The 144,179-nt window shown below is 44.8% G+C and overlaps 1 protein-coding gene across 3 annotated transcripts; it reads left to right on the forward strand.

Annotated features, from left to right (window-relative positions):
* Window positions 1–1,405: 1,405 nt before the first annotated feature.
* On the forward strand, window positions 1,406–79,563 carry UCK2 (uridine-cytidine kinase 2). Of its 3 annotated transcripts, none has more exons than XM_086393854.1 (7): window positions 1,406–1,855; window positions 57,300–57,459; window positions 58,239–58,335; window positions 65,418–65,560; window positions 71,870–71,967; window positions 73,992–74,040; window positions 75,339–79,563. In XM_086393854.1, the coding sequence occupies exons 1-7, from the start codon at window positions 1,757–1,759 to the stop codon at window positions 75,476–75,478; spliced, it is 786 nt and encodes a 261-aa protein (XP_086249980.1). In that variant the 5' UTR covers window positions 1,406–1,756; the 3' UTR covers window positions 75,479–79,563. The 3 variants fall into 3 exon arrangements, with proteins under 3 accessions (XP_086249980.1, XP_086249981.1, XP_086249982.1); XM_086393855.1 differs by lacking the exon at window positions 1,406–1,855 and adding an exon at window positions 2,025–2,468; XM_086393856.1 differs by lacking the exons at window positions 1,406–1,855; window positions 57,300–57,459; window positions 58,239–58,335; window positions 65,418–65,560 and adding exons at window positions 70,708–70,884; window positions 71,270–71,423 and having other exon boundaries at window positions 75,339–76,127.
* Window positions 79,564–144,179: the final 64,616 nt, after the last annotated feature.

Below are 144,179 nucleotides of genomic sequence, written 5' to 3' on the forward strand. Positions count from 1 at the left end.
AATATCCCCTTAGCTATGAGTCCATCAAGTTCCAAATTTCAGTTGGCCTTTCTTGCCTCTGAAAAGCTCTGCCATAATCCTAAAAGATCGTTATCTTTTCACCAAGGGAAGAACTTGTAGGAGAAGAAGCAGATTTACAAATCAGCCAAAACCCACCCACCCCTCAGCAATCTGATAAGGCTTCTCGCTAACCTCTCTCAAATGCCTGCCTCTGGGTTCCAGGAAGCTGCTCTCCCCGGGTTAGTTTCTTGTCTGAGCTTCTGTGGAGTTTGGTTGGGGATGGTAACCTGAAATATTTAAAAAGTGAAAAGAGTATGTTTTTTTCTAATACTCTTAATTTTCTTTAGTAATTTTTTCAAAGTAATTCTGAATTTAAGATAATTTACTAAGTTTTGAAAGAGAATGCAATAGACTTGAGTTCTTCTTTAGATGGTAGGGCCTGGAGCTCACTGATGCCAGTCCTGGGTTCAAGGGAGCAGAGGTTGGAACTGGCTAGTCTAGTCCTCTCTCTCTTTCCTGTGCTTCAGCAAAGACTCCTTCTCCAGTTTCAGCCCTTTTGGGGCCTTTTCTCACAGCACCTTTATAGAAAGGCTTGCACCTGTGTCAGGCCCTCTGTTAAACACTTTAAATATAAAAGTTCATTTTAATACAATAATCCTAGCATGTAATTGCCATTATTCCCATTTAACAGATGAGAACATTGAGCAAGGGAGATTGAGTGACTTGCTCAGGGAACTGCAGCTAATACAGAAATCTGGTTCCAGAGGTGGCCCCACTCTTGGTCACCAGCAGCTACTGTCTTTTGTAACCAAGTACCTAATTGCCCACCTAAACCGGTTCACTTAAAGGTACTAATAAATCGACATGCATTGTTTTAACGCTTCCACAGCCCTAACTCCACAGGAACCTCCGTGTTTGGGATTTCAAACTATGGTTAGAAAGGGCATTGATGTCGGGAGGGAGGGCGTTCCTCAGAGCCCCCTCAAATTATCTTTCTTTCGGAAGAAGGGCTACAGAAAGTCGCCTGTTAAGTTAGAGGATGGTGTTTGGAGATTCCCAAAAGAGGAAATATTTAAAGCCAGAGGCTGAACTATTATTTTGGCAAACGGGAGGGGGAAAAAATTTCATTTTCGGAACACAAGTTTTTAGTCTGGACAATGGATAAATGACGTTAACCCTTTGTTTCATCTTACTCTTTCAAGCTTGTTCTGATTTTGCTTCTCAAACCTGAGGCATCCTCTATTATTTGATCTGCCCTTTTAGCTTTTTATCCCTTTTGAAATAGGTGGGGGCATACCCAATTAAAACACGCAGAAGGCTCCTTTCTTCTCCTTTGGTCCTCGGCAGGCCGTCGTCGCTGATAGGGTTAACCGGGTGGGTAGGGAGGAGGGTCGGGCTCACACCTTTCCTAGAGACCTCGGGCGGTGGCGGCGGGGCCCGGGAGGGGCGGAGGCGGGGGCCAGACGCCTCGCCGCCGCCGCCTCGGCGAATAGCAGTGCGCTGCCCGCCCGGATTGGAGCAGCAGCATCACGCTGACCTCTGCCTGGGATGTAAACCGGGACGGCCGCAGCGGGCAGAGGAAGGCTCTGCGCTCCTTAGGGAAAGGCAGCACCGGGCTCCGAGCTGGGAGCGGCGGCAGCCTTGGCCTGGGCAGCGCCCAGTGGCGGCTGCGGGAAGCAGAGGGAGCCCGGCGCGGGCGCGGGCGGGGAGCGTGCGTCGGTTCGCACAGGCAGCGGGAGGAGGGGCCGCGCGAGCCATGGCCGGGGACAGCGAGCAGACCCTGCAGAACCACCAGCAGCCCAACGGCGGCGAGCCCTTCCTGATCGGCGTCAGCGGGGGCACGGCCAGCGGCAAGGTACAGCGGGGCCCCGGGGCCGCGCTCTCTCCCCCTCCTTTCAGGTCCCCTCCCGGGTCCCGGCCCCGCGGCGGCGCATGTGGCCGGCGGCCGCGGGCCGTGTCAGTTGCTGCAGCCACCGCGTGGCCCGCGCGCCTCCGCTCCTGGCAGCGCTCCAGTGCCGAGACCTCCCTGCGCGGACGACGGGCGCCGCTGCGGGGGACGGGCGGGTGGGGACTCGGGCCACCCGAGGTTCCAGAGGTACCCCGGCTACCGATCGCAGGGCTGGCACGCTCCCCGGGCGGCAGTGACTCGTGGCCGGGGTCCTGTGGGGGAGGGGCAGAGAAAACGGATGCTTATTGTTTTGCAAGTCCGACGTGGGGGAGAGGGCTTTAAGCAGGGTCCTCTACGAACCCCCGGTACACCCGTCTTCCCCTGTCCTGGCGTTGATGCGCTCGCCCAGCGGCGCAGCCCCGGTGCCAAGGGCGGAGCGAGCCGCGTAGCCCTATCCAGACGGCTGCGAGAAAGCACGAGGCAGCGTCCAGGGGAAGAAGAGGAGCCCCGCTTGGACTGGATGCCGGGGCCGGGGATTGCAGGGGTTTCCGGGAAAAATCCTGAGAGCCAAATAAGCAAGGTGACATCAGTGTAATGATCATACCAAGGGCTTTTCTCTTTCTCTCCCTCTCTGGTTTTAAGAGGAAACGCCGTCATCTTCAATGAGAAAGTTGTACTGGCCCCGGGCTCTTAGATGTCTGGGGCCGTAGGCGTCTTGGATCCGCGGAAAGTGGTCATCCTCTGGGTGTCTGACCCTTCTAGCAGCCTGCTTTATTGTTTTATCAGCAAAGCTAGGGATATGCTTTTCGTAGCTTTACCCCCGGCTTTTTCTGCAGGTGGAGAAGGGTGGAGTCCTCACAGATGTTTCTTTCTTTGCTCCCCGTCCTTTAAGGTGGCTAGTTGTTTCCCCTACTGTTTAACAATCTCCAAGTTGATTCGGCGCACGGACTCAAGGGGAGCCTGCGAGACATGGGTGCTGCGCGCTGGGTCTGGCTAGGCGAGATGATGCCTCCTAGGGTTGGGGAGAGCGGAGCAGGAAGGCTGGTTGGCGCCATGAGAGGAGAGCCACGAGGTTTTCGCTCCGGATCTGACTCTGCCGGAGCCCCTCCTCCATTTTGGTTTTACACGTTTCCCTCCAGGTCTGAACTAGTTCGGCGCGTGTGGCCCAGACGCGGCAGCTGGCGCTGTGGAACTTCTTTATTGATTAGTTAATCTCACCCGTAGCTCCCAGGGTTAGGAAATCTGCCTGCTTTAGGGCCCAGAAGTTTGTTGAATTTGCCCCTGGTTGAATGCCTTTTTTAATTTTGAAATTTTTTCCATGTTACGCCAAAGCCAAACCAGGATGCCAGTTCTTTTAGGAAGTTTACCTGTTACATTAGAACCAGCACTCCATCCCCCACCCCCCGAGCATATTCGTGTCGCGCGGCTTCTTTTTTGTTGTTGATGGCTGTATTCCCAGCGCTTTTAGCACAATACCTGGCGTGTGTATGTGTGTATGTGTGTGTTAGTCGCTCAGTCGTGTCCGACTCTTTGCGACTCCATGGATTGGAGCCCGCCAGGCTCCTCTGTCCATGGAACTCTCCAGGCAAGAATACTGGAGTGGGTTGGCATTCCCTTCTCCAGGGATTTTCCCAACCCAGGGATCGAACCTGGGTGTCCTGCATTGAAAGCAGATTCTTTACCGTCTGAGCCACCAGGGAAGCCGACGTGGGGTGTCAGTTCAGTTCAGTACAGTCGCTCAGTCGTGTCCGACTCTTTGCGACCCCATGAATCGCAGCACGCCAGGCCTCCCTGTCCATCACCAACTGCCAGAGTTCATTCAGACTCAAGTTCATCGAGTCTGTGATGCCATCCAGCCATCTCATCCTCTGTCGTCCCCTTCTCCTCCTGCCCCCAATCCCTCCCAGCATCAGTCTTTTCCAATGAGTCAACTCTTGGCATGAGGTGGCGAAAGTACTGGAGTATAGTTGGGAGACGTGGGGTATATAGCTGGACTCAAATATTGACCTGAGATCCAGCCCTCCTAGGGATAGGGAGACAAACTGACATATGACTATAGCATTTAGAAACAAAATGACCTTAGTAATCAACTAAATAATTTAGTTACTACAGAGGTAGAAATTGAAATCTGAAAGGTGAAATAACTCCCTTCTTATTTTTGTGTCCTGAATGATCACCTGTTCTCAGTTGATATCAGTATACAGGTAAGTGTTATTTTGGTAAGGTGTCAGGTACGAACTAGTAAAGAGCTCTTAAGGGAGCTCTCTTTTGTCCCTGTTTCTAATCAAGGAAGAAGATACTCCCCCAAAAGGGTCTGTTTTCACACAGTTTTAAATCTTCGGCTGTGTCAAGTGGCATGTGGGATTTTAGTTCTCTCAGTAGAGATCAAGCATGCAGTCCCTGCATTGGCAGCATGTGGAGTCTTAACCACTGGACTGCCAGGAAATCCCTCATGCAATTTTTAAAGCATGTTGTACCTTTTGGGCAATCACAAATAGTTTGTCATTGTTTAGAGTTATTTTATAATTTTTTTATTACTAAAAAAGTCCCAAGGAGCATTGGATTTTAAAAATTTTGTGTTGTAGTCAGTTTGTGGCAATTATTGTCATGATTCTATGTTCCAGTCCTTAGCATCTCTCTTCCAAGGAGTTTGAGTTTTTGTTTTTGCTGGGGGGTGGGGGGGTTTGTTTTTGTTTAAAGGATGGTCCCCATCAACAGATTGGACCTCGTTTGGGGGTCTCAAGCCTGAATATTTTAGTACAGGGGGCTCTGGAAGCAAGGTTGATACTCTACTTCCTGGGTATTTGCTCTGGGCTTGTTAAAGGAATTTGGGAGAAGGCAAAGGGTCCAACCTAGATAGCATATTGAAAAGCAGAGACATTACTTTGCCAATAAAGGTCGTCTAGTCAAGGCTATGGTTTTTCCGGTGGTCATGTGTGGATGCGAGAGTTGTACTGTGAAGAAAGCTGATCGCCGAAGAATCGATGCTTTTGAACTATGGTGTTGGAGAAGACTCTTGAGAGTCCCTTGGACTGCAAGGAGATCCAACCAGTCCATCCTAAAGGAGATCAGTCCTGGGTGTTCATTGGAAGGACTGATGCTGAAGCTGAAACTCCAGTACTTTGGCCACCTGATGCAAAGAGCTGACTCATTGGAAAAGACCCTGATGCTGGGAGGGATTGGGGGCAGGAGGAGAAGGGGACGACAGAGAATGAGATGGCTGGATGGCATTACCAACTCAATGGACGTGAGTTTGAGTGAACTCTGGAAGATGGTGATGGACAGGGAGGCCTGTGGTAATGTGATTCATGGGGTCGCAAAGAGTCGGACACGACTGAGTGACTGAACTGAACTGAAAGGGTCCAAGGGCATCAACAGAAAATGACAGTTTTAGAGCTAGAAGAAACCTCAGAGGTCCTGGAGTCCAGCACTTCATCTCATCACTGATGGATGAGGGAAGTAATGAATTCAGATCATATATTTAGTGGTGGAGCCAGAACTAGATAGGTACTGCTCTGTCCTAGCCATTGTTCTTGTTTAAGAAGACTTGACTAAGGCATGCCTGCAGAACACAAGTTTACACCTTCAACCTGGAAAGGGGCTACTTGGAAACAGCTATAGAATGGTTTCAGAGGTGCTTGACCCAAAAGGAAATGGAAATGCACATTGGCTGCATAGTGTAGATCTTCACTGCTCTCTCCCCTGCTTTATGCTGCTGCTGCTGCTGCTAAGTCGAGTCAGTCGTGTCCGACTCTGTGCAACCCCATAGACGGCAGCCCACCAGGCTCCCCCATCCCTGGGATTCTCCAGGCAAGATCACTGGAGTGGGTTGCCATTTCCTTCTCCAATGCATAAAAGTGAAAAGTGAAAGTGAAGTCGCTCAGTCGTGTCCGACTCTTCGAGACCCCATGGACTGTAGCCTTTCAGGCTCCTCCGTCCATGGGATTTTCCAGGCAAGAGTACTGGAGTGGGGTGCCATTGCCTTCTCCGCCCCTGCTTGATAAGAGAAAACAACTCCCTGTTTAGCTTCTCTGGAGAGCTCTAATTTGTCTAAGTGTTGTGGCTGCCCTGAGTTGCAAGTATTTTATCTTAGCCTAAATTATTTTGGTTGTGGAAGGCAAAAATAGTGATTGCTGCTCCATATTATCACATTTTAAAAGTTTGTTTTACAAATGAAGATGAGTTAGAACACTAGAGTAAGCTTTACTGGGCTGACATGACAAATCACTGCTAAAAACTCATCTAAAATTGTGGTGGGTTGAGAAAATAATCTAAATGTTTGTTAAAGACCAGATTCTCACATTTCCTCTTAAAGGACAGGTCTAGAGAGCAATAAGTAACCGGTGGTTGGCGGGGAAAATGACAGTTTAAATTTCTTTACCTGCATATATACCCTTGACTTTAGCTGCCATTCCCTGTTCTCTTCATTTTTGCTGTTTACTGCCCTGTGGCTTCTTCCTTGGCCGTTTAAATAGTTTCTTTTTCTGCACTATCCTCAGAGAGGTCTTCTTTAGCTTAGCTCTGACTGCGTCACTCTTCTGGGAAACCCTGGATGCGTCTCCATCACCCAGACTACAAGTCTGGTATTTCAGCACATTGCACAGTTCCCTGCCCCCAAGATGTGGCCCCAGACTTTATTTTTCTACTCTTGTCCTGCTTCCCCACACCCAAATATACACCACACATCTGTGGAACTGCTTTCAGTTATACTTTTTAAAAAAATTCATTATTTATCAGAGGATAATTGCTTTACAGAACTTTGCTGTTTTCTGTCAAAGCTCAACATGAATCAGCCATAGGTATACATATATCCTCACCCTTTTGAACCTCCCTTGCTTTCAGTTCTACTTTTGCTCCTGGTCTTTTCCCTGGAATGGCCTCTAATCCTTTTAAGGCTTCATTTAGGTTAATACTTTCCCCAGGGAACCTTGTTATCCATATCCTTAATCAGAATTATTTTTTATCTCTAATGCTTCTGTAGTTTCACCACATTTTGCCATTGTTGTTTAGTTGCTAAGTTGTGCATGACTCTCTGAGACCCTGTGGACTATAGGCTCCTCTGTCCCTGGAATTCTCCAGGCAAGAATACTGGAGTGGGTTGCCATTCCCTTTTCCAGGGAATCTTCCTGACCCGGGGATCGAACGCTTGTCTTTTAGGCCTACTGCATTGGCAGGCGGCTTCTTTACCACTAGCACCAGTTGGGAAGCCCAAGAATACTGGAGAGGGTTGCCATTTCTTTCTCCACAAGATCTTCCAAAGCCAGGGATCTAACCCATATCTCCTGCATTAGCAGGCAGATTGTTTACCATTGAGCCACCAGGGAAGCCCCCAATTGCTGGAGTTATTTGTTGACTGCTTCCCTCACTATAATAAAAGTTCTGTAAGAGCAACTCATTTATTTTTGCTTTAATGCCTGTTGCAGTGTTTTATACAGCATTGTCATTCAGCATTTGTTGGACTGAGGCAAACCATAATTTATAATTAGCCTTTTATTCTTTTCATTCATGACTATTTGAAATAGGCTTTTGAGGCCACAGTTGAAACCATATTTAATTGTCCTATTTGTGTTGCAATGACTAGACAATATAAAGCCCACCTGAACTTGAGTTAGGACTCATTGGTATTGCTTATTGAGAGTCTAGTATTTGTTTAATGTGTGCTAAATGGATATTTGCTGAATGTCATTGTGTAGAATACTGTATCAAGTGCTTGGACTTGAGAGGAACTCAGGAAATAAGAAAATATGAGAGAAAGTCTCTGTCAGGATAGTTTAAAACTGCTTAAACAGCTTTTACCAGCCAGACAATTTAGCATTAAAGCATTTGATTGTCTCTTCCCTTTGAAGTGGGGCAGGTATCTTCCCCATTGATGGGTAACAATGGGAGAGGTCATGTAGCTAGTCAGTGACAGAAGCCAGATAGGAATCCAGGTTTTTCCTTTACTAAACCTATTCCTGTTTTGGACTTTCTTTGCCAGCAGAGACTAGCCCTCAGTGGTATTTTAAGGCAGGTCAGTTGGACAGTGTATGAATAATACAGCCCAAGAGAGGACATTGCAGTCCCTTCAGAGGTGGGAGCTGTCAGCTTGGCTTGACCATGAGTCAGCATCTGCTTTTGGAGCGCCCTGGAATGCTCCCTGGACCTGGGTTCTTAGAACTTCAGCAGCCATCCCCATCCAACCAGATCATTTATTCCATACCGTCCCTCCATCAGGTGCTTCTAGAATCATGGGATTAAAGTCCTGCTGTGAGAAATAGAGCTGACATTGTCTGCTTTGTACTACCCCAAGCTGCTGCCGGAGAGGTCTGGCATGATCTGGCCCTGCTGCTGTCCTGCCGCTGTTCTCTTTGTTCTTGATTCTGGCCAGACTCCTGGCTTGGTCCATCGGGCTCCCTACCACCTTGACACCCGGGGCTCTTCACATTTGCTGTTTGCTCTGACTGAAATTCTCCTCTTGTTCATTGCACTAGCGCGTCTAGCACATGCCTATTAGAATGAAGCCCAGACAACAGGGCATGCTGCTTGCTGTTGCTTCCTTTACTTCCTGTTGGAAAGTCTCTGAAGTGTGTCCTGATGCATGCTGTCTGGTCACCTAGCTCCAGCTCACCATACCTATAGCATTTGCTTAGGTCTTCTGCCTGATACTATTTTAAAAAAAATTTTTAAGTACCCACCAATAGTGTAGGAGGGTTCCCCTTTCCCCATGCCCTCCCCAGCACTTGTAATTTGTAGACTTTTTTATGGTGGCCATTTTGATTTACATTTCTCTGATAATTAGCAATGTTGAACATGTTTTCACGTACCTGTTGGCTGTTTCTGTATCTTTGGAGAAATGTCTGTTTAGGTTTTCTACCCATTTTTTTTTTTTTGTCTCAAACATTTTTGTAATACTTTATCTTTTTCTTCCTCCCATTTTTTGATTGTGTCTTTTCATTGATACTATTTCTTTGTTGAGTCTTATTCTCATGAGATGTTGTGATGGAGACAGGTTGTAGAGATGGTGCTGTTGGATTTGCTTAAGATCCCTAAGATTTTTTAGACGTGTGTCTCAGTTTTTTAAAGTTCGAGGGTATAATCTGTGTGTGTGTATGTATATATGTATGTGCTTTCTTGTCCAGCAAACTTTTTATCAATAAGCTGATTTATCATTAAAGCATTTGATTATGTTATGAAGTACATCTACCTGTATATGTAAATCATGTCAGTATAATTAATAGAATTCAAAACAAAAATAGGGATTATGGAATGATAAGAAAGATGAGATATACACTTAAAAATGTGGCTTCTTTAACAGTATAAAGCCTTTTGGTTCTTACTGAATGTTTGATTTTTAAAAACCTTACTTAAATGTGATGATTCATGATTTTGGTGATATTACTCTTAGTGATTATATAAGGCTGAAGGTTTGGTTCTGTTAATAAGTCTCTCAAATCTTGATTTAATGACTGTATTTGAAAAAGTTATTGCCCAAAATGATCCAGGTACAAGAAACTCATCATTTGTAGTATTTATCTAATCATGAGAGTCCCATCCGCCAATTATAGCTAGGAAATTTTCATCTTCTTTGTTGTCCATCAGCTGTTTTTGCAAACCAAGGTGCTCCATTTATTTATTTTTTTTCAACTAGTGGATTCAAAACCCACTGAAAACCCTCATTTGGAATTATTTAAAGGTTTTACAAGTTTCTATTTATGAGTTTTATAGTTGCACAAAGTATTATTTTTAATATTTAATTTGCTAATTTGATTTTAATACATGTATTCATTTTCTTTCGACAGCAAATCAAAAACTTCTTTTGAAAGTGAAATATTTCCAAATACACTGAAAAGTTTACATGAAGATAATAAAGAAAAGACAGACTTTCTTTTTTTTTTAATATGTATTTTTATTTATTTATTTGGCTGCACAGGGTCTTAGTTGTGGCATGTGGGATCTAGTTCCCCAACCAGGAATCAAACCTAGGGCCCCAGCATTGAGAGATCAGAGTCTTAGCCACTGGACCACCAGGGGAGTCCCAAAAGACAGACTTTCTAAAAGACAAAGTAAGAGGTATAAAAATCGTCAGGTGTTAACAGAACAGACTCATCAGCATTCAGTAAAGTCTAACAGGAGAGTTGACTCAGAAGGCAAAGCATTTACAGTCACAGAAGTACCATCAGTGCACTATTTAACCGGAGAACTACGAAGAATCGTATAAAACGGTGGACTTTCAGGCCTCGTGTAAGCAGAACTCTGATTAGGTATGATTTTTCTGTTTTTTCTTTCGTCCATGCTGTGTGGCCTGTGGGATCTTAGCTCCCCTGCCAGGGAGTGAACACAGGCCCCCTACAGTGGGAGCACAGAGTCCTCACAGGGACGTCCTGGGGACATTGGTTGTAAAACGAATCATGTATGCTTTGAGAGTTTTGAATGATGATGGGAGAGGATGATAATACTAAAGAAGATCAATTTGCATTGGCACCTGGCTATTAAAAATGATCTTTTCAGAGCATAGGGTTCCTTTTAAAAGAAAAAAAGAAAAATTTTTTAAAATTTATTTATTTGGCTGCCTTGGGTCTTAGTTGCAGCATGCAAGATCTTCCTTGCAGTGCATGGGGGTGCACGAACTGAGGTGTTCAGAGAGAGAGAGAGTGAAGCCGCTCAGTCGTGTCGGACTCTTTGTAACCCTATGGACTGTAGCCCACCAGGCTATTCTGTCCATGGGATTTTCCAGGCAGGAATGCTGGAGTGGGTTGCCATTTCCTTCTCCAGGAGATCTTTCTGGCCCAGGGATCGAAGTTGGGTCTCCCACACTGCAGGCAGACTCTACCATCTGAGCCACTAGGAGTTGTTCAGAGGCGAGTGGAATCTTAGTTTCCTGACTAGAGATCAAGCCTGGATTCTTAGTCACTGCACCACCAGGGAAGTGGTTCTTTTATTAATAAAAGAACCATGCTGCTACTGCTAAGTCGCTTCGGTCGTGTCCGACTCTGGCAGCCCACCAGACTCCCCCGTCCCTGGGATTCTCCAGGCAAGAACACTGGAGTGGGTTGCCATTTCCTTATTAATAAAAAGCAGCTATTTTCACATGGATACCCTGTGTGAAATTGCAGGAAGAGTGTCAAGAGTGTCTCTGAACCACTCATACTTCTGTAGTAGCCTTGAGTGCCCTACATAGTAACCTCGAGCGCCCTAGGATGTCCAGCAGTGCGTTTGAGTCCCATCCTGTGTGGTCCCACATTCATTTTGGTTGAGCACTCATTTTCACAGTAGTGGTGACAGAAGGTTCTACCACTTGGCCTTTTGTATGACTTGTGGCACCTTTTCGTAGAGCTTCAGTAAGGTATGACTTTTTGTCTAGGACACACATGGAAGCGTAAGAATATTTGTATGCGTCCTTGAAGTTGAGCTGTGCGTCTTTATTTGTTTAATCACTTTAATCACTGTAAGTATGCTGTCTGGTCTGATATCTCCGCTCCCTTCCCCTCCTCTTCACTCCCCTCAGCTGAAGAGCTGTTGCATCATATCTCAGCAAATATCCTCTTGTTTGCCTGCCTGTCTTGAAGGAAGTCCAGAGTTCTGCAGGTGTCTCTAGAGTCATCTCTTCAGGGTAAGCCCTGTCTCTGCTCTGTGCACGTTGGCACAGGGAGCTTGTAGGGTACTAGGATGCTAAGAGTGTTGAGCCCTGGTTTTGGACTATGGCCTTTAAATGTTTGCATACATTTCTGCTAATTTTGGAGAATTCTTTATCCCCATCATATGGTTTTTCATCACATGAGTAGCAAATCATGTAATTTCTGATATATTGTAAATGTTGATGTTTTAAAATAACAATTATCTCATTCTTTTCAAATGAATCTGCTACTGCTGCTAAGTCACTTCTTGTCCAACTCTGTGTGACCCCATAGACGTCAGCCCACCAGGCTGTCCTGCCCCTGGGATTCTCCAGGCAAGAACACTGGAGTGGGTTGCCATTTCCTTTTCCAATGAATGAAAGTGAAAAGTGAAAGTGAAGTCACTCAGTCATGTCTGACTCTTAGGGACCCCATGGACTGCAGCCTACCAGGCTCCTCCATCCATGGGATTTTCTAGGCAAGAGTACTGGAGTGGGGTGCCATTTCCTTCTCCAAAATGAATCTAGTGGGCTCTAAATACTGTTATAAGTTGACCTATTGTCATCCATTTAAAAAATACATGACTAAGCTTTTCATTGAATCACAAATGTTAATTTTTCATTTTTTTCTCCTTGAAATGATATTTCAGTTCCACTTCCTCCACAAAATGTTAATTTATTTTTATACTTGAAAATCTTTTATTGATCATTCTGTCATCCTTCTGCAACAAAAATATGGAGTGATGGGAATGATTTTTTATTTTCTATCCTCATAAGTCTCTTCAGTGTTAATTTCTTTTGGTTTGTGTCAGTATGGTTATTAACATAAATTAATCAGAACAAGTAGGCATATGTTTTGGATAAGTAATTAAACATGAAAGGTAGAATTATGTTGGAAAGTAACTTGAGACAAATGGAGCTCCAACACTGAATTATTTCATGTATTGGGGAATGATTACTACTTAATGCGATAATAAGATTTTTCATTTGCATAGATGTAAAATTTGAGAAACCTTGTTGACAGAAGTAGATAGGATCAGAAGAACTTTTGTTATATCAGGTTCACTTATTATTTTTATTTTTAACTGGAGTGGAGTTGCTTTACACTGTTGTGTAAGTTTAAAGACTGACAGAACAGTCTTTAAACTGACAGTCTTTACAGAAGTTTCTGCTGTAAAACAACATAAATCCCTTGTACGTATACATATATTCCCTTCCTCTTGAGCCTCCTTTCTGCTTCCCCCACAGCGTCCCAGCCTTCTAGGTCTCAACAGAACGCAGAGCTGAGCTCCGCACGCTGTGCAGCAGCTCCCTACTAGCTGTGTATGGCACATGGTGGTGTATACATGTCAGTGCCACTCTCAACTCACCCCACACCCCTGCCCACAAATCCATTCTCCACATCTGTGACTGTATTCCTGCCCTTGCCACTTAGTTTGTAATCTTTTAAATTATATGTCGAAACCTGATGTGACTTTATGAATCAACTAACTCAACACTTAGCTCCCCTTAATTTTGTTGAGAGCAGAAAACTGGAAACCTCCGGATTGTAAAAGGATCTGTTGCCCCCTAGTTAGGTCATTCAGTTCACAGTGTTGGTACTAGTACTTCAAGTCACCCCTTGTGGCCACTGATTTAGGAAACTTGGGCTCCAGTCCGGCTTGGCCAGTTACTTCTTAGGTACGTTCGAGGGTCCTGTCAGAACGTAGCATGTCACAATTCTGCAACTTGCCTTGAGTATCCTATAATCGTTTCCCAGATGAGGTACTCCTCGAATCCTCAACTCCGAACCTGCATAAGCATCTGTAATCTTTAGATGGGGTTCTGAAAGACTGATGTCTCTCGCCACTTGCCAGCATCCACCTGAAACTAGATTTTTCCAGGTCAGTAGGTCCTGGGGCAATGTGTATTTTCCACCTGAATTGGATTTTTCCAGTCCATTGCTCAGTTATCGCTTCCAATACTAGTTTTCAGGCCTTAACCTAGTTGCTTTGGCTGTTGCTAGGAGATCATTGTTCCTTTGCTGGTGACATTTGTGCTTCCTCTTCTTGGGCATCTCTTCACTAGGATTGGATGGTAGGCGCATTGCTCAGCTCAGTATCATTGTACATGGTAGATGGCTTAGGTGCCTGTTTAAGAAGGAGGGAAGGAAGGAAGGAAAGTTGCTCAGTCGTGTCCAACTCTTTGTAACCCATGGACTATACAGTCCATGGAATTCTCCAGGCCAGAATACTGGATTGGGTAGCCTTTCCCTTCTCCAGGGGATCTTCCCAACCCAGGGATCGAACCCAGGTCTCCTGCATTGCAGGCGGATTCTTTACCAGCTGAGCCACAAGGGAAGCCCTGTTTAATTAAATATATTATATATATATATATATATATATATATATATATATAAAATCAACCTTAGTACTTTACTGTCAAGTCTTACTAGCGATACCTCCTAATTTTAATGAAATGCTTATTGATATAAACTAGATCTTAAACTCAAGAAATGCTAGAATGCTAGATCTTAAACCACAGTTATTATCTTAGAGGGAGGTAGATGCATTGTCTTTTGGGAAAAACTATCTTTGCTTTAGGCACCTTGCATTCATCTGAATGTAGGCCTTTTGGAGCATGGAGTGGAGTTGGTGAAGTGCTGAGTAGAGCCATAGGATGAGAAAACACTGTAAGTAGCTTTTTGGGTTCTTCTGAATTTAGGGCGGCCTGTAGGCAACATTCTGAAATAGAGAGATTTGACATGAAAGAAACGGCCCATAGCCATATGTGTAATTTTGTGTTATCCCTTTGGGGTTATTAGTGTTCTCGTCATCAACACAGATGATTATATGTATACTTGAGTTTCTGCTGTGAAACAGCCAGGTTGAGATCTGAGATGTTGCCATTTAAAATGTTTTCTTTTTTTGACAAAAGAAGTGCAGATTCTTTGTAAACTGAAACAGTTACAGTCTTTATTATTCTAGTAAATTTACTATAGGGACTGATACTAAGAAGTAGTTCTGAGCAGGAACAGAACTGGGAAGCCAGGGCAGACCGCTGGGCCACAGGTTGCCTGCCTATCTGTGTGGCTCATGAGTTGGCACCTCTACCAACAGGTGCTTTGAAACCAGCCTGGCATTTGTCAGAGCAGCTGTGACGTGACCGCCCTTTATTTCAGTGGAGGATTTCTGAGGGTCTGTCTCTGTTGTCTGGTGTATTGGTTGTCTGTGGACACTGTCTCCAGAATTTCTACGAAAGTTGCATTTGGTGAGGAGACTACTGTTTCAAATGGGCCGAATCTCCTGGGGATCTGTTGATTTTTCTATTGAGGTAAAACACGTTTTTTATTGAGGTATAGTTGATTACAATGTTGTATTTATTTCTGCTGTACAGCAAAATGATTCAGTTATATATACAGATAATATATACAGATATATATGGGCTTCCCTGGTGGCTCTGGTAAAGACTCTGTCTGCCAAGCCAGGAGACTTGGGTTCAATGCCTGAGTCAGGAAGAAAATGGCAGTCCACTCCAGTGCTCTTGCCTGGAGAATCCCAGGGACAGAGGAGCCTGGTGGGCTACAGCCCATGGGGTCGCAGAGAGTCGGACGTGACTTTGTGACTATATACAGACACGCACACATACATTCTTTTTCATATTCTTTTCCATTATGGTTTATCACAGAATATTGAATATAGTTCCCTGTGCTACACAGTCAGACCTGTTGTTTATCCATTCAGTTATAATAGTTTGCATCCACTAATCTCAGACTCCCAATCCATCCTTACCTGCCCGCCTCTGCCACCACAATTCCATTTTCTGTATCTGTAAGCCTGTTTCTGTTTCGTTGATAAATTTGTTTATGTTCTATTTTAGATTCCACATAAAAGTGATATCATGTGATGTTCATCTTTATCTTTCTGGTTTATTTCACTTAGTAGGCTAATGTCTAGGTCCATTCATGTTGTTGCAAGTGGCATTATTCTTTTATGACTGAGTAGTATTCCGCTGTGTGTGTATATTTTATATATATATACACCACACATAGCACATACATCTATTCATCTGTCAGTGGACATTTGGATTGTAAAACATGCCATTTTGACTAGTCACTGGTTTCATTTTCCTCTACCCGCTCTGTAGAGAAAGTAAGCTTTTGAAAGCATAAGATTCAGACTCTTGAGTGATACATCTTAGTTGAATAAGAGGCAGTGAGTACTCTTCTGGAAGGCGATGCAAGTGGAGCCCTCCTCGTCTGCCTCTGGATGACGTAAGCCAGAGGCTGTGCTGGATTGACCATTTGGGTTCTGGAGGGACAAGATCGGGAGACATCATGCTTGAAGTGGAGAAGTTTGTGTTCTGGACATCTGAGAAAGGCTAAATCCCCAACCTGGCACAAGGCTCCTTTTGCAGGTCTTGTTGACGTGATAGAATCAAAGCTTTGTGATGTCTAATTCCAGCAAGGACTGAAGTAGAACTCTTGTAGGTTCAGATGGCTCCATGGCCTTTGAGTCCTGCTTGTGTTAAGACCCCAGGTCTATCACCCTTCATCTGTTTCTTCTGAACCCCTTTCTACGTCTGTGAAAAGGAAATGCTGTCTAGTTTGGAGAGTTGCTAGAATTCCATGAGAAGGCGCAGAAGTATACCCACGACAGGAGGTTCGCAGCGGCCATCCTTGCCCGCCTGCACTGTGGTTCGCACTCTGCGGCAGCTGTGCTGTCGCTGCAGGCTCTTTGGCCGTCACGCTGCCCCTTCCGACAGCACAGCACCATGAACACGGGAGCCTGGTGCTGTCTGGGCTGGCGGCACTGGCAGCAATGGTGTGTGACTTCACTTGCTAACTGTGATGCTGGTTCCTTGAGGCCACGACTAATCGGATATTGGCCTTTCAGTGTTCTTTTTCTCATCACCAGCTTGCTGGTGGCTTTAGTGATTCTGTTCTGTAGTTGTTAAGGTGAACCTTTACTTTCTTTTCTTTTTTTGGTTTGGCCCAAATTTGTAGGATTTTAGTTCCCCAACCAGGATGGAGCCTGCCACTCGGCAGTGGAAGTGAGGAGTCTTAACCATGGACTGCCAGGGAATTCCTGTGGCGGCCCTTTTCTCTGAAGAAGTGGACTTATTTTATAAAGGGTAGTTAGGGATGGGAGCCGGAGAAGGCAATGGCACCCCACTCCAGTACTCTTGCCTGGAAAATCTCATGAATGGAGGAGCCTGGTGGGCTGCAGTCCATGGGGTCGCTAAGGGTCAGACCCGACTGAGCGACTTCACTTTCACGCATTATAGAAGGAAATGCCACCCCCCTCCAGTGTTCTTGCCTGGAGAATCCCAGGGACAGGGGAGCCTGGTGGGCTGCCGTCTATGGGGTCGCACAGAGTCAGACACGAGTGGAGCGACTTAGCTTTACACATATGTAAATACACCACTGCAGCTTTTGAGACTCTGTCTTCCTCTGGGAGAAAAGCTCATGTTTCCATTCACTGGTTCGTTCTGTAAACATTGATTACCTTTTGACACAGTGCCAGGCATGCAGGTAAATGCTATGCATACGGCAGTAATTAGATAAAGCCCATGGCCTCAGTGGGCTTACATCTCTAGGTCTTACTCACCAGTGCTGACCTAGCGCCCAAACATGTGGCAGGTGTTTAGCAAATGTCTTCTCAACCCAACTAAAGGTACTCCCTGTACTCTTCTCCGGTGGTGGTCACCCTCTTGCAGTCAGCTGTTAGACCTCTGATTTTCTTTTCCCATGTCTTTAAGAGATATAGTTGATTTACAATATTATATTAGTTTCAAGTATACAACATAGCGATTCAAGTTTTTTGTAGATGATACTCTCATTTATAGTTACTATAAAATATTGGCTATAATCCTTGTGCTGTGCAATATATCCTTGTAGCTTATTTATCTTATACATAGTAGTTGGTACCTCTTAATCCTCTATCCCTATCTTGCCCCTCCTCCCTTACCTACCCCCACTGGTAACCGCTGTTTTGTCCTCCATATCTACGAGTCTGTTTGTTTGTTGTTGTCGTTATATTCACTCACTTATTTTATTTTTCAGATTCTGCATATAAGTGATAACAGAGGATATATGTCTTTTTCTGTCGGATTTATTTCACTCAGCTTGATACCTCAGTCCATCCAAGACCTGACCTCTAGATTCCAGGGTCCTGGAATGTAGGTTATCCATTCTAGCCTCTTGCACAGAAAGGACTTAGTCTGATTATTGAAGGTGTGACAAGTGCCAAGTAAACAGTACAGTCAGTAAGTATTGTCAGAGGTTCTGAGGAGCTGGAGAGTGTTAATGGCTATGGTAAAGCTGTTCTTGCTAAAGTTGCCAGTAATCCCCTAGTCCCTGCATCCATTAAAGCTGTTGATTCCTTGGTTTACTTTTCTGTAACATTTAACCATGACCATTTCCTCTGGCAGGTTTTTTGACTTCACCTCTCTAGGCAGGCTTGTTTTCTCCGTGTGTCAGTGTTCTTCCTCAGTCACCTCTGAGGGTTTTTTCTGCCTGTGAGTGTGTTATGCATTAGAACCCCCTCTTGGCTCACTGGTTTTCACGCTCTGCATATCCTGTATCCTCCATTTGTTGGTGATTCCCAAGTGATTTCTTGCCCTGAGCCTATTCCTGGGTTCCTTTCTCACTTATGCAGCTGTCTCCTGGGCATTGCCCACTGATGGTCCTGAACTAAATTTATTCAGAACTAGAACCTCATCTGCTTCCACTCACAGGCTGCACTACCAGTATTTTCTCTCCACATGAATGCCAAGGACAGCAACCGTGTGTCCTTTCTCTCACTCTCCACCCTCCTCCATCCCCTTACATCCGTCCAGACTCCCAGGGTCTCAGCAGTTCTACTTGCTGAATTTCTCTTGGATTTACCCACCTCCCCTCCTTCCCTGCAGGCTTCTCTGATAGCTCAGGTGGTAAAGAATCTGCCTGTAATGCGGGAGACCTGGATTTGATCCCTGGTTTGGGAAGATCCCATGGAGGAGGGTATGGAACCCACTTCATTATTCTTGCCTGGAGAACCCCCATGGACAGAGAAGCGTGGTAGGCTACAGTCCATGGGGTCACAATGAATCAGACACAACTGAGCGACCAAGTACAGCACAGCTCCTCCCCTGCATCTACTGTTTCTTGCTTGGATAACTCTCCAGTGGCAGATGTCCCAGCAGCCAATCTGGGACTTCTTTCAAAACATTCTGCACATTGTTGCTGGAGGGGTCATGCCTCAGTTCAGTTCAGTTGCTCAGTCTTGTCCAACCCTTTGTGACCCCATGGACTGTAGCACCCCAGGCTTCGCTTTCCATCATCAACTCCCAGAGCTTGCTCAAACTCAAGGCCATCGAGTTGGTGATGCCATCTGACCATCTCATCCTCTGTCGTCCCCTTCTCCTCCTGCCCTCAGTCTTTCCCAGCATCAGGGTCTTTTCCAGGGAATCAGTTCTTTGCATCAGGTGCCAAAGTATTGGACCTTCAGCTTCAGGATCAGTCTTTCCAATGTATATTCAGGACTGATTTCCTTTAGGATTGACTTATTTGATCTCCTTGAAGTCCAAGGGACTCTCAAGAGTCTTCTCCAACACCACAGTTCAAAAGCATCAATTCTTAGGCACTCAGCTTTCTTTATAGTCCAACTCTCACATTCATATGTGACCATTGGAAAAACCATAGCTTTGACTAGACGGACCTTTGTGGCCAAAGGAGTGTCTCTGCTTTTTAATATGCTGTCTAGGTTTGTCATAGCTTTTCTTCCAAGGAGCAAGTATCTTTTAATTTCATGGCTGCAGTTACCATCTGCAGTGATTTTGGAGCCCAGAAAAATGAAGTCTGTCCCTGTTTCCATTGTTTCCCCATCTGTTTGCCATGAAGTGATGGGACCGGATGCCATGATCTTAATTTTCTAAATGTTTAGTTTTAAGTCAGCTTTTTCACTCTCCTCTTTCACTTTCATCAAGAGGCTCTTTAGTTCTTCTTTGCTTTCTGCCATAAGGGTGCTGTCATCTGTATATCTGAGGCTGTTGATATTTTTCCTGTCACTCTTGATTCCAGCTTGTGCTTCCTCCAGCCTGGCATTTTGCATGTTGTACTCTGCATATGTTAAATAAGGAGGGTGACAATAAACCACCTTAATGTACTCCTTTCCCGATTTTGAATCAGTCTGTTGTTCCATGTCTGGTTCTAATTGTTTCTTGACCTGTATACAGATTTCTCAGGAGGCAGGTCAGGTGGTCTGGTATTCCCATCTCTTGAATTTTCCACACTTTGTTTTGATCCGTATAGTCAATGGCTTTAGTATAGTCAATGAAGCAGAAATAGATGTTTTTCTGGAACTCTCTTGCCTTTTCTAAATCCAGCCTGAATGTCTGGAAGTTCTCAGTTCATGTACTGTTGAAGCCTAGCTTGGAGATTTTTCAGCCTTACTTTGCTAGCTTGTGAGATGAGTGCACTTGTGTGCTGGTTTTAACATTCTTTGACATTGCCTTTCTTTGAGATTGGAATGAAAACTGGCCTTTTCCAGTTTCCAGGAGGGGTCATGCTTGTCACTCCCCCACAATGCTTAGTGTGTGGCTCTTCTTTGCCTTCAGTCTTGCTGCCAGGATTCCCTCCCACCTAAGCTTATGGCTTAGTCTTTCCAGCCTTACTTTGTGTCTCCCCATAGACCATGCCTGTCCTTTCCTACCCAGTCATCAGCTTCCAGTTCCCAGATCTCAGAGAGCTCACCACCATATTTCTGGATGTGTGGCTGCTTCTGTTGTCCCCTCCACTTTGGTCTGTTCTCTTCAAAAGGAGGTGTTCTCTGTCTACTGTGCTCTGAATTGAGGTTCCTATCCTCCGTTCTCCTCCCTCTAGCATGGTGTTCGCTGTCCCCCGTCCTGTGGAAAACCTGTAATCAAGTCCCACTGGCCTTCAAAGACAGGTTCTCTGGGGTTCCTAGTCCCTTTGCCAGATCCCCAGGCTCAGAACCTTCACAACAATAGGAGATCGTCTTAGGTATTATTGTTCTCCAGTTTGTGGGTCACCTACCTGACGTGTATGGGGTTTGATTTTATCATGATTGTACCTCCTCCCATCTTGTTGTGGCTTCTTCTTTGTCGTTGAACTTGGGGTATCTTTTTTCGGTGGGTTCCAGCATCCTCCTGTTGATGGTTGTTCAACAGCTAGTTGCAATTTTGGTACTCTCGAAGAAGAAGATGAGCACATGTTCTTCTACTCCGTCATCTTGAACCACCAGCCACCAGCAGACCGAGCAATGTCTTTCATCTCTATTTACCTATCTGTGCCTAGGAGGTCATAGGTACTCAAAATACTTGAGTGAACATAATGAGTACCCCCCCCCCTCCCTTTTTGGCCATGAGTATAACATTAAGTTTCTCATGATGTACTCTGCATATAAGTTAAATAAACAGGGTGACAATATCATGGGAAACAGATGGGGAAACAGTGGAAACAGTGTCAGACTTTATTTTTCTGGGCTCCAAAATCACTACAGATGGTGACTGCAGCCATGAAATTAAAAGACGCTTACTCCTTGGAAGGAAAGTTATGACCAACCTAGATAGCATATTGAAAAGCAGAGACATTACTTTGCCAACAAAGGTTCATCTAGTCAAGGCTATGGTTTTTCCTGTGGTCATGTATGGATGTGAGAGTTGGACTGTGAACACAGAAGGCTGAGCACCGAAGAATTGATGCTTTTGAACTGTGGTGTTGGAGAAGACTCTTGAGAGCCCCTTGGACTGCAAGCAGATCCAACCAGTCCATTCTGAAGGAGATCAGCCCTGGGATTTCTTTGGAAGGAATGATGCTAAAGCTGAAACTCCAGTACTTTGGCCACCTCATGTGAAGAGTTGACTCATTGGAAAAGACTCTGATGCTGGGAGGGATTGGGGGCAGGAGGAGAAGGGGATGACAGAGGATGAGATGGCTGGATGGCATCACTGACTCAATGGACGTGAGTCTGAGTGAACTCCGGGAGTTGGTGATGGACAGGGAGGCCTGGCGTGCTGCGATTCATGGGGTCGCAAAAAGTCGGACATGACTGAGCAACCTATCTGATCTGATCTGATACCATTAAGTTATTGTATGGATTTATCTGGGTAAATTTTTTTTTCATTCTAACATCAGAATTTGAGGTCTGAAAAGTTAATCTTGCATATAAATATATATATAATTCCTGGTTGATCTTCATCGTACTTGTTCTCTGCAGAGCTGAACGTTAGACTGATGTAGGACCTGTACTAGCAGGAGCCATGCTTGTTGACATTGCATCTGGCCGACCCCCTGCTCTGCCTGCCACATGAGTGTTGAGCTGTGAAGGGAGAAGAGCACGCATTGGGACGGCAGATGGACTGTGCACTGAGGTTTTGGAACATAGCACTAGTGTGCAAAACTGTGATCTTGTGAATCCAAGAGCTACTAGTGCATGTCAAAAGTTACTATACGTGACCTGGAAAAGAAATTCAGCTTTAAATGAACTCTGTATTTATAGGAAAAAGCCATTACTTTTCTCTGTGCTCTTAGGTAGATATTTCAGTTTCAAATTGTTGGGCTCAAGTATTTTGAGGGTGGCACAGTCTTATAATTTCTTAGAAAGAACAAACTTATCTTTTGTCACTTCTTTTTTTCTTAATCAAAAGTAACACATGCTCTTGTAAGACATTGACATGACATGTTGGAGTGCCTGCAGTCACTCTATTCTACTACCTTATTTTATTTTCCTTATATCACTTAATACTATCTGAAATTATTTGTATGTGTGTTTCTTATCTATTTCTTTTCGAAACACTTTTACAAATAATAGGGAATATTTTTCTGAGCACTGACTATGTGTGTTCCAAGTGTCATATATGTATTAACTCCTTTAATCCTTTTAAGAGCCCTGAAAGGTAAGTTACTGTAATTATCCCTGATTTCCAGGTGAGGAGCTTATAGTACAGAGTAGTTAAGTAAGTCTTAAGTGCATAAACAGTATATGGTGGGAATGACATTTAAATCCAAGAAGCATGTCTGGTGGCTCAGTGGTAAAGAATCCTCCTGTCAATGTAGGAGATACAAGAGATGAGGGTTTGATCCCTGGGTTGGGAAGATTCCTACTAGAGTTGGAAATGGCAACCCACTCCAGTATTCTTGCCTGGAAAATTCCATAGACAGAGGAGCCTGGTGGGCTACAGTTTATGGGGTCGCAAAGAGTCAGACGTGACTGAGCCATGTGCACACATGCACCCTGACTCCAGTATCTCTCTCTCTCTCTCTCACACACACACGCACACACCTCTGACTCCAGTGTCTCTCTCTCTCTCTCTCACACACACACGCACACACCCCTGACTCCAGTGTCCCAAACCCTACTCTGCTCTGCTGAATCTCAGTATAAGCTCTATAGGGCAGGCGGCTTGCTTCTTGCAGCTCCCAGCATGATGCTCTGCACTGGTGCATGGAATGAACATGAAATATACCAAACAAAAAGTAAGAATGAAGTATTTTTTCAGCACCCTTCTACAGGGCAATTTGGTTGTTTTCCTCAAAAAGCGTTTTCTTTTCAATTATAAGCATACAGTATTCATAGATAAAGTCCTTTTACATAAACATTACCGTCTTGGGAAACATTTCTATTCCTCCACAACCACTTCAGGACTCTGTCCCTTGAGATGTGACATTGTCTAAGCTATGAAAGAATGGACAGGACTGAGATTTTTATTTTACCTAAATGTTAGTTTCCTTGAGATGTGGGGGACAGTTTAGCTTCATCAGCAATATCCTGGGGATAGGAGTGCTCCTCCAGATGGCTGCTGTCACCTAATTTCTGTTGGTTCTTACTGCGAGTTGTCATCCCTGTAAAGAAAATTAATGGTGCTAAATTCTGAGGGTATACCTACTTGGAAGGGGCTTCCCAGGTGGCGCTAGTGGTAAAGAACCCCCTGCCAATGCAGGAGACATAAGAGATGCAGGTTTGATACCTGGGTCGGGAAGATCCCCTGGAGAAGGCCACGGCAACCTACTCTTACCTGGAAAATCCCATGGACAGAGGAGCCTGGTGGGCTATAGTCCATGGAGTCGCAGAGTCGGGCACAACTGAAGCAACTTAGCATGCATATGTACTTGGAGGTTTGAGTGTGTGGTTACTGACTCTGATCTTTTCCCAGTTCCTATAGTTGGTGCTGATGAGAAAGACTGCTTAAAATTTTCTTTGTGGGACTTCCCTACTGGTCCAGTGGCTAAGACTCCACACTCCCAATGCAGGGGGCCAGTGTTGGATCCCTGCTCAGAGAACTAGATCCCACATGCCACAACTGAGAGCCTGCCTGCTGCAACAAAAACTGAAGATCTTGCATGCTGCAACTAAGACCCAGAACAGCCAAATGCATTTTTTAAAAATTAAAATTATTTTTTCTTTGTGTAATAACATTTTATAATAATGTTTGAGAAGTGATTCTTATCTTTCCTTCTGTTCCCCTCCAGTGGGAGCAGAGGGTTTCCCTGTGGGATAGGGACTCTTAGGTGAGCGTGGGGTCAGCTGCCAGAAGACCATCAATTTCTTAAACTATGTAGCATCTTGTTAAGTGTGCATATTTTGCTGGAGGAGCTTTCTAGAATCAAGTGTGCTGCTAAGTTGCTAAGTCACTTCAGTCGTGTCCGACTCTGTGCAACCCCATAGATGGCAGCCCACCAGGTTCCGCCGTCCCTGGGATTCTCCAGGCAAGAACACTGGAGTGGGTTGCCATTTCCTTCTCCAATGCATGAAAGTGAAAGTGAAGTCGCTCAGTCGTGTCCGACTCTTCGTGACCACATGGCCTGCAGCCCATCAGGCTCCTCCGTCCATGGGATTTTCCAGGCAAGAGTAGTGGAGTGGGGTGCCATTGCCTTCTCCCAATCAAGTGTGAGGACACAAAAAGCCCTTTTTGATATGGGTATTAACACACTCTCATTCTCTGGCTACAGGGATCCTGGAGGCTGACTTCATTTAGAGATTAGAAGTATATTTCCTAGTCTGAGAAAATGAGGTGTGTGTGAGTAAAACTTCAGAGAGGGTATTTTGGACTTTTCCTCATTAGGGCACAGAGGTTCTCACTGATTGAGGGAATGTGTGGACTCAGCCTGTGTACAGGGGGCACCTGTTCAGGTTAAACAACCATTTTGGTGTGATAGCAGTGTCATGCCTGCTTTTGTCCCCATCTGAGCCTTCTATCATGTAGATTGGAAATAGCACACACCCTCACAGTTAACTGGCTATTTTTATTTCCAAATGCTGCTGCTTGTGTGCAGGTATCTGATTGAAAATTTAACCTGTATATTACTGTGGTAAAAGTTAAAAAACTGCATTTGATATATAAGACAAATAGTCCTGCCTTAGCTCTGCTGCTACCTAGAGCAGTGGTCTTGGGCAGAGTTGCTTGCTGTGCCTCATTTTCCTCATCTGTAAAATGGGCACCAAAATGGTACCTCTCGAAAGAGGTGAAATAACACATGCAGTAACAATACAGAGCAAGCCACTGAAATGTTACCTGGTGTATAGTGAACAGCCAGTAAGTGTTAGCTCTTAGGGAGATGATGGTGACCATGGCAATGAGGGTAACTACCCCTGCAGCAAAGCTCATAACCCCAAATAAGTCCTTCCTCCACTCCATCCCATCTCCCCACAGACAAGCACTTCCAATTCCTTTGATTATTTTGCTGTTTGAAAAAATCACATTTTCACTGATATTTTCTGCTTTTCTCCCCTCTCAATATTGAGTGTGCTTTATTGACTTCCTCTTGTAGATGGTGAGGTTTTAGCTAACACTTAACCTTTTCCTGTGTCTCTTCTAACGTAGTTAAGTGTATCATTTTGGTTAGAGCGACATTTAGAGTTTCGTATTATTATGATCATATAGACTTTGTTCATACTGCGTTGTGGGATCATGTTTGAGAGTGTTGGGTGTTACCGGATTTTTTGAGTGCTCTGCTGAGTTGAAAAAAAATGACTAGGTTCTTGTCAATTTGGTCTTGCTTATGAAGTTAAAGGTTGTCATACGGTTGCTGGCTGTTCAGAATTATTTTGTGACTTGCTTATTTCTCCTCAGCTGTTTAGTTTTACCTCGTTTGTTTGTATGACCATACTGGAATCTGAGAAAGAATTGGTAGAGGTTAAACTTTTAGAAGAAATGCTGGGTTTTAGATAGACTGGGAACTTGGAGCAGACATGGATGTCTGTGGGTCTGTCAGCTCTTGTTGCTAGCTGCCTTAGCCTTAGGCTTCAGAAAATACAGTGGGTCTGCCTGTATTGTGCAAGTTGGGACTTGTACAATACAAGTTGGGACTGCCTAGGTGGATGCGGAATGAAATGAGCCCAGTGTGGGAAAAGACAGACAAGTAACACGACTGTGAAAAGGAAATATGATAGTGGGGAAAGCTGCGTCTTCAAGGGCGCTCCATAGAATGGCGAGGCAGATTCTCGTAGATGGAATGTCCGTGTTGATTTACCTCTACTGGTACAGTGTGCCCAGCGTGGGGGCAGGGGCGGAGAAAAAGGACAAAGCTGGAGTTGTGGTCTTGTGGATCTCAAGTGTTTACCAACGAACCAGACAGAGGAGGTCAGGCAGTGTGGTGCCTCTGCTCTGAGAATCCCAGCTGGAGACAAAACATTCTCTTTGTATAGCACATGGTGAAATTGTGGGTTCTGGATCTAGGAGAGGAGTGGGGAAAAACCACAACCAAAGCAGAATTTTTCTCTGGAGTTGCAGTTAATGAAGCAGTCCTAAAGGGATCCTGACCTCTGAGATGTAGAGGGGAAGGCGCAGGGCGATGGCGGTGGTAAGGTGGAGAGAGGAGGAAGCCGGTGGTCTGGTACTAATTACTGTTTTATACAGAATGGTCAGATCCAGCGTTGAGAGAGAAACACGAAATTCATTTCTACTTTTCTCATCTTTAGCTCTAACCTTTTTGTGTTGGAGGTTAGTGACCAGTTTTGTTGGGTGATTGTAGTGAGGGTTTGTAAACACAGGAAAAGCTGGTTTTAGCTGGAAAAGCATGTCTCTTGGAGTGAGTAGCAGAGGGCTACACAGTAGGTGTGGGTTCACAGTAGTTCTTGCCCTTCTGTTCTTGGGCTGATGCCTTCCTCAACATTTTTCATCCAGCCTTTACCAGGTTTTTCTGAATAGTTACTGGTAAATCATAAGTGTCTGTAACTTGGTTGGTCATTTTTTATATCATGGTGGTGGTGGTGATTTAGTTATTAAGTTGCATCTGAGTCCTGGTGATCCCATGGAATTTGCCCACCACACTTCTTTGTCCATGGGATTTCCCAGACAAGAATACTGGAGTGGATTGCTGTTTCCTTCCCCAGGGGATCTTCCCGACCCAAGGATTGAATCTCATCTGCATTGCAGGCAGATTTTTTTTTAAACGATTGAGCCACCAGGGAAGCCCTCTTCCATATCAAATAGGTATAATTACGAACACTCATTATTCAGAGAGATGGACTGGATTAAAAGGTGAGAGGTGTGACTGCCATGACCCAGAAACAGTATGGAAAGCCAGGAAAAGAATCTGAGATTGCTCCATATCCCCAAATATACACTTTCCTTGCTTAGGAATTTAGCCCTAAAAGTCCCTTCCAGGTCATGTAGTACCAAGTTGTAGGGAAGGTAAACCCAAGATTCTGTTCCCTCTGTGATGTGTCTCATTTTTGGAGCTGACCCAGCACACCTGTATCTGAGATTAAGTCATCCCGTCAGCCCCTGGGGGAAGCGTTGTGAGGATGGTTCTCTCTGGTTTATTTTTTTGTCTCCTGGCTTCATAAGCACGCAGATTCTCAGGCTCTTTCCTTTGTCTTAGTTTCCTTTTGAATGTTTGGACGGAAGCTTTTGTTTTGTGCCCCTGGTTTTTGTTTTCCTGGATCTGAGTGTGGTTTTCAGGGAAGACTTCAGTGCCCAAACTGGATACCTGGTACAGTCTGGCTTAAGTGGGACATTCTGAAAAGTCCTCTTAGAGGATGATGAGAATCAAACTCAAGCCGGTACAGCTCTTGTGATTTTGAGTCAGAGATCTCTCAAATATCGAAGCGAGGTCTCCCTCTTGAAGACTTGTTCCCCAGGCTGTGCTCCTCCCAGGGCCCCTGGTGCTAGTTTCTTTTCTCCCAAGTGGCCCCTTCCATTGTGTGAGTTACATGTCATGTGAATATCTGGGTCCCCGTCCTGAGTGTGGGAGCTCTAGGGGCCACCAGAGAACCGACTGCTGGTGTGAGGCCCTGTGGCCATTCCAACTGGTGTAGCTGTGTCCCCTCCCCCAGCCCCCACCCCGCCTCTTAAACTGTACATTGCTAACTCACCCTCCTTTCTCTTTTTTTTTTTTAAGATGTGTTTTTTGAATCTTTATAGATTAAAAAAAAAAAAAAGAAATCTGTATTATGCTCTGTTGATGTCCTGATTTTTGTTCAGCTATTCATCCTGAAGCAGCTCCCTGCATCCACAGCTCTTACTTCACCATATTTTTTTCTTTTCTTTTTTTTTTGGCTGTGCCATATCTTTTTGAGTCTATAAATAATACCTTACTTGCTTTATTTTAGCCCCCAAATTCTTTCCTTTATACTTAGATCCTCAGCACTTATTGGAGCCTCCTTTAGAAAGACATGGTTGAAAAGATTTTAACTGGGTTTGAAAAGTCATGTAAGTCTCTTCTGAAGGTATAATTAATAGTTTGCTAGGTATTTATCTCTGGAATGATGTAGGGTCTAGCTAGCTCTCTTCAGGACCTCTTTCCATGAATCGTGGGCCTCAGTGTGTAAAGGTGAGCTCCAGTGAGTCAGGCTTTCTGAACTCATTCCATAGACGCCTGTTTCTAGTCCCTCTGAATCTCCATTTACTTGGCAGCAAAGATGACCTCCTATGAGGCACTTACACACAGCAGCAGATCATACTTCCTCGCATCTTGTTTCAGAACAGCTCACGGTTGAATGCCTCTCAGTCGACGCAGAATCCGCTGTGGTGGGAAGTAAAACTGTGCTCACATACGGGCTCAGTCACTGCCCAGTCTTTGTGTTTTCTGTCACAAGGGCCTTCTGTCTTGACTGGGACTCATGTGACCTCTGTCAGCAGAATTGGCATACCCCAGAATTTCTGAAGATGTCTGAACACCTGCGGGGTGGTAGAACATGTGCTGTTTGAGACTTGCTTTGGATGATGTGCTGGGGTCTGAGACTGGTGTGTGGAGGCAGGGACCCCGTGCCTCCCCCCCACCGCCCCCCCTCTGCCCCCACCCCATAATGTAGAACATGGAATGTGGTGAGAGCAGAGTGGGGCAGCGGGGGTGGGAGAGGGCGTTGTGCAGCCTCCCAGAGCCAGCCTGGTTGGGAGAGGCTTGGAACTCTGCTTCCTGGGAAGATCCACAGAGCAGAGAGGTCAAAATGCTCTGAATCTGCAGTCTGCTCAGCCTCTGGTATGCTGTGGTGCAGGCTGACTTTATCCCCAGATGTTTGATTATCTCTATAAAGTGGAAAGGAAGCTACTCTGACTATAGCATCCAGGAGCCAATGAAAATAAAATGTGAAATATGAAAATGTTTTTAAAACCCTAAAGAACTCTCCATGATAAAGCGATGGGTGTTTTTTAGTGTAGAGGGTATTATATGTTCTGCGTGCAAAGTCAATTCAGTTGTGTCCTACTCTTTGTGACTCTGTAGACTGTAGCCTGCCAGGCTCCTGATCCATGGCAAGAATACCGGAGTGGGTTGCCATGCCCTTCTCCAGTGGATCTTCCTGACCCAGGGACTGAACTGGTGTCTCATGTCTCCTGCCTTGGGAGGCGGATTTTTTTTTTTCTCCCACCACTAGCATCACCTGGGAAGCCCCGTTATGTGTTCTAAACAGTGCGTTAAATTGTCTGTAAAACAGGTACCTGTCCTGCATACAACACATGATAAAACTAGGGCTCAGAAGCTTGCTCAGCTAGTAGATGGCATAGCTAGCACTTGAATCTTGCCTTTGAAACCCGGTTTCTTCTAAGCTAATCAGGCTCCATAAGAGGGGTGGGCAACTAGGAGTACTAGGTGCCATCTGATACTCTTTCAGCCAACAATGTCTTGTGTCCCTAATACCTGGCATTTTAGGTGTTAGGTGAGTTTTGTTTGTTGTCTTTTTTCAATTTTTTTTCCCCTGAGTAACTTGTAATGATCTTTAAAGGCATTGAGTTTAACAAAACTTTTCTTCTTTTTAACCATTCTTCTCTTGGTTTAATTGCCCAGGTGGTGATTTAACTGTTAACCTTCCTAACTCTTCAGCTTTGGGCTCACCTAGGGATTTATTTTTCTAATTGAAGGATTATTGCTTTATAGAATTTTGTTTTCTGTTGGATATCAACATGAATCAGCCATGGGTATACAGAGCAGGAGGCAAGCTATGGTACTGAGTGCCACCTGAGTCATCAGTTTATTCAGCCATTTGAGAACCTATTGAGTCCCTTGTATCTGGCCAGCAAAGATGAGTAAGGGAACAGGAGAAGACAGATAAAATGCAAGTGACAGCAGGCAGTGCAGTTTGGTAAGTGACATAGTGTGGAGTGCAGAGTACGTTGGAAACGTCCAGAGGGAGACGTCAATGCGGGCTGGGGAGTTGGAGAAGGCGGGGACGATGGCTGTGCTGAAGCAGGAAAGCAAGAGTTTGCCAGATTGGAACGGTCAGGGGACACCTGCAGGGTGGTGTTCCAGACAGAACTGGAGGGCTGGGAACAGCAGTGTGTGCTCATGCCCGGTACGTGGCAGGAGCAGCCGGTCGGCGCCAGCTTGGCAGCTCTTTGTGCCAAGTGGAGGCGTCTGAGTGATGTCCCATTGCCAGTGTACCCCACATGTCCTTTACCTGCTGCTCTGGCTGTTGTCTGACTGTCCTTCTGTCTCCCTTTCCTTCCTCCTTTTTTAACCCCCCTCTCCCAGCCCTTTTCTTGGACTGTCAGTGTCAGTCTCCCACATTAAAGGGTTACACCAGGGCTTCTTTGGTGACTCAGATGGTAAAGAATCCCTCCGCAATCCAGGAGACCCAGGTTTGATCCGTGGGTTGGGAAGATCCCCTGTTGAAGGGAAAGGCAACCCACTCCAGTATTCTTGCCTGGAGAATTCCATGGACAGAGGAGCCTGGTGGGCTACAGTCCATGGGGTTGCAAAGAGTCAGACACGACTGAGTGACTAACACACTAGACACCCTCTCAGCAGGCCAGCTCTGTCCCTGTGTGTGTGTGTGTCCCCTGGGGGTTGGGGAGAGCGTACGGGAGGAGTTCTGAGGGTCTTGGCCTCTAGAATCAGCACTCTGAGAAAGTGAGGAAGGTGAATGGGCGGAGGACAGACCATCGCAAAAAAATCTTAGGGTGGGCACGTGAGGTGTGTGCATGAGGCTGGTGTGGGGGCCACCACCAGCATCGTTGAGCTTTCTAGGCAGCATGCAGGATGCACCGAAGGATGAAAAGCTGCCATTCACTTTTATCCTGAGATGGGAGGTCCTGGTCCTCTGTTTTAGGGGAGGGAGTGGAGACTCAGCGAGGTTAAGCAGCCTGCCCGAAGTTGCTCAGCCAGTACGGGGTGGACCCAGGGCTTTGCTCATGGGTCTGTACACCTCTCCTACATGCCCTGTGCCTGCCGCAGGTGTCGGCGGGCCTGGCAGCGCGGCCCTGGGTGTCGTGCAGAAGGCAGCTGCGGTTCCTCAGTCTGCCCCCTTGGCGGCCTTGCCTACGTTAGCTGGTTTTTGCTGCCAGATGAACGAGCCAGCAGCAGCTGCTCTGATAGGCCTGGGAACTTGTCCCTGGAGGGAAAGGCCGAGTCCAGGAAGGTTACACCAGGCCTTGAAGCAGAAGTGTCTGGACGCATCACAGAATCTGCTGAACTAGCAGTGGCCATTGCAAATCCCGTTCTACAAGCTCATAGAGATGCTGGCGCTAACTCCCTGCCTTTTGGTTTGAACGCTGAGAAAGAGAAGGCAGTTCACAGGGTTGTGACATTTATGACACAGTGATTGGAGGACTGTAATGAAATCTATATAAATCTCTATATTCAAGCCTCCCCCTGCATTTCAGACCCAAATCGCACCTGTTAGCAGGATCAACTGGAGTGAAGGAGAAAGTCCTTTCCAAACTCAAATCTGGGGGGAAGGTCCCTCACCCTCTCTTGTGAACACTGCCTTCCCTGCCCACCTTGTCTTGCCTTTGACAGTAGCTCTCCCCTCCCCCTCCCCCCAGCCTCCATGTAGGTTGCGGTGTGGGGCCAGGGCTGTCTGGATTCGTCACTCCTAGGTTTGGGTCAGCTCACATCATCATCACATCAGCAGTAGGAAAACTCACCAGTACCACGGAAGCACTGGACTTTGATCTGAAGCCTTTCTGTACCTTAACTCCAGGTTTTCCTGCTGTGCTCGCAGGATTGAGATGTTTGCCCTGGGCCACTGTCTGCTGTGTTAACCACCTGCCTTTCAGGATCCACTTCTTAGTCATTCTTTCCCCCACCTTTGTCCCCCTCCTTCCTGAAGTTAAGGCTGTGACACCACCGCCATTGAGCTGTCTCTTGCTCTGTTAAAGTTTTCTCAGTGTTATTAAAAGGAGGACTATGACCAGAGGTCTCTAGCTCACCTCCCTACAATTACACATGATGTTTATGTAAATTCTTAATCTTATCTAAAATCGAATCTTATCCAATATCCCTTGTTAATATCCTTGGGATTGTGATGATAAGCTCTACATGATTTTCCATAAATGCTCCATACTTTACCAGGCAGAGTAAGTGCTTAAAACTCCTTTTGTTTTTAAAAAAAGAAAGGAACTTGTCAAGTATAGTTGTGTCTTATCACCAGTAAAATGAATTAGCTCTGGTTTATTGAATGCTTATACATTCCTATAAGATAGGTGTCTCCTACCTGACCATCTTGTGGATGAAGAAACTGAGGCTAAAGAAAGTGAGTGCTTTTGCTCAAGGTCAGCCATCCACATCTGGATTCAAACTCAGATCTGCAAGCAAGCCTATTTTGTCCTCACTGTGCTCTTCTGCCTCCAAGGAAATACATCCCAATTTCCTGAAGCTACTTTTAAATTTCAGTAAATTATGTTATCATTTTCATTAAACTGATTGATTATTGAATGGCCCTCAAGAGAGAGGAGTTCTGATAGAGACCCTCCTCATTTTTTTTATTCTTTAATGTTCCCCCTTGAAAGCTCTTGCTTATAGAAGAGGAAGCCATAAAGTCCTCTTGTCAGCCTCGGTGGAAATCCTTACTAGATACTGGGGTGTGTGCTATTCTTGGTCTCTTTATTCATATGCATAGTCTCTCGCTCTGTCTTCCCTTCCTACTGAGTGATCTCTGACGATATAATCCTCAGACGTTCGTCCTGTCACCTGTCTCTGTAGTGTCTCTTCTTGCTGCTTCACTAATACTCAGGGAAGCTTGAGGTTGCCCGTGCTAAGGCAGCAAGGGCCAGGAGGGCTGTGTCCGCATTGACGGCCCCTGTAGGGCCGAGACTTCCCTGCTGGTCGGTGACTAAGACTCTGTGCTCTCAGTGTGGGGGGACCATGTTCGATCCCTGGTCAGGAGACTAGACCCCCTGTGCCCCAACTGAAGATCTCATGTGCCATAGGGAGGACCGAAGATTAGCTTGCTGCAACTGTGAGCAGGTGTGGCTGAGTGAGCGTAGGACTCTAGTCTGACCGCATCACCGCTGCTCAGGGCGTGGTGCCTTGTCATGCCTAGTAGGGGTATGGGGTCCTCTGGAGTAAAAGCCCCAGCACCACCCTCCCCCAGACCTCGAGGTTGGCACATTTCAGAGAAACCCAGGTAAGTACCAACACTTTGGGAAAACTTAATTTTAGGGGACAAAATCTCCAGCACCTTTTGTTTGCATCAGGAGCAGTTCGTGAATGGAGCTGCTGCAGTCCGAGACTTGTGTCAGCTGTTTTTTGTTGTTTTTTTTTTAACTACCTTAATAGTACACTCAGCTGGCTGGGGCTCCTGGCACCCACTCTGCCCACCTCGGACTTGAGAGCCACCAAATGGGGTCGAGTTTCAGGTCATGGGCCGAGTCATTGCCAGTGGCCTTGACAAGGCACTTACAGGCTTAAGGGAGAGTAAAATAGTACCACACAGAGGCACTCAGCAATTGTTATTATCCCTTTGAACTGAATTCTGGAAGGGAAGCTTCTCAGTTTTGTGGGTAAAAAGAAAGAGTAAATAACTATAATTGAGGATTTCCCTGTGTAGAAAAAGCAGAGTTTTATCTAAATCCGGGACCTTGCTAGGCATGTGGCTACTTAGAGATAATTTTACTGTCTGGTTCTCAGCTGCCCTCAGCCAGATCTGGAACTTGGGAAACATGTAATTATGTGTGAGCCTTTGGGCCCCGAGGCAAGAACTGCGTGGCCGTTGGGACCTCCATCTAGAGCGCGCTCCCTCCTGTGCTAGAGATGTGCTTTGCAGATTGACCCTGAGAGGGGTTTATGCACTTGAGGGCTCATCTCTGGGGACACACAGAAAGCTAGTGAGGCAGAGAGGTTTGGAGTAGGGACCTCTGGAGACCTATGGCCAGACTGAGTATTGGAGAACCAGTCACGTTGGCCCTTTGCTGTGAGAGGCATGAAGAGCAAAGCCCCAGAAGCATGGGTCTGTGCCCTCAGGCGCCAGCAGGCGCTCAGCTGCGCTGGCCTTCTTCACTCAAGTTTAGAATTGCAGCAGCAGTGCTTTTACTTATTTGTAGGGAGATCATCAGTTGGGTTAAATGACAATAGAAACTATACTGGGAACGCAGTCCTCACTTATTTATATGGAAAAATGTGTTTTACTTTTGCACAGCCAGTGAACTTTTTGGTGGCAGTGTGTGTGTGTGTGTGTGTGTGTAAGTTTGGGGATTGCTTGTAGGGTATTTTGTGAAGAAGGAAACCAGAAAGCCAGGACCTTTTGTGGGTTAAAGGGAAGTCATTGGAACCAGATGCTAAAAAAGCATGCTTGAAATTAGTTTTGGATTCAATTGTAGTATGGTTGAGCCTGAATGACTTCCAACAGAGTGTTTAGAAATTCAGAGTATTAGTAGTAGGATCATAGAGATCATCTTATGCTTCCTAATTGCTGGTTTGCAAACCGGTTTGGTCTGTAATAAAGACTAAGTTCTGAGTGTCTGTAGAAAGCTTATATGGTGTACATCAGTTACATTATGTATTTGTGAAATACAGCAATCACCTTACATTGTATTATAAAAAGTGGTGTCTTTTATTTTTTAATAGTTCCTCCTTTATTTTTCCAACAACCAGGTAAGTGACCCCTCATTTCTGGGTCCTGGATCTGCCTCCTGTTTTTGTGCATTCTTTGGCTTTTTTGAAGGACAGATTCAGGGTGCCAAATGAGAATAGGAAACCATAGGATTTTTTCCATCTCTACCTGTCCTAGTGATAATGGATTGTAAACCTTACCAGAGTGTACAACTTTTCCTTTTAGCAATCTTTCCAAAATAAATAGACAGATTTTTCAAAGTAACATTTCAGAAACAAATGTCATTTTATGTTTATGGGTTCTACTTGAAATTTATCATTTAATGTATAAAAATAAGTCAAATTGTATAAGGAAGAAGAAAAGTGTTTTGTATTTGCTTCATCCACCCCTAACCATTGTTTAAACTATTAAATTTCTTTCTGAATTTAATATATATGTCCATGGAACTTATTTTGGTTTTGGACAAAATTGAGAAAAACATAGCTGTTTAAAACTTAACGTATCCTGAGAATTTTCCCATATTACCAAATTTATTTTTTGCAAACATGGCTTGGTACCTGTATTATATTGTATGTGCAGTGTTCCAGGATTTATTTAATAAACCCACCCCCCTCACTGTTGACTAAGTAGGTTGTCATCAACTTTTTTGCAGTGATGAACATCTTTACAAGTTTTGCATTCCACTTTGATTATTTCCTTAGGGTAAATTCCTTCAGGTTGAATTACAGGTTAAAAGGATGAACGTTTTTCATATCTTGGCAAACCGGGAGCGGGGTCCTTCGTGCTTGCTGTTGGTGCCACTGAGAGCAGTTTCTCAAGACAGCTGGGGCCCAGATGCAGTGCTGCTGGGACAGCAATGTAGTAAGCTTTCCCGGGCAGGCACGGTGAGCGCCCCAGAAGAAAGAGCTAGAAAAAAACTCTTGCAGTTTTTGGGGAGGGGGTGGGATAAGGTCTTTCTTGAAAACAACCCTAATTTATATATTCCTTATTTTTTCATGTGAAAAGAGAGACCTATATTGTTTTATTTACTTATTATAGATACATGCATCTATTCTTTTTCAAATTCTTTCTCCATTAGGTTGTTATAGAATATTGAGCAGAGTTTCCTGATTAACAGTAGGTCCTTGCTTGTTATCCATTCTAAATATAGCAGGATTATCATATTAAGTGGAGTAAGTCAGACAAAGAAAGACATATGATATAACTTATATACAGAATCAAAAAAAAATGATACAAATGAATTCATAACCAAAGACCCTGTGAAAGAACTTGGAAAAGCAAGTGGGTGGTTAACTCGGGTAACAGCAGCCATAAAAACTAATTATAGAGCACGCATCTCATCAGACTTACTTCCACCAGTGGTGGCAGGACTCAGTGCCAAGATTTTTGCTTTTATATAGGTCTGAGACCAAGCCTGCTGCTTCCCACCTCCTTAGCAGAAAGATCTATCCTTTTTCAGTAATCCGGGCTTTCTTCATAGGACTTGGTGTGTGGCTGGAAGCTGAGGAAGGGTTGCAGAAAACTGGTTAGCTCGTATGGGGAGTAGGGAGAGGGAAAAAAGGAGGAGGAGGGGGGAAGGGCACTTTCTAGGCACAATCTTTCAAATCTTCCTGGAAGAGGACATTAACTCTGTAAGATTGAAGTATATGCTGTGTTTTTAGGATGTACTGGGAATTAAGTGGGCTTCCCAAGTGGCGCTAGTGTTAAAGAACCCACCTGCCAATGCAAGAGACATAAGAGACAGGGGTTTGATCGCTGGGTCTGGGAGATCCCCTGGAGGAGGCATGGCCACCCACTCCAGTATTCTTGCCTGGAGTATCCCATGGTCAGAGGAGCCTGGTGGACTGTGGTCCATAGGGTTGCAAAGAGGCAGACACTGAAGCGACTTAGCACGCATGCAAGAGCTTGGCTTTAAGTTGATAAATAGCAATGCAAGCTGTTAATTTTTATTTTTTGTTAAATATTTGTTGGTGAGAGAATTGATGTCTGTAACTGAGAAAAGGGTGATGTGATATGGTGTGTGTGTGTTCCGCTTCAAGGTTTCAGGGGTTACCTTTCAGTACTCTGAACCTGGAAAACATCCTGGTTTTAGACTACTTGAGAAATGTGACTTCGACTCAGTATACTTTTATTGAGGGCTTGGCACTGGGATAGGTGTATAAAGATGAATGAGCTCAGACCCTTGCCCATAATTTATGTAGTTTGATGATAAGAGATTAGTAATATAAGTAGATAAGTTATTATTGTGGTAAAATATACGTAACATAATATTTGCTTTTGAAGCATTTTAGAGTGAACAGTTCTGTGGCATTAAATACATTCACATTGTTGTTCACCCATTACCGCCATTCATCTCCAGAACTTTTTAACCTTCTCCAGCTTAAAACTCTGTACCTGTTTAACAATAACTCCTCATTTCCCTTTACCTCCAGCCCATGGATGGAGAAGGCAATGGCAAGCCACTCCAGTACTCTTGCCTGGAAAATCCCATGGATGGAGGAGCCTGGTAGGGCTGTCCATGGGGTCGCTATGAGTCAGACACGACTGAGCGACTTCACTTTCACTTTTCACTTTCACGCAATGGAGAAGGAAATGGCAACCCACTCCAGTGTTCTTGCCTGGAGAATCCCAGGGACAGGGGAGCCTGGTGGGCTGCCATCTATGGGGTCGCACAGAGTCGGACACAACTGACGTGACTTAGCAGCAGCAGCCAGCCCATGGAGACCACTACCACTCTAAGTATGTCATAAGTGAATCGTATGGTATTTGTCTTTTGTGATTGGTTTGTTTCATTTGGCTTAATTCCTCCAGGAATTAAGGTTCATCCATGTTGTAGCATGTGTCATAATTGCCTCCCTTCTTAAGGGTAAACAGATACTCCATTGGGTAGTAATATAGCATCACATTTTGTTTATCCGTTCATCCATCGATAGATACTTTGATTGCTTCCACTTTGTGGCTATTGTGAATAGGGCTGCTTTGAACATGAATGTACAAATATCTGTTCCTTGCTTTCAGTTCTTCTGGGTATATATTTAGACCTGGAATGCTGGATCTTCTGGCAATTCTGTGTTTAGTTTTTGAGACATTACTGTGCTGTCTTCCACAGTGGTTGCACTGTTTTGCAGTCCTTCACTGCAATTTACAGCAGTGCACAGGGCACCACTGCCTCCACATCCTTGTCAATCCTTGTTATTTTCTTCTGCTAATAGCCTTCCTAATGGGTGTGAAGAGGCGTCACTCCCTAATGATTAGTCATGTTGAGCATCTTTTCACACGCTTATTGGGCACACATATAGTCTTAGGAGAAGTGTCTGTTTGATTCTTGATCTTTTTTTTATGAAATTTTTAAATTGATATCTCACTCCCCCCCCCACCACCAGTTTTATTTATTTGTTTATTATTTGGCTGAGCTGTATCTTCGGTGCTGTGTGCAAACTTGCTCTAACTGTGGTGAGCAGGGGCTGTTCTTCATGGGGATGTGCAGGATTCTCCCTGAGGTGGCTGCTCTTGTTACGGCCTTGGACCCTAGAGCGTGTGAGCTTCCGTCATCGTGGAACTTGGGCATGTGGCTTCTTCCTGGACCAGGTTGAAGCCATGTCCCTTGAATTGGCAGGTGGATTCTTAAACCACTGGCCCACTAGGAAAGTTCTTGATCAATTTTTAATTGGTTTTTGTCTTTTTTTTTTTTAATTTTATTTTTAAACTTTACATAATTGTATTAGTTTTGCCAAATATCAAAATGAATCCGCCACAGATATACATGTGTTCCCCATCCTGAACCCTCCTCCCTCCTGGTTTTTGTTGTAAGAGTTCTTAGTGTATTCTGGGTACCAATCTCTAATCAGATATGTGATTTGCGAATATTTTCTCTCATTCCTTAGGCTGCTTTTTTACTCTGTTGATAGTGTCCTTTGATGCTCAAAAGGTTTTACCTTTGATGAAGTCCATCTTATTTTTTTCTCTTGATGCTTGTGGTTTTGATATCATGTCCAAAAAAATCTTTGCTGAATCCAGTGTCAGGATGCTTTCCTCCTTTGTTTTCTTGAAAGAGTTTTGGATTTGTCATATCAAATCTTAGGTTTAGGCCTTGGTTCCATTTAGAGTTAATTTTGGTATATTGTATAAGGTAGGATTATACATCTTTGTTTTAATACAGTTAGTTGAAAGATAATTTTATCATAGGAAAGAAGATGCTTAGCTGCAACTCACAGGAGTTACTGAGTCACGGTCTCTGGCAAGAAGGTTCTGTTTGAGTGATCTGGGAGGAAGTGATTCAAGCCTCTCACTGCATTTTGGTGAGGGAGCACACTCCAGGAGGCTTCCCTGAGGGAACTTCTGTGCAGTTTCCTGGGTATCTGCAGGAGCTATTTCAATTGAGAAAGGGGGAAAGAGAAGGAGATTATCATCACTAATCATCAGAGAAATGCAAATCAAAACTACAATGAGGTATCACTTCACACCAGTCAGAATGACAATAATCAAAAAAATCTACAGACGGTAAATCCGAGAGAGGATGTAGAGAAAAGGGAACGCTCTTGCACTGTTGTTGGGAATTGGTACAGCCACTATGAAGAACAGTATAGACATTCCTTAAAAACTAGGAATGAAGCTACCATATGACCCAGCAATCCCACTACTGGGCATATACTTTGAGAAAACCATAATTGAAAAAACACATGTAAAGCCACTCCAGTGTTCTTGCCTGAAAAATCCATGGGCAGAGCAGACTCTTGGGGTCGCAAAGAGTCAGACACCACCGAGCAACTGAGCACACATGCATGCACCCCAGTGTTCACAGGAGCACTGTTTCCAAGAGCTAGGACCTGGGAGCAACCTAGACGTCCATCGGCAGACGGACGGGCAAGAAAGATGTGGGGCTTAATAACAGTGGTCAGTTCTAGTGAGGTGGATGAACCTAGAGCCTGTTATACAGAGTGATGTAAGTCAGAAAGAAAAATAAATATGTATCAACACATATATAGAATCTAGAAAAATAGTATTGATGAACCTATTGCAGGGATGGAACGGGGATGCAAATGGAGAGAATGGACTTGTGGACACAGTGTGGGAGGGAGAGAGTGGGGTGACATCGACATAGATACACTATCACGTGTAAAGTGGAGTGCTCATGAGACGTTGCTGTATAACACAGGGAGCCCAGCCTGGCTATCTGTGATGACCTAGATGGGTGGGACGGGGGAAGGGGAGAGCGGCTCAAGAGGGAGGGGATATATACCAGTTCAGTTCAGTCCCTCAGTTGTGTCCAACTCTTTGCGACCCCATGGACTGCAACACGCCAGGCCTCCCTGTCCATCACCAACTCCCGGAGCCTACTCAAACTCATGTCTGTTGCGTTGGTGATGCCATCCAACCATCTCATCCTCTGTCATCCCTTTCTGCCGCCTTCAATCTTTCCCAGCATCAGGATCTTTTCCAATATGTCGGTTCTTCACATCAGGTGAAAAAATATTGGAGTTTCAGCTTCAGCATCAGTCCTTCCAATGAATATTCAGAACTGATTTCCTTTAGGATGGACTGGTTGGATCTCCTTGCAGTCCAAGGGACTCTCAAGAGTCTTCTCCAACACCACAGTTCAAAAGCATCAATTCTTCGGCGCTCAGCTTTCTTCATGGTCCAACTCTCACATCCATATATGACTACTGGAAAAGCCATCACTTTGACTAGACGGACCTTTGTTGCCAAAGTAATGTCTCTGCTTTTTAATATGCTGTCTAGATTGGTCATAGCTTTTGTAGTAAGGAGCAAGCATCTTTTAATTTCATGGCTGCAGTCACCATCTGCAGTGATTTTGGAGTCCAAAAATATAAAGTCTGTCCCTGTTTCCATTGTTTCCCCATCTATTTGCCATGAAATGATGGGACTGGATACCATAATCTTAGTTTTCTGAATGTTGAGTTTTAAGCCAGCTTTTTCACTTTCCTCTCTTCACTCTCATCAAGAGATTCTAGTTCTTTGCTTTCTGTTGTAAGGGTGGTGTCATCTGCATATCTGAGGTTATTGATATTTCTCCCAGCAGTCCTGATTCCAGCTTGTGCTTCATCCAGCTTGGCGTTTTGCATGATGTACTGTGCATATAAGTTAAATAAGCAGGATGACAATATACAGCCTTGACGTACTCCTTTCCTGATTTGGAACCAGTCTGTTGTTTCATGTCCAGTTCTAACTGTTGTTTCTTGACTTGCATACAGATTTCTCAGGAGGCCGCTAAGGTGCTCTGGTGTTCTCACCTCTTTCAGAATTTTCCAGTTTATTGTGATCCACACAGTCAAAGGCTTTGGCATAGTCAATAAAGCAGAAGTAGATATTTTTCTGGAACTCTCTTGCTTTTTCCATGATCCAGCGAATGTTGGCAATCTGATCTCTGGTTCCTCTGCCTTTTCTAAAACCAGCTGGAACATCTGGAAGTTCACGATTCACATATTGTTGAAGCCTGGCTTGGAGAATTTTGAGCATTACTTTGCTAGCGTGTGAGATGAGAGCAATTGTGCGGTAGTTTGAGCATTCTTTGGCATTGCCTTTCTTTGCGATTGAAATGAAAACTGACTTTTTCCAGTTCTGTGGCCACTGCTGAGTTTTCCAAATTTGCTGGCATATTGAGTGCAGCACTTTTCACAGCGTCATCTTTTAGGATTTGAAATAACTCAACTGGAATTCCATCACCTCCACTAGCTTTGTAGTGATCACTTTGTGGTGAGTGATCACACCGTCATGATTATCTGGGTCATGAAGATCTTTTTCGTATAGTTCTTCTGTGTATTCTTGCCACCTCTTCTTAATATCTTCTGCTTCTGTTAGGTCCATACCATTTCTGTTCTTTGCATGAAATGTTCCCTTGGTATCTCTAATTTTCTTGAAGAGATCTCTAGTCTTTCCCATTCTATTGTTTTCCTCTATTTCTTTGCATTGATCACCGAGGAAGGCTTTCTTTTCTCTCCTCGCTGTTCTTCGGAACTCTGCATTCAAATCTTTCCTTTTGTCCTTTGCCTTTCGCTTATTTTCTTTTCTCAGCTATTTGTAAGGCCTCGTCAGACAACCATTTTGCCTTTTTGTGTATATATATATATAAATATAAAATTATGACTGATTTGCATATGGCAGAAACCAACACGATATCGTAAAGCAATTTTCTCCCAATTTAAGTAAATTAAAAAAAAGTAACTTGAAAATACATGATATTTAATGTGCTTCTTAATCTTCTATTTTTAGTTATATATGTGTTCTTTATAGGAGGTTTGTTTGGCCTGAAATTCCCCATTAGTTTGTGGAGGGGTTTTTTTGTGAGGATGTGTGTACTTACATTAGCTGTTTGACCCAGTAGAGAAGAAACAGGATTTCACACTTTTAGTGGAATACCCTGTGTGAGGTGGGAAGACATACCTTGTGTTTGAAAGAAAGGTCACTTTACACATGGCCTTGATCTCTGATGGACTCTAAACCTGCTGCAGATTTTTGCCCTAGAAGTTGTGCCACAGCTCAAGTCTGATCTCACCATGTGTGCAGCTGTGGGCCAGAGGGTTGAAAACAGATCTTCTGTGTCTTTCAGGATGAATTCCAGAGGGACACAGCTGCAGGTTTTTCTGTAGCTCTTTGTATGTGCACAGGAAGTTCCTTACAACCCACTTGGTTAGATCTCATTTCCTTTCCGTTGTTGCCCTGGGTGTGCCCTGGGTGTCTGGCCTGCAGCTTCAGGGTTCAGAGAGCCGCTGGACTGGTGCCCTCTTGTGGCCCTCCTTTGAGCTGGTTCCATCTTAGGAGTTGAAGAGAAAGAAAGGATACCTGAGAAGAATAAAATATGGGAGAGTTTACTATACATTTCTGCGTGAGAACATCTTCCTGACCCAGGAATAGAAGTGGTGTCTTGGGCGTCTCCTGCATTGCAGACAGATTCTTTACCACTGAGCCACCTGGGAATCCTCATAGATGCAACTTTTTAAAGTAGAACATGATAAAAGTTTTTAGAAAGCTAGTCAATTTAACTATACAAATAAAAAATTTCTTTAGGAAACATCACATTTTTTAAAGGAAAAAGGCAGTTCACTGGAAAGGATATTTGTGATACAAATGAGAAATGAGTCCGTTTTCTGAATAGAAATCAAGAGCTTTTCAATGAGAAAAGACCAGCAACTTAACAGAGAGTGAGGATAAGATATCAACAGACAGTTTTCAGAAAAAGAATAACAGAAGGCTTATGATGCTTTGCCTCATATAAAATAGAAATGTAAATTAAATAGGTAGAGAGGGGGTCACTAAGAGTCGGGCACGACTGAGCGACTTCATTTTCACTTTTCCTTTCATGCATTGGAGAAGGAAATGGCAACCCACTCCAGTGTTCTTGCCTGGAGAATCTCAGGGACGGGGGAGCCTGGTGGGTTGCCGTTTATGGGGTCGCACAGAGTTGGACACAACTGAAACGACTTAGCAGCAGCAGCAGCAGCAGAGAGGATTAAGTTAGAATTTCAGATATGAGTAAATAGGTGTATGTAAATCATTGATGGTGGGGGTTATCTGGGCTTATGTATGGAAATTAAAAAATACAGATTCTTTGCCTAGCAGATCCAGTAGCAGAAATTAATCTGACAGTTGTTGGCTTAAAAAAAATATTCACAACTTAAAAGTTGACGAGTATGTTTTATCCCATGGGAATATTTTGTTTTATCCTGTGGGAATATTTAGGACTTCGAGCCTGGGAAGCAGCATCTCAAGTAACCCTGAGAGAGCTGCGCTGAGGCAGCGAAAGAAGATCCCTGTTATATAGAAGTTTTGCAACAACAGAGTTGCAAAAAGCATCAAAAGATGATGTTATTTATTTTTGGCTGTACTGGGTCTTTGTGGCTGCACTTGGGCTTTCTCTCATTGTGATGAGCAGCGTCTGTTCTTGGTTGGGATGCACAGGCTTCTCATTGAAGTGGCTTCTCTCATTGCAGAGCGTAGGTGCTAGGTGCGTGGGCTTCGGTAGTTGCGGTTTTCGAGCTCTGGAGCGTGGGCTCAGTAGTTGCGGCTCCGTGGTCGCAGCACGTGGGTGCAGTGGTTGTGGCTCGAGCTCTGGAACACAGGACCAGTGGTTGTGGTGTGTGGGCTTCGTTGGTCTATGGAGACTTCCTGGACTAGGGATCTAACCTGCGTCCCCTGCATTGGCAGGCAGATTCTTCTCCACTGCACTACCAGCACAGTCCCAAAAGATGGTTGTTAGTGAAAGAAAACCAGGAATCCCAAGTTAACGGATGTAGTGCTTTTCTGTGTATGGGAAGATGCAAGAATCTGGGCTCACTGAAGCCATTCCTTTGATATGTCCCTCATTACCCTGTTTTCACGCCTTCAGTTTCCTCAGGACTCACTGTAGGTAGTGGCAGCAGTCTGATGACTGCTGGATGGCAGGTATTCTTTCCTTCCTGAGTTCCCTCAGGGGTCACCAGCTCACCATCTGTGGCTGTAATTGCTGGGGACTGTAACATTCTTTGTTTACTGGTATGGCAGGAAATATCCCATTTCTCACAGGTATATACGTATGGCCATACAGAGTGCTTGTTTTAGAAAAAGTTGAGCACAATTAAAATCCTTGTCAGTGGAAGACTAGCTGCAATTCCTTCTTACAGTGGAATGTATGTACTTGTAAAGGAAGTGGCCTTAAATGCACTGGGAAAATCTTCAAGATATATGAGTAAATGAAGGTACACACAGCATTGCATTATACTGGTTTTTTTTTTTTTTTTTTTTGAGGAATTGTACACGCTTATGTTTTTATGTGACATGACCACTTCTCAAACGATGTATATGAACACTGAAAACAGTTTTTAAGGAAGTCAAAGGTGGTTGGATGTGGGGTGGGAAAAAGGCGAATCACATTCTGCTGTTTCATACCTTTTAGATCTTGTACTATGTACCATAGATATTGCCTCTTAAAAACCTAACTGCCTGGAAAAGGGTAATAGAAATAAGTAGGTACAAAAAAAAAAAAAAGATTAAAAACTAAAAGCAGAGAAAATATAACCCGGAATTTCAGCTCAGATTTTGTTTTTTATTTTTTAAAACTTTTAATTTTATATTGAAGTATAGCCAGTTAATAATGTTGTGATAGTTTCCGGTACTTAGTGATACATATACACATATCCATTCTCCTCCAAACTCCCCTCCCATCCAGGCTGCCACATAACTTTGAGCTGAGTCCCCTGTGCTATACAGTAGGTCCTTGTTGGTTATCCATTTAACATATTTGTATAAATATATATAAATGAAAGTTTAAGGAGATTTAGAGACAAGAATAATTTTTATTGAGCATGCATTTTCTGTTAGCCACTGCTGTGTACACTAACTTGATAACCCCTGCAGCCCACTTGCGGAATGGCTGTCAGTCCCACCGTGTACTGCAGGGATAGTTACGGTCTGAGAGGTCGCGTTTTCTGAACATAACTGGTGCGGTACAGTCAGAAATCAAGCCTGATTCAAAAGATCCATTTTCCACCTTCTTAAAACTTCATGGTTAATCGGTAGTTTTTGTCCATCTTGGCCTGCTCAGAAGCCAGAAGCTTAGGGTATTTCTCTCAAGATACAAAACAGTACTTTTTGTGTATCTTCAGCCTAGTAATTACTACTCATTTTGAAGACCCTGAAGCACATTGCAAGATCTAAAAGCAAATTCTTAGTTACCAAGGAAACAGTAAACTTAGCCTGTTAGTCAGTATGGCTTCTTTTAAGGAACCTTTGAAAGTTGATTGAGCCTGTTTAGCACGTATGATAATTATTAACCAGGATATTTGATGAGTGGACACTCCTATATGCCACCTAGTAATAGTTTATAGTTAGAACAAACAAAATACCAGGGAAAACACTGCAGAAAAGATTGTAGAGTGAAATGATACATGTCCTTACGGCCTATATCCTCTGCAGGGGGGGCGGGAAAAATTATGTCCAGGAATATACATAAATAGAAGTTAAGGACTTGCTCATATTTTCTGTGATTTAAAAAAAGAGAGAAATTGAACCCACTCATTGAAAAATGTCAAATGTATTAGTTTCCTAGGGCTGCAGTAACAAATCATCACAAAGTTGGTGGTTTAAAACAATGGAAATTTATTCTCTTGTATTTCTGGAGGCCAGAAGTCCAAAATATAGATGTTAGACAGCCTTGGTTCCTTCTGCAGGAGAATCTGGTGCATGCTTCTCTCCTAGTTCTGGTGGAGTTCCTCAGTCTCCAGCTTCTCTCATCTCTCCAGTCTCTAGCTTCATCTTCATTTGGCATCCCCTCACGTCTGTTTCTTTCTTTTCTCTTTGTTACAAGGACACTTGTCACTGGGTTTAGGGTTCCTCCGTTCCAAGGATGGCGTCATCTTGAGATCCGCAGTCTCAGTTGCATTTGCAAAGAACTTTATTCCAAATAAGGTCTCGCATTCTGAGATTCCAGGGGTTAGGACATGGTCATAGCTTTTGGGGGATCACAATTCAACCCATGGCAGTAGTTGAATCACAAAAGATGGATGGTCATTGATTTTTTTTTTTTTAATAAATAAAGTTTTTGTGAGAGATAATTGTAGATTCATACTACAGTTGTAAAAAAATAATACAGATCCCATGTACCCTTTACTCAGTTTCCCCAGTGGTAGGATCTTGTAGGATCTTACAGGGCACTGACATGGATAAAGTGAAAACACGGAACATTTCATCACCACAGGATCCCTCCTCCGTGTTGCCCATTATTAGCCATCCCTGCTTTCTCCCACCACTGCCCTTCTGCCTCATCCCTCATCCCTGTCAACCAGGAACTTTCTCCATTTCCATAATTTTGTCGTTGCTAGAATGTTAATATAAATGGAAGCATACGTTCCGTAGCCTTTTGAGATTGCCTTTTTTCCGCCCTAGCATAATTCTCTGGAGATTGCTACGGGTAGACGTTCATTCCTTTTCATTATTCAGTGGTGCTCTGTCGTGTGGGTACACCAGTTTGTTTAAGCGTTCACCTACTGGAGAACATCTGGGTGATTTCCAACTTCTGACTGTTAGGACTGAAGCTTCTATGAACATATGTGTACATGTCTTTGTGTGAACATGTTTTCATTTCTCTGGGATAAATGCCCAGGAAGGAGTACAATTGCAAGATCATATGGTTGATGCATGTTTAGTCTTTAAAGAAAGTGTCAAATTGTTTTCCTGGGGAGATGAGCCACTTACACTTCTTTTCTTTTATAAAATTATTTTTAGTTTTTAAGTTAATTTCTTATTTTTGGCTGCGCTAGGTCTTCAGCGCTCATGCCGGCGTTCCCTCATTGCAGGAAGTGGGGGCTACGTTGTGGCTGAGGCGTTCAGGCTTCTCACTGTGGTGACTTCTCTCCTGGAGCACCGGCTCTAGAGCACAGGCTTTAGCAGTTGTGGCTCCAGGCTTAGTTGCCCCACTGCGTGTGGAATCTTCCTGGATCAGAGATCGAACCCGCGCCCCCTGCGTTGGCAGGCGGATTCTTAATCCCTGGACCACCAGGAAAGTCCCTTCACTATACTCCTTTTCAGAGTAACATGGTCTGTAACAATTCTTTTATTTATTAACTTGTTTTTGGATTTCAGAGGAGTTTGGTGACCAAGGAGGTGGCTGATGAATGATAAGTACGTCAAAATCTGGAAAGGACAACTTGAGGAAGTTGAATCTCTTAACAGAAGATTTGAAGCCCTTTCTTCAGAGGCTGTGAGGGATGAATAGGAAGTTGGGTTTTCGAGGACAGTGAAAGAGCCTTTCCAAAAAGAAGGGGAAGTGGGTGCCTGGCACACACTTTCGGTTTCCTCCCCCTGCTGTGCTGCAGTTAGACAGGGGTGCTGGAGGAAACTTAAAGAGAAAATTGAAGAAGCAATCTTTTGAGAGCCAGATAGTCTAACTTGTGGTTTTCCACAATTTGGATAAGGACTGCTGGAAAGGAAGAGTTAACTCAAGTATACTTCGTACAACAAAGCACTCTTGTGCTGTTAAGTCCTTGTTAAATGTTTACTCATGTGTGGGCTTCAATTTGCAGAGATCCAGCCGGGGATCCCACTGGCACATTGTGCTTGCCTGTATCCGTTCACTTTTCTAAGAACAGAAGGGAGTCGCCTTTCTTTTTGTGCTTCTCTCCAGAAGGACTTCAAGTCTTGGGCCATAATTTTTGCAACAGGCATATTATCCTTGCTTCGTAAGCCAAACTGTACAAAGTGGGTGGGTTTTGGTACACCTTGTCCAAGGATGTGCTTGTTTTTCCCTCGAACAGGGAGTTCGGTCGTCTGGGTTTTACCCTCCTTGCTTATCTCCTGCCCCTCAAGTAAAAGGGAAAGGAAAGAGATCCAGCTTCACGTGTATCCACGAGGCAGTGGGAGCTGACCCTCCAGCACTCCCCTTCTTGGCTTCTGTCTTTTGCAGAGGGCTTCACGAGGAGCAAATTCATCAAAGCCAGCAATCAGCCGAGATGCATTCAATTTTGGGGGGGGAGGGGAGAGTGGAGGTGGTGTCTTTTGTGTATGTCCTGCGGGGAATACAAAGAAGTGTCCACAGATTTTATATTCAGGCTCAAAATCAGCACAGGAGGTTGAAGTCAGCCACTGTTTTGTACTGAATGAGTGTCGGCCAGCGCTGAGGCCCGCATCACCGCTTGAGCACGGGCCCCGTCTCTTGCCTAATGTTTCACCTGTGTTGGTGGCAGGTTAATACCTGCCACCAGGCTGTGGATTAAAGTGGAACTTGGCTTCACATAAGGACCATGGGCAGCAGTCCCTCTCCTGTTTTTTTTCCTATTGAAAAATAGGGAAATATAGAGTTTTCTCTATATAGGAAAAATGTAGGAAATATTTTATTTCCTAATAGAAAATAGGATATAGAAATAGGAAAAATATAGTTATTTTACAATTTTGTGTTAGTTTCACATGTACAGCAGAGTGTGGATCAGAAGTGACTTGTCTTACTGTTTTCCTAGTAAAATATTTCTCAGGAAAACTAACTTCTAAGGAAGTCCAGCAAGCCTGTGCTTTGCAGAGCCCAAGGAAAGGAAATTACCGAGCCTTGCTGAGAGTGTTCGTTCCCAGCAGCTCCTGTATTATACACTGTGGCCACTGCACCTGCGTGGTAGGTCACTGTGTCTCTCACGAGAAGAGGTCCCCGGCCCCTTCTGACGCAGTGGCAAGGCAGGTGGTGTGGTGGTTGCTGAGGTCTGGCGTCCTGAAGCCAGCCTGCGTGAGTTTGAAGACCAGCTCAGCTGCTCTCTTGGCATCTGATCTTGGGCCACGTCACTTAATCTACCCCTCTGTGCCTCCATTTCTTCTGTTAAATGGGCATAAGAAGAACGTGCACCTCATGAAATTGATTTGAAGATTAAATAGCGTAGTAAATGTAAACTCCTTAGAACAGCCCCTGGCGTTTGGATGTTCACTGTTGTTCGTCATCCCTCAGTTGATTCTGAACCAGTTTAGTTTCACGAGTAAGTATTCTTTGAGGGAGTCTCTCTGTCAGGGTTCATGACTCCAAAGAGAACAGAGCCAACTATAATTCTACAAACCTAGACGTGAATTATTTTAAATGTCTTTGCTAGGAGTAGAGCTTGGATTCCGAGTTCACTGAAAAGTCCTGGGAATATGTTTATATCGGTGACTGTTGATCAACCAGAGTTTTTCTCAGGTGCAGGCTAACACCTGGGGTTTTCTAGGCTGGACTACCTTTCTACTACCAACACAAATCAGGAATTAAAACCAAGAGTTTCTATTCTGGGAAGTTTTTCATTTAGTACTGTTTATAATCTGATTTTACCCCTACCAGTCATGGCTTCCTCTGTGGAGAGCTTGGCCTGCAGCACAAGCAAGGTGCTGAAAGATGGGGATGATACTACTCTGACACATTAGGATGAATACACAGAGAGAGGCTAGCAGGTGGTCTGGGACACTGGTTGAGGCAAACATTCCCACCTCACCTTTTAAAACAAAGAAATTATTTGGTTGAGGGGATGCTTGTGGCAAATTGTGATGAATAAGGCACTCTCTTGCCCCAGGACAGGAGAATTACCATAGCTTTCCAGAGAACATTTGCACTAAGGTATACTGGATATGTGGGTGTTGACATTAGTATTATTTAAGTTGAAAGTGATGGAAAATTTCAAACAGTAGGGTTTAAACAAGATAATTTACCTCATTACTGTATTACTTCTATGATCTGGAGTCTGTGGCTCCTTTATTTAGCTGCCCCACTACCTTAGTTAGCATGATAATGATTTTACAAAGTGGCTGCTTGAGCTCCAGCCGTCAAGTTTTCTTCTAGCCAACAGGAAGGAGAGAGTCAAAAGGTGACCCTTATCCTTTCAGGAGATTCCAGAAGCTTCTGCTTCACACCTCTACTTGTCTAATTGGTCAGAACTTAGTACAATCACAAGCTATAAGGGAAGCTGGGAAATGTGGTCATGTGCTCAGCTAAAACTCAGGGACTGAGATTTGGTTACACAACTAGTTATCTCTGAGTATGTTATGTACTACAGCATGGAGTCAAGACTGATGCTAAGGATGAACAGGGCAAACTATATATTTGAAACTCCAGATCTGAAGGGAAAAGAAAAAGGTACTCTGCTGGATTCAGACATTCCCTGTGGTCATTCATCTAACCACATTTGAGTGAGCCCGCCAGGTGCCAAGGCCTGCCAAGCCCTGGAATAAAAGCCGAGTCACAACTGGTCGCTGTGCTCCAGGAGCTCTTAGTTATTGTGTTATATAGCAACTTAGTGAGTTTCTGGTTCAGATCTTAGTTGTTTGTGTTTGTGTATAACTGTATGGGAGCTAGCAGAACCAACTTAGCAGTGCATGTGTTCTGGGGTCATCCATGGCCCCACGGTTGGTTGGCCTTACAGAAGCATTGAGTGGCGCCTCCCTATTGCTTCCGCATAGATGGTTTGACCAGGAATTGAGTCAGCAGGTTTGAGCTTTGTTCTGTCTCAGGGCAGATTACTGGGGCTTTGGTTTTCTCATACTTGTGAATTAGAGCTTCTGAGCTGCATGGAGAGGAACCCCTGCCTTCAAAGGAGTGATGTAATGTCTGGGGGCATGCTGGACACCATATAGGTTAGTGGTGTGTTTCTTACTTAATGATAGTGACAGGGAGAGCTTCTGTCAAGATTTATTGAGGTGACTTATACGCAGTCCCAGAGTGAAGGAGTTAGATAGGGTCTTCTTGCACTCTTAGCTGCTGGATGGTGCCGTCAGAGCAGGTATTAACTGATATCCACAACCCATCCTGAAGGGCTGGGAGGGAGAGATGCCACAGGCGCCTCACCTGGAGCTGGCTGGCCGCTGTAAGCCCCAGGCCGTGACAGTGCTAGACTTTCCTCCATCTGAGCTCTCTCTCATGATGACACAGCTTCCTCTGAGCAGCACAGACAGCTTGACGGAATCCCGCACTCTCCTGTAAAGTTGCCTTGAGAAATACCTACCCTGTCTCCTGAGGACATACCAGCCCGAAGCCCTTGCAGTGCTGACCTGAGTTGCTCTGAGCTGACCAGCTGGGGCTTTTTCCAGGTTGTGTGTTGGGGTGGTTGGCGGTTCTTCTGCTCTGTTTTCCTCACCAGGCAGTATTGGGGTTGGACAAGAGGATCTTAAGGAAGATCTTGGAAGACACAGACACACTAGACATTTCTAGACACCATCTTAGTGTCTAGGCTATCTGAGCCCCCTCCTCTGTGAGAATCAATTTAGGAAATCGCTGTACTGCTTGGAGCAAAATGGGAACCAGTGAGGACCCAATAGCCGCCCTGTTGGAAACCACTAGCTGGAAGGGTCCATTGGTTCGCTGGTGACTGAGCTCTCCTGGGGCTTCCCGAGTGAGAGGCGTCTCTGGGAAGAGAGACTGCCACAGTGGTCAGCACATCTGAGCACTGGCCTAATGATGAAGTCCAGGGTTGGCATGTTCTAGAAACTACAGCACAGGAAGGAATCTGAAAGGCATTGTGAGTGGTTCTCCATCACCGGAGTAGCTGTTTGCGAGACTTAATCCTATAGACTTTTCTTCGAAGAATTTTCTAGGCCCCCCAACATTACTGGCTGGATTCTTTGAACACAATCCTTAAGACTAAATACCTTGAATATGTGTGTGTGTGTGTGTGTGTGTGCTTTTTAGCTTCTTTTTGATATTCTGTGAAAGTTGACTTTAATGATACAGTGTGACAAAACAGTATTACATGTCTAAGTAGTTCCCTCCCTGTTCTCTGGAAGTGGAGTAAATTTATATAGAATATTGGGGGTGATGCCAAAGCTGCTTCAGTTCTAGAATAGTGAAAAGAATTGTGCCTTTGCAGTTAGAAGATCTGCAGTTAGGCTTGAGATTCAGCTCCATGACCTTTGAGCAAGTTGTTTGGCTTAACTGAAATCTCTAAGCTTCAGTTTCCTCATTAAGGTGGAAAAAAAGATAAAACTATATCTTTTGTAAAAGAATTAAGTGAGATAATATCTTCAAAATGGCATAGTAGTGAAGAAATTGTAAATTATCTTCACTGATTCTTCCATTTAATCTTTTTTCTTTTTCTAAAAGTAACCTCATATTGATCTTAATTTTGTATTCAGACAGCAACCCTAAGCTGACTTGTTATTGTGTGTCCCTGCAAACCACCCCCCCCCCGCCCCGCCCACCGCCCCCGCTAAAATAGCCTGCTAAAAGTGGCAGGGACAGAGTCTGTTCAGGATACATTGCACTATGTGCAACTAAGTTTCCTCCCAGCTCCATGAGCAGTGCCAGTTTGCTGGTGAGGTTTAGCTGAAAGTAGAGTAAGTAGGTCCAGAGTGGGGCTCCTGGTGAGAGTCCTGGCTCCCCTGCAGCTGGCCTTGGGCTGTGCCTCTCTTCACCTCAGTCTGCACCGAGTGGGTATAATAATAACGGCCAGCATACAAAGTTGTAATAGGAAATGGAATGATTTAAAAATACTGAGCCCAGTGTGGGCTTCCCTGGGGGCTGAGTGGTAAAGAATCCGCCTGCCAGTGCAGGAGGCACAAGAGACTTGGGTTCCGTCCCTGGGTTGGGAAGATCCCCTGGAGGAGGAAATGGCAACCCACTCCAGTATTCTTGCCTGGGAAATCCCATGGACAGAGGAGCCTGGCAGGCTTCAGTCCATGGGGTCACAAAGATTCCAGCACAACTGAGCACACATCACGCAACTAGCACATAGGAAGAAACTACCTCTAAAGGCACATTCTTCTTATATGAATTATTATTTTTAATTGTGATAAAATATACATATTAGGTTGGTACAAAAGTAATTGCAGTTTTAGGAAGTGAATTTTAAATCATCATAACTAGGGTCAAACACATCATTATGAATGAAAATAGGAACCATTATAATTAACACATATTAGCCAACAAGAAATAAGTTTGTTTATTCCTGTAGCGTAAAAATGGAGAAATGTGCATTAAAATGATATATAACATAACTGCATTTAAGAATGTATTCCAATATCAAAAAGCAAAGTTCAGCAATGCAAAACCACATTTTCAGCAATGCAAAACCACTTTTGCACCAACCTAATAGCATAAAATTTACTGTCTTAAAAATAATATTTAAGCATATAGTTCAGTAATGTTAAGTATATTTGCTTTGGGCCCCAATCTCCAGAACTGTTTCATCCTGTAATAAATTATATCCATTATGCAACTCCCCCGAGCCCCTGGCCGTCTCCATTCTACTTTCTATGAATCTGACTACTCTAGATACCTCATGTAAGTGGCATCATATGGTACTTGTGTTTTTGTAACTATAGTTATTAATAAGTCTTAGCTCACCACAGCAGTTGTACCATCTCCCATTTTTAGCATTCTAGAAGCTCATGATTGCTTGCCTTCTTCTCAAGCCCTGCTACTGCTGCTAAGTCACTTCAGTCGTGTCCGACTCTGTGTGACCTCATAGACGGCAGCCCACCAGGCTCCCCCGTCCTTGGGATTCTCCAGGCAAGAACACTGGAGCGGGTTGCCATTTCCTTCTCCAATGCATGCAAGTGAAAAGTGAAAGTGAAGTCGCTCGGTCGTGTCCAACTCTTACGGACCTCATGGACTGCAGCCCACCAGGCTCCTCCATCCATGGGATTTTCCAGGCAAGAGTACTGGAGAAAGTGAAAGTCGGTCGCTCAGTCCTGTCCAACTCTTTGCGACCCCATACAGTCCATGGAATTCTCCAGGCCAGTATACTGGAGTGGGTAGACTTTCCCTTCTCCAGGCCCTAGTCATTTTTTTCCTATCTCAAACCCTTTCCTAAGAGAAGAAGACACCTTACAGCTCCATTTCATCCTTTTGAAGAGGGCAGGATTGGAGAAAAGGGAAATTAAAAGTGAAGAAGACATAAAAGGAGGGACTTAAGTATTTACTCATTGCAGAAGTCCTCTGTAGCACTTCTTCCTTCTGATTGTGTAAAGATTCAGACCTAAGCGCCAGAAGACAGAATAATACAATGAACCTCTCCCTGATTCAGCAGTTATCTAGATATTCTGGGCCCATTTTTAACAAAAGTTTCAGGGAGAAGAAAATACTAGAAAAATGTAGATTAACTTAGAGGCTGGTGTTTCTTTGCTCGTTCATGCAGTCGTATTTATCTCCTGAACGATAAAGGGTTTCGTATACCTTGGAACTTTCTTTCTCTCTCTTTTTTTAGTACTTAAAAAAACTAATTTTGTTTATTTACTTATTTGTTTTTGGCTCTGCTGGGTCTTTGTTGCTGCACAGGCTTTTCTCTAGTTTTAGGAAGTGAGGCTGCTCTCCTACAGTGGAGCTGTGTGGTGACTTCTGTTCTGAAGTGTGGGCTGTAGGCGTGCAGGCTTCACTCGCTGCGGCACGTGGGCTCCATAGTTGCAACGCCCGGGCTCTAGAGCACAGGCTCAATAGTTGAGGCGCAGGGACCCGGTTGCAGGTGGGATCTTCCTGGACCAGGGATGGAACCCTGTGTTTTCTGCATTGTCAGGTGGATTCTTTACCACCTTATTCCAGGGAAGTAAGGAAGGAGCCACCAAGGGAGCCTTGCCTTGAAACTTCTGATTACCTGTTTTTTTTGGAGTATAGTTGATTTGCAGTGTTGTGTTAGCTTCAGATGTGCAGCAAAATGATTCAGTTATACTTCTGTTTTCCAGATTCTTTTCCTCTGTAGGTTTTACAAGATACTGTAGTTTCCTGTGCTATACAGTAAATCCTTATTGTTTATCTACTTCATATATAGTGGCGTGTATATGTTAACCCCAAACTCCAAATTTGTCTCACTTCCTCCCGCTGACTTTCTTTTAAAAATTTTTTATTTATGTATTTATTCTTGGCTATGCTGGGTCTTTGTTGCTGAGTGGGCTTTTCTCTAGTTGTGGCAAGCGGGGGCTGCTCACTGTTTGTGGTGCACAGCCTGCTCATTGCAGTGGCGCCTCATGTTGGAGGGTACGGGCTCCAGGCACGTGGGCTTCAGTAGCTGAGGCGTATGAGGTCTAGAGCACAGGCTCAGGAGTTGTAGCGCTCGGGCTTAGTTGCTCTGAGGCATGTGGAATCTCCCCAGATCAGGGATCAAACCTGTGTCTTCTGTGTTGGCAGGTGGATTCTTCACCATTGAGCTACCAGGAAAGCCCGAGTTCTTTGGACTTCTAGAAGGAATTCTATTTACTAGTGAAAACTGCAGGTATAAGCATTCCCCACTCATAGCTTTACGATACAAGAAGCAGATGGAAGCTAGGAAAAGGAAATTATGGACCTATACAAGTATAAAAACCTAACAAGTTTTTAACCGCATAGAACCCTTGGTTTGTTACAGCATTTTCATTTTTGAATCTAGTTTAAGTCATATGCAAGCTTTATATCTTCCTATGATTTTTTTTGTGTGGCACATCTGTCGTTCCAAAAATCCTAAGTAGTTTAAATGTTTTATCTGTGTATTAATATGCAAAAATGTCAAAGTAAAAGAACTTTCTAACAGTTGAGCCAAAATATTATTCTCCCACAGATCCTTATAAAATGCTAGTGTGTTTCACAACTTATACAACAGGACATACTGTGCAAAATAGTTTTGATTTACATTGAGTAGTACAACAGGAATAGCGAGTTTTCCTTATGCTTGGACGAATCGAATACATTCTTCATATGAATTGTAACTTTTAGTTAAAAGTTCCCTGGCTTTTCCCTGTTAAAATGAATTGGTAAAATAGTCTCAACTGTAAGATTTCTAAGGATGAGCCCAAGAAACCTCTCCTTCTTTCATCTTTCAACTGTGCTCATTGTTTCATCGCTTATAATCAGGTCAGCCAGTTCCATAAGGGGACTTCCATTACATCTTCTAGAGGTTTTGTGATGTAGACATTCTTATTTTTCAGTTGATCTTTGTAGCAAATGAGGAAGAAGTCAGTTATTTGATAAATACAATCCTTCACTATCTCATTTTTAAAAAGATCTTTATTGATGTGGACCATTTAAAAATTCTTTAAAAAATTTTTGTTTCATTTTTTAAAGAAATTTTAGCTGCACTAAATCTTCGTTGCTGTGTGTGGGCTTTCTCTAGTTGTGGTGAGTGGGGAGGCTTTGTTGCAGTGTGCATGGCTCAGTAGTTACGGCCTAGGGGCTTAGTTGTTCCGCAGCATGTGGGATCTTCCTGGACCAGGGATTGAACATGGTGAGAGGCAGGCAGACCACTGGACCACCAAGGAAGCCCTAAAATTCTTTACTGAATTTTTCACAATATTGCTGCTGTTTTATGGTTTTTTTTTTGTTTGTTTGTTTGTTTGTTTTCCCGGCCACAAGGCACGTAGAATCTTAGTTCCCTGACCAGGGATCAAACCCACACTTCCTGCGTTGGAAGGCAAAATCTTATGCACTGGACTGCCCGGGAAGTCCCGACTATCTCATTCTTTTGAATGCACTTGTTTGTATACTTTTCCTTTTACAAAGAGTGTGTGTTCACTGGAGAGAAAAGAAGTCAGATATGTGTATTACAAGTATGTAGGTTCAAGTTCACTGGGAGCTGGTGTCCCTCCTCCTAATTAGGATGCCCTACTGTTTGCAGTATTGGTGATGTTTATGTCTGCAGCTCCAGAAGTGGGGGCATACATCTGTGAGAAGGTTGCCTTGTGTACTGTGGCTGTAGGCCAGAGCGAAAGACTGAAGTAGGAGGGAAGCCAAGGCCTTGGCCTCACTGCCAACCAGCTGAGATTCCTTTGATATAAAGAGATGTGTAAGGGCTGAGATGTCTTGAAAATGCTCAGTCATTTCATGACCCAGCAGCCCTTTGGCCCATCAGCACATCATCACTGTGCCCTTTCCCTAATTTCTGCTGTCTTTTTTGTGTATCTATACTAGGGTGGCAGTAAAGGATAAAATAGCATCACCTTTTATTTGCGGCTTTGGGGAAGGCTTTATGAAATAGAAGTAGAGATTACTGCCCTCGTCCCCACGTCATCACTGTGGATACTTCAGCATAGTAATTTGTGTTAAGGAATGGGGGAGGAAGAGACTTCTGGGCCCCCTGAATTCCTTCTCAGCAGACATATCCTCCCTTCCCCTACTCCATCATCTGTGGTGGTAGCCTTTGCATTCTTCCTTGCAAAGGCCCTTGCTCGGGACACACACAGTCAGCTCGGTGACTGGGCCTCACCCTGTGGTCTGCACTGCTCTCTTCTCTCCTTGCAGTCTTCCGTCTGTGCTAAGATCGTGCAGCTTCTGGGGCAGAACGAGGTGGACTATCGCCAGAAGCAGGTGGTCATCCTGAGCCAGGACAGCTTCTACCGCGCCCTCACTTCAGAGCAGAAGGCCAAAGCCCTGAAGGGCCAGTTCAACTTTGATCACCCAGGTGAGCTGGGGCATTGAAAGGGCCTATGTGGAGGTGTTGATTGAAGAAGTGGCTTAACCTCTCTGAGTCTGTTTCCTAGCCATTGAATGGAGGACTCTTGGGTACCTTGCAGGCTTGCTGTGGGCTCATAGTAAAGAAGGGCTTCTGCTGTGGCTTCTGCAATGCTTGCCTCCTTAAATACTGATTGAGTCTGTATCTAAACAAGGGTGACTCTTGGAAAAACCCATGACTCAGGGCGGGACAGACACAGGCCAGAACAGCTGGTTCTCCTGCCTCCTCTGGTCTACACAGCCTGTGGCCCCGCCTCCTGCCACCGCCTGGCACGTGGGTGTATGCGGCTTGTGCGTTAAACTCACCCAAAGGCAGAAAGGGAGACTGAGGGTATAGTGCCCTGACAGTCCCAGGTCAGCACGCTGCCTCTTAAGCTGGTTTAGGGTTCTTTCAGTTGAGTCAAAGCTGCCGTAGTGCCTGCTGCCCTCACCTAGTCGTGAGGTATCTTTCGTACGCTGGGTTTAGAGAGATACAGGCCAGGGATGGGACATTAAGGCAAAAGAAAAGAACCCACTTCCAGTTCTCAGAACTCACACATTTTGGTTTGAAATGTAGGGAGTTTGCATCCTGCTTTGGGTTGAAATTAGACTTTTTTGGGGAGAGGGGATGCTTATCTAGGGTGTGATGCATATATGGGTAGAAAACAGGCTTAAAGGGATGCCTGTTCATCATTATAGGAGAAATCATTTTACAGTTAGCAAACATCTTAACAGTTTGATTTCCTTCAGATGCCTTTGACAATGAACTCATCTTCAAGACACTCAAAGAAATCACGGAAGGGAAAACTGTCCAGATTCCCGTGTACGACTTTGTTTCCCATTCCCGGTAAGTGAGCTGTTCTGGGCTGGGGATTGCTGCCTGCTGCTCCTCGGAAGTGCCAGTCTCCTGTCCCCTCCCGCCGCCTGGTGCCCACTGCATCCTGTCTGTGGTGGGGCAGTGACGTCAGGGTGTCCGCAGATACACAGGTCAGGAATTCCAACAGTTCCAGGTGGTTCCTGGAACAGTCCGATCATGATCATCCTATTTTGTTACCCTGAAGGACGGATCTGTGAATTTGAGCTCAGGTGAGGGACTGCACATTCATCTTTATTCACATGCCCAAGATGTTCCTAGAATAAAAAGCGAGGCAGAGTGGAGGAAGAACGGGAAGAAGAACAAGGAAGCTGTTACTTCTGCTCTCTGGTTCACTTCGGATTGGGCTGTGTGGAGAGCTGTGAGAGTCCTGAAGTCACCAGGACCAGGCCCTCTAGGGATCTTCTCAGTCAGGTCAGATTTGTCCTTCCGTTTGTCAGTTTCCATGCGTCTGTTTGAAGCTGAAACTCTGATAATTTGACCATACGATCCAAAGAGCTGACTCATTGGAAAAGATTCTGTCTGATGCTGGGAAAGATTGAGGGCTGGAGGAGAGGGGGCGACAGGAAGAGATGGTTGGATGGCCTCACCGACTCAATGGATATGGGTATGAGCACACTCTGGGAGATAGTGAAGGACAGGGAAGCCTGGCGTGCTGCAGTCCGTGGGGCCGCCAAGAGTTGGACACTGAGCATCTGAGCAACAGCAGTAATGCTCCTGATCAATAGAGGAGTGGGTTGACTTCATCACAGCCTCCTCCCCTCTGAGCAGTGAAAAGGGGCTTCTGGAGGATTTCCTTCCTGCTGGCCTAGAGCTCCTTCAGAGCTGCCCAGGGCTCTCTGCTTACTTTGGGGCCTCCCAGGCACAGCTGACACTCCCAAGCGGTGTGTTAGGCCATGTACAGCTGCTTCATATCCTGGGCTTAGTGATGGCTCAGTAAGTGTTGCTTTCAGCTCTGGGCTGTGTTTTTGAAAGTTTCTCCCTCCCACTTTTCATTTTCTTTCCTAGTTCCTTTATCTTCTTGATCTGTCTTGAGTTGTTTTTTTTTTTTTTTCCCCCCTTAAATGGGAAATTAGATCTTGTGCAACTGTTACTACCAAATATTTCTATGATTAAAAACCTAATCTTGTTTAATTATTTTTTAATCGAAGGATAATTATTTTACAGAATTTTGTTGTTTTCTGTCATCAGTGTGAATCAACACTGGATCAGCCATAGGTCCCCTCCCTCTTGAACGTCCCTTCCCATCTCACCCCTCTAGGTTGATACAGAGCCCCTGTTTGAGTTCCCTGAGACATACAGCAAATTCCCGTTGGCTATCTGTTTTACATATGGTAATGTAAATTTCCATGTTACTCTCTCTATACATCTCGCCCTCTCCTCCCCTCTCCCCACTTCCATAAGTCTATTCTCTATGTCTGCTTCTCCATTTAAAAGCCCGATCTTTATCTCTCTGTGTGTTCCTTTAGGACACATCTCAGCTTTTAATGCAGTTTAGCTCACACATTCTGTGCTGCTCTCTGGAACTTTCTCAGAACTTGAGGGTGTGGCAGAGGTTTGGTTGGAGGAGGAGAAAAGAGATAGCACATTGTGATGGCAAGTCCAGCTGTTTTGGTGCTCACCTTCATACCTCTCTGGTATCTATGGAAGCACTTCCTATTATGAACCCAGTTCTACTGACATTCAAAGAACAAGATACGCCTCCTGTATCTGCCTCTACAGACTGTGCAGGAATAGAGGGATGTTTAGATAGAAATTGGAACTAACATAAATAATGAGGGGCTGGGAGAGCGAGGATCTGGGAGGCTGCAGGTGGAGAATCAGAGAAGTCAGTTCCCACTGATGGCAGACTAGGCCCCTGGAAGAGAAACTGTGTTCATGCCAAGTCCATGAATCTGCTGCATCTGGGCCCACAGCCTTTTTTTTTCCTGGCTGTACCAGGTTCTTAGTCACAGTATGTGGGATCTAGTTCCCTGACCAAGGATTCAGGGGGGCATCCAGAGTGTGGAGTCTTAGCCACTGGACCCCCAGGGAAGTCCCCACAGCCTCTGTGTGGAGTGTCCACAGTTTCCTTGTCTAGCTGTTATGATCTAAAAATTTTAGATTTTGTTTCACTTTCATCTTCTAAGTTTTCCTTTGGCAAAGTAGCTGGGACCATTTAGGGAAAGAGATTCTGGAAATTGTAGTTTCTACCCACTCCAGCGTTCTTGCCTGGAGAATCCCAGGGATGGAGGAGCCTCGTGGGCTGCCGTCTATGGGGTCGCCCAGAGTCGGACACGACTGAAGCGACTTAGCAGCAGCAGCAGCCTTAGCAGAGATTGGTGGTGACAAGAGACAGTCAAGCCCACCCCCTTTTCAGGTCTAGGGTGGGGCACTACTACAGAATTAACCTGCAGCCTGACAGCTAAGGCACAGGCCCGTGGAGGGATGTAAAGGAAGAAGGAGGCTGGAGTAGTTAGAGCAGGTACGTGTATAGGAAGTGATACTTAAACTGTGTATTGAAAAGCATGAGAAGTTATTGGGAAAGGGATCTCCAAGGTGATGGGTAGGGAGGCATTTCAGGGGCAAGCTTGGTGGGAGATTGCAGTGGGTTGGGTATGGAGGGAAGGGGGTCGGTATGTGGGGAGAGTGGCAGGAGGTGGAGCAGGCTGGGAGGTAGATAGGCCTCAGATCAGGAAGGGCACAGACCTTAGAGCCAGGGTGCAAATGTGTTGGGGGTAAGGAGCCAAAGACGGCTATTATGTAGGAGTGGAGAGGTCATTCTTGTGGCAGGAAAAGAAGATGCACAGTGCTGTTTATGAAGCCCTTTGGAGTGGCCCAGGTGAGACACCGATAAGGGCCCGATGGAAGGGAGTGGAGTGAGGGGAGCTGGGACGAGTTCAGGCCTGACCAGTGTAGTCAGGTGCAAGAGGTGAAGATGAGTATCTTCTTGGCATGGGCTCCGTCAAGTTCACGGAGTAACAAAAAACCCCACAGAGTTGCACATCCAGACATGTTTTACTTTTTTCTCCTAATTCTGCTCTCATATCTTTTATTTTAAAATCCTGTTCTTTAGTGGCCCAGAGTCCAACTCTTCTTTGAGGCTTTGTGACCATCTAAGACCCCAACAGTCCCCCAGCTCTCAAGGGCCACTTGTGAGGGACCCAGCCACTCAGGGTTAACTGATCCCGTTCCAGCCTTGGGTTTTTTGTGATGACTACAAATGAATGTCGGGCGAAAACTGAGAAGTCACCTATTCTCTGTAAATACCTTTCTCTGATCTTCCCCTTCTTTACTGTAAGGAATAATTCTCAAGTGAGAAGGTTGTGCTAGGTTATCCTAAATGCTCTAATACTCCAGGTTTCTTATGTGAACCTCACAGCCCATCTCCAAACTCCTAAACAGGACCTTGCGCCGTATGTGGCTTCTGGCACATCTTGGGCTAGTGCTAAGTCGCTTCAGTTGTGTCCGACTCTGTGTGACCCCATAGACGGTGGCCCACCAGGCTCCCCCGTCCCTGGGATTCTCCAGGCAAGAGCACTGGAGTGGGTTGCCATTTCCTTCTCCAATGCATGAAAGGGAAAAGTGAAAGTGAAGTCACTCAGTCGTGTCCGACTCCTCACGACCCCATGGACTGCCGCCTACCAGGCTCCTCCGTCCATGGGATTTTCCAGGCAAGAGTGCTGGAGTGGGGTGCCATTGCCTTCTCCATCTTGGGCTAGTAGTTGCTCAATAAATGTTGCTTTTAGCTCTAAACTGCTTCAAAATTTTCTCCCACCCAGACCTTCATGTAGATTAGGGAAGTGATTGATTCCAGCTTCCAGGGGCACCACCCATGGGGCATGCAGTTCTGTTCTCCTTACTGTCCCAGGATTGAAGAGGCATGACTGAATTGAAACAGTCAACAGTCTTTTTAGTCTTTATCCGTTAGGCAAGCCGATCAGCACTGCCAGACAGTGTCAGTCTGTGTAAGCACAGTGTGTGTGTTTTCCAGATGGAACCCTAGAAATCCCAGGAAAACACATATTCTTTGTTTCCCAGCAGAGCCTTTCCACCCTCTTCTTGGCCTAGGCCAGCTGTCTAGAGACTACTCATTATTTCACTCACTTGTTGATCTCTTTTTCTGTCCATCTTGCTTCTAAATTCTGCCCAGTTTGGTCCCTTATCCTGAACCACAGTGGGCACTGTTTTCCAGTACCTGACATTATCCCAGAGACTGATATGTCTCAACCCTGGCTGCAGACATAGCTGGGGAAAAGACTGAAATCTTGCCATTTGTGACAACATTGGTGGACCTAGAGGGTATTACGCCAGTGAAATCAATCAGCCAAAGACAAATACTGTATGATTTTATGTATTACGTAGAGTCTCAAAACAAAACAAATGAACAAACAAGAAAACAGAGATAAGAGTTGATAGGTACAGAGAACAAACTGGTAGTTGCCAGAAGTTAAGGGAGTAGGGAAAAAGAAATAGTCAGGGAGGTTAAGAGGTACAAATTTTCAGCTGCCAAATAAATGAATCACAGGTATGAAGTGTACGGTGTGGGGAATTTACTCAATAACAATATCTTTGTGTGGTGACAGGTGATAACTAGACTTACCATGGTAATGATTTTGAAATGTATAGAAATATCAAATCACTGTGTTGTGTGCCAGCAACTGACATAGTATTGTAGCTTGATTATACTGCAGAAAAACAAACTGACTAACTAATAGAAAAAGAGATTATTGCTACCGCCATAGGGGGTTGGGGAACGAGGAGATAGGGTTTGTGAAGGAGGGAGAATTAGATGAAGATCAGCAAAAGGTCCATGCTCCAGCCTGTAAAGATAAATAAGAACTAGGGATGTAATATACAATACAATATAGGTAACACTGCTGTACGTTCTGGGTGAAAGCCGTTAAGAGTAAATCCTAAGAGTTCTCATCACAAAATTTTTTTTCTGTTTCTTCGATACTTGTTTTATATGAGATGATGGATGTTCACTAACCCCATTACGGTTATCATTTCATAATACAAGTCAAATCATTATGTGTATACCTTAAACTTATGCAGTGCTCTATATCTTAATAAAATTGGAAGAAGCAAATGTAAATTAAAAAAAAATAATGTATAAGTATGAGAAAAGAAATTACTTCTAGAAATGGGAAACACAATGGCAAAATTTTCAAACTCAGTCAATGTATTAGCAGCCAAATGGAAAAAAAAAACTCAATTCAGACAATAGAGGATTGATCTGAAGAAATCCTCCATTAATGCATGAATGCCTTAATGGATGAAGAAAGAAAAAGACAGAAAAAACAAAAAAACAAAACAGATTAAGAGACGTGGAAGATAGTTCAGACCTGAAAAATATTTAATCAGAGGAAAGTGAAGAGAATAAAGACAATATCTGAAGAGATACCAGCTTAATTTTATTTCAGAACTAATGAAATCAAATCCATAGATTTCATGCCGTACAATCCCAAACAGGATAGATAAAAAACAAAAGTACAAGTGAGTTCTACTTTTTGGAATTGATTAATATTCCACTGTGGCCTGACAGTTAATTTTTGTGCCTGCTGCAGTTGTATTTCAAAGTTTTGTACAAAGTCGTGTGTATGCTCAAACCACATATTTTTGTTAATTGTGTTATTCAGACTTTCCATTTCCTTCTTTATCTGTCAGTTTCTAAAATAAAGAAGTTAGAAGTATCTCCAATATGAATGTGGATGCAATTTCTCTTGGTATTTTTATCTGCTCAATATACTGCAAACCTCTGCTGTTAAGTAAATAAAGTTTCATGACTTAAAAAAGAGAAAGAAATACCTGGGGAGCTTTTAAAAAGTACTGATGCCCTAGCTACACCCTAGACTAATGAAATCAGAGCCCCAGGGGAGTAGGGTCCAGGAATAAATATTTTTAAAAGCTCCCCAGTTGATTCTTTGTGCATCAAGAGTTACACCACTCTTCTAGAGTCTCCTAACTGCTCTAACCTGGCCCTTTTCTGCTGTCTTTTATGCTCCATGTTCTGCTACCTTGGTAGCTGCTCCAGCAGTGCTCCCTTAAAATTTAGACCCGAGCCCAAGGAACTGAGCCAGTAAAGAATCAAAGCATGTTTATGGGAAGGAAGTTCCTCCTTAGCGGGCAGCTGCTACTGACTTCCCTATATTTGCCAAATAAAACCTATCATCTTAAGGAGCTTTTGAAATAAATATTTGGTTTTCTTCACAAATGTCTGCTGCTCTGCCAGTCAGGGTCAGTGGTAAACCTTCAGTGGTATCCTTACTTTTCTTCCAGTGAATTTTGAAATGAGGTGCAATGTGGTTTTAGGACAGAAGCAAAAGATAAAACTGTACAGTGAAAGTTGAGGCAGGGCAGAGCTAGGCGCCATCAGGCCCCTCCACCTGTTTTCACTGCCCCGGCTTTTGAGAAGTCATGTTTACATTAGTATCTCTCTGCCTTGGGCTTCCCAACCCCGCGGGTAGATGGATGACTGTGTGTCTCTGCTTTGCTGATGAGGAAGAGAGCCAAACCAGGCATGTCTGGGGCTGTTTCCTCCTTCCACAGAGACCCTTCCCCTTCCCAGTCTCTTGTCTAAAGCTTTCTTATCCGCACCTTTCCCTGGGCCCCTTCTGTCTTCCTCCCAGCTGCCTCAGCATGGAGGGCACGGGATGGGCTTCTTGGGAGAAAACTGAATTTCTGTTTTTGAAAGTTCAGAGTGTGAGGCTCCATACATGACAGGACTCAGAGCATTCCTAGGGATGCCTCCAGGGGGGTGGGGGGAAAGTGCTCACATCTCCTTTTGTCTGTCTTTATTCTTCATTTAGCAGCAGGTTTTTTTTAATTCCAAGGAGAGGGATGTAGGCCTGCTGTTTCTGTTTTACAGTGAAAGCTCCAAAGAGCTGGTTACAGGAGGCCTTGGCCCAGCCGCACTGGCGCTCATTCTTAGGTCTCCATAGTGGTCCCAGCGCTCTGTGAGGCTATGCTTAAACCCTTTCAGCCTGCTTTCAGTCCAGGGGACGGAACTCCAGACTCCCCCTCCCCTGCTGCTCCCACCTGACCCAGCCCTTCTTCTGCCCTCTGGTTTGCAGGAAGGAGGAGACGGTTACTGTCTACCCCGCAGACGTGGTGCTCTTCGAAGGGATCCTGGCCTTCTACTCCCAGGAAGTGCGAGACCTGTTCCAGATGAAGCTTTTTGTGGACACAGATGCGGACACCCGGCTCTCCCGCAGAGGTGCGTCCCAGAAGCTGCCAACAGCGCATCGGTGGCCTTGTGCCCCTGGGGCCCAGCCCAGGCCAGTCAGCCTTGCCCCAGGGACATCCTGCTGCCCAAGTGACATTTGAGAAGGGATTAGTTTCACTCACTGTTTTGTTAAAGGTTTGTGAGGTCACAGACATGAAATAAGTTTACCTTCTGGTTTTGCTGGGGAGAAGTTTGGCTAAGTGCTTAGTTCCCTATGACTTCCCCATAGGTGTCCAGTCAAGATGGGGACTCACTGTAGCACATCTTGGGGCAGGAACACCCTCTGCTGGCAGCTCTGGGCAGCTGGTCCCATCTGCCCATTCCGGTTGCCCTTTGCTGTCCAGAAAGTTCTGTGAAGCTTTGGTCACTCTGTCCAGCCAGCTCAGGAGCACAGTTGGTTGTTCCCTCTGAACACCTTGAGCGTGTGCGGAAGACACTGAAGTGCTTGTTGGCAGGGAGGTGGAGCCTGTGGACTCACCCTGGGGCACAGAGCAGAGAGGTTGGGAGGCCTCGTGGGGGAGGTGGAGCATGTGGACTCAGCCCTGGGGCGCAGAGCAGAGAACTTGGGAGGCCTTGTGGGGCAAGCGGAGCCTGTGGACTCAGCCCTGGGGCGCAGAGCAGAGAGGTTGGGAGGCCTTGTGGGGGAGGTGGAGCCTGTGGACTCAGCCCTGGGGCACAGAGCAGAGAAATCAGGAGGCCTCGTGGGGGAAGCGGGGCCTGTGAACTCACCCTGGGGCACAGAGCAGAGAGCTCAGGAGGCTTTGTGGGGGAAGTGGAGCCTGTGGACTCACCTTGGGGCATAGAGCAGAGAGCTCGGGAGGCCTTGTCGGGGAAGTGGGGCCTGTGGACTTACCTTGGGGCGTAGAGCAGAGAGCTCGGGAGGCCTTGTGGGGAAAGCAGAGCCCATGGACTCAGCCCTGGGGCACAGAGCAGAGAGCTCAGGAGGCTTTGTGGGGGAAGCAGGGCCTGTAGACTCACCCTGGGACGCAAAGCAGAGAGCTTGGGAGGCCTTGTGGGGGGAAGTGGGGCCTGTGGACTCACCTTGGGACGTAGAGCAGAGAGCTCGGGAGGCCTTGTGGGGGAAGCAGAGTCCATGGACTCAGCCCTGGGGCTCAGAGCAAAGAGCTCCAGAGGGCTTGTGGGGGAAGTGGAGTCTGGACGTGGATGTGGTGGGCTGATGGTGTAGGCAACCCGAGAAGGCACTCGCTGCAAAAATAGACACTGTGGCTGGTTAGGACTGTTTTCTGATCTGGATGACAGGGAGGGCTGAGGTCTGTGGGTGGCATCTTGGGGCATGAACCACTGAGGAGAGATGGGGAACCCAGCAGAGTTGGAGCCGACAGGACACAGCCTAGGCAGTGCGGTGGAAGTGACTGAAGGGAGGCATGAAGGGTGACTAAGGTTTGAGTCCCCATCATGTGGAGGAGGAGGGACACAGGATACTCCAGGCTTAGCCCTTAGTCACAGAGCAAGTCAGTGGCAGATTCAGATTTCGTAAGCCCCAACCCAAAGCCTTCCAACCTCAAAGTGTGTGAAGTTTTCCCTTTTCCAGTTCATGAAACAAATTTGGTGTTTATCCAATTTAGTGTGCTTATCACAAGGACTGTAAGTGGAAAGGGCAGAGTCTAGAGAAATGAGTCCCTGGGATTTGCCCTCCTGAGAAGTAATAGGATTCATACTCTGCAAGTCAGGGAAGCTGTACTTCGCCTCCCAGGTGGCATGCGGGAAGGGTAATCCGATGGAATGAAGAGAATTCTAGTCCCAGCAGAGCCTCCCCCTAGCTTTGTGACTTTGGTGACCTCCTAGGCAATTTTTTTTTTTAATAGGTAATATGAAGGAAACAGTCCTGTTTTTTAGGGTCATGACACAGGCCAGATAAGGATTACATGGTCTTTTTTGACAGATAATTGAGACTAGAGCCTGAGAATCTCTTATGCACCTGATCCCAGGGTCTGGTTTATAACTTCATGCATGAATCCAGGTCCTGCCTAGGCTGCTCTACTCCCAGCTCATCTGCTCGGATATCCATGTTAGCTTGCCAGATTTGGGAGGCATCACTGGGGGAAAATGGGAGTCAGATGAACTGGACTTTATTTTAATTCTGGTTTCACCATTTAGATCCCCTGAAGAAGGGAATGGCAACCCACTCCAGTATTCTTGCCTGGAGAATCCCGTGGACAGAAGAGCCTGGCGGGCTACAGTCCATGGGTCACAAGGAGTTGGACACAACTGAGCAACTGACACTTGCAGTTTCTTTCACTTTTCACTGTTTAGTCGATGTGTGACTTGGAGCAGGCTGTGTTCTAATCAGTTTGCACCTTACTTTCCTACTGGTGGATCATGTAATGACTGGTTAGTACTCCTAGGATAGTTGTGCCGTGAGAGGCAATGCCTGGTGACGGCTTTAGTGGATAAATGTCAACGTGGCAGATCAGAAACCTGCTTCGTTTGAGAGGGTAGCTGATGTTCTGTTTTCCCTAGTGTTCTGTCAGGACTTGTCAGAACCTCAGTAGACATGTCCTCTGGAGCTGGTAACACCTGGGCTGAGATCATCATTAGTCCAGCAGGTGGTACTAACGTCCCAGGGGATGGAGTGATGCCTGAGAGAGAGAAGTAGTACAAAAATGTGGAAATTGGAACCACATTTTGTGGTGTGACACGTCTGATTTAGATGGATAATTCTGGGATAGATTAGGTAAGACCTGATCCTAGGATCCTTCCGTGACATGGAGGAGAGCCTCTGCTGGGGTTTCTCAGGGCCAGTTCTGCACCCCTTGCCTCCCCTGCGGCAGCTCACTGCCTTCTTTCAGACCTGCGTCCTGTCATGTCACCCACTGCCGAGTTACCCTTCTGCTGGTCTAGTGGGGCTTCCCAAATGCTGTTTCTACAAACTCACTCTCTGTCTCTGTAGGACCGGAGAACATGCTTTGTGGGCTGGGGCGGGGAAGGGGTAAGGGAGAGGGAAGGAGGATTAGTCAGGAGCTGTGGAGCAGAACATTCCTGGGGACTTGAGTGCCATGGTCTTACTGTCTGTGGGTCACGTCCTCCCGGGCACACTCCAGGTTGACCCTCATGTGGAAGGGAGGGAGTCTCACAGCCTTTGGAAGGACTTCCTTCCTTCCCAGGGGGCCCCTTGATGTCTAGGGGATTGGTCTCCTCCCAGCAAAGCCTGCCATGCCTCCCCTCCGTGTGAGTGTAACCTACCCTTGGACCAGGACCAGAGAGGGCCTGCAGTGGGCCCTGGGACCGCTGGCCTCAGGCCCGCCTGCCACGGCCCTCTCTCCAGCTTACACAGAATTAGGGCTTCACTGAGCCTTGACATAGGCAGTTGGTTCTTTTACTAGAATAACACATCTCCTCAACTGATCTTTAAAGGGAATTGACAACCGTGGAGGAACTGTGTTTATTCTGGTCCTTCTGCATTTGGTTCTTGGCTCTGGCTGACCAGAAGCAGCACAGGCTGATTTGGAAGGGCTGAGCGGAAGCCAGGCAGGGAAGAGCAGGCCTGGAGTTTCCTGCCCTTCACCCGGCAGGGCGCTCTTAGGTGACCTGTCCCGCCGCAGCAAGTGTGCCGGGGTCAGAGACGGCTTTGAGTCTCTGGAGTTTCCGGTTTGTGCCAAGACCTTGTTCTGATTCAGTGGTTGGCTTGGTTACCTTTCCTGACTCTGAGGAGGAGGGCACTTCAGAGTAGTGAACTAGCTGGTCCCAAGTTGTCCCGGGCTCAAGGAGGGGTGCCGTCTGTCTAAGGTGGTAATTGGATGGGAGGCTCTTGGGAGCAGAGGTGGGCGAAGCCTTCTGTTTTGCGTGTTCATGTGTCTGGACGGCGCTCTGGCCCCCTGCCGTCTCCTGTTCCAGCGTGGAAGCTGCGGGACGTCTCCTCCCGTCTGCCTGTTTCCCCCCGCCATCCTGTCTTTCCACGTGTCTGCCCTCCCCTCCGCACTGAAGCCCCACCCCCTCCTTCCCAGCTGCTCCCGGGACTGCACCCCCCACCTCCCACCGGGTCCAGCCTGCTTAGCTGAGTTCCCAGCTCGTGTCCTCCTGATGGTCTGCTTTATCAGGGAGCCATCCCTCTCCTGGAGCTTCCTCAGGTCCTGTCAGCATCATGATCGTGCCTCTTAGGCTTACTGAACGCACACCACGTGCCAGTCATGGTGCTGAAGAATCTTATGCATATCTCCAGTCTTCCTAAGTGGCAGCTTTGTGAGACAAGCTGCTATTGTGGTCTCTGCTTTACACTTAAGAAAAATGAGCTTTTTGTCTGAGGCCACAAAGGTAGTAGTTAATGGGGTCAGGATTCAAATAGGGTCAGTTTTGCCCCCATCACTCTAGATGATGGGGCCAGAAGCAGCTTTGGGCTCCAGAGCAGAGGCAGGTGTGATTCACCTGCTCCACCTGCTCTCTCCCCTCCTGTTCCTCACTCCCGTGACATGACAGGTGATGCTCTAGGTCCGCAAGGCACAGGAGAGCTGCAGACGTGGGCTGAGGGCGGCGGCAGAGCACTGTGAAAGGGGAGAGTTCGTGCGTGTGTGTCCTGTGGGGAGGATGGAGATTTGCACGGTGCTGAGGCTGTCAGCAATTGTGGGAAATGCATGTCTTGCAAAACAAATCCGACATCAAGCTCTTATACGGTTTTGAGTCAAAGCTGCTGAAGTGCAGGCATGTGCTTGCTTTCTTTCCCCCCCAGCTCTGATGCCCTTTTGGTCTGACTTCCTTTTTCCTTTGGGCTTTATCTGGAGACATGTGAAGAGCTGGAGGCCACACGGGCTCCTCTGCTCTGGAGCTGTGTGTTTTGGTGAGCTCAGCCCCTTGGCCCACAGGCCCGCACTCTGGAGGCCCGTGGGGCTGAGCCACGTGGCAGCTGTTGGAGCTTCTACTTGGCCGCCGAGTGTCCCTGGCAGAGCAGCGGCAGCAGCTGGAGCAGGGCCCCATGTCCAAATGCCCGAGAAGACCATTTCCTGGCTGGGCTGGGCATGCAGGCAGCTGGGTTTGTGAGGCAAATCCTGACAAGTTAGGGACCAACCAACCATTTTATTAGCAGGGCCCATGGGGGGAAGACCCTTGTGAATCGCGGAGCTGGAAGTCAGTGGTGGTAGCAGTGTATTACCTGGGTTTCTGGAATGGGGTCTTCCTGACAGTTTTCTAGCATTCTGATCTTACAGACTTCACGCCAGCCTGTACTGTAACCACAGAAGCTCTGTTTCCCGCCCCTCCCCACGTGCGTGTGTTCCTGTGTGCGTGCATACATGTCCACAGAATTATTTACAGACACAACTTTCCAGCAGTGCCCTCACAAGTGTTCCCTGTGTTTGTTTACAGTGAGTTTCATCCCATGCTGAAACGATTACTTGACAAGTGATTGAGAGGAGCCAAGGGTCCACTGCAAATGATCGTAGATAAATTGATACCCTACTGGGGGTGGGAGGAAAGATTTTAATAGCCACGATTGAAAACATTTGTAGGGAGGGGTTGCTTTTGATATGGGAATCAAACTCACTTGCTGAGTTTGGGAGAAACTCAGGCCCAGGGAGGCAGAACCAGGATTCTGGTCTCTTTTCTGTGCTTTGACAAAAGACTCTGTTAAAAGCACCCCCCACCCTCAAGGAGGAAGAAGGTGGAAGATGATAAGTTTGGGTCCCTCTGGGCTGCTTCACAGCTCTGGCCCATGGTTTCTGACACCATAGTTTTCTCATCTTTTCTTAGTGGTCTTCTCTGTGCTTGAGGTGGGCAGGTGTGGCTGACCGCAGCTGGGCCCTCTGCCATACTTCCACCCGGTGGGGGGGGGGGGGCCCAGTGTGGACGGGAGCCAGGCAGACAGAGGTGGCTCATCCACAGAGGGTTGCCAGCCTGAACACAGGTGAGTGCGTGCAAGGGTAATCGGATGAGGATGGGCAAAGGAGACGTCTCCTGGCAACCTGCCCCTTTTGCCAGGAAGCCCCACCACTTCTCTCGGCCCAGTCTCCTTCCTGTTATGAGTTTGTCCTACCTTTTTGGGAGGGTGCACAATGAAGTTTTATTTGGGGCAAGTGTTGCTTGAAATGAGAAGACTAATGGCCTTTCCCAGAAACCTTTTATTTCAGAGAGTGTTTTGCCATAGCTGAATTTGACTGTAGCAAGACTTGAAAATGCAACTTGTTTTTCCCCAAAGCTGCTGCTGACCGGCTCTTGATCTCTCAGGAATCCGGCATGTGAATCATCCAGAGTCCTCGTGGAGCTTGTATGATCCTGATCAGCCTCGCGAAGGGCGGACATGTGTTGACTCATGCACCGTTTTCTTGATTCTTGTTTTTCCTTCTCTTCTAGTATTAAGGGACATCAGCGAAAGAGGGAGGGACCTTGAGCAGATTTTATCTCAGTACATTACATTCGTCAAGCCTGCCTTTGAGGAATTCTGCTTGCCAGTGAGTTGTGTTCTTGTTTTTCATTGAATTTAGTCTTTAAAATGTAATGAAACAAATAAAGGTCTGTCAGTTGAGCTCCCTGGCCAGGATCTCACTTGCTCCTCTGACTGCTCCTCTGTCGAGTCCTAAGAAAGGGCAGTCTCTGGTGCTTTGCCTCCTACCACGGGGCTCTGCCCTGCCACTCTTTTTCGGGGTGGTCCTTCAGGATCTTGCTGTCCCATATTCCTGCAAGCTGTACACTTCTCACTTGGTGAGCTCATGGGGAGGCATTTTATTAAGGAGGCATCATATCCAAGCACAGACTTGACCACTTGGGTCTTCAGAAGATTTGTGACGGTTGGCATGTTGGTGCACGAGACCTCAGCTGCAGAGTCTTCCCTTCTGAATCTCTTCTGCCACCACCTTTGAGCCCTATTTTGAGCTTGTCCCTATGTAAGTTCCCCTTGGGGAGGTGTACCATGGAGGAGCAGGCTTCCTGTATGTCTACCCTAGCCCAGGCTCGTCAGGCCTCCCCATGAGCTGGGAACTCTCTAGTGAGATGACTTTCAGAGAAGGAAGAGTAGGGACTGGGCAGTGTTCAGCTTTTAGTGAATCAGCCCTCAGCCTAGGAAGCACCCCAGCTTCCTGAGGAAAGTAAGGTGAAAGTTTGGGGAAGGCTGTCAGGGGCAAGAGGTAGAGTGGTGGGGTGTGAAAGAGGAAGGCATGGGAGAGAACCTAGCTTTGGAAAGAGTCTCAGCTCAGGAGACTCATACCTCCTCATACATCTTTTTCACGTTGGCTAAACCATGTTCTCACTCCTTGAGAATTTAGAGTTCAGTCCTGAGAGTGTGAGAGAGGCTGGGTCTTCGCCAGATCTTGGCTGATGCCTTTAGGGAGACTGGCTCGTGTGGGGCTATTGTGAAGTAGTGTAGGGTGGGGATTTTTCTACTTCTCTTAATGTTAATAATTAACTTCTTTCTTCTGTACTGGAAAAATAAGATCCCAAGCTGTCTTTGTTTCAAGTATGTTAGTAGGTTTTGCTTCAAAACCGACTTGACTTTTGTTTCAGATCCGGAAACAGGCGGGCTGTGTGAGTCAGCCTGAGTAACCCTGATGCCCTGCTCATTCCCTGGAGAGGCCTGGGTCACAGGATTAGGTTTCTGGGGAGAGGGCAGAGGTGGCTGTGGTGCTCTGAAGTTCTACCCATCCATCTGAGGACCTCTCTGTTCTTTCTAGCTTAATAATAAAAATACAAAGTATTCTTTTTGGACATAGATTAGAGTTTACTGCCAACTTTCTGCTGCTTAACTTTGTTGTAGTAGAACTCAGAATTTTAAGTAAGTATTTTCTAGGTTGTTTCTACTAGCTCCCACTGTGCAGCCACTCAGCTCAGGAAAGAGCAGCTCACTCTGTGTGAGCTTGGGCCTGATACATCGTCTGCCTAGTTCACGCTGGGCCTCTGGCCTTCCACAGCTGTAGTATGGACATGGTGCAGGGTACAGACCCATGGCCTAAGGCATTGTTTACACAGCCTCACCAGGACACAGTAGTGTGTAAAATGGTTCACCAAGTCTTAGTAAACCAAAAAACCCAAAAACTGTGCGCTTTATTTTTTCTTTTTTTAAGGCTGTGTCATAACAGAGCTGAAGAAAATGGTCATCAGTGGGACTTACTTTTTCCAACTAGACAAACTGTTGAAGTCCAAGGTGAACTGCTTCTTCCTAAGTCTGGGTGTTATGAATTGAGGCTTTTCATAGTGGTGAAGAGGCAGTTATATATTTAGTTTCCAAGACCATGTTCATTGTACAGGTTGTAAGCTGAACAAGTGTTAAATGTTAATGAGAACTCAGGAAAAAGCTGATCTATTACAAATTAGATAAAGGGGATAAAATATATTACATTGGAAGTAACATATTATTGCCCTCTGGGATTAGTAGGCGAAGGCTGGCCCTTTCTCCACATTCCCTTGGAGAAGGGCTTGGGCCAGCTTTCCTCTTTAACGCATTGCAATCCATCTAATGTGTTACAAATATCTTTCTCCACAGACAAAGAAGTATGCTGACGTGATCATTCCTAGAGGTGCAGATAATCTCGGTGAGTCCTCGTGGGGTGCCATGCCTGGGCACGACTCCTCCCTTTGTCAGTTATACTTTGGATAGGATGTGGTAACCAAACAAGGCTCTGTAGGTGTGGCTGAGGCCCCGGCCGCTGCTGCAGCCAGAAAGGGATTCATACCTACACACCTGGCCTCAAGGACAGGCCGCTGTGCTTATGCGTGTACATCAGCGGGGACAGACGCGAACTTGTTCCTGCTCCTCTGGGGTGGATACCTTCTGCTGCTGTTCCCAGTGATACCTGGGCACCTTGTATCTAAGGCCGTTTTTTTAGTAAAAGCAGAGTTCCTTCTTAATTTCATTTAGAAAGCTCAAAGTAGCTTTTCCTGGGGTGGGAAGGATTTTTACCACTGTGTACTTATGCATTAGCTTTGCCTTGTCTAGAAAGTAGGAATATCTCTGGATTTAGGCGTAATGGGGCAGAGTTGAATTGGGAGACCCTGTTTTCCTATTCTCTTTATAATTTATTTCAGTTTTCCTCTGTTTAAAAAGGTAATTTTTTTGCTGAGCCATTTGGGAGTTAGTCTCAGCAATGAAAATTTCACTTCATTCAAGCCACAGTGCACTCGTCACATCCAGGACACTTAATATTGACTCCTTTAACCTTCCTCAGCCTTTGTTTTTTTGTGACGCTACATTTTTGAGGAGTACAGGCCCGTTGTTTTTATAGAACAGCCCTCAGCTTGGGTTTGCCTTTGTGTCCTCATGGTTGGCTTCAGCTCATACAACGTGGAGAATACCCTGGGGGGGCCATGTTCTTGGGGCATCACCCCAGAAAGCACTTGATGTTTGTCTTGTTTTTGGTGATGTTAACATTGATCATGTGCTTGAAGCATATGATTTATTTCTAAGGCTAAGGAAGGAGAGTCCAGTCTTACCTTTGGAGGAGAGGGCCTTCTGTGGGGTTCCCTGTCTTTGGGGTGGGGAGCTGGTAGGTTCCCTGGTGGAATGGTGTCAGAACAAAGACCAGTCCTCATATCTGCAGAATTTGGGTTGATTGCTTCCATCCAGTTCTTGCCTCTGATCGCATCCTGATGAGAAGCCTCACATTCAGGGCTTACTGTGTCCCGGGTTGTCCTACTCTGAGAACTCTGCTGTGGGGTTATATTAGCCCCCATAGAGGTCTGGGGAGTTCGGGTGACTTCCCACAAGCAGCAGAGCCGGCTTCCTGGAGCGGTTTTTCATCTCCGGTTCCTGTGTGCCCTCCACCCAAACAGACCTGCAGCCCCGCCCCCACCCCCATGTGCCCCTGACACTCTGCCCTTCTCTGCTCCACAGTGGCCATCAACCTCATCGTGCAGCACATCCAGGACATCCTGAACGGGGGGCTCTCCAAACGACAGACCAATGGCTATCTCAACGGCTACACCCCTTCCCGCAAGAGGCAGGCCTCGGAGTCCAGCAGCCGGCCGCACTGACCCCGTCTCCAAAGGGCCGGAGGAGGGGGCAGGAGGCACTGTGCATCTATACATGTGGTTTCCTATGACATTGCTGTATTTAAGAAAACACCATGGAGATGAAATGCCTTTTTTTTTTTTTTTTTGGTACTTTGGAGCGACGAAATGAAACAGAAGTTGACCCTGAGCTTAAATGACAAACTGTGCCAACTACTACTGGTGATGCCTAATTATGAGTCCAACGTGTAACCAGTTATAAATACATATATATATATAAAAGGATCTATTTTTGTGTAAATGTACAAATACTGTACAGCTGTTTGCCGTAAGTATTCTGCAGGAGGGCCTGTCCTTGAGTGTGTTGGGGCTGGACCTGGGGTTTCACCGGAGGCCTGGTACCCAGCGTGTGCCTGGTGGGGCAGGCTCAGGTGGCCTTGGAAGGGAGGCTCGGGACTCATGGCTCTCCGCGTCTGTGCGACTCACTGGAAGTGGAGTTTGGGACCTTTGATCACCTCCCCTGCCAGATGCTACCTTCTTGGAGCTGGAGCTTTAGGATAATGTGGATAAGAGATCCTCTTTTATTTTTCTTCTCTCTCTCTCTTTTTTTTCTGAGTTGAAATTAGGCAAGACCTCAATTAAAAAACTCAGGGAAGAAGCCCACGGAGGGAAACGAGTCTTCTGTGTTTTCTTCTTGCCCCGACCCCACCCCTGGCTGCTCAGGCAGCTCGCTATTTCCTTCCTTACTCACCCACTTCCAAAAACCAGAGCGGCTTCTCTCTCCTTCCCTGGTGGGTATGCGGTGGGGTTGCTTCCTGACAGAGTGGGGAAAGAGGGACTGTGCCTATCGTAGCATCTGAGATGCTGACGTCTTCCAGGGAGGTCACAATGATAGTCCTCAGGCTTTCTCCCAGATTGTGGGGTGCACAGTGGACCCTAGCAGCCTGTACTTTGGTTGAGGACCTCTCCTGGCAGCCAGCCCCTCCCAGGGCAGCCAGAGAGCTCAGCTGTATAGGGAGCTGTAGCGTTTGTTCCCCACCCTGAGGGATTTGCAGCGCGGTGAAGACAGCAGGGGCCATGACAGGCAGTATCATGGCCACGCGGATTTACTTATTTACCATGCAGCCACGTCACCTGGCCGCTGGGCACAGAGGCGGGGAGGAAGAGTAGCGTTTTTAAATTACAAGTTGGAGTCTTAGGCTGAAAACATTTGGGGTGGAGAATTCTAGCTTTCCCTGAGGCTCCCTCTTGGTGGAGACTTCCTTCTTTGGAAGCAGTACAGATTCCTGAAGATTCTTGGTGGGGAGGGCTAGAGGAAGCAGGGGACCTAGTGAGATGGAGGAGCTGTGAGTATACTGTTCTAAAGCCTCATCTTTTAACTGCAGAAGAGCCAGAACCTTTTAATCTCGGCGTCTGACAATCTCAGTGCTCGATAGGCTACGCCCTTACTCTATCGCCCTTAGGTAGCTCGATAGGCTACCCTTGTGGCTGCCACAGCCTGAAACATTTTGGGATCCCTTTTCTTTCCATTGCTTTTGTAGCCCCTTGGAGCCATTCTGATAAATCCAACACCATTAACTGCAGTCACATTGAATTGTTCCTGTAGGCTCAGCCTCACCCGGTTTGCTTCCCCTTTTCTGGACTCCATTTGACTCTAACTCTGTTGGGCTCTGTCTAAAAGTCAAACCTAATCCGCAGCAGGGCTTTGCCACCCCTGAGACTGGACTATAGGCTCTGGAAGGAGCCCCTGAGAGTAGCAACCGCTGAGTTGGAGCAAGGGAAGGCCCCCAAGGTGCCTGTTCTGAAGGCCAGTGCCCTGTGGGTTGGCTGAGTTCTGAAGTGTGCATTTCCAAACCAGTATTGATTATCTTTCCAGTCATGCCTTGTGTAGTTCTGAGGTGAAGGGTGGATGGCAGGCCTGGGTTAGGATCCTGAGGACCCAAGGGCCTCCTGCTTTGTTGGGGCCTGTCTGTGTTCAGGGGCAGCCGCTCCCTGTCTCAGGGAGCCTTGGCCCCTGGGTGGGTAGCACGCTCAACTTTACTTGAAGCTCCCAGGTGCCAAACCATTCAGTGCCTTGGCTGTCTATCCTACTGCCTTGGAAGATGGAGTCTTCTCATCTCTGAGCCTTGACTTACTTAGCTGCTTTTTCATCCACTCGTGGTGTTGGGACCAAGCCTCCAGGGTCTCCGAGTAGCCCTGTCCTTGGTAGGAAACAGTTCTCAGGCTGCCCTGCCTCTTGGTAAAGTCAGAGTGTTAGTCCTTCAGTGGTGTCTGACTCTTTGCCATCCAGTGGACTGTAGCCCACCAGGCTCCTCTGTCCATGGAGTTCTCCAGGTGAGACTACTGGAGTGAGTAGCCATTCCCTTTTGCAGGGCATTTTCCAGACCCAGGGTTTGAACCTGGGTCTTCTGCACTGCAAGCAGATTCTATACTGTGTGAGCCACCAGGGAAGCCCCACCTCTTGATATCTTGGCCTCTTGGCTGGGGGCTCGCTGGCCATGCTAATGACTCCTCTGGTTCTGTGACACAGAAAGTCTGGGGCAAGGAGGGGATAGGAAGCTCTACCCTGTGGGGACCCCAGCATTTAGCCAACTGGGTATCTATTTGAACTTGATCTTTCTATGCAGCAAATCCTGGAATTGGTATTTTAAGAGCCACTAGAAAGAAAGTGAAGTTGCTCAATTGTGTCCAACTCTTTGCGACCCCGTGGACTGTAGCCTGCCAGGCTCCTCTGTCCATGGGATTCTCCAGGCAGGAATACTGGAGTGGGTTGCCATTTCCTTCTCCAGGGGATCTTCCCAACCCAGGGATCGAACCTGGGTCTCCTGCATTGCAGGCAGACACTTTACCCTCTGAGCCACCAGGGAAGCCCACTGGATCTCTGTTTTTGCTGGAGCATCGGATATAATTATTAGGCCAGAAATGGATACTGTTCACTGTCTGGGGAGGCAACGTGGATGAGCAGCGTAGGGCAGTGTTGGTAGTGTACACATGGGGGTCTCTTGCCTTCAGAGACTCCCGGTGGCGCCTGCTTCTCCCTCTGTGCAGGTGTTGTCCAAGAACCATGTGCTTAGGCAACAGGCGCTGTGTCGTGGGAAGTCCTGGTCCCACACGCCTTCACGCTAATGGAACTTCTGCCACCCTGGGACCAACAGGAGCAGAGAGCTGGGAGTGTGTGTAAGGAAGATGCAGTGTTGTTAACTCAGGCGTCATCGGTTTTGGAGTGGATAGGGTGGGCCCTCGAGAAGCGATGGTCTGTGAAGAACAGGCCGTGGAGGGTACCGCAGAAGTCTCCAGTTCACCCTTCAGAGCCTGTGAACCGCAACAACCCACTGTGGTCTTGGCTGCTGGACGGTCAAGGACTTTGGCTTGCTGCCTCTCTGGGCTGGCGTGGATGCTTGTCGTGGTGCTCAGGGTGGGATGCCAGCCTCTTGGGAGGCTGTGAGGTCAGGCTTGTGTGCAGCAGGGGCCGGAGCCCAGCTGGTTGGTGCATCACCTCCTTTGCTGCTGTTGTGCGGCGTTCCTAATTTAGCAACCTTGACCTGCTCCAGGGCCCAGAGCCATTGGCAGGAACTAGTAGCCTCTTGCAGGGAAATGTTCTCCTCTACCCTGGAGTCTCCCAGCTGCCTGTCAATGACCACGTGGGTGAGGCAGGCAAGGCTGGTTCCGGGTCTCAGGGCTGGGCTTCGGGAGAGGGCTGGCTTCTCTGCCACTCCTGCCCTTCCCCCTGACCTGAGGGTAGAGGGGCAAAGTCTGTGTCCCAGCAGATGAGAGTGAGACGAGCATGCTCGGGAAACCGTCAGGGCGAGTCTGGAGCTGAGTCCCCGCCTTGAGCTTGGTCTCTGCGCTTTCTGTGGCCCTCCTCAGGCAGCGGGCTGGCTTCAAGGCAGTGTCCGGCCACCCATAGAGGTGGTGAGTGCCTGGCTGGTCCTGCCTCAGGCACAGGGTGAGTAGGTAAATAGAGACATAGGCCTTTTTTTTTTGGTCTTTCAGATGCTTGCACTTTCCCCTTTTCCTTCTACTGCCCTGCACTTACTTGTTAGCACTTACTTAAATGACCACATACTCTGTACTTTGCTGTAAATAAAGACTGAACAGAAAAGAACCCACTCTTGCCTTCTTTGTGGTGCTTGTGCAGGAGGAACAGTGACTGAGGCCAGCGGGTGACGGGAGGGTAGCCCTCTAGGCCTTCGCTGGCTGGATATGGGCACCAGCCTGTTGTCGCTAAGCTTCCCCATCCTCTGCTGCGCTGCAGGCCTCCATGCGTGCACTTCTGCTCCATCTCTGAAAGCCAGGCCAATGTCCCTGGGAGACTTCTGTTCTCTAGCTCTAGCTGGCTCTGCTTCCTTTGAGGTCATCCAGTTTGTGCAGTGTCTTCCCTCCCTCCCCTCCCTTTGCTGTCCCTTCCTCAACTTTAATAATAAAAGCCAAAACAAAACATTCTAAACCCTTATTGGCTGGAGGAAACTTGGCATTATAACAATGAACAGCTTCAAGCTGAATACACATACATCCATGTGTGTGATTACCTTAAGTGACTATATCTATTTAGTGTATAGTCATACAATCAATGCAGATAACCATCGACCTCAATATTAAAAGATCTAGGCCACCCACCACCAGAGATCTTAAAATAATTAAAATGATTGGCTTTTGCCCTCTTTGTAGCACCCCAGCCCCCCCTCGCCCCCCACCTTCTCGTGTCCCTTCACCCGCTGTCCCCAGGCACTACATGACCCTCATCTGCGTGCAGAGTGGCCCTGCTATTTCCGGCCACTTGTCCCAAGGACAGAGCAAACCCACGGAGGAGTTTGGGTCCAAAGGAACTTGAATTTCAGAGGAATCCATCCCAGAAGGCTGGTATGTTTTTAAATCACACATAGGTGTGTGTTATCAAGCTTGGTGATTATCTGCGGGCAGATGAAGACCTTGTGAGCTGTAATCACTTTAGCTGTAATCCAGTTTTCTCTGTGCATTGCATTCACATCTCCCCGATCTGTGTACCATGTCTGGAGCTGGATGCTTTGCTTGGGACTTCGCTCATTTTCTGCTTCCTTATAACTGGAGGGGCAGTGGTGCAGGCTAGTGGAGCTCTTGAGCCATTCGCTTTGCCTCCGCACCCATCTGTCACAATGTCCTTTGAGCCACCTGCTGCTCCACAGCCTGGACTCACTAGTTTGATGAGTGAGTAAGTGCTGCTGGAGTCAAACCACCTCAACTCAGATTGAAAGAAACCTGTTAGGACCTGCATAAAAGATCTACAGATGAGAGGTGGGGAAGGAGACCTAGGATGTGGGACGGTAGCTTTGAGAGGAGGGGACCACAGAGATCAATTTCTGTCATCATCTGGTGCTGAGGGCAGTTTAAAACAGTTGAGACACATTTGCTAAAACCCAACATGAAGTTAACTATCCATGGTTTATCTTCTCAATAAACCATGAACTGAAACAACAAATTAGCCAGTGGAATCAGTTTGAGCCAGGACTAAAGATTTATCCGGGGCTTCCCTGGTGGCCCAATGGTAAAGAATTCACCTGTCAATGCAGGAGACACGGGGTTTGATCCCAGGGCTGGGAAGATCCCCTGGAGAAGAAAATGGTAACTTACTCCAGTATTCTTGCCTGGGAAATCCCACGGACAGAGGAACCTGGAGGGCTACAGTCCATGGGGTCACAAAGAGTCAGACACGACTTAGCAACAAAACAACAGCAAAGATTTATCCAGACATATCTCCTCGAATGAATGGACGGGAGAATGTGAAATTGTGCGTTACGTAAACTGATTTTTCATACAGGGCAATCTATGCTTGGCATGCCCTTTTACAATGAGGTGCCCATGGTGTGTTGCTGAGTGAGGATGAAGTGGCCTTCACCACAGTTGAGTGCTGACTGCCCTGGGCCAGGGAAAGCCAGCCTAACCTCTCCTTACAGGCTCATGTGTCACATGGGGTTTTATCTGACAGGCCCAGGAGGCTCTCACCAAGGGTATTAGAGTTGAGGATGTTTCCAGATTCCTCTTTATCAGTGCGTGCCCTGTGCACCATGTACTCTTTTCAGGTTCCTGAAATTCCTGACTTTGATGATAACTCCTGGGACTTTACCAGTCCTCAGTCCTGCAAAGTATGTAAGCAATGTGGTCCTGCTCCAGTTTTACAGAGGAAGCTACGAAGTGGGTCAAACTGTAGGATGAGGCTGCCTGGCACACGTCTGCCATCTAGTGGTAGAACTCATTTCTCAACAGGAGATGGCCTTGGGTTGTTGGACTCGTGCTCTTTATGAGAGCTGTCAGGGCCTAGAAATCTAGACTTTTTTTTTGTCTGGAAGATCTTTATTAAATAAAGTCTTCACTAGGGAGACAGGAGCATCAGCTCCTACTTGTTAGTTTCTCTATTGCTACAATCTACTGTGGTGTTTCCCAAAGTTGGCCATCATCACTCAGTTCAGTTCAGTTGCTCAGTTGTGTCTGACTCTTTGTGACTCTATGGAGTGCAGCACACCAGGCCTCCCTGTCCATCACCAACTCTTGGAGCCCACCCAGACTCATGTCCATTGGGTCGGTGATGCCATCCAACCATCTCATCCTCTGTCGTGCCCTTCTCCTCCTGCCTTCAATCTTTTCCAGCATCAGGGTCTTTTCCAATTAGTCAGCTCTTTGCATCAGGTGGCCAAAGTATTGGAGTTTCAGCTTCAACATCAGTCCTTCCAATGAAAACCCAGGACTGATCTCCTTTAGGATGGACTGGTTGGATCTCCTTGCAGCCCAAGGGACTCAAGAGTCTTCTTCAACACCACAGTTCAAAAGCATCAATTCTTCGGCGCTCAGCTTTCTTTATAGTCCAACTTTCACATCCATTGAAGTCCAATCCCTTCATTCCACAGATGAGGAACCTAGGGCCCATAGGCAAAATGCCTGGCTCCAGATCCCACTACTGGGCTGTAGGTCTGCAGTGGATTTGACTTGGGATTGGAAGCAAAAGCCCCTTTTCCTTTCAGGGCTTCTCCAGGGCAGTGTTGGTAACAGAAGTGGAGGTGCTGCTACTGGACTGATTCTTTCTGGCAGCTACAGGAAGCAGGGCCTGGCTTGGAGAACAGGAGAAGGAGGAGACAAAATCAAGCCTCTTTTAAAAATTGCATTTGGTTAGTTGGAGGTCAGCTGAGTTCTGTAAAAGGGCTTCCACCTTCTGCCCATTGATTTCAGTGTTGTTTGGTTTCAGGTAGCCTGTTGGGGGAAATCACTCTGGAGTTGACGGATTTAGTTTAAATGTTGGCTGCTTTACATAACGGCTGTGTGGTGTAGGGCAAGCTGTGCTGTAGGGATAAGGGCCCCTGCTTTGCTCTGTGTTGAATGAGAGCTGGTTCACAGAGGCAGGACTGCCTGGGCATCTGGTGTCCTGCGAGGGGCAACTGTCTTTATACACTTAGTAGTTGAGCTCCATGGGTGCAACCGAGTTCCTCGAAGGCCTTTTCTTAGTAGCTCAGGGTACCTGGGAGAAGTTGGCTGATGGGGAAGAATCCCTCAATCAATCCCTCAATCTCTGTAGCTTTTGTCAGAGCCCTGCCCTCAGGCTAGTTGCCAGAGGAGGGTTTAGCAAAACCAAAACAGGATTATTGTCATGCACAGACCAACCCAAAAGGGTTCAGACCCTTAGCCCAGCCCAGCCCTGGGGCTAAGAACATTGCATGCTGTGCCTGCTTGCCTGCTAAGTAACAGTTCAGTCAGTCAGTGACTGAATGGACCTTTGTTGGTAAAGTAATGTCTCTGCTTTTTAATATGCTGTCTAGGTTGGTCATAGCTTTTCCAAGGAGCAAGTGTCTTTTAATTGCACGGCTGCAGTCACCATCTGCAGTGATTTTGGAGCCCCCCAATATAGTCTTTCACTGTTTCCACTCTTTCCCCATCTATTTACCATGAAGTGATGGGACTAGATGCCATGATCTTAGTTTTCTGGGTGTTGAGTTTTAAGCCAACTGTTGCACTCTCTTTCACTTTCACCAAGAGTTTAGTTTTTAGTTCTTCTTCGCTTTCTGCCAAAAGTGTGGTGTCACCTGCATATCTGAGGTTATTGATACTAATATTTCTCTCGGCAGTCTTGATTCCAGCTTGTGCTTTGTCCATACCAGTGTTTCTCATGATGTGCTCTGCATTTAAATTAAGTGAGCAGGGTGACGATGTCCATGCTAAGTAAACCCTCCCATTCCTGGGCGTCTTGTTCACCCTGACCCCAGTGTGAGGCTCTGAGATGGGAGACAGATTAGGGATGGAATAGGAAGGATGTCTGTTGTACAATCATTTAGTGACCTAAAATGGATTCAAATACTTGATGGTCTGCTCTTTAGGACCGCAAAATGGCGACTATCAAAACGTCCTTGCACCAAACCGGAGGGATCCGATACTATGCTCTCTTGTTCTGTAACTGAAGTGTCCGTGGGCAGACACTGAGGGCACTAGGCATCTCCAGGGGGCAGCGTAGGTTGTCCTGGCAGCCCCTTCAGGGTGGGGGTTCCCCTTATACTCTGCCTGCCGGTACCCCTGCCAATGAAAATGGCTTGTCTTCCTTGACTGGGTTTTTAGTCTTTGTGTGTGTGTGTGTGTGTGTGTGTGCGCGTGTGCACACCATGGACCCCTCTAGCAGTCTAAGGACCACTTCTCAGAATAATAATGTTTTTATGCATATGAAATAGCATCCAAAAAACATTTAAGAAAATAAATTATACCGAGACATATTTACCAAAATATAAAAGCAAATCTATGGTACAGTATTAAATGTGCTTCTTTATTAACACACCCGATAATAAGGTCCAGTGGCAGGTCTTATAACTACCACAATGGTGTTGTAGTGATGAAATTAAGCGGTATTTTGAAATCCCGCAACAACTGTAAAGCGTTAGGAAAATAACTTTGATTTTTACTGCTGAGAAACAAGTACGGCTAATATTCCAGTGGCTTGTTGCCTACACTCATAATGGAAGGAAATGGTAAAATTTCAGGTAGAGACTAGTGAAAATAAAGATGTAAATTTTAAAGTTTAGGGAACTTCCCCCGAGGTCCAGTGGTTAAGACTCTGTGCTTTCAATGAATGCAGGGAACTAGATTCCTGGCCAGAGAGCTAGATCCCACATGCTGCAACTGAGTTCATTTGCTGCAACTAAAAGTCCCTCATTCCACAAGTAAGACCTGGCACAGTCGAATAAATACAAATAAAGTTCATAGACCACCTGGATTCTGCCCAAGGCTTCTGTCCTTAATCCTCAGACTGGGAAACCCTGGTCTAGATCCATATCCTCCAGGTCACCTGGTGACTAAGGTACTATTACTACGTGTCTTGGGTGAGTCAGGCTCCAGCCATGGTGCTGGGCTTCTTGTGTGACAGCTATCTGGGTGCTGGCCAGTGGACACACAATAAGCAACCCCAGTATAATTGAAAATGTGTTTGGAACCACATTTAAAACAGTAAGAAGAAGGTGACATTGATTTTAACATACTTTATTAACCTGCTGCTGCTGCTGAGTCACTTCAGTCGTGTCCAACTCTGTGTGACCCCATAGACAGCAGCCCACCAGGGTCCCCTGTCCCTGAGATTCTCCAGGCAAGAACACTGGAGTGGGTTGCCATTTCCTTCTCCAATGCATGGAAGTGAAAAGTGAAAGTGAAGTCGCTCAGTCATGTCTGACCCTCAGCAACCCCATGGACTGCAGCCTTCCAGGCTTCTCCATCCATGGGATTTTCCAGGCAAGAGTACTGGAGTGGGGTGCCATTGCCCTCTCCTTTACTAACCTAGTATATCCAAATTACTATTATTTCAATGTGTAATCTATATATATTTTTTCATATCATCTGTTATCCAGTGTCTATTGCACACTTGGGACACATTTTAATTTGGACTGGACACATTTCAAGGCCTCAGTGGCCTTGCTAATGGCTGCCTATTGGACAGCACAAGTCAGTATATTTAGAATTACATTGTGTCTGTGCCAGGTAGGGGCTCCAATAAAATCTTCTTTTACCAAAATGGGTCCTGGGGCCCAGAGAGGAAGCAATCTGCCCAAGGTCCTGGTTAGTTAGCTGGAGAGCCAGGCTGTGTTAGGCCCTGGTCTAGTGGGAAGTCTGCCATCAAGTTGCCCTACAGGAAAGGTTACATTTTTTTCCAGCCCTGAGTTCCAAAGGCCTTGAGTTCTTAAAGAGAGGCCCAAGAGTTGCCAGTGCTTTCTCCAAAAGCCTAGTGAAGAAGGCCAGAAAAACAGCTAATGAGAGAAAATCATGCGGGAGTGAAGGGGAATTTGGTGATGTCAGAAATGGTTGCGGGGGCGGGGAGTGGTGGTCACCTCACAGCAGGAAGAACATATGCTGGTTAAGCAATGGATGAAGATGAAATGACCAATTCAGAAATGAATGGGAAATAAAAAGAAAACTGTCAATAAGTAGTATGGAAAGGCAAAATCTTTGAGATAATCGTGAATAGCTGGGGAACATATTTAAAAAAATCCGTTTATCCCATGGAGGTTCAAAGGTGATGATTATGAAATAGAAGGTGGAAATGACTGATAATGAAAGGAGAAAAGGGGGAAATCCTAGAATCTTCTGGTTCTTTACTAAAAACAGACAAGGGAAGATACTAGAGAATTGTCTTAAACCGCAGCTTAGTCACTATGTAGACACCGATGAATTGTCATAAACCACAGCTCAGTCACGCTCATCCTCCATGCTGTCTGCATGTGTAAAAAGTTGTCTCCTGCTTGGGGGAGCTCGTTGAGAGCCAAGAGCATGTCTGGCTACACTTAGGATCTCCAGTGCTTGAGGCGGCATAGTTCTGCAACAGAACGTGTCTGACAAATTTTTTAAAAGGGAGGAATAAACAAATAAAGGTGGAGAGCTCTGCGTGCAGAGCAGGATGGGTACAGAGTCAGGGAACCTCGTCTGGTCTGAGGTTCTGTCCACTCTTTCCTTGGGATGCTGGCAAGTCATATTGCTTCTCCTGCCAGGCCTCTCTGCCCTCTTCAACATAATGGCTTAGTAGATCATGTGAAAGTATAGCTATAACGTGAAATAATAGCTATAACATGAATTAGAGCAATAAAAGCTGTCCAACATAAAATGTGTTATTTGTTTTCAGTGGAAAGTGTAACTGGGCCAAAGTAGTATTAAGAAATGATCAAGTTGGACTCAGACGAATTGCAGGTGAGGAAAATAAGCTGTTGTACATAGCCAGAAAGGAGGTTGCTGCTGCTGCTAAGTCGCTTCAGTCATGTCTGACTCTGTGCGACCCCATAGACGGCAGCCCACCAGGCTCCCCTGTCCCTGGGATTCTCCAGGCAAGATCACTGGAGTGGGTTGCCATTTCCTTCTCCAATGCACGAAAGTGAAAAGTGAAAGGGAAGTCGCTCAGTCGTGCCCAACTCTTAGCAACCCCATGAGCTGCAGCCTACCAGGCTCCTCCGTCCATGGGATTTTCCAGGCAAGAGTACTGGAGTGGGGTGCCATTGCCTTCTCTGGAAAGGAGGTTGAGAGCAGATGAAAACAGCAGAGTGGATTCATGAAGTGAAAGCTGTGTCAGCCACTTGGAGAGAATGCCTCTGGGACAGTGTCTGTGAGTCTGCAGGAAGCATGAAGACAATGTGTGTTTCTTTACCTCTGGTTACAAAGTGTCAACCTGTCACAAGATCTAACCTTTCCAAAGTCTGCGAAGTAGCTCCACTATACTAAGCATCATTGAAAGAGTCTCTATCAGGATTAGGTTCAGTTGAATATAAGAACAACAACAAAAGAAAACTAAACATGCCCCAAATAATTAACTTTAATCAAGGTAGTCTATTTTTCTCATGAAGATCATTTTGTGTTCCAAGAAGTCTGCTGGACTAGTCAGCAAGTCTGCCTTCCACAGAGAGGACAAGAAAGAAAGTGAAAGTGAAGTCGCTCAGTCGTGTCCGACTTTTTGCGACCCCATGGACTGTAGCCTACCTGGTTCCTCTGTCCATGGGATTTTCCAGGCAATAGTCCTGGAGTGGATTGCCATTTCCTTCTCCAAGGGATCTTCCCAAGTCGGGGATCGAACCCGGGTCTCCCGCATTGTAAACAGACGCTTTACCGTCTGAGCCACCGGGGACGTAAGGCACGAGTTACTGTTAAGAAAGACTGTTCAGAAGTGCACCATGGTAGAATATACCGCCAACATCTCATTGGCCGGAACTTAATCTATGTCTATATCTACCACCTAGGGAGATTGGGAAGTGTGATCTTTTAGCTGAGTCGTTCCTACTCTGAATAAAATAGAAACATGCAAACATAATACAACCAGAAAAACAACCAAGCATGCCGAGCTCTAGATAAATGACAGCTGTTAATTTAAAAAAAAATTTTTTTTAACAGAGCTTTACGAAGGTATAATTGACATACAATAAACTGCACATAAAGTTTACAATTAGATAGATTTTGACATGTATATTCTTGTGAAACCATTATCACATTCGAGATAGTAAATATATCCATATATATCCAATATATTCTCTGAAAGTGAAAGTGAAAAATCACTCAGTCGTGCCGGACTCCTTGCGACCGCATGGGCAGTAGTCCATGGAATTCTCTAGGCCAGAATACTGGAGTGGGTAGCCATTCCCTTCTCCAGGGGATCTTCCCAACCCAGGGATCAAACCCAGGTCTCCTGCATTGCAGGTGGATTCTTTACCAGCTGAGCCACAGGGGAAGCCCAAGAATACTGGAGTGGGAAGCCTATCCCTTCTCCAGGGGATCTTCCCAACCCAGGAATCCAAGCAGGATCTGCTGCATTGCAGGCGAATTCCTTACCAACTGAGCTATCGGGGAAGCGCTTCTTCCTAGACTTTCTCAATATAGACTACTTACTGTGTATTTTCTAGAATTAAATAAATTGAATATTTTGTATACACATCCTTTTCAAATGTGTTCTTTGTGAGTAGAGTCGACCCTTGAACAACATGGATTTGAGCTGTGCTGGTCCACTTACGCATGGATTTCCCCCCATAAATACATGCTAAGGTATTACAAGATTCCCAAGTTGGTTGAATCCACAGATGCACAACACTGTATATGGAAGGCTGACTATCAGGTGATACATGGATTTTCAACTGTGTGGGGGGTTGGTGCCCCAACCCCCATGTCATTCATGGGTCAGTTGTATTTTCTCCCACTCTTTGACTTGTCTTTCTGTTTTCCTATGACAGTGTCATTCCGTGTGCCAAATGTTGAAAAATCTGATGGTCTAATTATCAAATTTTTAGTCAAAATTGCTTTTGGTATCACATCTAAGAAATTTTTGCATAATCAAATGTCACATTTCCTCCTGGGTTGTCTTCAGGTTTTACAATTTTAGGTTTTACATTTAGGTCTGTGATCCATTTAGAGTTCATATGTGTGTATGGTGTGAGGTAGAGATGGAAGTTCATTATTTTACGTGTGGCAGCTAGTTTTCAACAGCAGCGTTGTTGAGGGGACAGTGCTTCATTGAATTGTCTGCATTTTTGCAAAGAATCAGTTGTATATATTTGTGGTTCTGTTCCTGGACTCTGCTCCACTGATCTATTTATCTATCTGATGGCAGTACTACATTGTCTCGATTACTCTAGCTTTATAATGTGTTAAAATGAGGTTGTATAAGCCATTCAGTTTAGTTCTTCTTTTTCAAAATTGATTTGGTTATTCTAGTCCTTTGCATTTCTATATGAATTTTAGAGCCAACTTGTCAGTTTCTACAAAAAGTCCTGCTGGAACTTTATTTGGGATGGCATTGAAGACTTAGATTAGTTGGGGGAGAATTGATATCTTAACAACATTGTATCTTTCTACTGTCAACAAGTCATCAATAAACAATCTATAATAGGAATAGAAAAGAGTTTTATTTGAGCCAAGCTGAGGACTATAGCCTGGGAGATGCAAATTCAAGAAGCACTTGAATTGTGTTCTATGAACTACAAAACGGGGGAGGTAAATATAGGCAAAAACCACAAAGTTATATAAATTGCTTTTTAAGAATTAGGATCGGCCACTGGTAAGAAGGGAACTTGTTAAACAAGAAATTATTAGGATCTAGAACCATCACACAGTTACAAGGTTGCATTTGGAAGTTGATAGCAGATACTGTTTTGAAAAGGACTGGTGGTTCTTGAGTTTAATACAATTCAGAAAATTTAAGTTCTCAGTGGTGCAAGAACATGACTGAAACCACATCCACCGTGGCCATCTGGCTCCATTTTGAATGCCTGAACCACAGTTATTCATTTTGATTTTTAAATGATCTTAAATATGTCATCATGATCTATGAGCAAGGTATATATCTCTACTTATTTTGGTCTTCTTTGATTTCTCTTAGCAATACTTTGTAGTTTTCAGTTTACAGATTTTATACACTTTTATCAGATTTTTTTCCTTTGTATTTCATAATTGTTGGTGCTTTTTTACATAGTATTTTTAAAAATTTATTTGGTTGCACTGGCTCTTAGCTGCAGCCTGTGGGATCTAGTTCCTTGATCAGGGGATTGAACCTGGGCTCCTTGGTTTAATAGCATGGAGTCCTAGCCACTGGACCATCAGGGAAGTCCCCGAAGTATTTTTTTTAATTCTGATTTCCTATTGTTTGTTGCCAGCATATAGAAATAGAATTGATTTTTGCGTACTGATCTTTTATCTTGCCACCTTGCTAAACTCACTTATTAATGTTGATACTATTTTTAGAGTATTTTCAGGAGGGAACAGAAATAAAACTGATTCCATCTACCATATTTAATGAAAAGTTCTTAAAATTTCTGTATTGTCTTTCAGCATCTCTACAGGTTTGGAAATTACATTTTTCTTACTTTGGTGATTATCTTTTAAAATGGAAAAAAATCTCTAATCTTCTATCAAACAGTATAAGAGCTTTAGAAAGTTTTATGAATAACTCTGCACAGTCCAATTTACATGTTAGTATTGCTAAGAGTTTTATTTCTATCTTGCTTTAAAAAAATAATTTTATTCATTTATTATTTCATTTTATCTTTGTCTGTGCTGGATCTTCGTTGCTTCGAGGGCTTTTCTCTAGTTGCGGCAAGCAGGGGCTACTCTTTTGCGGTGCCTGGGCTTCTCACCGTGGTGGCTTCTCTCGTGGAGTGCGGGCTCCAGGGCACAAGGGCTCCAGTAGTTGCAGGTCCTGGCTTCTAGAGCACAGGCTCAATAGTTGTGGCTCACCGGCTTAGTTGCTCCACAGCATGTGGGACTTTCCCGGAGCAGGGATTGAACTTGTGTCTCCTGCATTGGCAGGTGGATTCTTTACCACTGAGCCATCAGGGAAGCTCTTCACCTCACTTTTGAATAAAAAATATTTTTTTAATGTTTATTTTTAAGTATTTTATTGAAGTGCAGCGGATTTACAATGTTTCAAATGTAGGGCAAAGTGATTCAAAACATATGTATATTTATCTATGTTAGTGGTAATAGTTTAGCCACTAATTCATGTCTGACTCTTGAAACCCCATGGACTGTAGCCCACCAGGCTCCTCTGTCCATGCGATTTCCCAGGCAAGAATACTGAGTGGGTTGCTATTTCCTTCTCCAGAGGATCTTCCCCACCCAGGGATCCACCTTTCATCTCCTGCATTGCAGGTGGATTCTTTGCCTCTGAGCCGCTAGGGGAGCCCATAGATATATATGTATGTATGTATTCTTTTTCAGATCTTTTCTATTACGTCCACCTTGCTTTTATACCCCCTAAATAATCATGTATTTTATTAAAAAATCATTACTTTTTTATGCTGTCAGTGCTTGTTTTATATTCACTGAGTTTTATTGATGCCTTTGTTCACTATTTCATTTTGCATTGTTCTTCTTAGTTCCAGATTAAATTTTTTCCCTAAAGTGCACGCTTTAGCAATACTTTTACAAAGGGTGTTAGTGGTATGCTCTTTGTTGGAAAATGTCTATTTTACTTTCCATTTTACGTTCACTTTTGAAAGATAATTTAGCCGTATATTTCTTCTCAACATTTTGAGCATATTTTTCTGCTATATATATATTTTTTAATGAATAGCTTCTTTTCGTCTGTGATGTTCTGCAGTTCACCTTGAAGTATTGAGATGTGGATCTATTTTCATTTATCCTACTTGTGCTCCCTGATCGGCAAGATCTATGTGTGTCATACTTTCTGGAAAGTTCATAGCTACTATCTTTCCTAACGTGCTCCTCACCTTTCTCCCTCTGGATCTGTAGTTACATATATTAGGACCTTTTATTCTTTCCTCTGAGTCTCTTGCTCCCATTCTATTTTTCTTCTTTTTAACTACAATTTTGCAAAGGGTCTCAGATCTATTCTGCTGTCTAAAACCTACCCATTGAGTTTTTAACTTTGTTGACCATATTTTTATTTATTTATTTAGACCACCTCCGTGCATCAATGAGGATCTTAGTTCCCCAACCAGGCGTAGATCCTGTGCCCCCTGCAGTGGAAGCACAGAGTTCTAAGCACTGGACCACCAGAGAATTCCCTTGCTGACCATATTTTTAGCGTTTAGAAAACTATTTCACTTTATTACAAATCTGTTTATTGATTTTCTTCAGTGTCTTATCCTTATATTTTCAGTTTCTATTCATGGCCACTGTAAAAAATTGTAATTTTCTTATGTATTCAACTATGCATTAAGTTATATATATATATATGTATATATATTTGTATTTTATCTAGAATTTCTAGTATTTTATAACAAGAGAGTTTTCTATTTTTCTGAATATGAAAGTATCCTATTGATCTTTTCAAATGTTTTTTCTCCAGAAAAAAATTTCGCTTTGTCTACAGGACCGAATTTTACTTGGAGTTCTAAAACTTCCATGGTTCTAAGCATGTGAGGGTGCTGGGATGTCTAGGGTGTGGAATTAAAGGAGCTGGAAATGTGCCTTTCTCGTATCTTCATGTGCTCCTGCATAGTATCAACACTTGTCCACATAATTGATTCTCAGTTTATTTATTTGGCTATTTATTTGACTTTTGTTTTGGAGCTAGGGCCAGTGCTGCCATGGGATACACACATATTTTTAAAGACTCTGCCTGCAACGCAGGAGACACAGGAGACGTGGGTTTGATCTCTGGGTTGGGAAGATGCCTTGTAGGAGGAAATGGCAACCTACTCTAGTATTCTTGCTTTGAAAATCCCATAGACAGAGGATCCTGGTGGGTTATAGCCCATAGAGCCGCAAAAGAGTCAGACTTGACTGAGCACCCATGTGTGTTTACATTGGAAGAATTGATACTGCGCTGAAGCTCCAATACTTTGGCCACCTGATATGAAGAGCCAGCTCATTGGAAAAGACACTGATGCTGGGAAAGATTGAAGGCAAAAGGAGAAGGGGGTGGCAGAGGATGAGATGGTTAGATTGCAACACCAACCCAATGGACATGAATTTGAGCAAACTCCAAGAGACAGTGAAAGACAGCAAATTCCAGGAGATAGTCCATGGGGTCACAAAGAGTTGGACAGGACTTAGCATCTGAACAATAACAACAACAAGCCAATCTGGCAGCACAGCCACACCTAGGCTACAGCCCACTCTTCTGGTCAGGAAAAACTCAGATTTCCATGACACTTTAAAAATGTGTGTGCATCTCATGCTAGCACTGGCCGTGAATTTTTGAATTGTTAGTTGCTCAGTTGTGTCCAACTCTTTGTGACACTACAGACTGTAGATGGGATTCTCCAGGCAAGAATACTGGAGTAGGTTGCCATTTAGTTCTCCAGGAGATCTTCCTGACACAGAGATCGAACCTGTGTCTCCTGCATTGCAGGCAGGTTCTCTACTGCTTGAGCCTGGGAAAGACCAAAGGTATATTCAGGGTTGATTTCCTTTAGGATTGACTGGTTTCATCTTGCAGATTGGCTAGGGGAGCTCAGCTCCCTCTGTTCTAGTGCTCTTAGAATTGGCCACTAGATGGCGAGAATGAGCCACAACACACAAGTCCGGCTTTAGTTTTCAGAACTGAAAGACAGCTAATTCAAAAACATCGAACACCTGTCACGTGCCAGATACTTTGCCAATCCTTTTCTGCTTTTGGGAACCTCATAAATGGCCAGTAGTCACTCATGTATAGACACAGAGTTGATTGATTCAAATTACACCCAAGGAGTCTCAAGAAGGAAGAACCACTGATCTTTTCCTTCCAGGACTCAGGCTGGTCAGTTTATGAGACGGAAGCCTCTGGTAGCGGGTCACCCCCTCCCAGTTTCACCCAACGTCTTCACACAGTTGTTTCATGTTATATATCTTGTTGTTCCCATCAGGTTTTCTTCCTAGGCCTTGCTTTGCAGTTGACTAGTTATGTGACCCTGGATTAACTGTTCTCTAAGCCTCAGTCTCGTTTAGGGAGCATAATACCGGTCCAACAGAGAATGAGATGATTGGATGGCATCACCGACTCAATAGACATGAATCTGAGCAAACTCTGGGAGACTGAGCCAACGATAAGGAAGCCTGGCGTGCTACAATCCATGAGGCTGCAAAAAGTTGTCATGACTTAGCAACCAAACAACAGTACTGGTCCTTACCATCTCCCGGAGTTGTGTCACACTTAAGTAATAAATGTTACAATGCTTTAAAAATTCATAAGTGCCATAGACTTAGGAGGCATTAAAATCATTGTTCATATAGCATTCTCTAAAATTCTTTCAGGAAAAGTTAGGTCCACTTGGGCATTGGTTGGATGGATTAGAATGTAAACTCTTCTGGAAGAGGAGGCCCAACACTGGTTAATGTGTACCAGCTGATTCAGAGCTAAGGAGATAGCAGTGTCATTGAAGTGCTGGCCTAAGCCCCTAATGATTCCCGGACCTGGTGCAGCCTGGTCCAAGAAAGGGGGTCTTCTGCGGCAGGAGTTCCTATTTCAGGTGCTGTGGGAGGGGTCTGCCTCAGCCTGGGGAGAGGGTCTCTTTTCCTTCCCTAGGCAGGGGCCTTGAAGAAAATGACATTGAGGGTGGGGTAGGGCTGTGTATGTGGAGTGTGATGCCGTCCTATCCCCTGAAACAAGCTCTCAAGAGGAAAAGCCACTGTCCCTTTTCAAGGCAGAAGGCAATGGCACCCCACTCCAGCACTCTTGCCTGGAAAATCCCATGGACGGAGGAACATGGAAGGCTGCAGTCCATGGGGTCGCTGAGGGTCGGACACGACTGAGCGACTTCACTTTCACTTTTCACTTGCATGCATTGGAGAAGGAAATGGCAACCCACTTCAGTGTTCTTGCCTGGAGAATCCCAGGGACGGGGGAGCCTCGTAGGCTGCTGTCTATGGGGTCGCACAGAGTCGGACACGACTGAAGTGAGTTAGCAGCAGCAGCAGCAGTGATAAAGGCTAGTGACGGTTTTCCTATCCCACTCACTATAGAGGGAAGGAGATCAAGTCCTCCAGCTGATGGGAGACACCAGGTATCTTCCCATGATTCAAGGGAAGGGGACAGCCTGGAGACATGTCACCATAGTTACCTTCCTGTCCCATCAAGGAACACACTCACCATAGTTATTTTTCTGCCCCAGCCCCTGTGGGGATTCTCAGCTTGTTTTTTTTTTTTTTTTTTTTTTGCCACCAGAGTCTATTTTAAAAACAACGTGTGAATCCATTTGATCACAATCAGTGTTTTTAAAACTTTAGTTAAAATGAGATTTCCATGCAGACATTTAGGTGTGAGTGAGTGTGTGTGTTGGCCATGACATTCTACAGTCACACCATCTCCTTCCTTTCTCCAATGTGCTAGGCTTCACAATTCCACTGGGGGCGAAATTGAAATTTCTCCTAATCTTTTCATTCATCAACCACGTACCTAGCCTCTACCACATGTCTGTCACCTGAATACATCATTTTGTTTTCAATCTCACTTGACTTCTACGACGTGGATCAGATTACCCCACTTTCCATAAGGGAACTGAGGTTTAGGAGAGGCTAAGTAACTTATGCTAAGTTGGCCGTTCGCAGAGGTGCTGGAGTTGGAACCTGTGTTTTCCTGATTGCAGAGCTTCAATTCTGCGCCTTGCACTCTGCTGCCTCCTTTGTGTCCTGCGTCCCCAAGGCTGGGTTCTTGCCAGCATTTGGAAGGGACTCCCCCCACTCTCCCCCACTGCATAGCCTGACAAGTGCTCCGCTGCTCTCCACTCACCCAGCCCCTCGGAGGCCCCTGCTCGCCCGACCAGGAAACAGTTACCTCGGCCCCCTGACCTAGGCCTCGTGTTCCCAAGGACACCCCCGTTTGGAACAGTATCCATTACAACTGCACGTTAAAGTTCTTTCTCACTGCCCTTTCCAACGCCATCTGCAGTCCTTTTACTTTACTCAGCTCTGTGTCTTGCCTGTCTCCCTTCAGGTGGCTCCTCCCGGAACTCACCATGGCTTCACAGGGAGAAATAGTCCTTCACTAGACTGATTCCATCCAGCAGTACTCCAGTCAGGATGGCCAGGGAAGGGGAGCAGGGCCTTGATGGGTGCTGCCTGAGACAGTCAGGGGTTGATCTGGTTCTTAGTGAAAGGACACACAAAAAGTAAGATTTGTCAAGAGTGAGTGGACCACAGAATTCTGCATTAAGGACTTGGCCAAAATATGATTGGGGGTGAAGGGGCAGGGCATGAGTCAGAGCTGTGTTACTCAGGGTTTCAGAAGAACCCGAGCTGATCACTGTCTCAGCAAAGTTTATGCTTCTTTTTGTTTTTGTACCAGAACATAGACTAAGGGGCTCGATGGGGGAATGGAGAGTGTGTCATAATGTCCTGTTGACAAACTGGAGTCGTTCTATTTTGCAGTGACTGTATAATTTTCTTCATGTTTCTCAAGATAAAACTCTTAGCTTTGAGAATATGGTTAAATCCATTCAAGGACACCACTCAGGGCTGTTGGTTTGCTCTTTCAAAGGACAGACTTGTTAGATCACATGTTCCTGAAGATGGGATATGGGGAACCTCACTGACCTACAGTCTAGTTGCAGATCCTATCGCCGAGCCCGGGGAGGGACTCTGGGCTGGAGGCAGGCAGCTCCCACACCTGTTTCCAGAGTCTGCTTTGGAGCTGTCCCCTGTCCTCTGGTGCTACCAAGGACCCTGCAAGGAGAATGGCACAGGATGGGATGTGGCTGAGGAAAACAGTCTTGGTGATGGTGTACAGACCCAGCCAGACCGGGAAAGTCCTTCTGCGTATGCCTGCAGCCACTAAAAACCCTGGCCTCGGGATTCCCACAAACCTGGGTGTAAATCTCAACTCTGAAAATGAATCTGTGAAGTCAGAAGTCAGCAGAGTGCTTACCTTTGGGAAGAAGGGAAAGGAAAGTTTGGGGAAGGGGCTGGAGAGGGACTTCAGAAGGGTGAGATTTGGTTTCTTGACCTGACTGGTGGTAACTTGGGTGTAGTCTCTTTGTGATGATTTATCTACCTATATACTTAGGATTCGGAGAAGGCAATGGCACCCCACTCCAGTACTCTTGCCTGGAGAATCCCATGGATGGAGGAGCCTGGTAGGCTGCAGTCCATGGGGTCGCTAAGAGTCGGACATGACTGAGAGACTTCACTTTCACTTTCATGTGTTGGAGAAGGAAATGGCAACCCACTCCAGTGTTCTTGCCTGGAGAATTCCAGGGACGGGGGAGCCTGGTGGGCTGCCGTCTATGGGGTCGCACAGAGTCGGAGACGACTGAAGTGACTTAGCAGCAGCAGCAGCAGCATACTTAGGATTTGTAATCTTTTCAAATTGTGTTATTCTTCAACAAGTTTTAAAAAATTTTTATTTAATTTTTAATTTTATATTGGAGCATAGTTGATTTACAATGTGTTAGTTTCAGGTGTATAGCAAAGTGATTCAGTTATACATATACAAATATCTATTCTTTTTCAAATTCTTTTTCCCATCTAGCTTATTACAGAATATCGAGTAGAGTTCCCTGTGCTTTATAGTATGTCCATTTTGGTTATTTATTTTAAATATAGTAGTGTATGTATGTTAATCCCAAACTCCTGATTTATCCCCCCTCCCATTTTCCCCTTTGCTAACCATAAATTTGTTTTCGAAGTCTGTGAGTCTGTTTTTTCTGTTTTGTAACATTTAGGATTTGTACTCTTTTCTGTATGTGTGTTACACTTCAATAAATTTTTTTTTAAAAATTTAAATTTTACTTTTTAGTAAGTAATCTTGGTTGGTCAAGTCACTTAAACTCTCTGAGCCTATTTCCTCACCCCTTACAATGGGGCTGCTTCCTACTGTAGGGAGGACCAAGCGACCTTTAAGCTCTTTGTGCAGGGCTTGCCTGGAAGAATGAGTTGTTTCTGCTCCTACTGTTCAGGCTCCACAGACCCCCCTGCACAGGACTCTTGGGGCCCATGCCTCTGTACACCTGGGTGCCTCTGCCCACACACTGTTGTCCCCCTAGTCCTGTTCAGCGCACTCTCTTCTTGGCCCTTTCCCTTACTCCTGGAGTCATCCTTTGCTCTTTCTCCTGTGTCCCCCAACCTCTCTTGCTACCACCAGGCTACAAGCACAGTGTCCCCCAGCCAACACTTGGCAAGCAAATGCTCAGAAACATGAGTTGAAATGAAGCATCACCGCTTGTTGGCGTGACACATAGTGTGGCTCCCGGACTGTGAGGGCACTGAAGCGCCTCCCCCAGCCTTGGGCCTTTGCTCTATCATCTTGCATTAACGTGGCATGCGGTGTTTTCACTGCTGAGGAAATGTCATTTGAAAAATACACAGCAAGCATTAGATGGTGCATCTGGCCTACCAGCTTAATGGGGGAGGGATGGGGACCAAGGACAGCCTGAGGCTGGTTACTGGGCTTCCAGAGGGACATCGTGGTTGCTCTGATACCTCTGATGCAGAGGTCCCTGGCGGGGTCAAGGAGCTGCTCCCAGAGCGGGCTCAGCTCTCATGAACCGGTCACTTCCCGTGTGCACACTCATCCTCCCCTCCCTGCTCTAGGCTTTGGGTTCCTTTTCTGCTTGTGCAGATAAAACCCACCCTGTTGCCTTCACAAGTGGGTTGTGAGAAGCCCAGTCCTGTTGATTCCACCTTTGCAATAGATTTAGAATCCAAACACTTCCCAGCATCTCCAATCTCATTTGTCAGATGGAATATTCTAGTTTTATAAGTGGACTATGATTCTGCTTCCATTCTTACTTCTTACCCTTTAGAACCTGTTCTCACCATAACAGCTGCAGCTGTGGTTTTAAGAATTTAAATCAAATCAAGCCACTCACTTGGCCCATAATCCCTCCATAATCTCCCAGATTCCAACACATTTAAGAAAAAACATCCAGAGTGTTTCTTGTGACTAGTAAGGCTACATGTTCCCTTCTCCACCTCCCCAGCTGTAAGACCTCACCTCCTACCACCCTCCTTCTTGCTCTTTTGCAGTCACAGTGTCCTATTACTAGTCCTTGATCACTGTACTACTGCCTTCTCGAGAAATCTGCATTGGCTGTTCCTTCTGCCTGGAATGCCCTTCCTCTGATGCTCACGTTCTCTCACTTACTTTGAGTCTCTACTGCACGTGACACTCAGAGCTGCCATCCTAGACTCTCTGTCTATCCTTTAATCCTGATTCTGTGTTTTCATTGAGATTGTCTATGGCTAGGCCTAGATCTACCTACCTGTCTTTCTTTCTATGGATAATTCTTTGAGGTCTGTCTCTTCACTAGAATGTATGCTTTTTGTGGGCAGGGACTTTGGGTTGCTTCTTGCCATACCCTCAGCCGATTGTCCAGCATACAGGTATGCTCAACACATATTTGTTGAATAGTTGAATGAATAAAATGAGATAATGCATGAGAAATTTCCCTGAAAACTGGACACATTACCCATTGGTCAAGACCATTATCCAGTGCCTCTGCTTCCAGTGGCAAGAAAGTGTCTCCCCTGTGAGCTGGTAGTAAGAACCTGGGCTTTGCAATCAACTAACTTGGGTTCAGAACCCAGATGTGCAACTTGCTTGTGGTGTGCGCTTAGGCAGGATTCCTAACCTCTTTGGGTCTCAGCTCCTCTTCTGTAACAGATAAGAATCACACCTGCTTCGGGTCTCCCAAGTGATTCTTGGAAATTAAAAATGGTACATCCTTTGGCCCAGAGTGCCATGCATGAATGCAGGAGGGATTTGTTAGCTTCACTGATCACAAATTCAATCCAGGTTCTCTACCAATTGAACTGATTTTGTTTTATTTTATTTAAAAAAACTTAAAATTTAAAAAAATTTAAAAATTAACACACAGAAATCCCTTGCATTTCTATCAGCCAGTTCAGTTCAGTTCAGTCGCTCAGTCGTGTCCGATTCTTTGCAACCCCGTGAATTGCAGCACGCCAGGCCTCCCTGTCCATCACCAACTCCAAGAGTTCACTCAGACTCACGTCCATCAAGTCAGTGATGCCATCCAGCCATCTCATTCTCTGTCATCCCCTTCTCCTCCTGCCCCCAATCCCTCCCAGCATCAGAGCCTTTTCCAATGAGTCAACTCTTCGCATGAGGTGGCCAAAATACTGGAGTTTCAGCTTTAGCATCATTCCTTCCAAAGAAATCCCAGGGCTGATCTCTTTCAGGATGGACTGATTGGATCTCCTTGCAGTCGAAGGTACTCTGCATTTCTATACACTAACAATAAAAAGTCAGAAAGAGAAATTAAGGAAACCATCCTGTTCACTATTACAATAAAAAGAATAAAATACCTAGGAATAAACCTACCAAAGGAGACAAAAGACTTATATGCAGAAAACTATAAGACACTGATGAAAGAAGTCAAAGATGACACACAGGTGGAGAGATATACCATATTTTTGGATTAGAAGAATCAATACTGTGAAAATGACTATACTGCCAAAAGCAATCTAAGATACAATTCAATCCCTTTCAAATTACCAATGACATTTTTCACCAAACAAGAACAAAAAATTTTACAATTTGTATGGAAACACAAAAGACCCCAAATAGCCAAAGCAAACTTGAGAAAGAAAAAGAGCTGGAGGAATCAACCTTCCTGATTTCAGACTATACTACAAAGCTACAGTCATCAAGACAGTATGGTACTGGCACAAAACACAAATATAGATCAATGGAACAAGACTGAAAGCCAAGAGATAAACCCATACACCTATGGGCACCTTACCTTTGATAAAGGAGGCAAGAATATACAATGGTGAAAAGATAGTCTCTTCAATAAGTGGTGCTGGGAAAATTAGACAGCTACAGGTAAAAGAATGAAATGAGAACATTTCCTAACACCATACACTAAGATAAGCTCAAAATGGATCAAAGACCTAAATGTAAGGCCAGATACCATAAAACTCTTAGAGGAAAACAAAGGCAATATGCTTTTTCACATAAATTGCAGCAAGATCCTCTTTGACCCATTTCTTAGAAAATAAAACCAATAATAAACAAGTGGGACCTAATTAAACTTAAGGAAACCAAAGGAAACTATAAACCAGATGAAAAGACAACTCTTAGAATGGGAGAAAATAATTGCGAATAAAGCAACTAACAAAGGATTTATCTCCAAAATATACAAGCAGCTCAAAAAGCTCAATACTAGAAAAGCAAACAACCAAGCAAAAAATTTGCAGAAGACCTAAACAGAGATTTCTCCAAAGAAGACATACAGATAGCCAACACATGAAAAGATGCTCAACATTGCTTATTATTCAGTCAGTTCAGTCGCTCAGTCATGTCCAACTCTTTGCAACCCCATGGACTGCAGCACACCAGGTCTCCCTGTTCATCACCAACTCCTGGAGTTTACTCAAACTCACGTCCATTGAGTTGGTGATGCCATCCAACCATCTCATCTTCTGTTGTCCCCTTCTCCTCCCACCTTCTATATTTCCCAGCATCAGGGTCTTTTCAAGGAGTCAGTTCTTTGCATCAGGTGGCCAAAGTATTGGAGTTTCAGCTTCAGCATCAGTCCTTCCAATGAATATTCATGACTGATTTCCTTTAGGATGGACTGATTGGATAGCCTCACTGTCCAAGGGACTCTCAAGAGTCTTCTCCAACACCACAGTTCAAAAGCATCAATTCTTTGGTGCTCAGCTTTCTTCATAGTCCAACTCTCACATCTATACATGACTACTGGAAAAACCATAGCTTTGACTAGATGGACCTTTGTTGGCAACGTTAGTGTCTCTGCTTTTTAATATGCTGTCTAGGTTGGTCATAGCTTTTCTTCCAAGGAGCAAGCATCTTTTTAATTTCATGGCTGCCGTCACCATCTGTAGTGATTTTGGAGCCCCCAAAAATAAAGTCTGACACTGTTTACACTGTTGGCCCATCTATTTGCCTTGATGTGATGGGACCAGATGCCATGATCTTTGTTTTCTGAGTGTTGAGTTTTAAGCCAACTTTTTCACTCTCCTTTCACTTTCATCAAGAGGCTCTTTAGTTCTTCTTTGCTTTCTGCCATAAGGGTGGTGTCATCTGCATATCTGAGGTTATTGATATTTCTCCCAGCAATCTTGATTCCAGCTTGTGCTTCATCCAGAGAAATGCAAATTAAAACTACAATGAGGTATCACCTCCTACCAGTCAGAATGTCATCATCAAAAAATCTACAAACAATAAATGCTGGAGAAAATGTGGAGAAAAGGGAACCCTCTTGCACTGTTGATGTGAATGTAAATTGATACAGCCACTATGGAGAACAGTACGGACATTCCTTAAAAAACTAGGAATAAAACTACCATATGACCCAGCAAACACACTACTGGGCATTTACTCTGAGAAAACCATAATTCAAAAAGATGCATGGGGACTTCCCTGGTGGTAGAGTGGTTACGAATTTGCCTTGTAATGCAAGGGACATGGGTTGGATCTCTGGTCAGGAAACTAAGATCTCACACGCGACTAAGCCTTTGCTCACACGAGCCTCGTGCATGCTGCAGTGAAGGATCTCCCACGAGACAGTGAAGGTCTCACATGCCACAACAAAGGCCCAACACAGAAAAATGAACAACAGAGAAAAAGATGCACGTACCCCGTGAACTTCGATACATGTGCAGAGTTAATAACAGCACTATTTACAACAGCCAGGACATGCAAGCAACCTAGACATCCAACGACAGATGAACGGATAGAGAAGTTGTGGAACATATATACAGTGGAATATTACTCAGCCATTAAAGGAGTGAACTGGAGTCAGTTGTAATGAGGTGGATGAACCTAGAGCTTGTTATACAGAGTGAAGTGAGTGAGTCAGAAGAGAAAAACAAAAGATTGTTTATTAACAGATATATATGGAATCTGTAAAGATGGAACTGATGAACGTGTTTGCAGGGCAGCAGTGGAGATGCAGACATGGGGAACAGGCTTGTGGACACAGCGGGGGAAGCAGAAGGCGGGACGAACTGAGAGAGCAACACTGAGTCACACGCATTACTGGATGTGAAATAGCCAGCGAGAATTTGCTATATGATGCAGGGAGCTCAAACCCAGTGCTGACAACTTAGAGGCGTCGAATGGGGTGCGGGGTGAGAGGGAGATTCAAGAGGGAGGGGACGTATGTATATCTGTGACTGATTCCTGCTGATGTATGGCAGAAACTAACACAGCATTGTAAAGCAATTATCCTCCAATTAAAAATAAGTTTTTTTTTTTTTTTTTTGCCACACTGTGAGACATGTGGGATCTTAGTTCCCTGACCAAGGATCAGACTTGCACCCTCTGCAGTGGAAGCATGGAGTGTTAATCACTGGACTGCCAGGGAAGTACCGTAAACTGATTTTAAAAATTTACTGCTTCATTTTTGTCTTTTTTCCTAACTAGTACTAAGCTCAAAAAGGGAGGATGGGAATATTATTTATTGGCCCCTTTAAGTACATGATTTTATTTGACTTTCACAAGAGCTGTGGGAGTCAGGCAGGTCTCAGTTTCCTCCCCCTTTCTCAGGTGAGTAAACAGAGGCTAGGAGATGACATGTCCCAAGTAAGGCCATACAATTAACAAGATTCCAGGCAGAGCTGGGATCACACCTGAGTCACCCAGCTCTAAGCCTGGGGCCCCTTCCCTCTCACCATGTGCTTGGGCAGGCGTGATATGATGATCCCATGTGCCAGGGGCAGGGATGTAGAGGGCAAAATTAATGTATTAATATCTGTTCTGAAGCTAGCAGGAGTGTAGTCATCAGAGGCACTGAGGCTGAAACAGAGAAATCCAAGGCAGGGTTGAGGAGCTGGGAGAGGGTACTGGGGTGGAGGAGGGTGGCCCTGAATCAGGAGGAGGCAGCAGAAAGGGCATTAGGGACACCCGCCCCCCTCCCAGACTCCACCCTGGGCTGCAGAAGAACCAAGGGAGCCCATTAGCTGGAACCCTTGCCTAATAAGGAGCCCCAGCTGAGGCTAAGCTGACTTGCTGCAAAAAGACAGGCAGGGGGCTGAGAAGGCCAGCGAGCCCTTCCCAACGAGGAAAGAACTGAGAAGCGGCATTCATGGGAAGGCTTATGGAAAAAACAGGAAAACAGCACTTGGGGAATCAAACATTTCTTGGGTCTAGGAAAGGCCCTGCTTCTCTCTCAAATAGCCCTTCCCAGGTCCAGTGTGGCAATGTGAAGAAGGCTGTGAAAATGCCAGTGTTGGAAGGGCTGGAAATGCCAGTGTCAGAAGAGCTGGCGTTGTAAGCCACCACCAGCTGTGAGGCTGAAGCTTGCTCAACTGGCCATCTGAGCTTCAACGAAGCCCAGGGTAAAGCCTGGAGAAGCCGCCCTTTTGAGGCCAGGGGTCCTGAGTCAAAACCAGCTGGTGTGGACCTCTGAGCTCTCAGATGAGGTGGCTGCCTGGGTCCAGGGAACACCTGAAATGTTTTCATCCACCATTGGCTCAGGGGGGATCCCTACAGCTTGGCTTCTTCCTTGATGGCTTCAGCTCCACTCTTCAGTCTAGGGCTTTGCTGGGCTAAGAGTGAAAGTGAAAGTGAAGTTTCTGACTCTTTGCGACCCTGTGGACTGTAGCCCACCAGGCTCCTCCGTCCGTGGAATTCTCCAGGCAAGAATACTGGAGTGGGTTGCCATTTCCTTCTCCAGAGGATCTTCCCGACCCAGGGATCGAATCCGGGTCTCCCGCATTGCAGGCAGATGCTTTACCCTCTGAGCCACCAGGGAAGCTCAAGAGTACTGGAATGGGTAGCCTACTCCTACTCAGGGAAGGGGTGAAAGTGAGGGAGTGGACAAATATCATGTATCATTTACACACTTGTGATATCACTTTATCATGTAAAATTTTAAAAAAGCTTGTTTACAAAACAGAAATAGACTCATAGACATAGAAAACAAACTTATGGTTACCAAAGGAGGGGTAGTGAGATAAATTAGGAGTTTGGGATTAAAATATACACTACTATATATAAGATACATAAACAACAAGGGCCTGCTACATAGCACAAGGAATGATACTCACTGTCTGGTAATAACTTATAATGGGAGGGAATGTTAAAAAAAAAGAGTGTATGTATCACTTTACTGTATACCTGAAACTAACAGAGCATTGTCAATAAACTATATTTCAATAAAAACAAAAAATGAACCAACCCCTTATCAGAAAAAAAGGAAAGTGCGGGTGTGGATTCAGTGCAAATGTTAGGGGAATCCTCGTCTCTCCAGGCTCCCCTACCCCATGTTTTATTAACTCTAGTTCTCCTTCGTCTCATGAGAGGTGATGGACTTGCAAATTTAGACTCGGAAAATCCTGGTGGGTCTTTTGGTCACTGTGTGACCCTTGAGAGAAAGCCCTTTAAGCTCTCCTATCCACAGATTCTTCATTTGTAGAAATTTGCCTCACTGCTATCTATCTTAGGGTTATTGTGACTTCTACAGCCCATCTCAAGTATAAGTAAATGCCCCTATCTTATCTTTAATCCCCCTACACTTTTCCGTAGTCATAAATTTCCACATCCATTATTCCCTTGGGTTAAGAAATAGTCTCCAGAAGACTTGTAGAAAGTACTTAAATTTGTATTTAGTGAATCAGTGTTGCAGTTTGGTTAAGATGCATTCACTCAAACCGGCCCTGGGATAGTTGATCACGTCTAGTTAGCCATGAACTTCAGGGAGCAGGGACACAGGCAGGGTAAGCATTGAAAACTGTGGAAGGCCCAGACCAATAGGGAGGTCTCACCTTGGGAGGAGGTAATGGGGCAGCAGCCCAGGGGAGGCTCTGAAATGTGAGTCATGAGGGAGGGCAATGAGCGTGAAAGAGAAAAGTTGTGTCTGACTCTTTGCAGCCCCATGGACTGTAGCCTGCCAGGCTCCTCTGTCCATGGAATTCTCCAGGCAAAAGTATTGGAGTGGGTACGTGTTCCTTTCCCCAGGGGATCTTCCCAACCCCGGGATCAAACCTGGGTCTCCCTTGCTGCAGGCAGATTCTTTACCGTCTGAGCCACTAGGGAAGCTCAAGAATACTGGAGTGGGTAGCCTATCCCTTCTCCAGGGGATCTTCCCAACCCAGGAATCTAACCAGGGTCTCCTGCATTGGAGATGGATTCTTTACCAACTGAGCTACCAGGGAGGGCTGGAGGGAGGCTAAGGGCTGAGGTTGGCTTAGGGCTGCTGGCCTCATGGAACTGAACCAGATGCTGGGCCTGCAGAGGCTCTGGATCCGTCTGCTGTGTTGACCAGGAAGAAGTTCTTGGCCGTCTTCTAGAAGTCTTCACCCAGAAATTCCCCAGGCTCTCGGCTGTCCTGGGGCAGGTCTGGCAGCTCCCTATGTGCCGCTGTGCCCTCTGTGCCCACAGTGTGCAGCACACGGTGAGGTCTGCTCAGCAAGTCACGGTCCTGCCTCCAGGGGCTCTCTGTTCCTGACCCCAGCCCGTCCCACCTCTTGCCCGGTCACACTAAGCTACTTTGCCTCCTGCAGCGCACTGCTTGGGATAATGAAATAGTCATAATGAAAGCCTTAATATTTAAAGCTCCAGGAGCCACAGCCCTGTACCATATTGAACTAGAGATAAATCATCCTGGTTAGGAGGCCTCACTGGGCTCCATTTTCTCTGCTCCAATTGCCTTGCCTGCTGGAGTTTTTCTTTGTGAGTGGATTGGAGGCTGTGTTTGACAGATTTCCTAGGGAGAGGGTGCTGCTGCTGCTAAATCACTCAGTTGTGTCCGACTCTGTGCGACCTCATGGACTGTGGCCCACCAAGCTCCTCTGTCCATTGGATTCTCCAGGCAAGAATACTGGAGTGGGTTGCCAGTTCCTTCTCCAAGAATTGCCTCTGCCTACTCTTTAATTATAACCTTTCATTTCATGTTAAAGTCTTTGAGAGTCTCTATATTGGTAATGAAAGAGAAGTGAAGTCGTAGGGAGAGGCACCCCCATTCATTTTCCTTGGGTAAATTCAACAAAAAGTGTTGAGGGCTTAGCCCTGCAGGGCAGTGGTTTTTGTCTATTTTGTTCACTGCTCTAGCCCTGATGCTTATAATGGTGCTGGCATGTAACAGGGAGTCAATAGCCATTGCCTCATGCATGAGTGCTCACCATGGCCTCGTGGAGTACTGTGTCAGTCTCATCTACAGATTGCAAACAAAGGCTCAGGAAAAGTGACTTGCCCAAGGTCACACAGAGAAATGGACAAGCAAGGTAATGAGAGCACACATATTTATTGCTAGATTCTCCTGATTAAACCAGATAGTTTTTTTCTGTGTTGTTTTATGGGAGGAGAGTAAAGGGGTTGGGGTGGCTTGGTGACATTGTGTGCTATCTCTTGGGCCTGCCAAGATGTAATCTTTGATGGACAGCCAACTTTCATTGCCTATTAGCTGAATCCCATGGTTCTGGCATTTAATGGGTCACTTGTGAGCAAGAAAAAAATGGGACAGTATGATTGGGAGTAGGTTGTCCTCACAATACTTTGCTTTTAACAAGGACTATCCTTGGAAACAGTGTCAGACTTTATCTTTTTGGGCTCCAAAATCACTGCAGATGGTGACTGCAGCCATGAAATTAAAAGACGCTTACTCCTTGGAAGAAGTTATGACAAGCTAGATAGCATATTCAAAAGCAGAGACATTACTTTCCCAACAAAGGTCCCTCTAGTCAAGGCTATGGTTTTTCTGGTGGTCAGGTATGGATGTGAGAGTGGGAGAAGCACATCATGCCTGAGCTACAAGAAGCTTAGCTGTCATCAAGACCAGTAGTTTTCCAAGTGCATCCTGGGACCAGCAGCATCAGCACCACCAGGGAACATGTTCTGGATGCAGAGTCTCTGGTCACACTCCAGACTTAATCAGAAGCTCTGGGGAAGAGGCCCACAATCTGTGTTTTAATAAATCGCACAGGTGATTCTTACCCACACTAAGAATGACGTGGACCACACTGGCAGACCAGGGTTTCTCAGCACTGTTGACATTTTGTGGTTTAGTTGCTAAGTCATGTCCAACTCTTGTGACCCCCATGGACAGAAGAACTTGGCAGGCTATTTCCATGGGATTCTCCAGGCACGAATACTCAAGAGGGTTGCCATTTCCTTCTCCAGGGTATCTTCCCGACCCAGAAATCAAACCTGGGTCTCCTGAATTGTAGGCATGTTCTTTACCACCTGAGCTATGAGGGAAGCCCAGTTGACATTTTGGGGCTGGAAAATTCCTTGCTGTGGGGGCTGTCCTGTGCATTGTAGGATGTTTAGCAGCACCCCTGATCTTTCCCCAGTAGATGCCAGTAGTACTCACCTTCCAATTGTGAGACTCATATATATCTCCAGACATAACGGAATATTCCCATGGGGCAAAACTAACTCTACCTGAAAACTGTGGATCCAGACCTCTGCTTCTTAAAAATGTGGTCCATGTTCCAGGAGCATTGGCCTCATCTAAGAATTTGTGGTTGACAAAGACTCTGGGCCTCACACCAGATCTACTGAATCAGCACCTTGTATTTAAACAAGGTCCTCAGCTGATGCCTCTGCATTTAGAGATTGACAAGCACTGATCTAAACCAACTGCCTCATGTGACTAATGGGGAGATGGCCTTCTGGAGGCAGCAACCTGCCTAAGGTCGTGTCTCCTGCCTCCTGGCCCCTGAATGTGCAAGTCTAGGTGCTCACTCACTGCAGTGATTTCTAAAGTCGGGAGTACTGCCTACCGGGTTCCTAAGGCCATGCTTTTATGAGGGGCCCTCAGCAGTGAGTTCCTTTCACACTCTCTGTAGCTGACAGTGTATGTAGCAGTTTGAGGAAAACCGCTTAGATATTTTGCAAACTATCCTTTAATTGGGTTTCTCTGATAATTATCTCATGATTAGACTGGGATATGAGTTTTAGGGGGAAGACCACAAAGAAAATTGTCATTTACCTCTCTTCACATCACAGAGTAGGTTTTACTTCTTTTCCTCAATAATTGAGCCTATTTTCCTGTAAACAAAATGCTTGGGATGCCCCCCTCCCCACACCACAGGTCACCACCAGCCACTTTTCTCGTGCCTTAGTGAGTGCAAAGTAAATCTTGTATAATAAAGTGCTTCTGAACTGTTCCAGCAGCTCCTGCCCAAAGTCTCCTTTGGCCAATAAAAGCCAGCCAGGCAATATTAGAGCTGAGATTTGATGCAAAGTCCCACCTTTCTTTTATTAATGGAGGGTGATAGACAGAGCCTTACTCTAGTGAGCAGCCAACCGCTCAGCAGTTTTCCTTTTACAGTTCCATTTCTGATCATTGCTCTTTCCTAATTAGCCAGGTTGACAGCAGCCTCCTGGTGAACAGAGCTGGCAGCCAGTGATGCCAACACAAAGGCAGTGAGAGGGATGTGAAAGCCCCACAGGGAGCAAGGACCCCGTGTGGTCCATTCTGGCCAGGTCTCTTTAGGCCCTGGACCAGAATCTCATCCTGGATGTGACATTTACCACCCAGGGAATTCTCTCCAGTAGAATAGATTGTTGCCATTTTGACGATTTTCCAAATATTCCAACAGCTGCTCCTTATAACACTTTCCTGCTCACACCCCACAAGAAAGACTGACACGCACACAACTTAGATACCTCTCCCCTGGTGGCCTGCCAGATTTTACACAATTTCCTTTGTTTGAAGAAACTCCACTGAATTAAGATGGTAAAGGCCTTGGTTTAAATGCAAATATTGTGAAAATATAGTGCATTAGTTTTCTATTGCTGCCATTGCAAACTACTACAAATTTACAGCTCAAAATGACATAAATATATTATCTTACAGGCTGGAGGCCAGACATCTGAAATGGGCCTTATGGGCTAGATCAAGGTGTTGGCAGGCTTTCATTCCTTCTGAAGGCTCTAGTGAAAGAAAGTGAAAGTGTTAGTGGCTTGCTGCATCCGACTCTGTGCCATCCCATGGACTATATAGCCCGCCAGGCTCCTCTGTCCATGGAATTCTCCAGGCAAGAATACTGGAGTGGGTAGCCATTCCCTTCTGCAGGGGATCTTCTGGATCCAGGGATCAAATCCGGGTCTCCTGCATGCAGGCAGATTCTTCACTGTCTGAGCCACCAGGGAAGCCCTGAAGACTCTAGTGGGGAATGGACTCCTTGCCTTTTCTGGGTTGTAGACTCCCTTGTTCCCTGGCTCATGATCCCTGCCTCCATCTTCAAGGTGCACTCTGCTTTCCTCTACTCCCACTGTCATATCTTGTCTGACTCTGGGGCTTCTTCCTCCCTCTTAAAAGGACCTCTGTGGTTATCTAAAATAATCTATCTCAAGATCTTTAACGTAAAGTACTTTTTGTCATGGGGAGTACCATATTCCTAAGTTCTGGTGATTAGGATGTGGACACAATGGAGGGAGTGTCTTATTTGGCCTACCAGGCCCATTTACTCTTCTGTTAAATGGCAATAATAATACTATCTATCATAAGTCCTAAACTGTGAGTACTAAATGAGATGCTATGTGTCATTTGTTGGGCATGGGCCCTGGCACATAGTGAGGCTTCAGTTATTTTTAACTGATACTAAGCAGGGCTCTGTAGGGCTCCTGGACTCAAATCCTTTCTGTGTCCCCCATTTCTCAGATTATAGGAAATAGTCTTCGCTCAGCCTCCATGACCTCTGAGTTCCAGTGGGCAGTTTCCAGCAGTTGCCAATTAGTGAAGGGAGAGGAAACCAGGGAAGAAATGAACAGTCAAGAGAAACAGCAGTGCAGCCTTGGGGCGAGGTCCTGGTTCCTGGTCAAGGGACATACATAGCAATATCTTTAAGCTGTTTTGCAGGTACTGAAACCCCCTCCAGGTGGGAGAAAGGCAATGATGGTATGTTGCCCACAACATGTAGACCCCAGACTGGGTGGAACCTGAAGGTTGGTGATGCTGACTCCTACTTACCTCACCACTGACTGATCAATATGTTGGGAAAGTATGTGATTTTCTCAGTTCAGTCTTGCTACAACAACGATTTCAAATGACAAGCTTGGGCTTGGTTGTAGCTCAGAATTTAATTTGGTAAACAAAGATGGTGCATCCCCAAGTCCTGGGTTGGGGTGGGGGTTGGGCCAACCTTGAAGGAGTCATTTCAACCCATCTTGTCTCCCTCTTTTTACTCTTTTTTATCTCCTCTCCCCCAACCCCTAGGCTGCCCTATGCATATTAGGGTAAGCACCCATCATCGATCAGGAAGGGGGCATATTTGTTTCACCTGAGGTTCCTACTCCAGTCCACGGATATTTTTCTTTGTTCCCTTTTCGTGGGCTTTTCCCCTTTCTTTGTCTGTCTTTTAACTGCTGTCATTTTGGACTCCTTTTCCTATTCTAACTACCTAACAAGTAGAATGTCCATGAGCTTACCTTGCTCTCTTCCATCCATTACTATAAAGCTTCTCATCACCATTTCCAAATTGAGAACATGGTATTTTGAGGCAGGAGTGTGTCGTGTGTCCCCCTTTGCCTGGCAAAGTAGTAAAGCTATCCTTTTCTACTTCACCCAAAACTCTACCTCTTGTCTTATCCTGCCCCCATGTACAGAGGAGATGAGCTTTCAGCACCGTAACAATAATAATGGTAATTATTAGAATAATATATTGAGTTATTCTTTATCATTGACCCTTTGGTAATAATTTTATTAGCTTGTCGTTTGGAAAGGCCAAGAGGTGGTCAGAAATGGAGTGAGTATGATTTATGCTGGGAGTTGGGGAGAGGGGTTGAGAAGGTTGAGAACGTGGGAGATGTCTAGGGCAGGACAGATCCAAGTGGGGTGTTGTCACGAGCAGGCTCTGGGAAAAGTGAGCATACAGGGGTGAATATGGAGCACCAAGTAAAGGGAAGTTGAAGAAATCAGGGGAGACAGACATCATTTACTTAATTTTTTTTCTCATCTCCTTGATCCCTTAATTGATAATGGCTTGTCTCAAATGTCCCTGTACCTTGCTTCTCCTCCCCCACTCTAGCTCCTTATGTCTCTGCAGCACCAGGTAAGCCTGCTCTCTCTTCAAGTTCTGGCTCAAACATTACTTCTTCCAACAGAGTGTTAGTTGCTCCATCGTGTCCAACTCTTTGCGACCCCACAGACTATAACCTGCCAGGCTCCTCCCTCTGTCCGTGGAATTCTCCCGGCGAGAATACTGGAATGGGTTGCCATTCTCTTATCCAGGGGATCTTCTTGGCCTGGGGATGGAACCTGGGTCTCCCACATTGGAGGCAGATTCTTTACCATTGCGCCACCTAGAAAGTTCTTCCAAGAAAACCTTTACTAATCGTTTAGTAATCACGGTCATTTCCTCTCCTCCAAATGTCAGTAAGGCTTAATTCCAAGCCACTGGTGTGGCATGCCCTAGTCTATTTTTTAACAATTAGATCATAAAATGTTACAGCTGTCAACATTTCTAAAATTGAAATCCTCTCCACCCCACTTTGCAGTTCTACCACCAGATTGTGATTTCCCTTCCTCTGTCTAAAGTCCCTCTCCTAAGCATGAAGCCTTCTGGTCTGCATTTTCTGTATCATTCATAACATAGAGGTAACAAAATTTTGATGATTTTTCTTTTTAAACAAAAAGGTGATTTGTGTGTTCAGGTCAATTTGGGAAAACACTAGCATAGTTAATGGTAAGGATAGTCCTGGGAACTAGAACTCAAGGGTTCCAGTTCCATTTCTAACCTTAAGGAACCTACATGCCCTTGGGGAAGTACCCCATCCCCCATTCCTTTGTCATCATTTTCCTTGTGTGTAAAGGGAGCACATTGGTCCAGATAGTTAAAAAGATTCCTTTGAGCTCTTGCAGCCTTCTTTCCTGCATGTTCAGTTCAGTTCAGTCGCTCAGTTGTGTCCGATTCTTTGCGACCCCATGAATCGCAGGACACCAGGCCTCCCTGTCCATCACCAACTCCTGGAGTTCACTCAGACTCACATCCATCGAGTCGGTGATGCCATCCAGCCATCTCATCCTCTGTCACCCCCTTCTCCTCCTGCCCCCAATCCTTCCCAGCATCAGAGTCTTTTCCAATGAGTCAACTCTTCGAATGAGGTGGCCAAAGTACTGGAGTTTCAGCTTTAACATCATTCCTTCCAAAGTAATCCCAGGGCTGATCTCTTTCAGAATGGACTGGTTGGATCTCCTTGAAGTCCAAGGGACTCTGCATGTTAAACCCACATAATATTGAGGCTCCATTCTCAACTGTTAACTGCTCTCTTATCTCTGTTGGAGGTAGAAGGGAATGGAGCTGTTTTTCAGACATTTTAAGTTAGATTCTGGCGCTTTCTCTGCAGAAGATGAAGTTACTTATTAGGAGCAATTTGTTCAGGAGACATTGAAGATAATTAACAAGAGAAGAGGCAGGGCATCTAGAACGGAGTTTTTCTAATCCCTTAGGCATCCCATCAGTCAATTCCGCGAGCTCTCCATCGGCTGGTTAGGACTTAGATTGGGCAACTCAACTCAGTGGCTCCATGGCACTAAGGAGATAAATATTGGCTTAATTTTACTTGGGAGCTGCTGGACACCCAAGAGAAATGACCGGCATGCTATTTCTTTTTCCTTTCATTTAACATTCTTTCATTGTTAAGTGTCTACCATGTGTTTCAACAACAAAAGTGGCTCTACAATCTTCCCTACCTAGTAGATACTCTTAACACAGAGGAAGAGATAGACATAGCGGACCAATAACTGATATATGAAGCAGAATGTGAAATGTAGGAAATGAGTCACTCATTTTGGGGAAGAGGAAGGTGAGCTCTGAATTGGATTTTGTACTGTCTTCAGAAGGCTGGCTGACTGTTCAGCAGGGACAATGGGGTGAGAGGGTCCTTGAGGTGGAGGGAATAACGTGCACACAATTGTACAAAGGGGATCATGCGGGGCAACTGAAAAAATGAACGATGTTTGATTTTCTCCTGGATTTTAGCACCCTAGACAGTATGAAATAGGATTAGGAAAAGAGGTCAGGTTCAGGTTGTCTGAGACTTGAAAGGATATTGGACTTAATTAGCTGGCAATGAGACACTGGTTTCTTTTGGGCATAGACCAATGTGGTCTCACATTAAGAAGATATTAACAAAGGAGAAGGCATGTACAACCATCTTGTACTTCTGAGGCAAGACGCTGTAAAAAAGAGAACGAAGAATCAAAGAATCTCACATTTCCAATCTTTCTGTGAAAAGTAAGAACTGCCAAGCTCCATGCCACCGTTTCTGAAATCTCCAGTGATTCCCTGGGCTGATGGAGTGCAGAGAGGTGTGACAAGAAGCTGTTTTCCTCAAATCACTCAGCTGCCAGGTGCTACATGCATCTGGTTTAGGAAAAGCAATCACATGGAGATCTGTTTGTTACTCAAAGTTCCCTCTAGGTGGACAGAAACATCCTCTAAAATAGTTAAATGATAAAAAAAAAAAAGAGAGAGAGAGAGGGAGAGAAAGTCAGAGAAAACGTTCAAAAGTACTCAGTTGCTTAGAAGTATATGTGACTATTAGAAAAACTTTCCTCGAAATATGTTCAAGAGGAGAAAAGCCTAATCCTTTTGTTGCCTATTTGCCAAGGTTCTGGTGGAGATTCTGGGGAGTGGAAGAAGTAGCATCCACAGTGATTAAAAGCAAGACAAAATAACAACAAAACCCAAACCTTGTTTAGCAATGTATTGTTCTTGGGATTGCAAATGTGCTTATCTGGGTGCAATTTCCTCATTATCCTTTCTGTTTGCTTCTTATCACAAGAGGAAAATGATGCATGGACAAAAACGGAAGACAGTTTGCTCGCAGTTAGGAAAACTGACACCTGTCCAGCAAGCCTTGTTCTGTTTGCTATGTGATGCCTCATCACTTCTGGATTCTCCAGGGGCTGGAGATGAACCAACTCAGGGTGCCCTGGTGGATGCAGAAAATAGTATGAGGTATCTGAGATGGCAGGGACCTGATGGAGGGTGTCCTTCATTAACCCTAAAGGACCACAAGGGGGCAGTGAGTCAAAGTTGCTCAAATCAGAGGAGAGAAAGCCAGAATTCATTCAAACTAATGATTTTTGAAAACTTGGATGAGGGGAAGTAGTTATAATTTATCAGAGTTACCTGGAGCTTTTACAAAACCATTTTATTATAGAAACATTGAGACATACACAGAATAAACACATCATCAAAAATGACAGCGTGTGGAACCTCCACTAAAGGAATGATTAACTTGGCAAAGCTGTCTGATCAACTTTTTCAGAACTCTGGAATCTACTAAGAAACTCACAATAACCAGGGGAATACTTAATGGAGAAAGTTGCTTCTGGAATTTTGGGAAGAGAGTGTTGTTTTTCCTGGAGAAGGGAATGGCTACCCACTCCAGTATTCTTTCCTGAAGAATTCCATGGACTGAGGAGCCTGGCAGGCTATAGTCCATGAGGTCACAAAGAGTTGGACACAACAGAGAGACTAAGACTTTCACTTTTCAGAGTTGTTTTTAAGTTACCCCCTTACAATCCCCATTTCTCACCTGGGCAGCAGCCATGAGTACAGCAATCTGCATTTCTAGAGAAGCTTTCTGGTACCAGAAGGAGCAATGTGGAGCTTACTTACAAAGAACTGTGCTGTGTGTCTTGACCTGTCTGTTCCCTGAATAATAGGCTTAAGGACTTGCCTTTGTTTCTCCTTCCTTGGGACTTTTTCAGGGTTGAAGTGGCTTCCTCTGAGTGGTGTTTGTTGATAGCATGTAAGGTGAATATATGAACTGTAGACAGCTGTGGCCAGGGAGAACAATCTGGGCAAGTAGAGACAGGCAGGAAATCCTAAAAGGAAGAGTCCTGGAGAAGGATATATGGAATAAAGAAGAGCTCCATACTGGGGGGTCTAGAAGGCCACACACACGCTCACAGCTGGACACATGCTCAAAAAAGACCTGAGAAGAGCCTATGCTTTCACCTGTGGTGACTATTAGGGTCCATGAAAGCAGGAAGTGAAAGCTAAGGCAGAGTCATAAATGCCTGACTAAGAACTGAATTCCATTATAGGTTATTACAAGATACTGAATATAGTTCCCCATGCTATACAGTAGGTCTTTGTTTATTTTATGTATAGTAATGTGTATCTGTTAATCTCAGACTCCTAATTTATACAGCCCATTTTCCCCTTTGGTACCTATAAGTTTGTTTTCTATGTCTGTGAGTCTATTTCTGTTTTGCAAATAAGTTCATTTGTATCATTTTTAAAGATTCCACATACAAATGGTATCATATAATATTTATCTTTCTCTGTCTGACTTACTTCAGTCAGTGTTAGTGTTAGTCGCTCAGTTATTTCCAACTCTTTGTGATCTTGTAGGCTGTAGCCAGCCAGGCTCCTCTGTCCATAGATTTCTCCAGACAAGAATACTGGAGTGGATGGCCATTTCCTTCTCTTAATTTGAAATTCTTACTTCGTATGTTATTCTGTAGGTCCATCTGTGTTGCTGCAAATGGCATTGTTTCATTTTTTATGGCTCAGTAATATTTCATCATATATGTTATATACCATATCTTCTCTACCCATTCATCTATCTATGAGCATTTAAGCAATGGATTCCTGAATGGGGAACACTTGAAGAAGTATTTGGCAGGAGATTTTAGAAAAGTTAAACTCCTGGAGAAAGAAATGGCCACCCACTCTAGTATTCTTGGTTGGGAAATTCCATGGACAGAGCAGACTAGTAGGCTACAATCCATGGAATTGCAAAGGGGTCAGAGATGACTTAGCGACTAAACAACAATAGAAACAAGTACATCCAAGCTCTTTTTTCTTTTTCTTGGCCCGACAGCACAGCTTGGGAAACCTTAGTTCACCAACCAAGGATTGAAGCTACACCCTTGGTAGTGAAAGTGCAGAGTCCTAACCAGGGAATTCTCCTCCCAAGACTTCATATGTCATCCCCTCATCCCATATCATCTTCTCTTACAAAACCATTTCTTATACATTCTTCAAGACTTATCTCAGCATTACCAACTAGATCTTATATCTTCTTTTTTGCTCCCAACATGTATTTTATTATGATACCAAATCATATTAAAACTATGAATGTGTTGATGCCATGGAATAGACTTAAAGCTTTTTGAAGTCAGCATCTAGGCCATATTTATGTTGGTAGTTTTAGCTTCTAGGTTGGTTGAGAAGTGTCTTGACTTGAGTTTCCTAGGAAGCAGAGTCTGAAAAAACTTATGAGTTCATGCTCTATAGAGGTGCAGGAAGTGACAGTGAGGGAGAAAGGAAAGTGAGACAGAGAGGAAGGGAAAGCAAATCTAAGGAGCTGCATTACCAAACTGGCTAAAGAGTTTACCAACAAGCATAACTATTGATCCAACAGACAGGAGATTTCTGGAGGGGTTGTACAGAAATAATGAGTCTTGTAATAGTCTGTTGGTAGGAGTAAAGGAGAAGAATCGATCTTCTATCTTCTTCCTATCCTCTATCTGTGACAGCTTCAAGTTCTTTTTAACTCCTTTGTATCCCTAGGTTGTATTAGCTGGCTCCTGTGGGCAGCTGCTGGGGAAGCCAGATTCCATGACATAGATGGTGGTATAGGCTAGTGTTACATCCTCCTTCCTTGCCTGCCTACAACAGAAGCTTAGTGGGCCAGTCAGGGTATATATATAGGGAGGGGCTTAGTGGGGCTCAGTGGTTTCTCAGTGTCAGGGGTGGGAGGAGGCATGGCTTGTGAGATGTGAGGTGCACTGTGACACTGTGCTTTGGGCCACATGGGAGGCTGCAAGCAGCTGTAGCAGCGGGTGCAGTTGGCCATGTAGGTAAAGCACTACAGTGTTGTGGCCTCTGCTGTGAGTAATGAAGTTAACTGAATAATTCTCCAACCATGGCCAACCCTCCTCTCTGTGGCCTAGAAGGATCTGTAGGATCATCACTAATGCTGAGGCATCCATCGCCAGCCTCACCTCAGGACCCATACAAACTGGGTCCTGTGTAATAAATATGAACTTAAGGGGCATGGTGATTGTAGAAAGCAGAAACACAGAAAGAAGTCCGGGACTGAGTCCCTTAGAGAGCAAAGGATGCAACTGCAGTATTGGTTCCCTCTCTCTCGCTTATAGATCATGAGCTTCTTGAAGGCTAGGGCAATTCTCAGGTCTTGACACTGAATGTAGCCAACAAAGTGGTGGTGGTTTAGTCACTAAGTCAAGTCCAGCTCTTGTGACCCTATGAACTGTAGCCCACCAGGCTCCTCTGTCCGTGGGATTTTCCAGGCAAGAATACTGGAGTAGGTTACCATTTCCTTCTCCAATAAACAAAGTGAGGAGGCGACAAAGTGAGTCTACCTAGGAAAAGCCCTGCATGTCCTACTATGTGACACCTGAGCACCTTTGCACTGAGGATAAATGACTTCAGTGCTGATGGAGACCTGCAGTGTTTTCCAGAGCCATGAAGCTGGGGGAGGGGGGTTGTCCTAGGGCTGGAGTCCCTGTGCAGAGTTGTGATTTACAGTATTTTATAGCCCTGTTTTCAGATGCTCACTCACTGTTTACTGCTCTGCTGCTAATAAACATCTTGTCATAAATGATAAACAGAGCAACTTGAGGGGGACGTGGGAGCCATGTTCAAATAGACTTGGTGTTCTGCAGAATGCCTGTGGATTAGGTGGTTGCAAATTTATTTTTTAAAGTCTGTCTCTATTTTTTTATGTGACTAGAATTCAAGAGAGGCAAACCGTGAGTTTTGTTAGAAATCTCTGAAAGGAATGGACTGCCGTGGCTGCAGGGTCTGCAGAGCCTGCAGGGAGCTGTCCAGGGTCCTGAGATGAAGAATACAGTTAGGCGCTGCTGGCCATGTCTTCCCAGGAGGAAATGGGAGGCCTCCTTATGGGCAGATTTCCAGAGGTTCCAAGGCAGGAAAATACTACATTCATCAGTGCTCAACTGCCTGATTTGAATGTGAGTTGAGACAACAGGGAATAGCTAGGCGTTCATGGTACCATGACAGGAGCTTCAGGCGATGACAGAGAAACTTCCCCTAGGATTCATGTTTCTGAGACAGAGTTGATGCCGTGTGCTGCCACCCTGTGGATTCAGTCTTCTGTTGGCACTCTCTTGGCCTTTATTCCTCCTTTTCCTCCCCTCCTTATGGCCTTTCCATCCACTCCACTCCTTTCTACAGTATCCCAGCTTTACACCTGCTGCATGCTGGAGGGCTGAGATGGGAGAAGGGCCAGGTTGCAGTAGTCGCTTGCAGGTGGCTTCTGTGTTGTTCAGGGTGGAATGAAAGAAAACATCCAAAGGCAAATGAAAATCCTCAAAGTGCTTGGCAACTGAGAAGAGGTGAGTTTGGGCTTGCCAACTGTGGGCTCAGGCAGATGTGAGGCAGCTGCTGAACTGCCTGTCGCCCATGACACTTGCATCTCAAAAATAATGAGGAAAATGTAAAGACAGCAGTTCAGTCTGTCTCAGAGTGTCCACAGGCATCACTTCTTTCAATTGAGGATTTCATTTGAAAATGGTAAGAGATATACTTTTTTCCAATATCATCTGGAATGGAAAGAGAAAGTTTGTGATCCTGGCAGGAACTTGGAGATTTAGGCAGCAGAGTTCCTTGGTTTGGGACAAGTTTTGACATCCCTCAATGTGAGGTTGAGTCCTTTGTATCCAAAGAGACCAGCCAGGATGTGCAGTCAGACCTCAAAAGCCTGGCCTCTTTCTTCGAGTCACCTTGAGCAGCAACACATGACTTCTGGGCAGAAGGGCAGCACACTTCCAGATGTGGAGCCCAGGGTGCTAGCTTCTTCTAGCATAAGGGAAAATGACTGTGGCAGCAGCCTGGAGGAGGCAGGAGAAACTCCAAAGACCTACCCCTCCAACAGTCAAAATACTATTCATACAATTCAAGCAATTATAGATTCATCTGGGTGGTTTCACCTCCTCCTTTTAAAATTTAAATATTCTCTGGAAGGGCTGAATGCAGAATTCCTCAGTATTATTTGTGCTGAGCAGCTGAGGCTCTGGGGCCTCTTTCCAGTTGGAATGGCCCACGGGATGCAGGGAAGGAAGCAGCTGCTGGCTATATTGCCTTCCTCTGCCACTGGGACTTCTGAGATGCTGTTGAGCTTTAGCTCCTGCTTTGATCCCCAGGGGAGGCTGAAATCTCCAGAGCTCTGGAGCCTCAGGAAAGAGGAAGCACTGGTAGCGGCTCACTTTATCTTCTGTTTTGGCAACATGGTGTAGGAACATAGACTTTGTAATCACAAACTTATGTTCAAATCTCAGCTTAATAGCTGGGAAGGTTACTGTCCTCATCTATCAGATGAGAAGAAAAATGTCACTCCTAGTGTGTTTGGAATTTGATGAGATTAAATATCAGAAGCACCTGGTACACAGTAGGCTCATGCCAAGTGTTACATTCTTAGCAGGAAAATAAATCATACTCTCTGTCAATAATGATAATTTACTGCCCTCCAAATGCATGCTTCTTATTATGTTTTGTGTCTTAGCGAAGTCTGAAAGTGAAAGTCGCTCAGTCATGTCCGACTCTTTGCAGCCCCATGGACTATAGCCTGCTAGGCTCCTTTGTCAATGGAATTTTCCAGGCCAGAACACTAGAGTGGGTAGCTGTTTCCTTCTCTAGGGAATCTTCCCAACCCAGGGATCGAACGCAGGCCTCCCACATTGAAGGCAGATTCTTTACCAGCTGAGCCACCTAGAACTTTATAAACAATATAATAAATCATAATAGAAATGGTGGGCATCTTTGTCTTAGGCCTCTAGTACTTTATACACAAATATGATGTCAGTCAAAAACAGTATTTCTTTATCATATCGAGAAACAACCCATCTAGTTTCACATCTTAAAATGTTGTTTATTTGGAATACATTCAAATTTCATTAAATGTTCTTTTCACACTTATTGAAATAATCATATGCTTTGTTACACATAATTTTTGACATCATATATTCAATATTCATAGATTTCTTAGTATTAGACTATCCTTATATTATTGGAGAAGGAAATGGCAACCCACTCTAGTGTTCTTGCCTGGATAATCCCAGGGATGGGGGAGCCTGGTGGGCTGGCGTCTATGGGGTTGCATAGAGTCAGACACGACTGAAGCGACTTAGCAATCCTTATATTTATGGGATAAACTTTGCTCTAGCATTGGACATGATTTTTTTTTAATGTACAGAGTCCCACTCATAATATTTTTATAAGGTTGGTTTTAAAAAAGTATTTATTTATTTGGAGGTTCCAGGTCTTAGTCATGGAGAAGACAATGGCACCCCACTCCAGTACTCTTGTCTGGAAAATCCCATGGGCAGAGGAGCCTGGTAGGCTGCAGTCCCTGGGGTTGTGAAGAGTTGGACACGACTGAGCGACTTCACTTTCACTTTTCACGTTCATGCATTGGAGAAGGAAGTGGCAACCCACTCCAGTGTTCTTGCCTGGAGAATCCCAGGGACGGGGGAGCCTGGTGGGCTGCCTCCTATGGGGTCACACAGAGTCGCCACAACTCAAGTGACTTAGCAGTAGCAGCAGGTCTTAGTCATGGCATTAAGGATCTTTTAGTTGTCTGCAGGATCGAGCTCCCTGAGCAAGGATTGAACCCAGGCTGTTTGCACTCGTTGTGTGGAGTCTTAGCCACTGGACCACCAGGGAATTCCCCTACTCATAATATTTTAACTTGGTCTTCTGCCTCCCTTTCCCTCCAAATTCCATATTGCAGCCAGAATGATCTTTCTGAAGCATGAATCAGGTCATGTACTCTGCTGCTTAAATATCTCCAATGACTTGTTATTGTAATGGGAATAAACTAAAACCCTCTATCATGACCTGTAAGACCTTTTTTAAATATTATCTAACCCCCACCTAGTTCTGTCTCCGTGTTTCCCCCTGTTCCCTAGATCCAGCAGCATTGGTTTTGAACATATCAACCTTACTCTTATCACTGAGCAATGTTCTTCCCCCAGGTCTTTTTAAAGCTTTCTCTTTCTCATCAGCTACCTCTTTCTTCGCCATAATCCAACTTGACTGTCACCTTCTCAGAAAGCCTTTACTGGAGCTTTCTAGTTAGGCAGCTTCACAATACCTCTACATCCCATTATCCTATTATTTTCTTCTTAGAATTTACTGGTGCCTGAAGTTACCTTATTACATTTCTTTGTTTATGTGCCTATTGTCTGTTTCCTCCCTGTAAGATGTATGTGTCTTGAGGGTGGCAATTTCTGGTCTGTACTGACTGCTGATCCTAAGAACCACTGCCTGGTGAATAACTGTTCTCTCTAAATAGACTCACAGATGAAAATGGCCTAGGACATTCTTTACCGTCTCCTTTTTGGTGCTTTGTCATCTTCCAATAACCTCAAAGCCTTAATTGGATTTCTTCTCATCCTTTTCTTTGTGTGGGATGACCTTACATAGCAGAAGACCTTGGAATGGAATGGGGTCTTATAGACTATTTAATTCTCTGATTTACTCAGTGTAGGAAGCCTTTTATCCCATCCTGCAGACAATCACCCAACCTTTTTAGATCATTGTAGGAACTAGCTGGTGTGAGGATGGAATTGCTTTCCTTCCAGTCTTATTTTTCAGGGGAAAGATGATTGCAATGGGGAGTCCTGATAACCTTTTAAGACCAATGGCAGGAAGATATGAGGTGAGAGTCTCTTGTCAAATGAGTGAGGTGGATATCTGACCTGAGTGATCTCTTATCCTCTATAAATGATTTTAGCCATGGAACAAGGCACTAGTCATCGGTCGCCAACACACTCAGGACCTGCGTGACTGTGACAAGTGCCCTATTGTATTTTCTTAGCTTAGTTTATGGATTCCTTGGGCTTCCCTGGTAACTCATTGATAAAGAATCTGCCTGCCTATGCAAGAGATGCAGGTTCAATCCCCAAATTGGAAGATCCTCTGGAAAAGGAAATGGCAATCCACTCCACTATTCTTGCCTGGGAAGTCCCATGGACAGAGGAGCCTGGCAGGCTATAGTCCACGGGGTTGAAAAGAATTCGACACAACTTAGCTATTAAACAACAATTCTAACACAGAGATATATAATTCCCTTTTTTCTTCTTTCTTTCCTCCATTTATTACATCTTTCTCCCTTTATCTCAAAGTATTTTATTATTTATCCTTGGTGGTATGGCCCATTATGTTTCAGAGGACACTGAAAAAGAAACTAAAAAAATTATGCAAGTGACTACCCAGCTCTGCAAAGGCATTTCCCACTTGGCGGTGTAATTACTGTTGATGTCTCTTTTTGTTTTTCCTCTTGACTGTGAGCCTCTAGGTGAGGGATGGTGTCTTATTTGTCTCTGGATGCTCAGGGCTATTTTAGTGTCTGTCACAGGGCAGGAGCTGGATTCATATCCGTTAAAGGACCCTCACTGTTGGATCACCAGTGGCATCGAGTGTATGTGTGTGGCACCCCAGAAAAAAAATACAGCATCACCTTCTGGTTAGACTCATGTTTGACCCCTGAAGCTGCTACATACTGCTTGTGTGATCTTGGGCATATTGCTTTAGTATTTCCTGAAATTTAGGCTTTTTTTTTTCATGTAAAATGGAGATCATAAGACCTACACTTGGAGGCTTATAGGGGAGATTTACCAAAATAAGTTTTTTAAAGTGCGTATAGTCAGTAGGTGATTTGTGACCTATAGCCATTAACATCAATTAAAATTTTTTAATTTATATATTTATTGCTGTGGTAACACAGCATGTGGGATCTTATTAGTTCTGACTAGGGATTGAACCTGTACCCTCTGCAGTGGAAGTGCAGAGTCCTAACCACTAGACAGCTGGGAATTCCCCGCTACCCATTAATATTAATATTTCATGTTCTCCCAGACCTCCAAGCAGGGCTCAGTTTATTTATCCTAGCTAATTATCATCAGCAAGGAGGCTTCCCCTACCCCCTCATCAGTCATAATTATGCCAGTGAAGTCATCTTCAGGGAACAGAGCTGCATCTGCTCAGAGGCCTCCCAGGCAGGGCTCCTATCCCCCTTCTGGAGCTTGGGAGCAGATGTGGGAGGCTGAGCAGCCAAGACTTCCATTGCTGCTGTTAGCAGCCGAATTTCTAGAGTCACTGCTAATAGCTCAAATCAGAAAGCTAGTGCAGCTATATGTTTCCCTGGGGGCCTGTTATGGCTTTATATGTGTGGGATTTTTTTCTTTTTTTTGGTTCTTTCCTCCCCTCCCCATCAACTTAAAAAAAAAATCACTGGATTTTTTTGTCAATGGTGGGAGTATAGGAAAGGGGATTGCTATGTGGGTGGGTGAACTTCTGCAGAATGTGTTCACCTAGGGCAAGGGTGAAAAGGAGGTAAGGATGGTGGTGAAGGGTGGGGCCCAGCAAAATGGTACTTCCATCTTTGGTCTCCAGGAGAGGCATGGTGTAGAAAGAAGAGCAAACGGGGGTCAGGAGGTCTGGGATGGGAAACCAGTATTCTTGTTAAGGGTCTGAGGCTATGAGCAAGTCATTCTACAACCTTAGAACTCAGTGTCCTCATATATACGATGAGCGGTTGGCCTAAATGACTTCCAAGATCCTTTTAGCTCTGAAGAAAAATGATTTTCTTTATATATTTCTGGGCCTCTTTCTTCCCATTTCTCCAACAATGGGAGACTGTGTCTGATCCTATGGCCCATTCCCTGGATTGACTGCTGGTTATGGAATCATCTATAAGATGTTAGATAGGGAAGGCTTACATTGTCATATAAAGTTATTTTAGTTTTCCTCAGAGTATTTTTTGGACAGATAGAATATTTTCAAACATAAATGATAGAAATTCTAGTGTTAGAATTTCAGGTATAATACAGGGAGTGGAGGAGATTGTGTGTGAGAGACAGATAGAGAGAATGCCAACCAGGGCTGGTGGGGCATTGTGAGAAGAAGAGGCCTTGCTGGCCATCCCTTATGTCTCACCATGGCTGCTGTGTTAGGGCACCTGTGAATGTCTATGTGTGACCTCACAGAGGCTATCTTGTAACATAATCGTTGTCACTTACTGAATGCCTGCTGTATACTAAGCATTGTCCAGGTCTAGGCTTGTCTTCAACTCTCATAAGAAACCTACAAGCTAGGAGTGATAGGATTGACAGTAGTGATAGTTTTAGCTATTCTCAAGTAACCCGGAGTGCATGGTGTGTAGCAAACAACAGTGTTGTGGAGGCTGAGTCTGTGTTGCACTGGGAAGCTGCGGGCAGAGGGAGCTAGTTAGCTGGAGAACTGCTCAGGGCCTGTACCTCAACCCCTTAGAAGCCATCACTCGTGGAATACTAGCTCAGTATCTTGGTGAACAATGGCCTCTGAAAGAAAGCAACAACTATTGTCGAGGATAGAGGCAAACAGAAAATGAAGGGAGTTAAGAACATGAGCCAGAGATAGAAATTTGAGACAAATACTCGGTTGAGTTCAGTCGCTCAGTCATGTCAGACTCTTTGTGACCCCATGGACTCCAGCACGCCAGGCTTCCCCGTCCATCACAAACTCCTGGAGCTTGCTCAAACTCATGTCCATTGAGTCGGTGATACCATCCAACCATTTTGTTCTCTGTCGTCCCCTTCTCCTCCTGCCTTCAATCTTTCCCAGCGTCAGGGTTTTTTCCAATGAGTGAGTTCTTCGCATCAGGTGGCCAAAGTATTGGAGTTTCAGCTTCAGCATCAGTCCTTCCAATAAATATTCAAGATTGATTTCCTTTAGGATTGACTGGTTTGATTTCCTTGCAGCCCAAGGAACTCTCAAGAGTCTTATCCAACACCACAATTCAAAACATCAATTCTTCAGCTTTCTTTATAGTCCAACTCTTACATCCATATGTGACTACTGGAAAAATCATAGCTTTGATTAGATGGACTTTGTTGGCAAAGTAATGTCTTTGCTTTTTAATATGCTGTCTAGGATGGTCATAGCTTTTCTTCCAAGGAGTAACCATCTTTTAATTTCATGGCTGCAGTCACCATCCACAGTGATTTTGCAGACCAAAAAAAAAATAAAGTCTCTCACTGTTTCCATTGTTTCCCCATCTATTTGCCATGAAGTGATGGGACTGGATGCCATCATCTTAGTTTTCTGAATGTTGAATTTTAAGCCAACTTTTTTATTCTTCTCTTTCACTTTCATCAAGAGGATCTTTAGTTCCTCTTCACTTTCTGCCGGAAGGGTGGTGTTATCTGCTTATCTGAGGTTATTGGTATTTCCCCAACAATCTTGATTCCAGACTGTGCTTCATCCAGCCCGGCATTTCTCATGATGTACTCTGCATAAAAGTTAAATAAGCAAGGTGACAGTATACAACCTTGATGTACTCCTTTCCCAATATGGAACCAGTCTGTTGTTCCATGTCCATTTCTAACTGTTGCTTCCTGACCTGCATACAGGTTTCTCAAGAGGCAGGTCAGGTGGTCTGGTATTCCCATCTCTTGAAGAATTTTCTGCAGTTTATTATAATCTACACAGTCAAAGGCTTTGGTATAATCAATTAAGTGGATATTTTTCTGGAACTCTCTTGCTTTTTCTATGATCCAATGGATACCAGCAATTTGATTTCTGATTCCTCTGCATTTTCTAAATCCAGCTTGAACATCTGGAAGTTCATGGTTCATGTACTGTTGAAACCTGCCTTGGAGAATTTTGAGCATTATTTTGCTAGTGTGTGAGATGAGTGTAATTGTGCGGTAGTTTGAACATTCTTTGGCATTGTCCTTCTTTGGGGTTGGAATGAAAACTGACCTTTTCCAGTCCTGTGGCTACTGCTGAGTTTTCCAAATTTGCTGGCATATTGAGTGCAGCACTTTCACAGCATCATCTTTCAGGATTTGAAATAGCTGACCTGTAATTCCATCACCTCCACTAGCTTTGTTCGTAATGATGCTTCCTTCCTAAGGCCCACTTGACTTCACATTCCAGGATGTCTGGCTCTAGGTGATAAATACTGGAGGGTTGAATTTAGTAGTGGCTTAGAGTTATAGTGTGACTATGAGAGCTCATTATATTTTTCATGTACAATAAGACCAAATGAATCATGAAAACTGGTTTAGGGAGTGTTCCAGCCTGTGCAAATGATGGCCATTGACTAGGATGTGTAGGGCATTCAAAGTCAGGGTCACAAAGACCAATGAGACCTGAATCTCAAAGAGTTCACAGTCAATTCGGCAGGGACACAGACAATAAATAACCAAATATTCTAGAAAATCCTGCAAGGGAAATACCCATGAAAGGAATATGTAAAGGGCTATTGGAATTCATGGGATGACTTGTTTCTAACTTATGTCATCAAGGAAGACCTCTTGGGAAAGGAGTAACTAAACTGGATTTTATAAGGCTAATTGGAGATAGTAGGATGGCATTTCAGGCAAGAGGACTAGCTTGAGAAAAGTCTGCTTGTCAGATGGTGCTGGATATGTGAGGAAGACAGTAAGTAGGCTAAGAGTGTAGATTCATATAAGTATTATGAAACAAAAGTCTAGAAGTGTAGGTACTCTGATCCATGGGAAGGCCGTGGATGCCAGCCTAAGGAGTTTGAAAGAGCTATTATGCTGCAGGAACAGACTGAAATCTCGGAGGCTTAAAAGAAGCTTAGCTTTAACTCATGCTACAAGACCATCTCAGATCAGCAGGGAAACTGCTTCCTTGTCCTCCTCGATCCAGGCTCATACTGATGGAGTTTCTATCATGTAGAATGTTATAATTTGCTACAGTAGGAGGCAGTGGACATGGAAATTTGCTTTCACTTAAAGGCTTCCATCCAAAAGTAACGTGTCACTTTCACATATATTTTGTTGATCAAGATAAATTATGTGGTCATGAGGGAGAGAGGAGGGAGAGGCAATGCCACTCTGGATCTAGAAGGAAGAGAGCAGGGATACTGGTGAAAAGAACACTTGACTGCTGCAATTAGGGAGAATGTGGGGTGGGTTTTTGTGCAAGAGAGTGATGTGACCCCCTCAGTGACTCCATATTTGTTTTCCAGGGACCAGGTCTTAATCATCTTGTTCCTTGGTGGTCCACAGATTGGATGCTCAAGCAGATTTGTTAGACAAGTGATTTTATTTATTTTCTTAAAAATTTTACTTATTTATTTTATTATTTATTTGGCTGTGTTGGGTCTTAGTTGTGGCATGCAGGGTCTTTTCCTTTCAGTGCACAGACTCTCTGGTTGTGTCATGAGGAATCAGTATTTGACAGAGCTTATGGGCTTTAGTGGAGAAGGCAATGGCAACCCACTCCAGTGGGTACTCCAGTACTCTTGCCTGGACAATCGCATGGATGGAGGAGCCTGGTAGGCTGCAGTCCATGGGGTCGCTAAGAGTCGGACACGACTGAGTGTCTTCACTTTCACTTTTCACTTTCATGCATTGGAGAAGGAAATGGCAACACACTCCAGTGTTCTTGCCTGGAGAATCCCAGGGATGGCGGAGCCTGGTGGGCTGCCGTCTATGGGGTCACACAGAGTCGGACACGACTGAAGCGGCTTAGCAGCAGCAGCAGCAGCATGGGCTTTAGTAGTTGGGGCTCGAGGACTTAGTTGCCCTGAGGCATGTGGGATCTTAGTTCCTTGACCAGGAATCAAACCTGCATCCCCTGCATTGTAAGGTGGATTCTTAACCCTGGACCACCAGGGAAGTCCCCAAATGAATTTATGTACATATTTTTAAATTGAAGGATAATTGCTCTACAGAATTTTGTTGGTTTCTGCTAAGCATCAACATATATCAACCATAGATGGGATAGAGGTTCAAGAGGGAGGGGACATATGAATTTATTTTTTGAAAGATGGAATGGAGAGAGGGGAGAATGGAGCCTAGGGAGGCCAGTTACTGTATTGTCCCAGTTAATTTTAAAGAAAGACACTCTCCTAAGTGTTGTTACTACCTTTTCATTGGGAAACATTTTGTCAGTCCCAGAGTGCATGACCATTCATGTTAATAATCAGAAAGAAAACAAGATATGTATTTCCTGGAAGCAGAAGAGAGCTGTTTGCACCTCTTGTCAGGTTCTCCCCTGAGGGATCTACACCCAATCTTCCTCTGGATGAAACATCTGGGGACAGCTCTGATCTGGTGTGGTGTGTCTGGAATGCTGGCATTTTTGCTAGTCCCAGGTCTAATGGGCACACGAGTATGGTAGCTTCTGGCTCCAGAGAGATTGATGTGGGCAGCCCTGGCAGTGACAACTCAGAAGAGCAAAGTGTCTTTTGAAAACTGCATTGCTGCTGACAGCCCCAAGCTTGATTAGATTGTGACTGGATTAGAGGCCCTGATGCGATTAGCCGCTTCCCTTCCTTCCCGACCCAGGGCAGGCAGAGGCTGCCACGCAAGGCCAGATGGAGACAGGGGTGGGTATACATCCCCTCTCTGGCTCATGTGGAAGGTAATTTGGTTTCAGTTGAGGCATTTGTCCTGATTGGACTGCCTGTGTCACCGTCTGTGTTACCGTCTGCTTCTTGGCAGCCTGGAAAGCATTCAAATGGCTCTGCTTGGCCACAGAGAAGCTTTGGTTAGGGTTAAGTGTTAGTTGCTCAGTCCCAACTCTTTGCAACTCCATGGACTGCAGTCTGCCAGGCTCCTTGGTCCATGGGATTCTCCAGGCAAGAATACTGGAGTGGGTTGCCCTTTTCTCCTCCAGGGAATCTTCCTGACCCAGGGATTGAACCTGGGTCTCCTGTGTTGCTGGCAGATTCTTTACCATATGAGCCATCAGGAAAGCCCTTTCTCAGTATGTAAGGTGGGGATAAAAATAGAATACACTTCATAGAGTTGTTGATAAATTTAAATTAGATGATACATAGAAACTTCTTAGCCTGATACATGATCCATATTAATGCTCAAATATAGTATCTCTTGTTTTTGTTATTATTATGCTATTGTGTGATTATCCATCTATATACACCCATTTGATCATATGACTAGTGAGAAAATATGCATTGACTTCTTACTGAACATCTATAGTTGTATCTAATACCCTGGTGGCACTGGGGGAATACACTATGTAAAATTTACCCTATTCTTGTTCAGTTCAATTCAGTCGCTCAGTCGTGTCTGACTCTTTGTGACCCCATGAATCGCAGCACGCCAGGCCTCCCTGTCCCTCACCATCTCCCAGGGTTCACTCAAACTCACGTCCATCGAGTTGGTGATGCCATCCAGCCATCTCATCCTCTGTTGTCCCCTTTTCCTCCTGCCTCCAATCCCTCCCAGCTTCAGAGTCTTTTCCAATGAGTCAACTCTTCACATGAGGTGGCTAAAGTACTGGAGTTTCAGCTTTAGCATCATTCCTTCCAAAGAACACCTGGGCTGATCTCCTTTGGAATGGACTGGTTGGATCTCCTTGCTGTCCAAGGGACTCTCAAGAGTCTTCTCCAACACCACAGTTCAAAAGCATCAATTCTTTAGTGCTCAGCTTTCTTCACAGTCCAACTCTCACATCCATACATGACCACAGGAAAAACCATAGCCTTGACTAGACGGACCTTTGTTGGCAAAGTAATGTCTCTGCTTTTCAATATGCTATCTAGGTTGGTCATAACTTTTCTTCCAAGGAGTAAGCGTCTTTTAATTTCATGGCTGCAGTCACTGTCTGCAGTGATTTTGGAGCCCCAAAAATAAAGTCTGACACTGTTTCCACTGTTTCCTCAATCTATTTCCCATGAAGTGATGGGACCAGATGCCATGATCTTCATTTTCTGAATGTTGAGCTTTAAGCCAACTTTTTCACCCTCCTCTTTCATTTTCATCAAGAGGCTCTTTAGTTATTCTTCACTTTCTGCCATAAGGGTGGTGTCATCTGCATATCTGAGGTTATTGATATTTCTCCCAGCAATCTTGACTCCAGCTTGTGCTTCTTCCAGCCCAGGGTAGATATAAAAATCTGTAACTGAATCACTTTGCTGTATACTTGAAACTAACACAACATTGTAAATTAACTGTGTTTCAATTTAAAAGAAAAGAGGAAGGGGGCAAAGAGGCAATATATACTCCATGACTAGGATCAGTAATGTAGAAACTCAGAGAAGTGTTGGAAAATTTGGAGAGGACTTCATGGAAGAAGTGAGACTTGAAGTATAAGCAGGTTGGTGGGAAGTATTGAGTGTCTACTGCATGCTCAAGGGGGAGAGTGATGAGGAGAATGGAATCAACATGGTGTGTGGCATGCAGTATCTTTTGCATGCCATATATACAAAAGTCTTCTTTCATTCCTGTTGATGGAGAAAGTATACTAGTCAAGACTAACTCCTATGCTTGTTCCTAACCTTGCAGGGGTCTGAGGATATGTGTGTGTGTGTGTGTGTGTGTGAACATATTTGTGGTCTTGTGTACCACTGTTTGCAAATCAGACAAAAATAAAATGCTTCCCTTCCCAAGGTTAAGTCTAATTATTTAGTTCTTTAAAGACAATGGGGCTTCCCTGATGGCTCAGATGGTAAAGAATCCACCTGCAATGCAAGAGACTTGAGTTTGATCTCTGGATCAGGAATATCCCCTGGAGAAGGGAATGGCTACCCACTCCAGTGTTTTTTTTTTTTTTTTTTTTTTAATTATTTACTTATTTGACTGCACCAGGTATTCGTTGAAGCATGTGTCATCTAGTTCCCTGACCAGGGATGGAACCCAAGGCCCCTGCATTGGGAGCACAGAGTCTTAGCCACTGGACCACCAGGGAAGCCCCCCCACTCCAGTATTCTTGCCTGGAGAATTTCATGGATGGAGGAGCATGATGGGATACAGTACATGGGGTTACAAAGAGTTGGACACAACGGAGAAAGCAGTGGCACCCCACTCCAGTACTCTTGCCTGGAGAGTCCCATGGGTGGAGGAGCCTGGTAGGCTGCAGTCCATGGGGTCGCTAAGAGTCGGACATGACTGAGTGACTTCACTTTCACTTTTCACTTTCACGCATTGGAGAAGGAAATGGCAACCCACTCCAGTGTTCTTGCCTGGAGAATCCCAAGGACGGGGGAGCCTGGTGGGCTGCTGTCTATGGGGTCACACAGAGTCGGACACGACTGAAGTGACTTAGCAGCAGCAGAGGAACTAACATTTTAATTTTCATTTTTAAAAACAATAATAAGATAGAATTTTCAGGAATCCAAGAGATTGTTAGAAGTTTCTTGCTGCTCTTTTATTTCTTTTCCAATTTAGCATTGAATAATCATCATTATTCAGAAGCCTCTCTCCAGGCTTCTGTTGAAAGTGGAATTTTCAGATGTGTGAACTTGGGAAGCAAATCCAGAGGGATTGCTCACAGCTCACAGTCAAGCCTTATGAGCATTGTCAGGACCTGAGATTGGTGGTGGTGGGAATGGTAAGAGTGGGAAGGGGTGTCATGACCCCTTTTATTACCATCCATGAAGCAGAAATCATGGACCTGTCATGACATCAAATTATAGCTCTCTTACCTCCTCTGGGATGCTGATGGGAGCATAAAGAGCAAGCCAGTCCAATTTCTAAATAAAGAGGCTTAAAATGTCATTGCTACATTTTCTTCCTCTTCTGAAGTACCTCTTGATCCTGGCATAATTTACTTAAGAACAATAGACAGTCATGATCATCTTAAATCCCATCTGCTTATAATAGAAAGGGCAAAAAAATAATTTTTTGGTGAGGTTGTAGATTGTCAGAATTTTCCTCAAGGCCCTGCCACTTTTCAGGTTCCAGCCAGCGAGAGTAGGAGGCAGGAATTGTTGAGTGCCAGGTGTCAGGCTGTGTGTGGGCTCTGTGTTAGGTACTGAGAGCAGGTGGATCGCAAAAGGGTGTTGACTGGGCCTGAAAACCAGGTGGAGCTGGTGGTGGGGTTGGGAATAGGCTGGGAGTGGAGGTGTTGCTGTAGGTGATTCAGCAGTGGTCTCCGTACCGCCTCCACTTAAGTGTTTTTAATTCTCTAATAATTACTGAGCACTGAATATGCTAGTATGTTTATTCATTCTAGTTCCAGATAATATTTTTTCAGGATGTACTATGTGCTGGGCACCCTGCTAAGCACTGGATTATTTAAGCATGGCAGACCTGGTTTCTGCTCCTTTTGCAGCTTCCATTTTAGTAGAGGAGACAGACAGTAAGTGAGCAAATGGGAAAATAAACAAGATTCTTAAAGATTGCTATAGCTCCACAAAGGAAATAAGTGAGAGTTGAACACGACTAAGTGTGTGCACGGTGATGTAGAGGAAGGGGATATTGTTTCATATATTTCCCCTCAACTGCTTGTCGCTCCTTCTTCCTCACCCCCGGTGATCCATGTTGCCTCAGGCTATACTGAGGAAATTGAACTCCTTTGTCTTCCTACATCTAGACCTAACAACATAAATACATTTTGTTTCCTCATCTTAGCCATATAGGATGCATCTCTTTTCCCATTAAAAGCCAACCTTTCTGCTGTTCTCTGCATCTCATCTCGTTCTCTCAAAGATGACATCTCTTTGGTGATGTTTCTCTCCAGCATCAGCAAATCCCCCTCTCTGTTGAAGCATTCCTAAACTATACAGGAACACACTTAAAACAAACAAACAAACAAACACCAAAGCATAACTCTTTCACTGACCTCACTTTTCTATGTAGGTACTATTCTATTTCACTGTTTCACTTCATACATATTCCTCTGCTTCTTTCTCTCCCACTCAATTCCACCATTCACCACACTTCTTTAACCTGAGTTCAGTTCAGTTGCTCAGTCATGTCTGACTCCTTGTGACCCCATGAACTGCAGCACACCGGGTCTCCCTGTCCATCACCAACTCCCGGAGTTTACTCAAACTCATGTCCATTGAGTCGGTGATGCCATCCAACCATCTCATCCTCTGTTGTCCCCTTCTCCTCCTGCCCTCAATCTTTCCCAGCATCAGGGTATTTTCAGTGAGTCAGCTCTTCACATCAGGTAGCCAAAGTTTTGGAGTTTCAATTTCAACATCAGTCCTTCCAATGAACACCCAGGACTGATCTCCTTTAGGATGGACTGGTTGGATCTCCTTGCAATCCAAGGGGCTCTCAAGAGTCTTCTCCAACACCACAGTTCCAAAGCATCAATTCTTCAGTGCTCAGCTTTCTTCACAATCCGACTCTCACATCCATACATGACTACTGGAAAAACCATAGCCTTGACTAGATGGACCTCTGTTGACAAAGTGATGTCTCTGCTTTTTAATATGCTGCTAGGTTGGTCATAACTTTTCTTCCAAGGAGTAAGTGTCTTTTAATTTCATGGCTGCAGTCACCATCTGCAGTGATTTTGGAGCCCAGAAAAATAAAGTCTCTCACCGTTTCCACTGTTTCCCATCTATTTGCCATGAAGTGATGGGACCGAATGCCATGGTCTTTGTTTTCTGAATGTTGATCTTTAAGTCAACTTCTTCACTCTCCTCTTTCATTTTCATCAAGAGGCTCTTTAGTTATTCTTCACTTTCTGCCATAAGGGTGGTGTCATCTGCATATCTGAGGTAATTGATATTTCTCCCAGCAATCTTGATTCCAGCTTGTGCTTCCTCCAGCCCAGCGTTTCTCATGATGTACTCTGCATATAAGTTAAATGAGCAGGGTGACAATATACAGCCTTGACATACTCCTTTTCCTATTTGGAACCAGTCTGTTGTTCCATGTCCAATTCTAACTGTTGCTTCCTGACCTGCGTACAGATTTCTCAGGCCAGTAAGGTGGTCTGGTATTCCCATCTCTTTCAGAATTTTCCACAGTTTATTGTGATCCACACAGTCAAAGGCTTTGGCATAGTCAATAAAGCAGAAATAGATGTTTTTCTGGAACTCTCTTGCGTTTTCAATAATCAAGTGGATGTTGGCAATCTGATCTCTGGTTCCTCTACCTTTTCTAAAGCGAGCTGGAACATCTGGAAGTTCACAGTTCACATACTGTTGAAGCCTGGCTTGGAGAATTTTGAGCATTACTCTGCCAGCATGTGAGATGAGTGCAATTGTGAGATAGTTTGAGCATTCTTTGGCATTGCCAATATTAGAATGAAAACCGACCTTTTCTAGTCCTGTGGTCACTGCTGAGTGGCCAAATATTCCAAATTTGCTGGCATATTGAATGCAGAACTTTAATAGCATCATCTTTTAGGATTTGAAATAGCTCAACTGGAATTCTATCACCTCCACTAGCTTTGTTCATAGTGATGCTTCCTAAGGCCCACTTGATGTCACATTCATTCCAGGATGCCTGGCTCTAGGTGAGTGATCATACCATCGTGATTATCTGGGTCATAAAGATCTTTACTGTACAGTTCTACTGTGTATTCTTGCCACCTCTTCTTAATATATTCTGCTTCTGTTAGGTCCATACCATTTTTTTCTTTCTTTTCTTTTTTTTTAAAATTTATTTTATTGTTAAACTTTACAAAATTTTATTAGTTTTGCCAAATATCAAAATGAATCCACCACAGGTATACATGTGTTCCCCATCCTGAGCCCTCCTCCCTCCCCATACCATCCCTCTGGGTCCTCCCAGTGCACTAGCCCCATGCATCCAGTATCGTGCATCGAACCTGGACTGGCAACTCGTTTCATACATGATATTATACATGTTTCAATGCCATTCTCCCAAATCTTCCCACCCTCTCCCTCTCCCACAGAGTCCATAAGACTGTTCTATACATCAGTGTCTCTTTTGCTGTCTCACATACAGGGTTATTGTTACCATCTTTCTAAATTCCATATATATGCACTAGTATACTGTATTGGTGTTTTTCTTTCTGGCTTACTTCACTCTGTATAATAGGCTCCAGTTTCATCCACCTCATTAGAACTGATTCAAATGTATTCTTTTTAATGGCTGAGTAATACTCCATTGTATATATGTACCATAGCTTTCTTATGCATTCATCTGCTAATGGACATCTAGGTTGCTTCCATGTCCTGGCTATTATAAACAGTGCTGCGATGAACATTGGGGTACACGTGTCTCTTTCCCTTCTGGTTTCCTCAGTGTGTATGCTGAGCAGTGGGATTGCTGGATCATAAGGCAGTTCTATTTCCAGTTTTTTAAGGAATCTCCACACTGTTCTCCATAGTGGCTGTACTAGTTTACATTCCCACCCAGTCCATACCATTTCTGTCCTTTATTGAGCCCATTTGGCATGAAATGTTCCCTTCGTATCTCTAATTTTCTTGAAGAGCTCTCTAGTCTTTCCCATTCTATTGTTTTCCTCTATTTCTTTGGACTGATTATTGAGGAAGGCTTTCTTATCTCTCCTTGCTATTCTTTGGAACTCTGCATTCAAATGGGTGTATCTTTCCTTTTCTCCTTTGCTTTTTGCTTCTCTTCTTTTCACAGCTATTTGTAAGGCCTCCTCAGACAGCCATTTTGCTTTTTTGCATTTCTTTTTCTTTGGGATGGTCTTGCTCTCTGTCCTCTGTACAATGTCATGAACCTCTGTCCATAGTTCATCAGGCACTCTGTCTATTAGATCTAATCCCTTGAATCGCTTTGTCACTTCCACTGTATAATCGTAAGGGATTTGATTTAGGTCATACCTGAATGGTCTAGTGGTTTTCCCTACTTTCTTCAATTTCAGTCTGAATTTGGCAATAAGGAGTTCATGATCTGAGCCACAGTCAGCTCCTGGTCTTGTTTTTGCTGATTGTATAGAGCTTCTCCATCTTTGGTTGGAAAGAATATAATCAATCTGATTTCGGTGTTGACCATGTGATGATGGTGATGTCCATGTGTAGAGTCTTCTCTAGTGTTGTTGGAAGAGGGTGTTTGCTATGACCAGTGCATTCTCTTGGCAGAACTCTATTAGCCTTTGCCCTGCTTCATTCTGTACTCCAAGGCCAAATTTGCCTGTTACTCCAGGTGTTTCTTGACTTCCTATTTTTGCATTCCAGTCCCCTATAATGAAAACATCTTTTTTTGGGTGTTAATTCTAGAAGGTCTTGTAGTTCTTCATAGAACCGTTCAACTTCAGCTTCTTCAGCATTAGTGGTCAGGGTATAGACTTGGATCACCGTGATATTGAATGTTTTGCCTTGGAAACAAACAGAGATCATTCCGTTGTTTTTGAGAGTGCATACAAGTACTGCATTTTGGACTGTTTTGTTGACTATGATGGCTACTCCATTTCTTCTAAGGGATTCCTGCCCACAGTAGTAGATATAACGGTCATCTGAGTTAAATTCACCCATTCCAGTCCATGTTAGTTCACTGATTTCTAAAGTATTCACATTCACTCTTGCCATCTCCAGTTGATCACTTCCAATTTGCCTTGCTTCATGGACCTAACATTCCAGGCTGCTATGCAATATTGCTCTTTACAGCATCGGACCTTGCTTCTATCATCAGTCACATCCATAAATGGGTGTTGTTTTTGCTTTGGGTCCATCTCTTCATTCTTTCTGGAGTTATTTCTCCATTGATCTCTAGTAGCATATTGGGCACCTACTAACCTGGGGAGTTCATCTTTCAGTGTTCTATCTTTTTGCCTTTTCACACTGTTCATGGGGTTCTCAAGGCAGAAATACTGAAGTGATTTGCCATTTCCTTCTCCAGTGGACCACATTTTCTTTAAATTAACTCTTATCAAAGTCATGGCTTCTGTTCCCATCACACTTGATGTCTCAGCACATAGAAATCACTCTTGAAATCCTCTGCCCTCTTGGATCTGGTAACACCACTCTCTCTTCCTCTTACTTGTTCCCTGCAGCTTATTTGATGGTTATTTCTACTCTACCTGACCTCTAAAGGCAAACAGACCTTAAGACTTGCCTTAGGACATTCAATCTTTCTTTATATTCTTCCCCTTAAGTAAATTTATCCAATTTCATTAATTTAAAAATATATCTCTATGCTAATGATGACCACATTGATGTCCCCAGGTCAGAATTCTACCTAAAACTATAGAATTGCCCTTTTCCTGAAATTTATAGGGTCAAATAGGACATGACATTTTCTATCTCACCTGCCCTAGTGACCCAGGCATTTCCACCTCATTTAGCACCACCATCTATCCAGTGACTCAAACCAAGACCTAGAAGCTCCTTAGTTCCTCCCATTCCTTCTCTCTCTAAAATGAATCTTGAGATTTTCTGCTTCTTTTTATTTTTACTGTTATATCTTAGTCTGCTGCTGCTGCTAAGTCGCTTCAGTCGTGTCTGACACTGTGCGACCCCAGAGATGGCAGCCGACCAGGCTCCCCCATCCCTGGGCTTCTCCAGGCAAGAACACTGGAGTGGGTTGCCATTTCCTTCTCCAATGCATGCAAGTGGAAAGTGAAAGTGAAGTCGCTCAGTCCTGTCCGACTCCTAGCGACCCCATGGACTGCAGCCTATCAGGCCCCTCCATTCATGGGATTTTCCAGGCAAGAGTACTGGAGTGGGTTGCCATTGTCTTCTCCATGTCTTAGTCTAGGAAACCATTATTTTGATATTGGATTGATGCAACCACCTCTTAAGGAGTCTCCCTATTCGAGTCTTGCCATTCTTCAATTATTAAGAAAACTAAATGGTATCTTGACCCCATTTTCCAAATACTTTAAGGATTTTATAACGTTTTACTATTATTATAATATTTAAATTTATTTATTTTTAATTGAATGATAATGCTTTACAATATTGTTTCAGTTTCTGCCATACATCTACATGAGTCAACCATAGGTATACATATGTCCCCTCTCTCTTGAACTTCCCTCCCACCTTCCCTCATCTTAGCCATATAGGATGCATCTGTTTTCCCATTAAAACCCAACCTTTCCACTGTTCTCTGCATCTCATCTCATCTCATCCACCCCATCCCACTTCTCCAGGTTGCCATAAAGCCCCAGTTTGAATTACCTGAGTCATACAGGAAATTCCTGCTGCTGCTGCTAAGTCGCTTCAGTCGTGTCTGACTCTGTGTGACCCCATAGATGGCAGCCCACCAGGCTCCCCCATCCCTGGGATTCTCCAGGCAAGAACACTGGAGTGGGTTGCCATTTCCTTCTCCAATGCATGAAAGTGAAAAGTGAAAGTGAAGTCCTACTTGCCATCTATTTTATATATAGCAGTGAATATGTTTCCATGCTACTCTTTCCATTTGTCCCACCCTCTCCTTCCTTACCCTGTGTCCACAAGTCTGTCTTCTATATCTGGGTTTCCATTGTAGCCCTGCAAATGGATTCATCAGTACCGTCTTACTGAATTCCATATACATGTGTTAATATATGATATTTGTTTTTCATTTTTCTGACTTACTTCACTCTGTATAATAGGCTCTAGGTTCAAGGGATTTTATAACATTTTATTTCCAATCTTTGCACATCAATTTTTATATTGTCACTGCTCATTTTTTAGTCCTAAACTTTTAATTCCACAAATAAAATTATTATCATTATTATATTTAGACAGTATTTGAATTTATCTGTATATTTCTGGTTTCCTTTGCTCTAAGTTCTTTTTTGCATTTCAGGTCATCTTTCTGGATCTTTTCTTTTCTTTTTGAAGTACAATATGACCTTTAATTAGAGATACTGGGAATATTTCATGCAAAGATGAGCACAATAAAGGCCAGAAACAGTATGGACCTAACAGAAGCGTAAGATATTAAGAAGAGGTGGCAAGAACACATAGAAGAACTATAAAAAAAAAGATCTTCATGATCTAGATAACCATGATGGTGTGATCACTGGACTAGACACAGACATCCCGGAATGTGAAGTCAAGTGGGCCTTAGGAAGCATCACTACAAACAAAGCTAGTGGAGGTGATGGAATTCCAGTTGCGTTATTTCAAATCCTAAAAGATGGTGCTGTTAAATGGTGCACTCAATATGCCATTGAGTATTGGCATATGTTGAGCATGGAAAACTCAACAGTAGTGACAGGACTGGAAAAGTTCAGTTTTCATTCAAATCCTAAAGAAAGGTGATGCCAAAGAATGTTCAAACTACTGCACAATTATACCAATCTCACATGCTGGCAAAGAAAAGCTCAAAATTCTCCAAGCCAGGCTTCAACAATATGTGAACTGAGAAATTCCAGATGTTCAAGCTGGATTTAGAAAAGTCAGAGGAACCAGAGGTCAAATTGCCAACATCTGCTGGATCATCAAAAAAGCAAGAGAGTTCCAGAAAAACATCTACTTTTGCTTTATTGACTATGCCAAAGCCTTTGACTGTGTGGATCACAACAAACTGTGGAAAATTCTTCAAGAGAAGGGAATACCAGGCCATCTGACCTGCCACCTAAGAAATCTGTATGCAGGTGAAGAAGCAACAGTTAGAACTGGACAGGGAACAACAGACTGGTTCCAATTGGGAAAGGAATATGTCAAGGTTGTATATTATCACCCTGCTTATTTAACTTATATGCAGAGCACATCATGCAAAATGCTGGGCTAGATGAAGCACAATCTGAAATCAAGATGGCTGGGAGAAATATCAATTACCTCAGATATGCAGATGACACCACCCTTATGGCAGAAAGTGAAGAAGAACTAAAGAGCCTCTTGATGAAAGTGAAAAAGGAGAGTGAAAAAGTTGGCTTAAAACTGAACATTCAGAAAACTAAGATCATGGCCACTGGTCCCATCACTTGATGGCAAATAGATGGGAAACAATGGAAACAGTGAGAGACTTTATTTTGGGGGGCTTCAAAATCACTGCAGCTGGTGACTGCAGCCATGAAATTAAAAGACTCTTGCTCCTTGGAAGGAAAATTATGACCAACCTAGATAGCATATTAAAAAGCAGAGACAGTATTTTATCAACAAAGGTCTGTCTAGTCAAAACTATGGTTTTTCCAGTAGTCATGTATGGATGTGAGAGTTGGACTATAAAGAAAGCTAAGCACTGAAGAATTGATATTTTTGAACTGTGGTGTTGGAGAAGAGACTCTTGAGAGTCCCTTGGACTGCAACAAGATCCAAACAGTCAATCCTAAAGGAAATCAATCTGGAATATTCATTGGAAGGACCGATGCTGAAGCTGAAACTCCAATACTTAGGCCACCTGATGCGAAGAGCTGACTCATTTGAAAAGACCCTTATACTGGGAAAGATTGAAGGCAGGATAAGGGGATGACAGAGTGTGAGATGGTTGGATGGCATCACCGACGTGATGGACATGAGTTTGAGTAGGCTCTGGGAGTTGGTGATGGACAGGGAAGCCTGGCATGCTGCAGTCCATGGGATCTCAAAGAGTCACATGACTGAGTGATTGATCTGATCTGACTGATGACCTTTAGAGAAGTTTCTTGGTAGTAAACACTCAGTTTTTATTTGTCTGTAAGTGTTATTCTTTTACTATTTTTAAATATAATTTTTCTGGGTACATCCTCTGAATTGTTATTTTCTCTCAACATACTTAAGTTGTAACTCCAGTGTTTCTAAGTTTGATGGTTTACAGGGAGAAGTCAGCTGTCCTTCTAATGGCTGCACCTTTGTAGGTAGTCTGTGATTGTTATCAGGCTGTTTTCCATATTGGGTCTTTGTCTTTTGTGTTATACAGTTTCACTATTATACTAGGTATGGATTTTCTTTTATGTGTCATATCTGGGATGATTTTACTTCCTGCATTTTTGAATCTATACTTTTTATTAGTTCTATCAAATTACATATTGCCTCTCCTACCTTCTGCCTGTTCTCTCCTCTTGGATTTCAATTACACACGTTAGACTTTCTCATTCTATTCTCAATGTCTCTAAACCCTTCTTTTGTATTTTCTTCTTCTTGATTTCTCTTTTCTATCTTCTGACAATTCTTTGGGTATCTTCCAATCACTGATTCTCTCCTAATTTGAATCTTAACTGCCAGATAGCCTGTCCATTGAGATTTTAATTTTATATTTTTTTCATTAAAACAAAAATATTTATTTATTTTTGACTGTGTTGGCTCTTCACTGCTGTGTGTGGGCTTTATCTAGTTGCAGTGAGCATGAGCAGGCTTACTTTCTTTGTAGTGTGCAGGCTTCTCATTGCAGTGGCTTCTCTTTTTGGGGAGCACAGACTCTAGGGTAAATGGCTTCAGTAGCTGTGGTGTATGGCCTCACCAAGTTGTGGCCTGTGGGCTCCAGAGTGAGGGCTCATTAGTTGTGGCACTTATCAGGGCTTAGTTGCCCTGAGGCATGGGATCTTCCTGGACTGAGAAACAAACTGGTGTTCCCTGCATTGGCAGGCAGATTCTTAACCACTGGATCACCAGGGAAGCCCCTATTTTTCATTTTTTAATGGTTCCATTTGTTTTTCCTCCAAACTTGTTTCTTCTTTCTTAGTAGTTTCTTGAGTTCTTATCTTTGCAATTGCATCTTTTATTTCTTTAAACATAATTTACACATAACTATTTATAAATTTATACATAGCTATTTTAAAAATGCATTCTCACATCCTTAGTGGTTCCTGGGCATCTAAATCTACTGATTCTTGTTTCAGCTTATTTTTCATTCATAGTGACTTCTCATGTAAATACTTTGAAAAATGAGAGCTCAGTTGCTCTACCTCAGTTTGTAGGAGTTTCTGAGGCCCAACGTGGGGAAGCTTCCTTCAAAGATGATTTGCTTTATTTTTATAAGCCAGTGAGCAGTATTTGCCCTGAACCAGGACAGCTAAAGCACATATAAAGAGCTTTGACTCAGATCCAGGGTTCTCAGTTCAGCTTTCTGACCTAGTTATTTCTCCAAATATCAAAATACTCTGAATAATCTTTATTTAAGTCAGTAAAGCTTTCCTTTTTGGGTCAACAATCCAGTCCAGTTCCTTGTCACCCACCTTAGTTCTCCCACTCTGATCCTTACTGCTTCAGCCCTGGCCTCCCACCTCAGTGACTTTAGTTTTCAGCCATTCGAGACCAAGACCACATTTGTATGTATATATCTGGGGCATGGCATCATTTTTGAATTCATTTTTTCTTCCTTCTGTGAGATCTCCAATGGCTTAGAGAATTTGTTGTTGTTGCTCAGTTGCTAAGTTGTGTCTGACTCTGTGACCCCATGGACTGCAGTGTGCCAGGCTTCCCTGTCCTTCACTGTCTCCTGGAGTTTGCTCAAACTCATGTCCATTGAATTAGTGATGCTATCTGAACATCTCATCCTCTGTCTCTCCCTTCTCCTCCTGCCGTCAGTCTTTTGAGCATCAGGGTCTTTTCCAGTGAGTGGGCTCTTCAAATCAAGTGGCCAAAGTATTGGAGCTTCAGCTTCAGTATCAGTCCTCCCTATGAATATTCAGGGTTGATTTCCTTTAGGATTGACTGGTTTGATCTCCTTGCAGTCCAAGGGACCTTTGTTTTCATAATGTGGGGCAGATAGGTCTTCAGAGCTTCTTTAGTCATTATTTGCAGTGGGCTATGAATGAACAGCTCATAGAACTTACAGGTCCCCTTGCTCATAGCCATTCAACAGCCTCTTGTTGCACAAGTCAGCCGCACTCTGTGGTTTACAAGCCCCTTGGGATTTTCCCTTGTTTGTATCTTCAACTTTATTGCTCCTTCTTTGTCTCTACCTCCAGTCACCCTTGCCATTTTTATTTGCTAACTACCAAGCCCTTCCTAACTCTGGGGCTTTGCACAGAGTCTTCCTTTGCTTATAACAGTCTCCCTCATGCTCTTTACATGGTCCTTCCAATCTCAGTTTACCCTCCCTCATCACCTTATCTAACTTATGCTTTCATTTATTTCTCTTCCTCTTAATCTTTTCTTGATGGGTAAATTTTTATATAGATATTTAAAATTATGTTTTAAATTCATAGGTGGTTTTGCTTTTGCCACCCATCATTTTGTGTGTTGTTTAAGAAATGTTTTCTTACCCCAATATCATAAATATGTCATACATACACTGTTCTACTGTAAGTCATATTTTCTTTTAAAGTTTTTCTTTAAAACTCTATCTGTAAATTTTTCATGTACCCACAAGCCACGGGGAAAGCTTCACCCAACTAGCCCATGGGTACCTCCCAGCTGGCCCATGGGTACCTCCAGAACCCAATATGCTTCACCTCTACCCACCACCCCTCTCTGCAACAGGCTTCCTGTGTGCACTTCCAAAGGTGGCAGTAAGGGTAAACTTAAGAAGACAGCTATTGAACACAGGCAGAAAGTAGGCCTGAATTTGCAGTCCAGGGAGAGATTATAAGCTTGAGCTGTAGTGTCACTTTTGGGAAAAGCAAAGAGAGGCTGCCAACACTGGACCTGGTGCACTGTAGTGTTAAAAGCAGTCTTCATACAAGTGTGAGAACTCTGCCACAAAAATGAGCAAGGAGAATAGAGCAGGCATAGCCATAAGAGGCTCGAGAAAGTCTCAGAATCTCTAGCAGGGATCCCAAAAGATATTTCTTCGTAGAGGAAGTGACTGCTATTAATGTGAAGTCAGCAACAGAAACCTCCAAGGAACGTGAAAATTCAAGGAAATATGACACAAGAAATAAATGATCAACTAATATTTGACAAGGAAGCCGAGAATACTCAATAGGGAAAGCATAGTCTCTACAATAAATAATGCTGGGGAAATGAAGAATGAAGTTAGACCCC

The sequence above is a fragment of the Bos grunniens genome, chromosome 3, assembly GCF_055505025.1.
Source record: "Bos grunniens cultivar Pamir isolate PY7600 chromosome 3, Bosgru_T2T1.0, whole genome shotgun sequence".
NCBI classification, from domain to species: Eukaryota; Metazoa; Chordata; class Mammalia; order Artiodactyla; family Bovidae; genus Bos; species Bos grunniens.

Coding starts and splice junctions, on each gene's coding strand:
- UCK2 (XM_086393855.1), top strand. CDS start 2,187: ATGCTTATTGTTTTGCAAGTCCGACGTGGGGGAGAGGGCTTTAAGCAG. Junction 57,460..58,238: donor GTTCAACTTTGATCACCCAG/GTGAGCTGGGGC, acceptor GATTTCCTTCAG/ATGCCTTTGACAATGAACTC. Junction 58,336..65,417: donor GACTTTGTTTCCCATTCCCG/GTAAGTGAGCTG, acceptor TCTGGTTTGCAG/GAAGGAGGAGACGGTTACTG.